This window comes from Mesocricetus auratus, unplaced genomic scaffold, assembly GCF_017639785.1.
Source record: "Mesocricetus auratus isolate SY011 unplaced genomic scaffold, BCM_Maur_2.0 Super-Scaffold_100022, whole genome shotgun sequence".
NCBI lineage: Eukaryota > Metazoa > Chordata > Mammalia > Rodentia > Cricetidae > Mesocricetus > Mesocricetus auratus.
This window is the reverse complement of record NW_024429203.1, coordinates 11,144,312-11,288,490: the sequence shown is the minus strand read 5'-3', so window position 1 is coordinate 11,288,490 and position 144,179 is coordinate 11,144,312. Positions and strand designations below refer to the sequence as shown.

General features: G+C 42.9%; 2 protein-coding genes across 10 annotated transcripts; one reads left to right on the top strand and one right to left on the bottom strand.

The window, feature by feature from the left end:
* Window positions 1-63,272: 63,272 nt before the first annotated feature.
* On the top strand, window positions 63,273-104,207 carry Tmem45b (transmembrane protein 45B). 2 transcript variants are annotated; one of them, XM_005084439.4, is made up of 6 exons: window positions 63,273-63,419; window positions 98,006-98,205; window positions 100,997-101,206; window positions 101,639-101,823; window positions 102,263-102,408; window positions 103,266-104,207. In XM_005084439.4, the coding sequence occupies exons 2-6, from the start codon at window positions 98,022-98,024 to the stop codon at window positions 103,375-103,377; spliced, it is 837 nt and encodes a 278-aa protein (XP_005084496.1). In that variant the 5' UTR covers window positions 63,273-63,419; window positions 98,006-98,021; the 3' UTR covers window positions 103,378-104,207. The 2 variants fall into 2 exon arrangements, with proteins under 2 accessions (XP_005084496.1, XP_040586048.1); XM_040730114.1 differs by lacking the exon at window positions 63,273-63,419 and adding an exon at window positions 63,508-63,618.
* A 2,834-nt stretch (window positions 104,208-107,041) lies between these two features.
* Nfrkb (nuclear factor related to kappaB binding protein) lies at window positions 107,042-142,312 on the bottom strand. 8 transcript variants are annotated; one of them, XM_005084440.4, is made up of 26 exons: window positions 142,220-142,312; window positions 139,401-139,574; window positions 136,791-136,992; window positions 134,335-134,462; window positions 132,874-133,048; window positions 132,225-132,362; window positions 131,567-131,640; window positions 130,708-130,792; window positions 129,873-130,047; window positions 129,363-129,468; window positions 128,719-128,845; window positions 128,446-128,511; window positions 124,861-124,940; window positions 124,712-124,758; window positions 123,793-123,853; window positions 123,234-123,408; window positions 120,994-121,100; window positions 119,592-119,715; window positions 119,068-119,147; window positions 118,728-118,945; window positions 118,354-118,624; window positions 117,512-117,724; window positions 113,894-114,661; window positions 109,324-109,430; window positions 108,450-108,585; window positions 107,042-108,336 (listed from the first exon to the last, which is right to left on the bottom strand). In XM_005084440.4, exons 2-26 carry the CDS (start codon window positions 139,533-139,535, stop codon window positions 108,211-108,213), a joined length of 3,924 nt encoding a protein of 1,307 aa, XP_005084497.1. In that variant the 5' UTR covers window positions 139,536-139,574; window positions 142,220-142,312; the 3' UTR covers window positions 107,042-108,210. The 8 variants fall into 8 exon arrangements, with proteins under 8 accessions (XP_005084497.1, XP_012979384.1, XP_012979383.1 ...); XM_013123930.3 differs by having other exon boundaries at window positions 123,793-123,850; XM_013123929.3 differs by having other exon boundaries at window positions 124,712-124,755.
* Between the last annotated feature and the right edge of the window lie 1,867 nt (window positions 142,313-144,179).

The following is a 144,179-nucleotide window of genomic DNA, read 5'->3' as shown; positions in this document are numbered from 1 at the left end:
ACAATTTTCAAAGACTATGAGACCATATCCCAGCCAATATGGAAAAGACAGCACCTACATCCAAGTAATAACCAGGTGCATCTCTCAACCCAGTGTGCCTGCTCTCTCTGGCTCTTATGTTCTGTACATCTCTTGATCAGAGTAAAATTTGCCTTGCCAAGACTCTTCAACTGAAGTGTTTTGGAATTTTTGTTTGTTTTTTAACCCCAAACCTATTTATTTTTAAATTTTTGTTTACATTTATAACAATCTTATTTTACATATCAATCCCAGTTCCCTCTCCCTCCCATCTTCCCATTCCCTCCACCAACTCCCATCCCACCCCCTATCCACTCCTCAGGGAGAGTGAGGCCTCCCATGGGGGATCATCAAATTCTGTGTCATATCATTTGGGACAGGGCCTAGGCCCTCCCCTGTGTATCTAGGCTGAGAAAGTATCCCTCCATAGAGAACAGGCTCCCAAAACACATTCCTGCACTAGGGATAAATACTGGTTCCATTGTCAGAGGCCCCATAGATTTTCCAAGGTCCCCAATTGACACCCATGTTCAGGGGTCTTGGTTTGGTCCTATGCTGGTTCCCCAGCTGTCAGACTGGGGTCCTTGAGCTCCCACTTGGTCAGGTCAGCTGTTGCTGTGGGTTTCTACAGCAAGGTCTTGACCCCTTTGCTCATCACTACTTCCTCTCTACAATTTGATTCCAGGAGTTCAGCTCAGTACTTAGCTGTGGGTCTCTGCTTCTGCTTCCATCAGCTACTGGATGAAGACTCTTATGATGTCATATAAAGTAGCCATCAATCTCATTATAGGGGAAAGGCATTTAAGGTAACCTCTCCACTATTGCTTAGATTCTTACTTGTCAACCCCAAGCCTATTTCTTTTTTTTTTTTTTTAAGATTTATTTATTTATTACATATACAGTGTTTTGCCTCCATTCCAGAAGAGGGCACCAGATTGAATTGTAGATGGTTGTGAGCCACCATGTGGTTGCTGGGAATTGAACTCAGGACCCCTGGAAAAGCAGTCAGTGCTCTTAACCTCTGAGCCATCTCTCCAGCCCCCAAGCCTATTTCTAATATTACAAGGAAACAAAGTTTTTCAGACACAGCAGGGTAGTTGCACATAATGAATTCACAGCAGTCATTCTGACAGCATGTACAAGACCTGTGAAAGCTCAAGTCAGACAAACTCTCCAGATGGAGAAAGATGAGCAAGAAGTCCCATCCTTAGCTAAGGAACAATTGGCAGTTGACAGCCACTATTAGAGGGAGAGTCCACCCTCTTTAAGGCTGGGTGTGATCACTGGCCAGTCAAATATGCTCCAGAGGACTGTCACACACCCAAGAGCATATGGGTAGAACAAGTTAGACTTGATGGGTTTTACAAAGAGGAAGAAGACACAAAGTTGGGTGGGTAGAGAAGCAGAGGTAGATCTCAGAAGAGGTGAATTTAGTCAAAATAGAAATTGTATGAAATTATCCAAAAATGAATAAAAATAGGGGGAAACAAACTTCTTGTCTTTGTCACTTGGCTAAGAGTGACCAGGGAATGAGAGAGCGGGATCCGAGCACTGGATCTCAGGTGTGTGGTTTCTAGGTGTGAAGAGGGGGAGAAAGAGATGGACTTTTTGTGGGCTAGATAAGCAATTGGGAAGTCTGAATTTAACACAGATTTTTTTTCTATGTAAATGGGGCCAAGTCAGGCGGCTCAGAGGAGTGGGAGGCTTTACATCCTAGTTTGACTATTGAAGTGAACAAAACGTGGATTTACATTAGCCACAAATCAGCAATGGGGTTGGGCCACTGGTGACTTGGCATTTCTGAGGGGTTGGGGATCTGTGGGTAGAGGCAGGCATGGCTGGCTACTTCCTGCAACCCTGGAGGCAGAGCAGGCAGAGCAAAGGATGAGGGAAAGGCACACTATTGGCAGAGATAACATCAGTTTTAATGGCAAGAGGGTTAGCATGGCAACTTAGAGCCATATTTGAGAAGAGAGAGATGACATTTAGGAGACTGGCTAGGAGAACTTTTGTGGAGAAGGAGACAGAGCAGGGTAGAACGAATAGGGGGGCAGGAGTGAGGCGGGAGTCAAGCTAGACAAAGGCTTGGACGTAGGGAACCTCAGCCCCTGTTCCATTGTGCTGGAGGAAATTTGAAGGAGTCTTCTATTTGTAAGGTAAACATGCAGCCCCTCCGACGGACAATGACTGATGTAGAGGCGACAATGCAGTCAGTGGCCCTGCTAGAGCAGAACACAAGATGTTTGGGTTTAATTGAACGCCCTTTGAGGAGGATGGTTGCCCCGTGGCTATTTGGTGGAGTCAGAAAGGAAATTTCCAGATTGACAGGCTCTGTTTGGTGAAGGGGTAACCCCCCTAGAGCAGCAATTTTTAACCTGTGGATCACAAACCCTGTGTGAGTAGAACGACCGTTTCACGGGGGTCATTTATCAAATATCCTGCATATCAGATATTTACATTATAATTAATAACCATAGCAAAATTACAGCTATGAAGCAGCAACAAAATAGTCACCACAGCTTGAGGAGCTGTATTACAAGGTCAAAGTATTAGGAAGGCTGAGAAGCATTTTCCTAGATAAAGAGAGGCTACACTCACAGACCCTTTGGAGGGCATCAAGAGTACACTCTGTGCCAGGGTTTCTGAGAAAGTCTGCCTTGTGGATGGTCAGAAAGAGGTTTTACTTGGAGGGGGGAGGGCTTCAAATTCAGTCAGCTGGTGGTGGTTGTAATGAGCTCAATGGAGATGGTCCCTGTAAGAGTTGCTCAAGCAGGAAGAGGTGCAATGAGTCCATGGGATCAACAGGAGGCAGCAAAGGGAAGAGGGGGCCACCAATGGAGAGAGCCCATCCGCAACTTCCAGTACAGTGTGATGTCAGTGAGTACCAAAGACAGACAAGTGAGCGACTCAAGAACATCCCAGGTTTTTTATTCAGGTGGAAAAACCCACAGAGGGTGTCTCTGAGTAAAGACCCAGAGCCTGCTATCTGCTTACAGACTGAGGTCTATACAGGACAGACAAAGATGAAGAGATTGAAAAGCTTCCTTCTATATGGCCTGCAGTTGTCCAATGCCAGGGTTAACCAGTGAGTCAGCTAAAGGCTTTATCAGATGATCTAGAAACGTCTCTCTCTGGCTGGTCGTTAGTGACAGTGGGGTGAGGAATGGGGACAACAATAGAGTGGGTGGGGCAGGAATGCAGAGAAACCGGTTACTTTAGCTCTAGGAACCAAGTCACTTCCAGATTGGGAACTGTCATTGTTCAGTTAAAATGGAGGCACTTTACAAAAAAAACCGTGGTGGTTAACATCTAGATCATCAGAGCATGAAGTCGCAAAAAACAAGCAACAGTTTTGGGGGTCATTAGAAGGAATGACAGGGCTACATTTCCAGCCTATGATCCCTGGACTCATGAATCTTGACTGTGGGAGAAATGGCATTGTGCACTGGATGCCCACTCAGAATCCTAGCAACAGTCCTTTGGAGAGCCCTGCCCCAGACCTCACAGTGAAGTTTCCACCTTAACAATACTGCCACCTAGCCGGGCGTTGGTGGCGCATGCCTTTAATCCCAGCACTCGGGAGGCAGAGACAGGCGGATCTCTGTGAGTTCGAGGCCAGACTGGTCTACAAAGTGAGTTCCAGGACAGCCTCCAAAGCCACAGAAAAACCCTGTCTCGAAAACAAAACAAAAACAAAAACAAAAAACAACAATACTACCACCTATCTGGCCACTGCACCACAGATTTACCTTCCAGATGGCTCGTCAAAGTTGTTAGGTGGGCTTCTAGATCTAAATCAACAACTTTCTAAAAGTCTCCAAAAGACCAATAAACCTTCATTAAAAGCCAAACATGATAAAACTAAGGGATGCCATGAGCCAGAATCACTGTTATTGTAGCTGGTGGCTTTTATGTGTCCCACCCATTCCTGCAGCTGCTTATAAAATAATCACTCAGAGGTTTAATATTAAATTTAATTGTTTGGCCAATGGCTCAGGCTTATTGTTATCTACCTCTCACATTTAAATTAACCCATTTCTATTAGTCCATATTTTATCATGAGGCCCATGGCTTGTTAACTCACATCTTGCTTCCCTGGTGGCTGCTGGCATCTTCTTCAACTCTGCCTTCTTTCTCCCTGAATCTCTGCTTGGATTTCCCACCCACCTATATTCTGCCCTGCCATGGGCCAAAGCAGCTTTATTCATCAGCCAATGATAGCATCACATTTGCAGATACAGAAGGACACCCCACATCATGGTATGGCTCTGTTTTATGTCAATGATAGTAACACATTTGCAGATACAGAAGGACACCCCACATCATGGTATGGCTCTGTTTTATGTCAAATGAGCTGTTTCATCAAAAACAGTGTTACGTAGAACACCATGACAATGGGTGAGCATTTTGAAGATCAGTGGATGGTAGTTTTTGCAAAAGCATCACATAAAAGAAAAATAAAACCATATTTAGAATAAAGACTAATTCTAGTAAAAGCAAATTGTTGGAAGACAGCTTCTAAGGAAACTTCAAGAATGAGATTCAAGACCACCCCACAGACAGAGTTAGCTAAGAACAAATTCAGCTACTTCTTGGTAGCTATGAGAATAAAAAACAGCTTAGTATAATTACAATTAATAGTCCTTGAGACTCCCTTATGATAGAAAGAATAGCAACAGCAGCCAGTGACTAACTGCTAATAGACAGTCAGGGTCAGCAGCCATCAAACCACAAATCAAAGATGGATGTTGGGGTGTGGTGTGGCTACAACCACTCCTAACCATCCCTAAGTGGGTAGGAAACCCACAAACAGTGGGTGATCAATGCCCTGGGTAAACCAGAGGGACAAGCATAAAAAAGATCTTCAGACCAGAGACTTCAGTGGCTTTCTATTCTCTTGCAAAACACTCCCTCTCTTGGAAGTTTGTCTCACTTTTCCTTAATCCTCAGTTTCTCACTCTTCTTTCCTTCTCCTTGATAAACTTTGCATCTGCTTAGAAAGTCCTCATCTTTAATCTTCACTGACATGAGACAACGAACTTGGAGCCACTGTCTCAGGTGGATCTTTGATGACCATGAATGTCCAGAATCCTAGGTCCTTGGGTCATGTACAACTAGACTATGACTTTCATATTCAGAACTCTGAATCAGTGTCTTCACATTGTGGAGAGCCATGTGTTAATCATATATTTATGGTCAGGTTATCTACAGAAATTCACTGATTCACTGTTCGGCATTTAGAAGTCCATGGTTTCTTGTGGGCTGTGAAGGGAATCATGTTGCGTGCCTCTCTGCTAGTTTTTGGTAGTTTGCTGGTGGGCTTTGGAAAACCTCATCAAATGGCATTCTCCCTCTTTCTTTGTCTAAGTTGCTCCTTTTGGCAGACACCAGATATACTGGATTCAGAATTCATTCTATCCACATATAGATACATAAATCATAAATTAGCTCCATGATGACCCTACTTCCAAATTATCTCACATTCTGGGGTACTGAAAGTAAGGACTTCCATGGATGAAGTGGGGGCATGGAATTCAATCTATAATATCCAATAGAAGTATCTTTCAACAATGCAGTAACTATTTTTTCAAACATGAAAATTTATTTACAGATCAGTACACACACTTACTAAAAGAAGCGTTTTAACAAGCAGAAGGAAAATGATCCTACATGAATGTTTAAATCAAAAATAAATAGAGATGACAAGAAATACTAAATGTAGAAGTAATACTTAAAGACGCTTATCTTGCCAGTCTGTTTAGGGGTGGCTGACTGAGATGGGTTACTAGGTAAAGGTGCTTGCAGCCAATCCTGACAACCTGAGTTCAAACCCTGAACCCCACAATGTGAAAATACAGAATCAACCAGCTTCTATAAGTTGTTCCCAGACCAAGACCCCCCCCCACACACACATAGGTATGCACACTCACGTATACACACATGTTTTCAATCTGTGATGTTCCCTATCCCCATCCAGCACACAGAGGGATGCAACAAGAAAATCATGAATTCAATACCAGCAAGGGCAACTTAGTGAGTTAAAAGTTAGCATGGGTGACTTAGCCAGTACGTATCTTAAAGAAGGACACTAGGGATGTAACCCAGAATACTAGCTTAAAATGTGAAAGTTCTGGGTTCAATTCCCATCACTACTCCAAGAACATTGTTTACAAGATAATTGCTTGTTCAGTGCATTAGTTACTTTTTTTTTTTTTTTTTTTGGTTTTTTGAGACAGGGTTTCTCTATGGCTTTGGAGGCTGTCCTGGAACTAGCTCTTGTAGACCAGGCTGGCCTCGAACTCACAGAGATCCGCCTGCCTCTGCCTCCCAAGTGCTGGGATTAAAGGCGTGCGCCACCAACGCCCGGGTCCATTAGTTACTTTCTTATTGCTGTGATAAAATACCATGATCAAAGTGATTTATGAAAGAGTTTATTTTGTATTAAAGTTCCAAAGAGTTCATAATTAAATGGTTTCCTTTATAAGAGCTACCGTGGTCATGGTGTCTCTTCACAGTGATAGAAACCCTAACTAAGGCACTGTCCAAGTGACATCCTTCCTTGACCCAGGCTTTACTATCGATATAAACAGTGCTACCAACTGCAGATCAAGTATTCAAATTCAAATACCTTAGCCTAACTGAAAATTCTCACTCAAACCACCACCTTCCAGTCCCTGGCTCCCATAGGCTTGCGGCCACATCATACTGCAAAAATGCCTTTCATTCAACTTAGAGAGTCCCCATAGTTTTTCATGGTCTCAACACTGTTTAAAAAGTCCAAGCTCTCTTCTAAGGCTCAAGGCAATCTCCTAATTGTAAACCCCTGTAAACATCAAAAGGCAAATTATGTATTTCCAACATACAATAGCACAGAATAGAATCCGATTCCAAAAGGGAGAACTAGAGATATAGTGAAGAAATATGGGACAAACATGAGACTAAAATTTAGCAGGGCAAACACCAAATCCTGTAGCTCCACCACTGCATGTCAAATGGCTCTGCTTCTTCAGCTATGCTGCTGCAACATCCATCTCTCCTTGGGGCTGTTTCTACTCTCTGCATGCAGCCCTCCTTGGTAGATGTCCCACATCTCCATCATCTCCACCATCTCGGGGTCACCACTGCAACCCAGGCTTCACTTTCACAGCTTCGCAAAATGATATCTTGGGGTCTTCATACAGAAACTTCCTTGCTTCATAATGCCTGACCTCAACTACTTTCTGAAACTATAGAGGAAGAATTCACAAACCCTTCACCATTGCATTCGTCATGTCTCTAAAGCCAGAATCACGGGAGACTACACTGTCAAGTTTGGCTGCCAGTTTGTGATGAAACCTGGCCTCCTTGACTCATATTAGCAGCAACTTTTATTTCCAAGAACAGAAAACTCCTTAGGCTCTTTTCCACAAATTAGAGATTTAGCTGGGTGAGGTCCTGCCTGCCATGAGGCGCCGTTCCCTTTGTTCTACTATGGAATAGGATGTGCTAATCCTAGCTCTTACAACATGACTTTTTGTTGCTGGAGTTTCTTATTCCACCCAGTCCTGCCACCGTTTAGCCCCAAATAAATGCTCAAAGGCGTCTATTAATTATAAAACTGTTGGCTGATGGCTAGGGCAACTTATTGGCTAGCTCTGTCATTATTAACCCATAACTACTAATCTATGTATTTCTACATGGCCTTATCTTACCATAGAACACCTGGTGTGTCCTATCCTCCTGGTCTCTACATGGTCTCTTGCCTCTCTCCCCAGCATTCTCCTTGTCTCCTAGCCCCACCTATTTTCCTGCCTCTATTGGCCAAACACTGTTATTCATCAACCAATAAGGGAAACATATATACAGAAGGACATCCCCTGCCAACTTTTAGTTCATGCCTTGGCTGAATATTAAACTTCCTAGTGGCTTTCTTTTATCTTCAAAGTGTACATTTTTGTTTCTTTCTGCCCCACTTCCTTTTTTTTTCATCATAGACTTGCATAAAGATTCCTAGTGTCTTAGTTGGGCTTTCTATTGCTGGGATAAACACCATGACCAAAAACAACTTGGAAAAGAAATGATTTATTTCAGCTTACAACTTCATATCATGGTACTCCTCTGTGGCATTCAAATCAGCTCCTGCCTCCAGGTTCCTGTTCTTTTCTCTTTCCTTCCCTGACTTCCCTCAGTGATGGACTGTGATGTTTGTAGTTGAGGGAAGGGGTGCATTAGCAAGCTGCAGGCATGGTGGTGAGGCCATGGAGCTGAGGAGTCACACCTTCAACTCTAAACACAAAGTATAGAGAATGAACTCTCAAAGCCCATGTCTAGTGACAGACTTCCTTCAGCAAGGCTGCAGTACCTCCCCAAACAGTGCCACACACTGAGGACCAACTGTTCAAATCCCTGAGCCTACGGGGGCATTTTTTCACCCAAATCACCCATCAGTCATGTAAGAATCTTGACTATTGCCCCTCTTCCTTAGCAGGAGCATAACCCAAGAAGCTGAAAAACAGCTCTCCTTTGCTCTGTAAAAGAAGTAAAGTCTCAGGGCAAACTGCTTCCATCTCATTTACAATTGAGATGCTAAAGGTAATCTTAACATCACAATGTTCTGGGTTCAGGTCCCAGTGCTAAGGGGAGGGGAAAAAACATGCTAAAGGTTTTCATGAATAAGTAATCAATGGCCAGGAACAATGGGTAATATAAGCAGAGAGGCAGAGAGTCCTAAGCTAGAGGACATCACACTATCCTCCACAAAACTAAGAAACAAACAGAAAACAACAGAGGAAATATCATCAAATTATCTGTGATGGCTAATCTTAATTGTCAATTTGACTACAACTGGAATTAAGTAAAGTAGCTGGGCACACAGGCAAGGGATTCCTGACTGGATTATTTGATGTGGGAAGACCTACCCTAAATCTGGATTGTTTGAAGTTTGAGAACTCACCCTAAATCTGGACTACACTTTCTGGTAACACCTCACACAGAAGGACATGCTTGCTCTTGCTCTCCTGGCAAAGTTCATCTACCTTCTTCCTGAGGCATTTCTTTCCTGGAATTAGAATCTACTTCTTCAGTACTCTAAAAGAGACTGAAGACCAGCTGAGACTGCCAGTCTCAGTGAAGTCACAACTACAGAATTCTTGGCCTTTCCATCAGAGACAGCCATTGTTGGACTAGCTGGACCACAGCCTATAAGCCACTCTATTTATTTCTTTTTAATATGGCTTCATTCTACCAGCTGTATTCCTCTAGAGGATGTTGACTAATACATTATCCAAGAGCTGTAGAACTACAGAAGGTGCAGCATTCTGGTACTGGTAATGTAACAGGGCAAAGGTTTCTCCATCTTGTCTCAGCCGAAGCATCTTTGGTTTCTAGCCCCTGCTCTGAAAAGTCCCATGGGAAAACATCCAACTCTGTTCCAGAATGCCCCAGCTAACTGCATGTTCTTGGCTCTTGTTAAACTGCTTGCTTGCTTCCCCCTGGAACTGCCAACAAAGATGTACAACAAGGATGTAGCTTTTATGTGTTCTTTGTATTTAAAAACTCCCTGTAATATGTACTCAAGGTTGATCTGTGAGAAGTGTTTCTCTCCAGGAAGTTGCTAGGTGGCTTAACACAGACTCTCAATTCCAACTTTGGTCATGGTGCGTAATCTTTGGGTCTCTACACCACAACAGTACTATCAACCAGAATGGTTGCCTAAAACAGGCAAATAATCATACCTGAGAGCTTTCCTAAAGTAATGTCATACCCAAACTTTAGCACCCATAACCTGGGAGAACACTATGCAGGATAAATATACAAAACCTGACCTGACTCCTAAGTATATCCATTTATTGTTGTTGTCACAAAAAGTCAAAGAAAACAAGTCTCAATTAAAAAAATTTGTTTTGGTCTGTCAATAACTTACAGCTGTATTTTGAACATTTTCTACCATTGTGTGGATTACCTTTTAACTGTATAGTTCATTTCCTTTGCTGTACAGAAGCTTTCTAGTTTAACACAGTCCCAGTTGTCAGTCCCAGTTGTCTGTATTTGCTTTTGTTGCTTGTGTGTTTGGTGTCAGAGCCAATAAAAATATTCCTCAGACCAATGTCAATAAGCCACTGATGCTGAGTTACATTACTGTATTTCCTTCTCAGAATTATATAGTTTAAAGTCTTGGATTTAGGTCCATAATCCTCATGAGTTCGATGTATGGTAAGATAAGAGTCCAGCTTTACTCCTCTGTTTCTGGATTTTAAATTTCTCATCACTGTTTGTAAAGGTAACTACCAGTAATTCACCAGGTAAGGGTCAAGCTCCCAATACTGAAAGAGTCAGGGCAAGCAGGCTCATAGATAAGTTTTTCTGAATATTTACCCAGGAAATTATAGTAATTTGAGAAGATAACTGCTGAGTGAATACTTCCTAACTCCTCTATGAATGTTCTAATGCCAAAATCAATGATCTTACAGTAAAACTACTTACAAATACCTCTTATGAACATAGATACAGAAATCATTTTAAAAATTAGTGAGGAACCTAGAAATAGACCCATGTGAATATAAGAAACTGATTTTTGCAAAAGAAACAAAATAAAATCAATGCAATGGAGACATGATAATTTTTTTCAACAAATGTTACTGAACAACAGGAGCTCCACACAGAAGAAAGAAAGAGGCAGGGAGGAGAGGAGGATAGAGATGGAAGTACACAAAGGACAAGCATCACAAAACTTAACTCAGAGTGGATCACAGACATAGACATAAAATTTAACTATTAAACTCCTAGAAGACAACAATGACAAAAATCTAATGACCTTGAGTTTGATAATAACTTTTTCATTGTGATACTAAAAATGTAATCCCTGGGAAGGAAACAGCACTGCTCAGCTATAGTTCACTAAAAGTAGTAGTTCTTGGTGATACATGGAAACATGTGACCCTAATCCCAGAACACTGGAAGCTGAGGTAGGAGGATTGCAATTCTGAGACCAGCCTGGGTTGCTAACCATAATATACAAAAAGTTCTTAAAAGTCAGCAACATAAAAATAAGTAACCCTTTCTCCACATCCTCTCCAGCATAAAATGTCATTGGTGTTTTTTATTCTAGCCATTCTGACAGGTGTAAGATGGTATCTCACAGTTGTTTTGGTTTGCATTTTCCTGATGACTAAGGATGTTGAGCAATTTCTTAAGTGTCTATTAGTCATTTTAGATTCTTCTATTTAGTTTTGTACCCCACTTTTTAACTGGATTATTTGGTGTTTTGGTGACTAGCTTCTTAAGTTCTTTATATATTTTGGAAATCAGCCCTCTGTCAGATGTGGGGTTGATGAAGATCGTTTTCCATACCTTAAATGACATCCTAGAACTTTCATCCAATAGCTGATGGAAGCAGAAGCTGAGATCCACAGCTTAACACTAAGCTGAACTCCTGGAATCCAGTTGTAGAGAGGGAGGATTGATGAGCAATGGGGTCAAGACCTTGCTGTGGAAACCCAAGTGGGAGCTCATGGACACCAGTCTGACAGCTAAGGGACCAGCATAGGACTGAACCAGAATCCCTGAACATGGGTGTCAGGAGGCCTGGGCAGTCTATGGGGTCTCAGGCAGGGGAACCAGTATTTATCCCTAGTGCAGGAATGTGCAGGAATGGACTTTGGGAGCCCATTCCTCATGAAGGGATACTCTCTCAGCCTAGACACATGGGGTTCTGCCCCAAATGATGTGACAGATTTTGATGATCTCCCTGGGAGACCTCACCCTCCCTGGGGAGTGGATGGGAGTGGGATGTGGGGATTGGTAGGGGACATGGGAAGATGGGAGGGAGAGGGAACTGGGACTGATATGTAAAATAAGATTGTTTCTAATTTAAATAAAAATTTATAAAATTTAAAAAATAAGCAACCCCTTTAAAAAGTGGGCCACAGATTTTAAGACACCTCAACAAAGAAATGGTAAGAGATGGAAAATATGCTACAAAGAAATGTAAACTAAAATACCAAAGAAATATAGTAACAACAATCAAAATAGCCATAATCGCCAATGTGACATCAAATGCTGACAAGGATGAGAAGTGATAAGAACTCTCATTGCTGGTGGGAATGCAAAACACTGTAGTCACTTAGAATTTCTCACAAAATTATACACACACATACTTTCAGCAACCTCAATCTGGCATGTACGCAAAGGGCTTGAAAGCTTATTTTCAAGTGAACAGTTATACTCAAGCCCATGGAGATTTTATTCCTGTCAAAAGTTGGAAGCAGTCAAAACACCCTTCAGTTGTTGAGTAGATCAAGAAATCATGTTACATCTAGACACTAGATCATTATTCATTGTTAAAAAGACACAAATTAAGAAGCCATGGAGAGACACAAAGAAAATGTATGTGTAGGTTGCTACCTATATAAAATATATACTATGATTCCAACAATTTGACATTCTGAGAAAAGCAAAAATGGAATAATGAAACCATCACTGTTTGCCCAGGACTAACTTGGAGTAGGCAGGCTTGCATTGGTGCAGCAAAGCTATTGTATATTTTACTGTAACAGTAGATATGTGCTATTATAGATTCCCCAATCTATAGAATGAATGACTCTAACAGCAAGCCCTGATATATACTGTGGAATTCTGGTGATCATGATGTATCATAGATTCATCAATTAGCTAAATGTACATGCTGGTAAAGATGTTGAGAAAGGGGGTTGTGGGAGATAGGGACTAAGGCTAAATCTCTGTAGCTTGTAGTTAATTTTGATGTTATTCAAAAGGGACTCTAAAATGAATTCTGGTATTTTAATTCAGTAAGTAAAGCAATAATAATAATAATAATAACTTTTTAATTGGAAAAATTTAGACAATGTATTTTGATGATGGTTCCCCTCCACCAACTCCTCCAGATCCTCCTTACCTCCCTACCCACCCAACACAAAAAATGAAAATCTAAACAATCACATGCCTTTAATCCCAGCACTCGGGAGGCAGAGGTAGCTGTCGATTGGATCTCTATGAGTTCGAGGCCAGCCTGGACTATACAAAGAAACCCTGTCTTAGGGAAAAAAAGAAAGAAAAAAGGAAAGAAAGGAAGGGAGGGAGGGAGCAAGAGAGGGAGGAGGGGAGAAGAAGAAGAAGAAGAAGAAGAAGAAGAAGAAGAAGAAGAAGAAGAAGAAGAAGAAGAAGAAGAAGAAGAAGAAGAAGAAGAGGAAGAAGAAGAAGAAGAAGAAGAAGAAGAGTAAGAAGAAGAAGAAGAAGAGGAGGAGGAGGAGGAGGAGGAGGAGGAGGAGGAGAAAGCCAAATCAAAGCAAAATTAAACAAAAAGTTCATAGAAATAAGTTCCTTTGGTGTTGGTCAACTATTCTTGGACATGGGACCTGCCAAGGGGTGTGATTGCTATACCCAGTCACCCAGTGAGACTCCATTGGAGAAAACAGATTTTCCCTTTGCCAGCAGGTATCAATAGTAGATAGATTCTTGCTTAGTGGTGGGATCTATGTCCGCTTTCCCCTCTCAGGGCTGAACCCGGGTCTGTCTTGAACTTCTGCAGCTCTTGTGTGTGCTGCCACACTCTCTGCGAGTTCAAATATTCTTCAGTTCTATTGTATCTGCAAGACACTAATAACAATGGCTTTGGAGTTTATAATATGTACAAAAGTAATGCTCAACAATAGCTCAAAGGTCAGGAAACGGGAAAGGAGTGCGTTAATGTGAACCTTTTGCACTGCAAATGAAGCACCAAAATAACATTTAAAGTAACACTGTGATAAATAAATTAAATATGCTTTAAAAATACAAAGAACCTGTCTCGGTTGCTGAGATAAAACACCATGACTCATAAAGCAAGTTGGGGAAGAAATGGGTTTATTTGGCTTATACTTCCACATTGCTGCTCATTATAGAAGGAAGTCAGAACAGGAACTCAAACAGGGCAGGAACCTTGAGAAAGGGGGTTGTGGGAGATAGGGACTAAGGCTAAATCTCTGTAGCTTGTAGTTAATTTTGATGTTATTCAAAAGGGACTCTAAAATGAATTCTGGTATTTTAATTCAGTAAGTAAAGCAATAATAATAATAATAATAACTTTTTAATTGGAAAAATTTCCATGCGCAGGCCGTGGAGAGGTATTGCTTGCTGGCTTATTCCCCATGGCCGTTTGCTCAACTACCAGTACAGGGATGGTTGTACCCATAATGGCCTGGGCCCTCCCCCATCAATCACTGATCAAGAAAATGCCCTGCAGCTGGATATTATGAAAGTGTTTTCTCAGCTGGGGTTCCCTTCTTTCAGGTAACTCCAGCTATGCCGAGCTGACATAAAAGCAGCCATCATAGTACCTATAATTTTTTTTCAGACAACAGGTAAGCTAGAAGCCTACAATGCTACATGTACCTGCTAACAAAATTGAAAAGAAACAAATGCATTTCACTATCACTCTGTGTTTCTGTATCACCAGAGTAGAACAGAGACCAAGCTGGTAGGTTCCACCAATAGCAAGTATCCCCAGTGTGGCCGAAGACATGAAAACATGTGGACCAGGAACCTGTAGTACAGAGACCAAGCTGGTAGGTTCCACCAAGAGCAAGTATTCCCAGTGTGGCCGAAGACATGAAAACATGTGGACCAGGAACTTGTAGTACAGAGACCAAGCTGGTAGGTTCCACCAAGAGCAAGTATTCCCAGTGTGGCCGAAGACATGAAAACATGTGGACCAGGAACCTGTAGTACAGAGACCAAGCTGGTAGGTTCCACCAAGAGCAAGTATTCCCAGTGTGGCCGAAGACATGAAAACATGTGGACCAGGAACCTGTAGTACAGAGACCAAGCTGGTAGGTTCCACCAATAGCAAGTATTCCCAGTGTGGCCGAAGACATGAAATCATGTGGACCAGGAACCTGTAGTCCTGGCTATTCTGGAGGCTAAGCCGAGAAGATTGCTTGAGCCAGGAACTCTGGGTCAGCCTGGGCAGTGTAGTAAACCCATTTCAAAATTTAAAGGGGGGAGGATGCCTCATAGTCAGAGATTTTCCTCTTAGAAACAGAGGGAAGAGACCAGGGAGAGCCAAAGAATAAGTGTGGTGGATGGGAGGAAATCAGAAGCCAACCTAGCAGATTTGAATAAACACATTGGTAATTGCAGTTTAATTATACATGTACTAATCACCTACTTAGAGGCTAACGTGCAAGAAATCATTTTTGTTTGCTCAAGCAATCTTTTCAGCCCTCTTCTGGCCTCTACCCACACATATGTGGGGCATACTCACATAGACATGCACGTAAATAAAAATGAAAAGTAAAAAAAAAATTTAAATAGTCCTGGCTTGTGAAGTTTCAGAGGGAAGCAAAGATTCTAATTGGGCCATTTGAACTAAGGATCTGTGGTTCTGGTTAGTGTGGTTCTAGTTAGCTGGGGCTGAAGAATTGACTGTGATATACAAGAGACCAGACCCAGTAAGGTGATACCTTTGTTTGATTGACACCTGATGGTTGTCAGCTGGAGCTGAAGAATCAGCTAGGATTAAGAAGAGACCAGCATCATCGAGGTGAAGTCTTCTGGTGAGTATTTCCTCAGAACCAGCATGCAGAAGCTGTCTTCCGAAAGTTGGCTAAGTTATACTTGCTATTGGCAGCCGAATCTGATAGTGTAAGAGTCATCCAGGTCCTGAAGGCATGAAGGGATCATGGAAAGCAGCTGGGGCTTGGCACTGTGTGGCAGGGCTGGAGTCCCTGAATCCAGAGCCCAGCAAAGGCTATTGGTGAAAGTGTAGCCGAGTCGCAGTAAGGGACCCCAGCATTTTGGAAATGCCAGTACCATGGGATGCCCACCGAGAACAGAAGAGGTGTGGAGAGGAGACAGCCTGAGCCCAGAAGACAAACTGTGTATGCTGTGGAGGTCAGAGCGAGAGGGGTGACCCAAGTCCTTTGGAGGAGCCCAGAAGATTATGAGTGGATGCCAGAAAATGGACACTGCATTATTTACACTGTTGGAGTTTAGTTTTGCTTTGTTCAGATTGTGACTGTGCCCTGGCTCTTCCCCCTTGAAGAAAGAACAGACTTAATTTATTTTCTACTTTATAGGAGCTTACTTTTGAGAGACTTTAAGCTTTTTGAAAAGAAGAGATTTGGTGTTTTTTTTAAAGAATTTGGAGTTTTAAAAGAGACTGAATACTTTAAAAAATTTTTTTAAATTTCATTTTACATTCCAATCACAGTTCTTCCTCCTGCCCCCCATCTCCCCCACCGCCTGTCTCACCCCATCCATTCCCCCCAAAGGGTAAGGGCTCCCATAGTTGACAAAGCCTGACCCATTAAGTTGAGGCAGGACAAAGCCCCTTCCCCCTGCATTAAGGCTGAGCATGGGCATGTCACAAAAGGGAATGGGCTCCCACAAGCTAGCCTATGCACAGGGATAGATCTTGGTCCTACTGTCAGGGACCCCTCAGATAGATCATGCTACACAACTCTCCCACATTCAGAGGGCCTAGTTTGGTTCCATGGAGGCTCAATAGTTGTTGGTCTAGAGTTCATGAGCTCCCACAAGCTTGGTTCAGCTGTCTCTGTAGAGTTCCCCTTCATGATCTTGACCTCCCTTGCTCATATATTCCCTCCTCCCTCTCTTCGACTGGATTCCCAGAGCTCGGCCTGGTGTTTGGTTGTGGATCTCTGCATCTGGTTCCATCACTTACTGGATGAAGGCTCTATGATGATAGTTGGGGTATTCACCAGTCTGATTACAGGTGAAGGCCAGTTCAGGCACCCTTTCCACTGTTGCTAGGAGCCTTAGTTGGGGTCATCCTTGTGAGAAACTTTTAAACTTTCAAAGTTTTAAAGTGTTAAATCTGTAAGGCTGTGGCACATTTAAAGCTTGAATTGTGATAGCTTTATTAATATGTAATCTTGGGGATGAACAAGAAAGGAAAGTGATGTGTTTGTGTGTCACGTAGACAAGGGGTCAGCTGTCCTGGTTAGTGTGATGCCAGCTTGATGCAAGATAGAGTCATCAGAGCCGAGGGAGAATCAGTTGAGAAAATGTCTCCATAAAATGGACTGTAGGCAAGCCTGTGGGACATTTTCTTAATTAGTGATTGATATAAACCCTAAGCTAATCAAAAAAGAATTAAGAGTCTGATTAAATAAAATCCCAATACCAGAGGTGGACTAACTTCCTATGAATTCTTGGTATGGCAGGCCCAAGAGATCCCCAAAACAATCCAACAAATGTCACTGCTGTTCGTTTCCAACCAGAACCAGATGGTAAGACCCAATTGCTGAAGACACCACATGCTCTGGTCACAAGACATAGAGAAATCTAACTGGAACTGGGCTAGAAGCTGCTCTGGAGGCTACTGCTAAAGGACTGTCCTCAATAGTCTTAATCCACTGTAACCCTGAGTGCAACAATACCAACTAGCCAAGAAGATGTGCCCACTGGAGCAATAATGGCAAGTCTGTTATGGGGATAACTAACTGCTCCCCGATTGACATGGAAATACATTCTAGGAGACAGAATTCATTCCTGGTATCATAAACCTGTTCTGAAGGCTGTGGCTGGGGAAATGACAGGTCCAAGTGAAGATGCTTCTGATACTGTTTTGCAAAGTGTACAAGCTATCCCTATCAAACTGGTTTATACCCATCAATTAACTCTGCTGTCAACTTTAGTCAGAGAAGCTTCCTTTTGCAATGATCAGTGGTAACTACAGTGATTCATAGCCAGTTAAAGTGCTGGGAATAAATGACTATTGAATATTCACCCAGAAATGGGACATAAATAGCACCCCTCCAAGGTTCAAGAAACATCAAGAGTAAGGGAAAGAAAGAATCAAAAGGTCAAAGGAAATGGACCTGTGGGAATGAGAGAGTTGTGTCTTAGTTAAGGTTTCTATTGCAGTGAAAAGACACCATGACCACAGCAGCTTTTAAAAGGAAAACATTTAATTGAGTGGGCTTGCTTACAGTATCAGAGGTTCAGTCCGTTATCGCCATGATGGGAAGCATGGTGGCAAGAAGGTAGATGTGGTACTAGAGCTGAGAGTCCTACATCATGCAGGCAACAGGAAGTTGACTGACAGTCACACTGAGGGAAACTTGAGCAAAAGAGCCCTCAAAGCCCACCCCCACAATGACACACTTCCTCCTACAAAGCCACACCTCCGACAGCGCCACCACCTTTGAGGACCATTCTTTCAAACCACCACGGGGCCCTTTACAATGACTGCGTGCCCCTGCCCCTGCAAACTGATGTCCACATTTTCTGCAATGTCGACAGTCGGATTGTTGAGAATGATCTTCATTCTTGCAGTAGATGGGGCAAAAGCATTTAACCTGCTTTTAAAAGAACAATGTAACAACCAATCTCACTTGTCTTGGATTTCCCATGTAATCAGCTTCTGCAATCTAAGCCAAAGAGTGCTCAAATCTTAAGCAATGCACTCTTCCATGCCCTGATCCAAGAGTATCACATGCGGTTTGCATGTGTGTTTGGATAATCATTTGCTGAAGAAGAAAATAAGCTGAAGGCAGTCTTATAGAACGAACACCTGCTGTAAATGCAGAAAGCAAAATTTGGGTACTCCTCGGTAGTATTTGTTAATGGGTTATTTGGGCCACCGACTTAGTCACTTATAAAACATGGTTAAAGATTTCTGTTAAGTATCCTATTCCATCCTCTGTCTAACACTTTCAGCCAGGCAGAGAGCAAAGCCCTTTGTTAGGAACAGACAAAAACAGAGGTGTATTCACAAGGCAGCGTTCAGGCAGGCACAGATTCAGGCTCATACAGCAGACAGACAGGAACCACAGAAGACAAAGGGAAGAGAAGTGAAGAATTCCAACCCTGGCTCTCTTGGCTAAATGACACAAAGGGGAAGTGCTTTTGTTACTTTTTTAATGCAATACTGATGCATTATTGGTGACTCTAGTTTCTCATTCATACATTCAAAATGACTGCATTTTAGTGCCTTATGTGAGGAATCTTTCAATGCATTTAATCTATGCAATACTGGTATGAATATAATGTTGCAGAGTATTTGTATAACTAGGCAAAGATATATTGCATTTGTTTAACTGCGACCCCCCGGGAAGGGACCCCCGACCCGCGGGGGTGAGGTGATGAGGGTCGCTACTAATTTAGTGGGCCTTCACGAGCAGATCCGATCTGGAAAGTGAACTTCAAGAGGTTAATGGAATCAGGCTCAAGACAACGTTCGCTGATCAAGAGCCTTTATTTTTGGGGCGCGCTGGAACTTATAGAGGAAGGACCTCAGGGGGTGGTACAAGCATGTCAATCAAGTCTCATTTCAAATATACACCAAATACGGTAAAAACAAAGCTGTAATTTTCCATCAGTCATTAGTTACATTCCACAAATGCTTGTCAGTGTAAGTCAGGTGCAAGAATTAGGGAAGGATAGGAAGTGTACAGCAGAACACTATAATTTTGTTAACAAAGACAATTGCTCTGTAAGGGTATTTCCCCCCTGGCTAGGCGGGTGGGCTGCCCTGTGTAAATTTAACTTTAATGGTTAGCCTTTTCCTTTGTCTCAAAGGCATGTGTGCTCGCAGTCACGTAGGCGGAAGGCCAAGAAACGGTTGACAGACTCCATTTTGTTTAAGGTTCTAGCAGTCCCCAACATCTCCCCCTTTTCTATATAGTAAAAGAAGAGAGCAATTGGGTGAAGTGCCTGGCTTAGGTTACCTGGTGGGCTTCCAGTTCTGGACATGGCGAGAGAGGATACGAATTAAGTTTTTGCCGGCAATGTTTAGAGAGCCATGTTTGCTCCCAGATTCTGGCACCAAGCTATCCCAGTCTTAAGCATCTCCACAGCCTGGAGCAGAGTGAACGCGGGCGGTTAGCCAGGTACTCAAACTCCTGAAAGCTCAAAGGCTGGAATGTAGGTTTGTCTACAGCCTCAGGTTCTTCGGGGTCTTGTTGAGAGAGCTGCTGATAGTGAACCTGAACTGAATTTTTGGTAGCCTCATCAACCTGATTTTTAACAAAACCAGTAAGGCGACGAAATGCCCAAGGGCCAAAGGAAATAAGTAACATGAAACCAATAAAAGGTCCTAACAAACTAGGCAGCAAAGTCGATAGCCAGGGGGAGGTAGAGAACCAATTTTTGTACCAAGATTCACTTTGATCCAAATTTTTTTGTTTCTTCCAGACTCTGTTCAACTCTTCTGATACTATCTCTAACTAATCCTGATTTGTCTTTGAAAAAGCAACATTCCTCTTTAAGGGCGGCACAAACTCCCCCCTCCCGCAAAAAGGAGAGGTCGAGACCACGGCGGTTTTGCTCTACTACTTCAGCTAAGGAACCAACAGTTTGTTCTAAGTAATCTAAACCTCTTTTTAGCTCATCTACGTCTCTAATAACAGTGCGGGTTAGAGCATTAACAGAGTCCTTTGTGTGGATTAGGGAGTAAATTCCTGTGCCAGCACCTGCTGCACCCAGACCAACCAATATGGCTAATGTGAGGGCGGTGACCGGCTCTCTTTTTTGGCGAGAGAGAGTTACAGTTAGATCACTTTGGGGCAATAGATCAGATTCAGGGCGAACAGTCAATTTGGGCACGAGTACAACAAGGACGCAGTAGTCCTTGTGTGCAAGAAAAACATCTACAATAATATGTGGGGATAACCCTGTGGAGCAAGCAAAAAAGGTGAGGTTGGGGGCAATAAGGAAGGAAGCATGAGTAGCAACTTGCATGGTTTGAGTACATGCTTCTAACAGCGGGGTGGGGGGAAGCATACGTGGTCCCAAAAGGCAGAGTCCAGATCCCACGACCTGTCCTACGGTCATGCTGTGTGGTTGTGGCTGCGTGCCCCAGCGAAGCAGATTGGTGTCGTTGGTGTAGATGGGTGAGCCGAAGGCTGCAATTCCTTCGTAGAATGGAGGGATGGGCGAATAGCAAATCCAGCAGCGCTCATAGGTGGTGTTGGAGAGTGCCTGGGCTGAGGCGTTGACCATCTGAAGGATGAGGTCCTCGGTGGAGACTGGACCGGCGGGCATGGTGGGTTGATAAACAGTGGTGGCGGCAGTGGGAGCTGGAGAATGGAGATTAGGAAGAGGGCGAGGGGCGGCACCCTTGGGTAGGAATGAGCCACCATGAGAGGGGTATAAAAAAGGATTGGGGCCAACAGCAATAGGGCGAAAGGAAGGGATTTCTTTCAAAAGTCTAATGGAAAAGGTGAGGCCTGGGTCCGTGCCAGAAACATATAGGCGTAGACCCCAGTAAGCGCCTCGGGAACCTTCCCAGAGGAACCTTTTTCCTGCAGCCGTAAACTGGATATGGAGGAGGTTGCACCAACTGCGTGAACAAAGGGGATTAAGTGGTGGTGGGCCAGAATTAAGCTGTCTGGCCGGGGGATGTAAGGAGGGAAACTAAAAATCAAAAGGAGAAATGGAAGAAGTAGCAGGCAATGCGGCGTCATCTTCACTGGGAGTTTTGTTATCAACAGCGTCTGAAAGAGAAAACAGGAGATTCCTCAGGGGCTCTTTCCCTGGGAGGGTTATAAAGCTTGACCAGTTTGTCTGGAAGCCGGCGCGTTTCTCCATTGCTGGTGTTATGAACGCAAGCATGTTCTTTTCCCCAGATAAGGACTGGGTGAGGACCGAGCCATTGGCTCGTGTGCACATCCTTCCAGAATACCTGTCGAAAGTTTTCATGGGTGGAAGGGTGCCAGAGCCGATCAGCGGCTGATCGGCCATTGTTGTCCAGAGAGAGAAAGTTGAGCACAAAAAGGACATGATTTAAAAGTAGGCAATGCTTGCCTTTGCGAGCGTACAGGGTTTCGCTTTCGGAAGAAATCTTAAAGAGCATATTTTTTAAGGTCTGATTAGCTCGCTCTACAACTCCCTGTCCTTGGGGGTTAAGGGGAATTCCTGTTTTGTGGATAATGCCAAATTTTTTACAAAAATCCTTAAATTTAGAACTAATGTACCCTGGGCCATTGTCAGTTTTAATGGCGATAGGGACAGGAATAATAGTAAAACAATGTAAAATGTGGGCAATAACGTCTTTGGTGGCCTCTCCTGTTTGGAGAGAGGCACAAACAAAGCCACTAAAGGTATCCACCGTAACATGAATATATTTAAGATTACCAAAGGCAGAATAATGAGTAACATCCATTTGCCAAAGCTCACCAGGCACAAGACCACGGGGGTTGACTCCTGTATGAGGCTCAGGCAAAAGGGAAAGGCAAGCTTTGTATGATTTAACTATCTCTCGAGCCTGTTCTCGAGTGATGGAATATTGTAGCCTAAGCGTTTGTGCATTAAGGTGATGTAATCTATGAGCTTGTTGTGCTAACTGTAAAGAGTTAGACTGATCAAACACAAACCAAAGAGAAGTCAGAGGTAGCTTTTATGCATCTGTCTGAAAGGTTTTTAGAAACCACCTTCTGTAGTGATTTGGCTAAGCCGATACATTCAACTTGAGAGACAATAAAATGGCAGAACAAATCCAAAGACATAAAGTGAAGGCTCTGTAATGGCACTGATCACACACACACACATACACACATACATACACACACATACAGCAGTTTGAGTGTAAAAGCTCCTTTAGTTTCAGACACTGGATACCCTGACCACAGACAGTTTGTGTGGGGCTGAATAGAGCATGGACTTAGAACCCAGCAGGGTCACAAGGCTTCAGGTGCCCCTGCCACCCATGGATGTATCATAAACGACAGTGTGACACAGCAGTGACCTCACAGCTTTAAGTTTAGGACTGGCTAAAGAAATGCAGCAATGGCCTGGTAACACTAGCTGGGCCATTTAGATGCTGTCCAACCTGACAAAGGCCACATGGAATTAGAATGGCATACTTTTGGGGGCCTGACCGATCACAAGAAAACTAAACAGACCAAAAGTGCCACAAAGACTCCTAACTAATACGTTTACATTCAAGCCTTCTCTTTAGGTCTTAAAGAGCATGCTGTTCAGAGGTGGAAAACTTTTTGTTGGAAAGCCAGAGGAGGCCATTCCACAGTGCTCGAGAGAGCAGAGTCTAGTCCGCACACTCTAGCATATAATCCTGAAATGTGTTGGGATCGTAGAAGCAAGGCAATGTCCCAGCACAAGATCAGTGCAATTTACAGGATCAACATGCCTGCCACAGGATGCCCACGACAGAGCTACACGTGTACTGTCTATGGTGAGCCAGCCAGCACAGTTACTTTGGGGAAGGGTTTAAAACATAAACAAAATGTTTGCATTTGCAAATGAGCCATATGAACACCAAGGGAGTGTAACATCTACTCAGGGCACATTTCTTTTTTTATAGGTGTGAAAAATGAGTTAGGGAGAGATCACAGAAAGGTTGCTTATGGCATGCCTGGGACTACTGGGATTGTCCACCGCCCGTGTAGCAAAATGCCCATGAAAAATCCTTGTAACAATCCAAGAGGTTAGGGCCATGCTGAGGGCACTGAAGTTTTATTCCTGTGATCAGCCAGCACTACCACCACAGGGACTACCAAGAGAGGCCACCTAGCCTCTAAGGACTAGACACTCAGGGGTCCCAGTTGTTAGCTGTGTGACTCTAGGCTGATCTACCTTTAACACATTGTATCAAATATAGAATTTGATTGAAAAACTGCTTGTAAAAATAAAATTTAAATCACCCTGTAGATCAATGCAAAAGCATACCACACCGATACATCTATAAGAAAAACAATTCATCCAGAAAAACTACATCTGTGGCTTCCAAAAATAAAGCATCCACAAACCTGATTTCTTTTTGATATCGAAAATAGGGGTATTCCAAGGAGATATGGAGAGTTCTATATGGCCAGCATTGAATTGCTCCTGCACAAGCTGCTGGGCTGCTTCTAATTTTTCTTTGACTAGAGGCTATTGCCCTACCCAGACAGGATCATCATTTATCCAGGTGATTTTATCTGCCGGGGCGGGGGTGGAGTGGGGTGGGGTACAGGGGAGGTAGTAACCACTACTGAAAATTTTGAGCAGGTGGGCTATAGCCAAGGCACGCTCTATCATCGGGATTTTGGCGAGCCGCTTCTTCTGCTCAAGCCGCCTGTCTAGTGTGTGGTTGCCCCTGTGCCGCAGGAAGAGGTCTAGCAGGGAGAGGTGGTTCAGCTCCCTCCCTTTCAGGGCCAAAAAGAGGGAACTGGAGTTTTACGTGATAGCAAGGAGAGGAGCTGTGAAAACTTGTCGCTGAGAGCTTGAACGAGAGAGGAAGCAAGAGAATCGACAGTGGAGGAGTATTTGGGAGCAAAAGGTTGAGGAAGATCAGGGAGCTAGGAAAGATCGTAGGCAGGAGGCCTCGTGGCCAGAGAGACCTCGCGCCCGAACCCGAAGGTATGCGGCAGCCTCTTCCTCTAGCTCCTGGGTGTCGCCAGGATCGAGAGGTTCCTCAGGAGGAGCAGAGGCGACAGCCCCGTAGGGAGGGGTAGATACCGGTGGCTAGAGAGCGAACTTTAGGGGCAAATGAAGTAGGTTGATCAGAAGGAGAAGGAGGAAGCTTATCAAAGTCAGAGTTAGCAGAGGAAGAGGAACAATCTTTAGAAAGATCAGCGACAGAACTTGCCCTGGAGCTGCACTAGAACACCCTCGAGAAGTGACCTCTAGATGTTGTTGGGCATCTTTAAGAATTTGTTCATTTCGGGGGCTTTCCTCCGCGTTAACAATGATACTTTTTAAGAGATCCCAATACTGCTGCATAATCTTTTTATTGCTTTCAGAGCCTTTGGTTTCGAAATAATTAGTTAATTCGGCCCCGACTTGTTCCCAAGTACTGCAAACTATTTTTGGACAGGTAATGACAAATCAGGGACAAACTTCATGTACAAAAAGCAAAAACTTAAGTAAATCTTTTTTCTTAACCTCAATGTTTCTATCTCTTAATTCTTCCTGAATTCCTTTAATAAATATGGCTTCCTTATTTTTTTTAACCTCAGTGTATCTATCTCTTAATTCTTTCTGAATTCCTTTAATAAATCTAGCTTCTGTGCTGATACTAGTCCCCATTTTCGCGGGACGGATGGGACCGCGGTGTTAACCTAGGTCATTAGACTAACCCTACTCTGCGCCACCTGGATGGGGCTTACCTGACGCCTTATGAGTGGGCTCTGGACTCGTCGCGCCTCTGCCGTCCGATCGGTGGTCTGTAACTCGTGTCCCATGTGGGCGCCAGTTGCGACCCCCCGGGAAGGGACCCCCGACCCGCGGGGGTGAGGTGATGAGGGTCGCTACTAATTTAGTGGGCCTTCACGAGCAGATCCGATCTGGAAAGTGAACTTCAAGAGGTTAATGGAATCAGGCTCAAGACAACGTTCGCTGATCAAGAGCCTTTATTTTTGGGGCGCGCTGGAACTTATAGAGGAAGGACCTCAGGGGGTGGTACAAGCATGTCAATCAAGTCTCATTTCAAATATACACCAAATACGGTAAAAACAAAGCTGTAATTTTCCATCAGTCATTAGTTACATTCCACAAATGCTTGTCAGTGTAAGTCAGGTGCAAGAATTAGGGAAGGATAGGAAGTGTACAGCAGAACACTATAATTTTGTTAACAAAGACAATTGCTCTGTAAGGGTATTTCCCCCCTGGCTAGGCGGGTGGGCTGCCCTGTGTAAATTTAACTTTAATGGTTAGCCTTTTCCTTTGTCTCAAGGGCATGTGTGCTCGCAGTCACGTAGGCGGAAGGCCAAGAAACGGTTGACAGACTCCATTTTGTTCAAGGTTCTAGCAGTCCCCAACATTTAACTATGTAAACATGAGTTGTTGTTTCACCTTGCCTGCTTAGGCACCTGATTGGTCTAATAAAAAGCTGAACAGCCAATAGTGAGGTAGGAGGTATAAGGTGGAACTTTGGGGAAGGGAAAGCAAGTGGGAGGAGGAATTTAGGCTAAGGGAAGGAAAGAAAAAAGGATGCTAGGGAGAAGCCAGGAGTCAGACAGACAGACATGGAGGAATCAGGAAAGTAAGACATACAGAATAGAAAAAGGTTTTTTAAAAAAGGCCTGAGGCAAAAACATGGATAAGTAAAAACAAGTTAGATAAAACTAGAAGAGCTAGTGGGACATAAGGTAAGGCTGACCATTCATAATTAATAATAAATCTCCATGTCTTTATTTGGGAGCTGGGTGGCAGTCAAAGAAAAATTCCAAATGCAATATGATTTCTTTTGATTTTCTGTGTTTGATACCTCTTTATGAGAAATTCAGACAGGGATGTAAACATCAAAGAGAAGGAAGAAATGAACCACTGAATGCAGGAAAGGTGATTAAGTCAGGAATGAGACAGGGCTTGGTATTTTACAGACCACGTTAATCAGAGGAGGGACGGTTAGCATAGCCTTCTTCTTCTTTTTCTTTCTTTCCTCTTAAAAACCTTTTGGTTATTAGCACAAGGCATGCAGAAAGGAAGTCAGCCATTTCTATAATTTTCGACTCAACATCTGCTTCTAAAAGCCGCAGTGGAAGGAGAGTATGAAGCCTCAGCCGAGACTGATCTGGAATGAAGAGTGGTGGTTGGGGTGGGGGCTGGGCTGGGAACGTGCATTCTGACACACAGCAGGCTTAAAGCACATCTCATCACCAAGCTTGCTGAACCTCTAAATCAACTCCCCAAAGTCTTTTTTATCTTCTTCACACATATTGAAAATATTCAGCAAGTAATTAAGACCATTCAAGTGGAAGTGGCCTCAAAAGGAAAGGCGGGGGAGAGTTCCAACTCCAACTGTAATCACAGCAAATTACTCAGGAAGCTATTAAACTATATTATGAGGAATAAAGCAAGAAAATGGGATAAGATAAATGATTCAATGAACATGTCCTAGGCAATAAGTGAGAAACCACCATTTCACTATTTTTTTCTCTGTATATTTTAGCTAGGGCAATCTGAAGTGCCAGTGTTGGGTATGGCAAGTTAGCTCAGTGATTAAAGATGCTTGCTGCCAAGCCTGATGACCAAGCCTGAAGCGCGCGCACACACACACACACACACACACACACACACACACACACACACACACTTGCACACGTACCATCGCTTTCCATGTATGTGTGGAAATCAGAGGACACTTGGGAATCGGTTCTCCCCTTTCATCATGAGTTCTGGGCATTAAGCTCAGGTTGTCAGACTTACATGGTAAATGCTTTTACCCAATGAGTTTCATTAAGATTGCATACTTGGGAATGGGTGAGGGTTTGTTTAAAGGACTATAGGCACCTGTTAATGGTTATGTCTCTTTAATGGAGAACATTCCACATATGTTTTCTATGTGCCAAGCACAGTAAGTGCCATGTAAATATGTACCTGCTCTCATATAAATATGTATGCTTGAAATATCACACCAATCCTACATGGTAGATAATTCTGCTTCCATTTTATAACAGAGAATTGAAGCATATGAAGCATACAGAAGCTATGTATGCTATGTATGTCTAAGAAAGATGGCAGGTAACACCCCAACAGTCTTCTGGAATAAACTTGGGCAAGTGGAATAATGGCTACCAGAGACGTGGTGATGACTGTATGTCTGTAGCTTTAACAGCATCATAATGAAGGAAACTTACTAAGCTGGATAGGCAGCCTGGCATCTGTCCTGGAGAGTGCCCAGTCTGGGAGTGCTCCCTGTTCCCAGTGAGGAAAAAGATGGCAGGAATCACAGCTTAGAACAGAGGCTCTGGAAATCTAAACTGTATTTCAGTAATAGACATATCAAAGAGCACAGTGCGGGCTCAGGGCAGACAAAGCATGCAGCTGCAGAACTGGCAAGAAGGGACACTGGAAGCAAAGACTCTCTTCTTAGCACTCAGCCCTTGGCCAGAACAGCCACAATATACCATCTTTAAAGCAAACAAACCCTGAAGAGTCAGCAATTTGGTAACACCAGAATCTTTGTAAACCAAATGTCATGGGACTAAAATCTGAAACCTGACCTACAGAACACTTTTAGGTCATCGGGAAGAAATTTTGACTCAGAAGTACACAAGATTCAGTGAGGTCAAAACCAGGTCAGAGCCAGGATGTACAGGACAAAACAGACATAGGCTCCAGGCATCAGGCCAGATATCAGGAAGAATCACACATGGGTGGAACTGGCCTTCACAACTGGACTGCTGAAGGACACCCAAGAGTGTGAGCAGCATCTGTAACTGGATCTTCCAAAAGAAGACTTAAAGGTAGGAGCAGCCTTTGAACATGACCAATAAAGGTCCACTGTAGTTGGATTTTTCTTTGGACCACCAGCTCACAAATAACAACATGGAGACTTATTAATCATAAAAGATCAGCCTTAGCTTAGGCTTGTCCCACTAGCTCTTATAACTTAAATTAACCTGCTTTTATTAATCTACATTTTGCCGTGTGGCTTATTACCTTTCGTTCATTCTGTATGTCTGACTCCCCCATGTCTCATTGGTATCTCCTCTATCTTACAATATCTCCTCCTACTTCCTCTCTCTGCCTGGGTGTCCCGCTTACACCTCCTGCCTAGCTACTGGCCATGTAGCTCTTTGTCAAACCAGTCACAGCAAAATATCTTCACACAGTGTACAAATATCCCACAATAGTCCACCCAGGGGTGTGACCAGCAGCTGTGACCTGACTCACAAAAGAATGTCCAGGGAATGAAAATTTCAATAAATGAAATAAAAAGTCCAGCAGAAAGCCTCATAGATACCAGGCAGTGGTAGCACACACCACTAATCCCAGTACTCAGGAAGTAGAGGCAGGCAGATCTCTGTGAGCTCAACACCAGCCTGGACTAGAGAGTGAGTCACAAGACAACCAAGACTACACAGAGAAACCTTGTCTCCGGGGGAAAAAAAGCCTCAGTCATAGAATCAGGCATGGAGAGGACATAACATGAGGTCTTTAGGAGAAGATATAAGGTCTTCAAGACAAGGGAAAGGAACTAGAAGAGTCAAACGACAATCAATGACAAAGATTAATTAGAAGGTACAAATATATCAATTGGGGACTGAAGAAATGGCTTAACAGATGACAGTACATATTGTTCCTGAGGACCTAAGTTTAGTTTCCACTAGCCATACTGGTTGGCTCACAGCCATCTCTAACTCCAGTTCTAGGCACTCTGGTGCCCTCTTCTGGTCTCTATCTGTACCCACACTCATGTGCACATACTCCCACATAGACACACAAGCAAACACATAATTAAAAAACCAAAAATAAATCTTTTAAAAACATATACCATTTGAAATCAATGAAAAGACTTAATATATGAAGCATGGACATAAAAGGGAGAAGGGGGCTTCGAGAGACCACTCAGCAGTTAAGAGCATACATTGTTCTTGCAGAAGATCTCAGTTCAGCTCCCAGGACCCATGTCAGAGCAACTCACAGCTGCTGGTAACTGTATCTCCAGAGTGGCAAACACTCACACAAACAGAAATACACATTAGTTTAAATGTTTTAAGCCTCTTAAAAAAGAAATTTCACGCTAAAAACAGAGAAAACATTTCAATAAAAATCATAGCCTATATTCCCACTGAATCTACAGGTTGCTTTTAATAAAACAGCTGTTTTCACACTATTAATTTTTCCAATCCATCAGTATGAGGGGTCTCACCAAATTCCACTGTCTTCCTCTATTTCTTCCTTTGGTCTTTTCATTGCAAATGTCTTTCACTTCTGGTATTTCACTTTCTTGGTTAGGTTTATTCCAGGGCATTTGTTCAAACTCACATTTTCTGTCTCCCTCTTCCTCTCTCTCCCTCTCCCTCTCCCTTTCCCTCACCCCACCCTCATACTGTGAATGAGACTGATTTCTTGATGCTTTTTTGTCATTTGTATATTGGAAGGCTACTAATTTTCACATGGCAGTTCTGCATTCTGCTATTTTGCTGAAGCTATTCGTATAGTCCTTAGGATCACTTTTTAGAGATGGGGGGCAGGGTTTCGACAGGGTTTCTTTGTGTAGCCTTGGCTATCCTGAGTTAGCTGTGTATACCAGGCTATGGGATCTCTTATGTATAAAATCACACCATCTGTGAGTAGGGATACTTTAACTTTTTTTTTAACTTTTCAAATTTCATGAATTTTATCTTTTTTGTATTTTCTTTTTTACTTTAAATTAGAGACAGGGTGGCTTCGCATTCAATCCTAGCTCCCTCTCCCACATCCCTGCACCAACCCTACCAGCTCCCCACCCAATCCCCACTCTGTTCCCCGGAGAGGGTAATGCCCTCCATGGGGGATATCCAGAGTCTGTCATTTCATTCAAGGCAGGTCCTAGGCCCTCCCCCAAGAGTCCAGACAGAGAGCATCCCTCATTGTGGGATGGGCACACAAAGTCAATTTGTATGCCAGGGATAAATACTACCCAAGAACCCATAGATTGCTTAGGCCTCCTCACTGACACACACATTCAGGGGGTCTGGATCAGTCCCATGCTGGCCTCCCAACCATTAGTATGAGGTCTAAGAGCTCCCCCTTGTTCAGATCATCTGTTTCTGTGGGTTAAATAAGCCCAGTCTTGACCCCTTTGCTCATCAGTCCTCCCTCTCTGTCACTGGATTCCAGGGGTTCAGTTGAGTATTTAGCTGTGGGTGTCTGCCTCTGCTTCAATCAGTCATTGATTGAAGGTTCTATGATGGCATACAATGAAGTAGTAGAACTCATTATCAGGGAGGGGCATTAAGGTAGTCTCTCCACTATTGCTTCATTTGCCAGCTGGTGTCATCCTTGTAGATCTCTGGAAACCTCACTAGTGCCAGATCTCTCCCCCTATTATGGTATCTCTCACCCTGCTCTCCTCTATTCTTCCTCCAACTCAACCTTCCTGCTCCCCCATGTCCTCCTCTCCCTCCTCTTCTCCTCTCTCTTTTTCCTGGCTCCCTCTCCCTTCCCCCCATGCTCCCAATCTGCTCAGGGGATCTTGCTTCATTCCCCTTCTCTGGGGTATCATACACATCTCTCCTAGGGTCTTACCTGTTTCCCAGACTCACTGGCAGTGGAATTGTAGGCTGCTACTCCCCAGATCCATGTCTAAAATCCATATATGAGTGAGTACATACCATGTTTATCTTTTTGTGACTGGGTTACCTCACTCAGGATGGTTTCTTCTAGTGCTGTTCATTTGCCTGCAATAATCAAGATTCCAGTGTTTTTTCTTGCTGAATAGTATTCCATTATGTAAATGTAACACATTTTCTCTATCCACTCTCCAGTTGAGGGACATCCAGGTTGCTTTCAGGTTCTGTCTATTACAAATAATACTTCTATGAATACAATGGAGCAGACTTCCTTGTTGTATGAATGTACATTTTTTGGGTATATACCTAAGAGTGGAATTGCTGGGTCTTGTGGTAGACTGATTCCCGTTTTCCTGAGGAATCTCCATATTGATTTCCAAAATGGCTGTACGAGTCAGCACTCCCACCAGTAGTGAAGGAGTGTTCCCCTTTCTCCACATCCTCTCCAATATAAACTGTCATTGGAGTTTTTGATTTTTTTTATTTTAGCCATTCTGACAGGATAAGATGGTATCTCAGAGTTGTTTTGATTTGCATTTCCTGGATGGATAGGGATGTTGAGCACTTTCTCAAGTGTCTCTCAGCCATTTTAGACTCCTTTATTGAGAATTCTCTAATTAGTTCTGTACCCCACATTTTGATTGGATCCTTTGGTGTTTTAGAGACTTGCTTCTTGAGGTCTTGGTAAATTTTGGAGATCAGCCCTCTGTCAGATGTAGGGTTAGTGAATATCTTTTCCCATTCTGTGGGCTGCCTTTTTGTCTTGCTGACTGTGTCCTTTGCCTTACAGAAGCTTCTCAGTTTCAGGAGGTCCCATGTATTAATTGTCAACCTCAGTGTCGGTGCTACTGGAGTTATGTTCAGGAAGCAGTCTCCTGTACCAGTTCTTTCAAGGGTGCCTCCCACTTTCTCTTCTAAGAGGTTCAGTGTGGCTGGATTTATGTTGAGGTCTTTGATCCATCTGGACTTAAGTTTTGTGCGTGGCTATAGACATGGATCTATCTTCAGTCTTCTACATGTCAAAATCCAGTTATGTCAGCACCATTTGTTGAAGATGCTTTCTTTTTTCCAATGTATAATTTTAGCTTCTTTGTCAATATCAGGTGTTCATACGTGTATGGGTTAATATTGGGGTGTTCAATTCAATTCCATTGGTTTACCTGTTAATTTTTGTGTCAATACCAACCTGTTCTCAGGACTACAGCTCTATAATAGAGCTTGAAGTAAAGGATGGTGATGCCTCCAGACGTTGCTTTGTTGACCAGGGTTGTCTTGGCTATCCTGGGTTTTTTGTTTTTCCATATAAAGTTGATAATTGGTCTTTCAAGATCTGTGAAGAATTGTGCTGGGATTTTGATAGGGATTGCATTGAGTCTGTAGATTGCTTTTGGTGCTTTTGGCAGGATTGCCATTTTTACTACATTGGTCCTACCTATCCAAGAGCATGGGAGATCTTTCCATTTTCTGGTGTCTTCTCTAATTTCTTTCTTTAAAGACTCAAAGTTCTTGCAATACAGGTCTTTCAGTTGTTTGGTTAGCATTACCCCAAGGTATTTTATGATGTTTGTGGCAATTGTAAAGGGTGATGTTTCTCTTTCTTTCTCAGCCATTTTATCATCTGTATATAGTAGGGCTACTGATTTTCTTGAGTTTATCTTGTATCTTGCCACTTTGCTGAAGGTATTTATCAGCTGTAGGAGTTCTCTGATAGAGTTTTTTGGATCACTTATGTAAACTATCATATCATCTGCAAATAGTGAAAGTTTGACCTCTTCCTTTCCAATTTGTGTCCCCTTGATCTCCTTTTGTTGTCTTATTACTCTAGCTAGAACTTCAAGTACAATATTGAAGAGTTATGGAGAGAGTGAACCGCCTTGTCTTGTTCCTGATTTTAGAGCAATTGCATTGAGTTTCTCTCCAGTTAGTTTGATGTTGACTGTTGGTTTTCTGTATATAGCTTTTATTATGCTTAGTATGTTCCTGTTATCCCAGATCTCTCCAAGACCTTTATCACGAAGGGATGTTGGATTTTGTCAAAGGCTTTTTTAGCATCTAGTGAGATGATCATGTGCTTTTTGTTTCTCGGCTTGTTTATATGGTGGATTACATTGATGGATTTTTGTAAGTTGAACCATACCTGCATCCCTGGGATGAAATCTACTTGATCATGGTGGATGATTGTTTTGATGTGTTCTTGGATCCAGTTTGCCAGTATTTTATTGAGTATTTTTCTATCAATGTTCATGCGGGATATTGGTCTGAAATTCTCTTTCTTAGTTGTGTCTTTGTGTGGCTTGGGTGTCAAGGTTATTGAAGCCTCATAAAAAGAGTTTGGCAAAGACCTTTCTGCTTCTATTGCTTGGAATACTTTGAGAAGAATTGGTATAAGTTGTTCTTTGAATTTCTGGTAGAACTCTGCACTGAGGCCATATGGACCTGGGCTCTTTTTGGTTGGGGAGACTTTTAATGACTCCTTTTATTTCCTTAGGGGTTATATGTTTATTTAAATTGCTTATCTGTTCTTGATTTAATTTTGCAAGTGATATCTATCCAGAAAATTGTCCATTTCCTTTAAATTTTTGAATTTTGTAGAGTACAAGTTTCCAAAGTATGACCTGTTGATTCTCTGGATTTCCTCAGTGTCTGTTGTTATATCCCCTTTTTCATTTCTGATTTTGTTAATTTGCATGTTCACACTCTGACATTTCATAAGTTTGGATAAATATTTGTCTATCTTGTTGATTTTCTCAAAGAACCAACTCTTTTTTACATTGATTCTTTGTATTGTTTTCCTAGTTTCTACTTTATTGATTTCAATCCTCAGTTTGATTATTTCCTGGCTATCCCTTCGGGGCAAGTTTGCTTCTTTGTGTTCTAGAGCTTTCAGTTGTGCTGTTAATTCTCTAGTGTGACTATTCTCCAGTTTCTTCATGTGGGCACTTATTGCTATTAACTTTCCTCTTAGCACTGCTTTCAAAGTGTTCCATAAGTTTGGGTATGTTATGTCTTCATTCTCATTGAATTCTAGGAAGTCTTTAATTTCTTTTTTATTTCTTCTTTGACCCAGGAATGGTGCACTTGCCCATTATTCAATTCCCATGAGTTTGTAGGGTTTCTGCAATTTGTATTGTTGTTGAATTCTAATTTTAACACGTGGCGGTCTGATAAGATACATGGATTTATTCCAATTTTTTTGTACCTGTTGATGCTTGGTATGTTGCCAAGTATGTGGTGCTGGAAAGAAGGTATATTCTTTTGTATTTGGATGAAATGTTCTATAGACGTCTGTTAAACCCAATTGGGTCATAACTTCTATTAGTTCCTTTGCTTCTTTTTTAAGTTTCTGTCTGGTAGTCTGTCTAGTAGTAAAAGTGGGGTGTTGAAGTCTCCCACTATAAGTATGTGAGGCTTTATATGTGATTTGAGTTTTAGTAATGTTTCTTTTACTAACATGGATGCCTTTGTTTTGGGGGCATAGATGTTTAGAATTGAGACTTCATCTTGGTAGAATTCTCCTGTGATGAGTATGAAATGACCTCCTTCATCTCTTTTGATTGATTTTATTTTAAAGTCTAATTTGTTAGATATTAGGATTGCTACCCCCACTGGTTTGTTGGGTCCATTTGATTGGAAAATCTTTTCCCAACCCTTAACTCTGAGGTAATGTCTGTCTTTGAGGCTGAGATGTGTTTCTTGAATGCAGCAGAAGGATGGATTCTGTCTGTGAATTCATTCTGTTAGCCTATGCCTTTTTATAGGCAAGTTAAGACCATTAATAATGAGGGATATTAATGACCATTGACTGCTCATTCTTGTTTTGCAATGGTTGTTGTTGTTGGAATTATATGTGGATTTCCACCCCTTTTTTCTTTTTGCTGTTGGTAAAATGGGATTATCTATTGCCTATGTTTTCCTGGTTGTAGTTAACTTCCTTGGGTTTGAGTTTTCCTTCCAGAACTTTCTGTAGGTCTGGGTTAGTGGATATGTATTGTTTAAATCTGGTTTTGTCATGGAATATCTTGTTTTCTCCATCTATAGTGATTGAAAGCTTTGCTGGGTATAGTAGTCTGGGCTGGCATTCATGGTCTCTTTTTTTTTTTTTTTTTTTTTGGTTTTTCGAGACAGGGTTTCTCTGTGGCTTTGGAGGCTGTCCTGAAACTAACTCTTGTAGACCAGGCTGGCCTCGAACCCACAGAGATCGGCCTGCGTCTGCCTCCCAAGTGCTGGGATTAAAGGCATGCGCCACCAACGCCCGGCATCCATGGTCTCTTAGTGTTGGTAGAATATCTACCCAGGACCTTTTGGCTTTCAGAGTTTCCATGGAGAAGTCAGGTATTATTCTGATAGGTTTGTCTTTATATATTACTTGACCTTTTTCCTTAGCTGCTCTTAATATTCTTTCTTTATTCTGTATATTTGGGATCTTGATTATTATGTGGTGAGGGGATTTTTTTTTCCTGTGGTCCACTCTGTTTGGTGTTCTGTAAGCTTCTTGTACCTTCATTGACATGTTTTTCTTTAGGTTGGGAAAGTTTTCTTCTATGATTTTGTTGAATATGTTTTCTTCCCCTTTGAGGTGATTTTCTTCACCTTCTTCTATACCTATTGTTCTTAGGTTTGGTCTTTTCACAGTGTCCCATATTTCATGGATATTTTGTGTTAGGAATATGTTGGACTTAAGATTTTCTTTGGTCGCCGGGTGGTGGTGGTGCACACCTTTAATCCCAGCACACAGGAGGCAGAGGCAGGTGGATCTCTGTGAGTTTGAGAACAGTCTGGTCTACAAGAGCTAGTTCCAGGACAGCCTCCAAAGCCATAGAAAAACCCTGTCTTAAAAAAAAAAAGACAAAAAAGATTTTCTTTTGTTGATGAATCTGTTTCTCCTAGTGTATCTTCAACACCTGTGTTTCTCTCTTCCATCTCTTGTATTCTGTTGGTTATGCTTGCATCTGTAGTACCTGACCATTTGCCCAGCTTTTCTATTTCCAGCATTCCTTCAAACTGTGGGGTTTTTTTATTGTCTCTGTTTCAGCTTTCAAACCTTGCACTGTTTGAATTGTTTCTTGCAATTTTTGCTTTGTCTTTTCCTCCATTTCTTGCATTTGTTGGATTTTTTGTTAGTTTTTTCTTTCATTTCTTGCAATTTTTTTTGGTTTTTTGAGACAGGGTTTCTCTGTGGCTTTGGAGGCTGTCCTGGAACTCGCTTGGTAGTCCAGGCTGGTCTCAAACTCACAGAGATCCACCTGCCTCTGCCTCCCGAGTGCTGGGATTAAAGGCATGTGCCACCAATGCCCGGCCCCATTTCTTGCATTTTTTGTTTTGTTTTTTCTTCTAACTTTTTAAGGGATTTTCCCATATCCTCTTTAAGGGCCTCTATCTCCAAGAAAAAAAACTTCTTTTTCACCAGGCCTCATGACATAACCCTTGGATCCCAGCTACTTTGAAGTCTAATATGTGGGGGGGGGGGATTTCAGAGTCTTTGTGTTCTAAAGAGTGAGTACAAGGCCAATGCAAACTCATCAAGCCCTTGCCTCAAATTTAAAAATATGTTTTTTCAAAAACTAAGATATAGTTTTATAGAGGAGTGCTTACCTAGCATGTATAAGCCCCTGGGTTCAGTACATAGTGCCATAGTAAATAAAAGGTTTTGCAAAAGACTAAGTGAAAAGAATGACAAAAGAAAATGTAGATTTGAAAAAATTATTTACAAAATAATCTGAACTTATTTGTGTAATTTCAGCACTCTGAGGCTGAGTGTGCAGGAGGATGGTGAAGTTGAGTCCTGTCTGGACTCCAGAGTGAAACCCTGTCTTCAAGAAGAACTGCCGTGCCTGCTGTGCAGCCTGTATCTGAGAATGTGGCGAGGGTATAGGGAATTGATGACACAGAGACCAGAAGGCTCCTCAAGAAGGCTTTCCTTTATTCCTACTCTGGCTGGTTATTATATACTCTGACACCAGAGGAGGCAGTGGGTGGCTAGAAAGAGGCGGTTAGTCATTGGGAAAGGTCGAGGTCAGGGTGTTCCTGTGGGCAAGCCCTTTTCAGGAACTTATTGGCCCGGGCATTGTATTGTTTTTAGTAAACATTGTCTTACAGCTGCCTGGTCCCAGGCTGATGGGGAAGTGGGTCTCTGGCCAAGGTCTGTTGTCCCCACAAAGAACAACAAAATGGCGTACCTAGTAAAGGACTTCTATAAACACACAAACAGAATTTTTAGAATTGAAAAAATAGTTTTGATAGACTTAATTTTTAATTCGTATGTGTTCCTGTCTGTCTGTGGCCATGTGGCCTGTGAAAGCTGTTGTTCACAGAGGCACTGGATCACCTAAAACTGGGGTTACAGATGGTCGGTGGGGTACCCAGTGTGGATCCTGAGAACCATACTCAGTCCTCTGCAAGAGCAGCAAGCGTTCTTAACTGCTGAGCCATCTCTGTAGCCCTTCAAAGATTATTTTAGAAGTCCAGTCTTTTACATGTAGCCAAAAGCCTTGATAAAAATCTTACCAAGCCGGATGTTGGTGGCCCACAACTTTAATCCCAGCACTCGGGAGGCAGAGGCAGGCAGATCTCTGTGAGTTCGAGGCCAGCCTGGTCTACAGAGTGAGTTCCAGGACAGACTCCAACACAATACAGAGAAACCCTGTCTCAAAAAACAAAAAGCAAAGCAAAACAAAACAAACAAAAACCTTACCAAAGACAGTGGCTAGACAGGGAATAAGCATGCAAAAATATCCTTGTGTTGTATGGCTTCAAGAAAATACAAATCAGTAATGAGCTATCATTAAACACTTACTAGAAGGCTAAATTCTAGAACACTGACTGACAAGTGTGATTGAGGATGTATAGCAGGTCCAGTGCAATGGCTGAGTAAAAGCCCATGTCCTGAGTTCAATCCCCCAAGAGAAGGTGGAAGAAGGGAAGCGCCTCCCAACATGTTATGTTCCCTAACCATATATCAATATATGTACCATTGCATATGTGTTCCAGCATACACACACACACACCACCACCACACAACCACCACCACCACCACCAAAATAATAATATAATTTTTTAAAGATGCAGTCTTTTGTCCTTAGGGCTAGAACCAGCCCAGAAGCTCAGCCTGCAGAGCAGCTCATCTCTGCAGCCTCATGGATAGGTCTGGTGGAAGGGTAGAGACGGCTACCCAGACTACTAGACCAGCAAAGCAAATTGCTCCTCTGGCTAGGGGGTGTGGAATGCCCCAATGTGTTGGTGCCTGGAAGTTGCCAAGAGGCCCAAGACCATGAGGATCCACAGTAAAGGGCATTTTGCAGGTGGATTCCAAGACAAAATTGAAAAGAAATTATCTTTGGAACCTCTGAAAATAGATAACAGACCAGAAAAAAAAATCCAAACGAAAGCTACTTTGGGGAATGATAAGTTTATCTTGACTTGCTTCTATCACGATATCTAAAAACTACAGACATAAAGAATCTTGAAGGGGGAGTTGAAGAATTCCCCAGGGAAGAGATCAGACATCTTTTTTCCAATGTAAGGGAAACATAGTGTGCACTAACATTGGGTGGGATTTCTCCATGTACAGAATCTGCATTTACTGCACAGACCACTGCGCCTCAACCCAGCTACCATGGAAGCTCCTTTCAGTCTCCAGACATAGTATTTGAACCAAGGAGGACTGGCTGAAAGAGCTCTTGAGGACTCTCGCTTGAGTTCTGTTAACAGTGTATAATCAAATGCTCTATCGTGACGAGGAAAGAGTTTTCATATTGAGGACATTAGAAAGGTGTACGTACCCAGGAAGTCATGTAAGATAAGTGAGGGAAAGCTGGTGCTGGAATGTGAAAAAGATTTACACTTTTTTTCAAGGTTGAAGAGGTTAGCCAGCCTTGACAGGCAGTTTTCCCTTCAGCTGCCAGTATGCCTTTCATAAACCACTCTACTCAGAAGCCGTTGAGCCCATTCGATTAGAGAAGACATCCAGCAGCCAGTGCACACTGAGGCTAAATTCAGAATTCATATGGATGGCGATAAATATGGCGGGACCTCAGCTCAACACCAGCTGAAGGAAAGGAGGGGGGGAAAAGTACATGGTGTGTGTTGCTTACAGAACTAAAAAGTTTTCGAACCTATCAGTGTGATTTTTCCCTTGGGAGACTGATGTTTCTTTAAGTTCAAATAATACTCTGTTTACATCTTATCTGACTATTCTGATTATAGCTTGAATGATGCAAACTATAAATACTGTGCATTTCTCTCTGATAGAAACATAGCTTTGTTTATTTTGTGTTGGGGTTAGAACCCAGAGCTTGGCAAAAATTTAACCAAGTGCATTAACATTGATTGACATAATCAACTTGAAACACTCAAAAAATTATGGGCCCAAAGAAGGGAAACCAATACTGAGAATATTTATTCAACAGACATTTATTGACATTTACTTACAATAAAGATGAGAATGAGAGGATTGATAGGGTGTTGGGGTGAAGGGTGATACACAGTCCCATGTCACAATATTTTGGGTCTGTGTAACTGCAAAGGTTGTTCATTATTTACTAACAGGAAGTGGAAATTGAAGGAAGTAGGCAGGAGTGTGAGGCAGCAAATCGCATGAACATGTGAGGTGACCACAGTTTTTAGAGATGGGAACTGCCAGAGCTTGGAGGCTGGTGTAAAGAGCAATGCTTTGGCTCCATTGGCTGTCTTCGCACACATCCTTAGGCAGAAATGTATACAGCAGGTGCTTATTCATCTTAGTAGTTAGGGGAATTCCTAACTTTTAAAACGGTTGCAAACAGACAGGTGTGACGGACAGCTAACATATCTGTACACATCTGTGGTCCCAAATCGTCAGGTAGCTGAGGTAGGAGGAGCATTTGAGTGCATAACTCAAGATCAACATAAGCAACATAACAAGAGTCCCACTCAATAATAATAATAACAGTTGCCATGATGTTTTGTTTGGCCTTAGAAGGGTGCAGCAGGAAACTTAAAGAGAAAGAATAAAATCTGAAAATGCTGATCCATAAAGCACCTCTGTCTTCATGTTTCTAAGTCAGAGTTTGATCGTGTTATAGCCCTTAATGTATCAATACTTATCAAGACATTTAGATTTATTTTACTTATATAACAAGGGAGAAAGCAAAGGTTAAGTAATAAAGGTTTAGAACAGAAGGATGCAGAGCAGCTGCAACGCTATTCATTGCCACCATGAAGGAAAAGCCATGCAGCCTCTCTGGGAGGTTGTTTTGAGGTTTCTTGCAAATCTAATCTATTGTGTATGTGTGTTTTACAAGACAGGGTTTCTCTGTGTATCCTTAGCTGTCCTGGAACTTGCTCTGTAGACCAAGTTGGCCTCAAACTCAGAGATCAGCCCACCTCTGCCTTCTGAGTGCTGGGTCTAAAGGTGTGTGCCAACACACCAGGCCAACATACTCTTTTCAAGATTCTATCAAATCACTGACTAGTACTTACCCAAATCAATTTAAAACACATATACATAACAACTTATACATGGATATTTATGTTACTTTTATTCAAAACTGAAAAATGGGGAAGCCATCAAGATGTCCTTTAGTAAGTGGATGGATAAATAAACAGATACATTCAGAAAATAAAATATCGGGTGCTTAAAACGAGCAAGACATGATAGAAATATTATTTGTGTTATTAAGTGAAAGGAACCAATAAGAAAAGGGCACATACTATAATTCCAATTATATCATAGTCAAGAAAAAGCAGAACTATGAAGACAACATCATTGGTGGGGCTAGAGAGATGGCTCAGAAGTTAAGAGCAGAGGACCCAGGTTCAATTCCCAGCACCCACATTGTAGCTCACAACTGTCTGTAACTTCAGGGCCAGAGACAATCTGACATCCCTTTCTGGCTTCTACAGGCACCGGTCACACATGTAGGCCACAGACATATATGAAAACTAAATATCCATACACATAAAAATTGTAAGAAAATCAATGGTTGCTAGAAGTTATCAACAGTCAGAGCACAGAGGATTTTTATGGCAGTGAAATTATACATCACACTATGATAATGGTATTTGACATTTAAGTGATAGTTAATCTTTGTGGTCAACTTGACTGGACTTAAACAGAATTACGTAAGAAACTCAGGAACAGTTCTGAGTATGTCGGTGAGAGCATTTCCAAAGATGACATGTTCAATATAGATGGCATCATGGCATGGGCTGAAACCTGGGACAGAACAAAAGAGGAAGGGAGAGCATCTGTCTTTCCCTTTCTCCACTTGCTGGACCACTACACTATAAGAACTTCGCTGATGTACCATGATGGGGGGCGGGGAGCAGCTGAAGAGATCCTCAATGGTTGAGAGCGCTAGCTGCTCTTCCAGAGGACCTGAGTTTGGTCCCCAGGCCCTAAATGGGCAGCTCACGACCACATTTAACTCCACCTCCAAGGATTCTGTTGCCCTCTGATGGCTACCAAGGGCACCTGTATACACACATGCATATACCCACACATAGACACAACATATATACATAATTTTAAAAGTAAATTTTTAAAAATAAGAAAAAATCACCTTAATCTAAAATCTTTTTTCCTTTTCTAGTCAACACTTCTCAGAATAACCATGATTGCTAATACTATATATCAATTTTGCCTAATTTTGAAATGTATATATGTAGGCTCACATGACGTCTCATATATTTTTTCTGCTTTTAACCTAGTCTTGTTCCTTTGTAAGATTCCTGTATGTTAGTGCATGTAGAAATACTCAGCCCATTCTTACTGCTGCCCAGTGTTCAACTGTATCAACTCATAGCGATCTACCCAATCCGTCTACTGACAATGGCCTTTTCACTTTGGACTTCAGTAAATGATGTTGATTTGAATATTCTTGTGCCAGTCTTTGGAGAATCAATTGAGTTCATCTTGGGGAGTACATTTTTAGAAGTTGGAGTTGCTGGATCATAGATAGGTGGGTCTATTCAAGGTCAGTATATATGGCAAAGAGGTTTTCAGAAGAGACCTTAGCCAGCCTACACTTCCAGTAATAGCAGATGAGGATTGTAATTGCTCTTCACCCTCGCCAACACTTGATGATGCCAATCATTCATTTTTGTTGTTATACGTACATTCAGATCTTGGTGTTTGTGCTGGCTAGTGTCAACTTGCCTCACTTGAGAAAAGGCATCCATACTATTGGGCTATAGGAAAACCTGTAGGGCATTTTCTTAATTATTGATTGATAAATGAGGCTCTAGCCCATTGTGGGTGGGGTCATCCCTGGGCTGGTGGCCCTTGGTTCTATAAGAAGGTAGACTAAGCAAGCCGTGGGAAGTAAATGAGTAAGCAGCATCCCTCCATAGCCTTGGCATCAGCTCCTGCCTCCAGGTTCCTGCCCTGTTTGAGTTCCTGTCCTGAATTCCTTTGAGATACAGAAACTTAAGCAAATAAACCCTTTCCTCCCAGAGTTAATTTGGCCATGGTATTTTCAACAAAGCAACAGTAATACAAAGAAAGAAACTGATACCAGTATAGCGGTTTTTTCTGTGACAGACCTGACCATGTTTGAGGGAAGATTGTGGAAGAACTTTGGAACTTGAGCTAGAGTGTTCAAAGCATTGGGTGTTCAAAGATTGGTGAACTGTTCCATGGAAACTTGGAAGATAAGTGTTGAGAGAAATGAAGACAATGGAGGCCTGGCTTGTGAAGTTCCAGAGAGAGGTTTGAGAGTCACTTAAAGATTCTATCACTGCTGTTTGCTATTTTGACTTGAGAGTCTACGGTTCCGGTTAGCTGGGGCAGAAAAATCAGCTGTAATTAACAGGAAACCAGAAACACTGGAGTAAAACCTTTGCTTTGGTGGGACAATGCATGCTGGTCATGTGGAGCTGAGACATTAGCGGTGACTGAAACCAGCATCAGTGAAGTGAAATCTTCTGGGAAGTGTTTCCTCAGAGTCAGCACACAGAAGCTGTGTTCCAGAGGCAGCCAAAGCTGTACCTCACACTGATAGACAAACTTGGTAGTGTAAGAGTCACCCAGATGGTACTGGTTTTGAAGGCACGAAGGAATCATGAAAATCAACTGAGGCTTGACCCTAGGAGAGGCCACTGGAGAAGGTGCAGCCTCAGTAGCAGTGAGAGCCCAGGACTAAAGGGGTTGTGGAGACAAGTTGAGGCTTTGCACTATGAAAGAGCCCAGGAGAGGCTATTAGTGAAAGTGCAGACCAGTTGCAGCAGGAGACCCTGGCAATTTGGAGATGTTACTACCATGGGATGACCCCCAAAGACAACAGCAGCTGTGGAGTGAGGCCACCTGGAGTCTAGAAGACAAACTGTGTGTGCTGCAGAAGACAGTCAGAGAAGTGACCCAAGCCCTTTGGCTCTCCTATCTGGAAAAAAGTGTTTGACCTAATTTGGGGTTTTACAGGAGTCTACAATTGAGAGAATTTGAACTTTTGAAAGATATTTTGAATTTTTAAAGATACTGAACTTCTAATGTGTTTGAATTTGTAGAGACTGTGATGCTAGTTTTCAAACCTGGGACGAAAGATTGAGATGCCTGTTTAACAAATTAGAGTGGATCCGGCTGCCTGGTCCTCCCTCCATGCCTCAGTCCCTGTCTGTTAGAGGGTCCTCCTGGCTGGCACGCCCCACACCCTACCCTAAACTTCTCTAGCGCAGGGGCTGGGCAGCCCTTCCCCCAGCTGCTCTCCCCCATATAATCCAGTCATTTAGGTTACCTGACCTTTTTGTCTACTCTGTTGGGTGTCCTGGCTGCTGCACCTGGTTCCCCTCTCTCCTATGCCCCTCTCCCTTCCTCTCCCTCTTTACGTGGCTCAGGGTCATGTCTCTCCCAGACGTCCCTGCCTCTGGCTATGCTCTCACACGTATCTATAGCAATCTTTCTCCTCCGCCACACCTACCAGCAGTCACATCCTTTCCTTTCCCTTTTTTTTTAATTCATGTGGGACTTTTAAAGTTAGGCTTTATATTGTGATATTAATATTTATATCCCATCTTGTGGATAAATGAGAAAGGAGTCTAAGAAATGTGTTTGTATGTCAAGTTGACAAGGAGTCAGTTGTCAACCCTAATCCTGACATCGTTCCTAAATTTGCATTGTTGTAATGAATAAAAAGAGAGAATGGTTACATACTTTACTGGCTGTTAAATATATTAAGTGGCCATTCACCATCTTCGCTTATTTTTTCTTTCGAGGGAGTTGTTACCTGCCTATTGCTAATTTGAGATGTCATGTAGATGTGACAAAAACTTCCTTTAGTGTGTTTCTTACCTTTTCATTGTGCGTATATGTATATGGTTTTTCTGAAGGATTGTTTGCTTGTGTTAGTTGTTAATTGTTCTATTCTTGTGACCATTTTCTTAATTACTTGAACACAATTTATGCCAGAAAAGTCAATGCAAATGTTTAATTCTTCTCTTGTGTTTGCATGCTTGTGAAGGCCAGAGGCCAACCTCAGTTATTTCTCCTCAGGGTGGCCATTCATCTTTCTTTGTAGGCAAGGTCTCTTAGTGGAACATGGGGCTTGCTGGTTATGCTAGACTGGCTGTCCAACAAGTTCCAAATATTCTCCTATCTCTATCTCTGCAGGGCTGGGGTTACAAATACATGCCACCATACTACCTCTTACTGCGGGCTCTGGGGATTGAACTTGGTTCTTCATGCTTGCATGGCAGGCACTTGACAGCCCAAGCCATTCCCTAGACCCTCCCTTTTCTCTTCCTTAACTTTGTTTTTTAATGAACAAAAGGTCTTAATTTTGATGACATTTTATCTATACTTTTTTATGTTTGTTGCCGTGTGTGTGTGTGTGTGTGTGTGTGTGTGTGTGTGTGTGTGTGTGTGTGTGTGTGGCACTCAGGTCATCAGGCTTGTGTAGCAAGCACCTTTACCCACTGAACCATCTTGTTAGCCTGAGTTTTTCCCTTTTCTACCCATTGTAGTCAATATTTTCTTGTCCTCACATAATGCATTTTTCTTATTGTCTTTGAAATCTTTGTGTTTTCTCTGTGATCATATCTATAATCTTTTATACCTGTGTGTCTCAGTGTGGTAATAGTGATTGAGAGTTTAAGCTACAAGGATTCCACATGAACATGAAAGTGACCTGGATTTCTTGTTTAAAACTGTCTTTTCCCTAGAGCCTCAAACTACAAATGTCAAAAACCAAGGGACTGTGCATGTGTGGGTCACCTTCTGAACTGATTTTATCGGTTGGTTGTTTGTTGGGTTGGTTGCTAATTGTTCTATTCTTGTGCCAGTCTCCTTGGCTCCTTGATATACAATTTGTGTCAGAAAAGTCAAGACAGATGTTTCTTTTCTTTTGATTACTAATTTTTAAGATAATTACTTGGCACCACAGCAACTTTCTAAGATATCTAATGAGTTTTGTTTTGCACATCTTTCCTCCTGAGTATTGTTATGTGATGGTTTTTATGTGTCCAATATACTTTTATAAAGTTTGGGCAGTTTGTTGCATTTTAAATTGTCTCATTTTTAGACAGAATGTCTATTCATGGAAGCTCCTGTGTGTGTGTGTGTGTGTGTGTGTGTGTGTGTGTGTGTGTGTGTGTATTTAACAATTCCTGACTTGAACTAGGTTTTTCCAAGTCAGACATTGGAAAAGAGGCTTAGATGTAGGTATGTAGGTGACTTACCTGGGAAAGTATTCTAGTAAAGAGAGTATAACAATAAAAATGAGTTGACCATGGGGCTGGAGAGATGGCTCAGTGGTTAAGAGCACTGGCTGCTCTTGCAGAGGACCCAGATTCAATTCCCTGCACCCACCTGGCAACTCACAACCTTCTGTAATTACAATTCCAGGGGATTTGATGCCTTCCTCTGGCCTCTTTGGGCACCAGGCACGCACATGGTGCACGCGCGTGCGTGCGCGCGGGCACACACACACACACACACACACACACACACACACGCATGCATTAACAAAGGCTAGAAATAAATATTTCTAAAGTTGACCACAGTAGTATTTTTTCAGATTGACACATTTAAAGGAGTTATTTGTTTACTTATTCATTTATTTCATTTATTTAGCTATTTATTGATTTTTCTTTTTTCTTTTCTTTTTTTTTTTTTTTTTTTTTTTTTTGCTAGTATCTCTCTGGGTAGCTCAGGCCTGCCTTGGATTTGCTATGTAAATCCAGCTGGCATTGAACTTAAAGCAATCTTCTTGCTTCATCCTCCTAAAGTGTGGGGATTGCAAATGTGTCACCACACCCGAATAAAAGAAAATATCATAAATGAATCTAAGCATTTAAATGTGTCAGTGCAAAGGGAACAAAAGGTTGAAACCTTTATGATTCGAAGCGGCTGCCATTCTTCACTGATGAAGACTTGGGAGAACGATTTCTTCAAAATTCCCTCTGTACTGGCGTGATCACTGAGTGGACTAGGAAACCTCACAGAAGTCAGAGGGCAGGAAGCAAGAGACCTGCCGTGTAAGTGGACAGGAAGTCATCTCTGCGACTGCACGTGGCCGACGGAGGTTGTGTGAACGATTTACCACAGCCGTGGTGGGAAGAATTGGAGTTACTGTGGTGTTTGTTGTCCTGGAGGTGCTGAGCACCGCCCATCTTGAGCTGTGGACACACCCCTTAGCTCAGAGCATCCAAGGGCCCTTCTTCAGTGAGCAGGCTGGTAGCTTCGGAAAGGACACCACTGAGAGACGAAATTGAACAGGCTCCAGGCTCCACAACTCAACTGGCCTTAGGTTATGACTGAGATAGTCATACTGTATCCTAGCCTCCCTCAGCCTCACTTTGGAAGCAATGGGTTTCTGTGAAAGGGTTAATCCCAACCCTGTCTCCCTCATGTCTTATGTTATGCCCACAGAGTACCCTGAGTGGCTTTCTAGAACCTCTTTGTGTGCTCAAACACATAACCCATGTAAGAAATGTATGTTGTACAATATCATTATTGTGAAATAGACTAACGGTAATACAAAATGCCTGGCCTGACTAGTGTGCAGAGTATTGTACTCGTAAACAAAAGATTATGGTAGACCGTATGCTAGGCCACAAATCCAACCTCTACAGATTTTAAAAGATAGATATCACACAAGGTACTGGCAACTGTCCACGGTGAGGTGAGGCTGAAAGCCTGTAACAGAAGGAAAACCAGAAATCACAAATGCTTTTAAAGTGTGAAAACACTCTTACACAGCTAGTGGTTTGCCTTAGCACAAGGCAGCTCCTGACCTGGAATTATTTCTGGTCCCTCCCTCCCTCCAGACTCTCTTGGCCCCCAGGGAAAGGAGCAGACGATGAGACGAGCAAAGCTGAAGTCACTCAACCTAATGACAATATTTCCAGGACAATCAACTCCAAGGTGATCACAGCCACACTCTTCGTTTGGGTGTCTTGCCTTCCACAGTATTTCATCTCTAGGGCCAGTACACATGGCGATGCCTGAGAACCATGACCTAGATTTCTGTTGAAGAAGATACTGGAAGCACTATTGGATATGGCTGTTAGCAGGAAGTATACAGCTGGTCTGAGCATGGAGAAGAGTTACTGAACAGAAGTGAATGAAAGTTCAGATGAGGATCATCATCTGGTATATTCCTCTTCATATTGTGCAGATTAGAAGATGAACTGGCCCCTGGATGAGTATATTTTAGGGATAATTTTCCTTCCTCTAGGCAATAACCACATTTGTAGATAATAATATAGTCAGCAACACAATTGTTGTACCTATTTTTGGAAAGATTGACAAAATATTTAAACCTGTACATAATTTTAAGAACATACTTTTAAAAAAATGAAAACAAAAAATGAGGCTAGAGAGATGGCTGGATAATTAAGAATGCTTGCTATGAAAGCTTGATGACTGGAGTTTGAGTACCTGGTGAGGCCACACACACACACACACACACACCCGTCACTCCAGCACTAAGAGGAACAGATACAGGAGAACTTCTGGGGCTTCCAGCTCCCAGACTAGGCAAAAAAAAAAAAAAAAAAACCAGGATACTAGGAATCAGCAAAACAACCTGCCTCACAGGATAGTGCCCTCCTCTGACCTCCTCATGTGCACACAGACAACACACACATACAGATACACATGTACACACACCAGAAACCATGGTGAGGCTAGGAGATGCTTAGATTAGATGTGATGAAAACGAGAACACAATATTCTCACTCCCTCAACCATGTGTGTGTCTGTGTGTGTGTGTGTGTGTGTGTGTGTGTGTGTGTGTGTGTGTGTGTGTGTTGCTAAAGACCAAACCTAGGGCCTCCCTCAGACATGCTAGGTAAATGTTCTACCTCTGAGCTATACTCCGGCATGGGAATACAACCTACCAAAACATATGCAGTACAGCAAAAGCGGCACTAGGGAGGAGAGTTACAGCTGAGAACACTTGCCTGGGGAGGTCTCAAATCAGCAACCTAACAAGGAATTAGGGGAAAAAAAAGAAAGAAAGAAAAAAGAAAAAAACTAAGCTCACATTTGCAAAAGTAAGAAAATAAACATTAAGCAGATATAATCAAATAAAGAGGAGGAAAATATGGAGGAAGTACACAAATCTAAAAGTTGACTCTTTGAGAAGATTAATACAATTGACAATGCTTGGATTGATTAAGAAATAAAGGAAAATCCTGAAGTCATAAATAAAAGGAGAACTATTACTGTAGATTTTACATAAATAAAGAGGGTTGTAAGGTGTATATACATATTGGAGAAAAGATATCTTCAACAAATTGGACAAGGAAAACTGGATGTCCACATGCAGAAGAACAAAATTAGACCCATACCCATCATCCTGCACAAAAATTAGCTCCAGGCGGTCCAAAGTCCTCAATTTGAAACCTGGACTGTTAAAACTTCTGGAAGAAAACACAGACATTACCGGACAAGATTTAGGTGCAGGAAACGACTTTCTGAATGGAACTCCATTTGCCCAGGAACTGACCGACAACAGTGGGACCTCATTAAACTAAAAAGCTTTAAGTAGCCCTATGGAAACGGTTGTGAAGAGGAAGCCCACAGAATGCAAGAGGAACTTTGCAGGATACATCTGGCAGAGGATTAACATGCAGACTACACAAAGAACTCAGAAACACAGAGTTAAGGAAACATATGATCCAATTAAAAATGGTCTGGGAAGTTGGCCAACACAAATCAGATGCCATGGTTTTTTGTGTCGTTTGGGTATTTTTGTCTTATTGATTTTCTTTTCTTTTTCTTTTTTTCTTTTTCCCCCTTTCCTTTTTTGTTTGTTTGTTTGGGTTTTGCTTATGTTTTGTTTTGTTTTGTTTTTTTAATACAGGGTTTCTCTTTGGAACCTGTCCTGAAACTCACTCTGTAGACCAGGCTGACCTTGAACTCACAGAGATCCATCTGCTTCTGCCTCCCAAGTGCTGGGATTAAAGGCATGTGCCATCACCACCCCGCTTGGTCTGTTTTAATTTTTGTTGTTTTTCCTGATTTGGGGGGAGTGTTTTGTTTTGTTTGTTTAGAGAGAAAGAGAAATAATATAAATTGGGTATGTAGGAAGGTCAGAAGGGCCTGAAAGAGTTGGGGAGGGGAAAATATGATCAAAATATATTGGCTGGAAAAAAATTAAATAGGTTAGGGATCTAAACAGTTTTTTAAATCTTTTGTTTTTTATTATTTTGAGATTATAATATTTTTATATTGTTTCCTCCTTCTCTTGACCTCTCTCCAAAACCTCCCATGTATCCCTCCTTGCTCTCTTTCCAATTTATGGCCTCTTCTTTCATTAAAATATACACACAATGTGTGTGTGTGTGTTCCTAAAGACAAACTGCTCAGTCCAGATAACGTTACTTGTATTTGTGTTCTCAGAGATGACCATTTGATACTGGATAAGCAATTGGTATGTTCTTCCCTGGGGAAGACTATTCCTTCCCCTGTCAGCATTCCTTAATTGCCTGTAGCTTTCATGTAGGGTTAAGGCTTGTGAGCTTTCTCGCATCCGTGTTAGCATGTCTGTTGGTGTCATCCTGTTCATCTCATGTTTAGGCAATAATATTGGTGAAACTATGAGTGTAGCTTCTGACACTACTAGCAGACAAGACTCTCATGACCAGTGTTCCTCCGGCTCTTACAATCTTTTGACCCTCTCTTCCTCACAATGATTCCCCACTGTGTTGTAGATATATTAGTAGGGACTGGACTCCAAACTCTGCATTTTTTGATTGGTTGTGGATTTCTGTAATGGTTTCCATCAGACAGAGAGTTCTTAACAAAAGAAACAAAAATGGCTAAGAAATACCCCCAAAAAGTATTTATGAAAGCCAGGCAGTGGTGGCACCTGCCTTTAATCCCAGCACTCGGGAGGCAGAGGCAGGAGGATCTCTGCAAGTTTGTGGACAGCTTGGGTTACACAGAGAAACCCTGTCTCAAAAAAAAAAACCAAACAAACAAACAAAAAAGTGTTAAACATGTTTATCAATTAGAGAAATGCAATGAAAACATCTTTGAGCTTTCATCATACACCAGACTAACTAAAACTGACAGCAAATGTTGGCACGGTTGTGGGGAAAGGGAACCCTCATTCACTAATGGTAGGAATGCAAATTGGTGTGGCCACTCTGGAAGTCAATATGAAGAATACTCAAAACACTAAAACTAAATCTACCATGGCCCACCTGTACCACCCTTTGGCATACGCCCAAAGAACTTAAGAACCTACTTCATAGATACTTGGTCAGCCATGTTCATTGTCACCCTTTTCACAACAGTCAGGAAATGGAAACAGCGTAGACGTCCCTCCACTGGTGAATGCACAATTAAAACATGGTACATGAACATAATGGAACACTATTAAGCTGTAAAGAAAAATAAAACCATTCCCTTTTCCGGAAAATAAATGGACCTAGAAAAGATTCTACAGAGCGAGTTCCAGGACAGGCTCCAAAACAATACAGAGAAACCCTGTCTCAAAAAAAAAAAAAAAAAAGATTATATTGGATGAGGTACTCCAGACCCAGAAAGGCAAACACTGCATGTTCTCTCTCATCTGTGATTTCCAGCTCCAAAATATTCAGAAGTTTGTACAAACATGGAGTAATATGGAGTAACCACAGAAACCAGGAACATATAAAGGTTCAAGGGAGTTGGGGAGGGTGGCTTAAGAGAGGAATAGCAGAATATAGGCGATATGAACTAGGAAACAGAAAAGCTGGGCAGGGGACTCCAACTGGGGAGGAGAGAAGGAGCGTGAGACAGAAAGAGGAGGAGGAAGGGAAAAACGCATAACACCAAGGTTGTTTGAAGGAGCCTCAAAGAACCTTATTATTTTATTTCCTAAAAAAATCAAACTTATACATAAAGGTGTGTGTGTGTGTGTGTGTGTGTGTGTGTGTGTGTGTGTGTGTGTGTAAAGACATGCCATTCAGGCTGGCAAAGCTCCCCACAAGAATCACAGACTAATGAAAATCCCAGTACCTGGCATGTGAACTCTCCTTGGGAATGGTTGGTCAGGGTACTCCAAGTGACTCTCAAAACAACATAGACCAAGGATGTTACCCTCAGTTGCCTCTCAGAGGGTAAAGGTAAGCCCCTATTGCTGAAGACACTGCATACTTAGGACATGTGGCTCTGGTTATTCCAGATGGAGCTAACCTGAAGAACTTCCAGGAGTCTGGCTTCCATGGTACCAGAACATACCCTTCAAGAAGCAATTAAGAATCCTACCCAGCTTCAACACCTTTGGACCTGCTTTAGTCACTGTTCTGTTGCTGTGAAGAGACACCATGACCAAGGCAACTTGTAGAAAAGAAAGCAGTTAAAAGGGGCTTGCCTACAGTTTCAGAGGCTTAGTCCACGTCATCATGGTAGGGGACATGGCAGCATGCGTGGTGCTGAAGCAGAAGCTGAGAGCAATATCATGATCTGTAGGTGGAGAAAGAGAAAGCCTAGGTCTACCTATTCCTAAACCTAGGGCTTTTAAAACCTCAAAGTTCACCCCTAGTGACACATTTTCTTCAATAAGGCCACACCTCCTAATCCTGCTAATACCTTCACTCCCTGGGATCTAAGCGTTCAAATATAAGAGCTTATAGGGCCATTCTTATTCATACCACCACAGAGCCACAATGACTATTGTGGCAAGATATCCATAAAGGTATAATAAGTGACACTCATATGTAATAATCAACTACTATCTAATTAGACTTAAGGTCCACTCAATAGGAGGAAAATCATACCTGGTATTAGAAACCTAGCTAACCTCCTAGGGCTGGTGAGGTCATGGGTATTAGAAGAGAATCTATTGATGCTACTATGCTAGGCCAACAATATTCTAAACCTTATCCTTAGACCCACAGGTAAATGTAGCTATCACCCCTCATCCAGAAGCTTCTCTTGCAGAGCAATGGTGGTACATGCCTTTATTCCCAGCACTTGGGAAGCAGAGATGAGCATATATTTATGATTTCAAGGCCAACCCTATCCACAAAGTTTAAGACTCTAAAATACTGAAGAAAGAAGCCTGACCTGATCTTTAATCCCAGCACTCAGGAGGCAGAGGCAGGAGGATCTCTGTGAGTTCAAGACCAGCCTGGTCTACAAAACAAGTTTCAGGACTGTTACACAAAGAAACTCCATCTTGAAAAAAACAAAAACAAAAACAAAAGAGACAGAGAACATTGAAGAGAGAAATTGAGGAAGACACTAATATTGGAAGGATCAATATTGTGAAAATAGCTATTTTACCAAAATCAGATTATAGATTCATTGCAATCCCAAACAAAATCTCTGTGACCTTATTTAACAGAAAAAATTGAAACTCTTATAATTCATGTTGAAGTACAAGAGACCATGGATAGCCAAAGCAATGTTAAACATAAAGAAAATTGCTAGAAGAATCACTATACCTGATTTCAAGTTATACTACAGAACCATAGTAATAAAAACAAAATAATATTGATATAAAAACAGCCACATGGACTTGAGAACCCAACTACAAGGCCATGTAACTACAGCTATCTATTATTAAACAAATATTCCAAAAATACACACTGGAGAATAGACAGTATCCTTAACAAATGGTGATGAGGAAACACAGGGCCATCTGAGTGTAAAAGGATGAAAGTTGATCTTTATCTTTATCTTGAACAAAACTCGACTCCAGTTGGATCACAGACCGCAATGAAAGACCTGAAATTCTAAAACTGTTAGAAGAGAAAGTAGGGAGTAAAATTAAAGATATAGGAATAGGTTAGGACTTTCTGAACAGGACTCAAATCACTTAGAAATTAAGATCAAATGAATCTGGCTCAAACATTTTTCAAAGTGTTCAAAAATTATTAACCTTTGAGGAATTAAATGTAAATTAAACTACTTTAAGATTCTGTCTCACACTAGTCAGAATGATTATCATCAAGAAAATAAGTGATGATAAATACTATTGTTGGGCCCAAATTCTGAACCCCAAAATCAGAAAGAGACCCATTCTGATGCAAAAGCAAAGAGTCATTCACTGTTTAACAAGCTGACCCCATTAACTCAGGCCCTTCATCTGTCCAACACAGCGAATGGTGTGAGAAAGGCCCAGAGAAACCACGAGGCGGGGAACTTATTGGGCAGCATAAAAGGAGTGTATAGGGGTTCGCAACAGTCTCAGAATTGGTGCACTTCTGGGCTTGGGCGGCCTGTCCTGTGTTGATTGATCAACTGGTTGCTGTGGCCCTCCCAGGGTGGTCGCTATGTTCTGCATGGCACTGTTATGCCACTTTTACCGTAAAGCAATGTAAAGCATGTCAGCAACTTCTGATTGGTTCCTTGTCATGTGGATCTCTTGCAAGGTCAGAAGGCCAGAAACTAAGTGCATGTGCCGAGTCAGGGACCTTTGTCTTTCTAGGTCTTTTCTGCAGTCTGTTATGGCTGCTAAAGAAGGGGGCTGGTGAGGGTCTGTTCCCTTCACTATCAAAGCTGTAGGGAATTATTGTCCACTGTTGGGAGTGTAAATTGGCGCATCTGCTAGGAAGCCACCATGGAAGATTCTCAAAAAGCTAAAAATAGAGGTTGGAGAGAATACCCAGTGGTTGATAGCTTATATTGCTCTTTCAGAGGACCTGAGTTCAACTCCAAGCACCCACATCAGACAGTTCACAACCACTCATAACTCCAACTCCAAGGGACTAACCTCTGCCTCTGGCTTCCATGGGCATACACTCATACATGTATACATGTAAACACACACATACACACTCACACACATATACTTGATTTTTAAAAATCTTTTAAAATTTCTAATTAAAATATAATTACATCATTTCCCCCCATCCTTTCCCTTTCTTCAACCTCTCCAGTGTCCTCTTCCTCCAATCTTTCCCATACCTTCTCTTATTCCCTCTCAAATTCGTGGCCTCTTATTCTTTGGTTATTGTAGTTACACACACATGAATATCATAAATATGTAAATACAGCCTGCTGAGTCCATTCAGTGTTACTTCTGTGTAAGGAATTTCAGGACTGACCACTTGGTGTTGAATAACAAATTAGGGTGCTCATCTCCAATTCTCCACCTCTCAGAAATCATTAGTTGCCTGTATCTTTTGTCTTGGAATGGAATCCATTGAGATTTCTCCCCTTCCATGTTAGCATGTCTATTGTTCAAGTCTTGTTCAGGAAACCATTTTGTGTGGTATCATGGATTTAGCTTCCTTGTTGTCTTAGGGTTTCTGTTGCTGTAAAGAGACACCATGACCACAGAAACTCTTATAAAGGAAAACATTTCATTGGGGCTGGCTTACAGTTTCAGAGGTTTAGTCCATTATCATCATATGGGAACCATGATGGTATACAGGCAGATGTGGCACTGAACAAGGAACTGAGAGTTCTACATCTTGATCCAAAGGTAGCTCAGAAGGAGACTGAGTGCCACACTGGACATAGCTTGAGCATATAAAACCTCAAAGCCCACACCCCAAAGAGACATTCTTTCCCCAACAAGGCCATACCTTCTCCAAGACCATACTTCCTAGTAGTGCCACTACATATGACCAAGCATTTAAATACATGGGTCTATGGGGGTCATACCAATTCAAACCACACTTGCCATTTCTAGGATATGCAATCTAACAGTAGATTTCCTGGTTCCCTGGCTCTTACAAACCTTCTGTCCCCTCTTTCATAATCTTCTGAGCATTAAGTACAGGAGTTGTGCTGCAAAACGCATCCACTGGGACATGGTACCCCCACCATCAGTTTTTTCTCCATATTTTGAGAGTTGTGCTTTTCTGGGATAATCTGTCTGCTATAAAGAAAGGGTTTTTTTCCTTTTTTGATGAGGAGTGAAAGATGCACTTATCTGTGTATATAAAAGTATTTATAATATAGTTAGGAATCATACTGGTCTAGTAAAGTGATGGTAGTAGGTTCTTCTCTATAATCCATGACTTCACTATCCCTGGATAGTTGGCTAGGTTTCTAGTACCAAGAATGAGTTCCATCCTATTGACCAAGCCTTAAGTCCAACAATACAGTTATTAGTTACTGCCTCTATTGCACCTTTAGAAATATTTGCAGGGCTGATCATTATTGGAGTTTGTAGGCATCAAATCTGGGTAGGACTGTTGACTCCTTCCCCCTGTGGCAGCTTGCATAGCCCCTTCTGTTACTGCAAAAACTAGTACTCAGGGAGGAGGCTTTTATGTCATATCCAGCATCCTGTGTCCTAAAGTACATCATCTTCAGCCATAGGTAATTACCTCGATATCTGGGAGGCAACCAAGGATAGCAATAACAGCCTGTATTGTTTTGGGAGCCTCTTGGACTCTGACCAACAACTAGAATAGAGGTTTCTAATGCATGATGCTTGAGTTTTTCTTAGTCTGTGACTCTTGTGGGAAGCACTGTCAGTCCAACTAGCAAAAGTTCATTAAATCTGTGTGAGGAGGGGGGGGGTGTTTGTGTGTGTGTGTTTGTACGTAGGCCAATAAATATTATTTGTAATCTTAGATAAATGTGTCCTTAAGGGTTTTCCAAACAAAATCTTTTTTTACATTAAAAAAATAGAACTACCAGCTGGTCAGTTGGTGGCACACATCTTTAATCCCAGCATTCAGGAGGCAGAGACAGGCAGATCTCTGTGAGTTCAAGGCCAGCCTGGTCTACAAAGCTACACACAGAAACCCTGTATTGAAAAATCAAAAACAAAGTAGAACTACCATATTACCCAGATATATTGCTCCTGGGAGTAAACCCAAAGCACTCTATAGCCTCCTACAAAAATGCTTGCTCATCTACGGTTATTGCTATTCTCTTCATAATAGCTAGGAAATGGAATCAAGTTAGATGACTGTCACCTGATGAATAGAAAACAAAAATGTCATACACATTGACAATGGAACTTTAGTTCACTAAAAAGGAAAAGCTATGAAATTTGCATAAAAATTGATAGAATTGCAAAGTATTAAACTAAGTGAGGTAAGCCGGGTCCAGATGGACAACCACCACTCGCTCTCTCTCAGATGGTGATCCTTGCTTTGACTTTCTAGATTTGTGTGTTTAGTTTGGAGCGCCTGCAGAGGTCAGCAAGTTAGAAAGGGCCCATGAAAGGGAGAGGGGCCCCTAAGAGGTGAGGGGATAGCAGAACACATGTGACGAGAAAGCAGAGTAGAATACTGGGGCGGTTAATGAGAACGGAGGCAGCACAGAGAGAGAAAGGGCTAGAAGTGACTTAACTAGAGCTAAGAGGGCATGAGAAACCCACTCATTTGTGAGCTAATGTTTTAAAAATAAGAAATAAATAAAGTATAAAAATATAAAAGGACACAGGTACCCTTCATGGGTAGTCAGTGTTTCCCTAGAATACATTAAATAAAAATCTCAGTGCCAGCTGCAGCATTCTTCCCTGAGCCCTATCCCCTGCCCTACAATAAAAACACAAGCTATTGCTACCATTCTTTGTTGCCCACTCTAAGTAAATGGTAGGCCTTTCTGCTGAAGACACAGTAATTTGGTTGCAGGACATAGAGAAACATAGACCTGAAAACTGCCTCCCTGTTGGCTCTTTCACAGTACTGGAAGGTATTATATGCATGCTGCTGGGGAGACAAATTATCAGTGGTATTATTCATATGTGAACGTTAAATGCTAGGCAAGTTGTTCCCATGAGTGCAATAATGACATGAAGGTTATAGGGTTAGTCCATGGCTTTCTGTTTGTTTGTTTGTTTTTTTGTTTTTCGAGACAGGGTTTCTCTGTGGCTTTGGAGGCTGTCCTGGAACTCACTTTGTAGACCAGGCTGGCCTCGAACTCACAGAGATCCGCCTGCCTCTGCCTCCCGAGTGCTGGGAGTAAAGGCGTGCACCACCAACGCCCGGCTAGTCCATGGCTTTCTGATTGAATTGGGGTCCTGTGCGTGATCAAAATGGTGTGGGCGATCATAGACCCTAGGGGGAACCTACTACCATTGTTTTGCTAGACAGACATATTGTCAGACTGCCTTGTACATATTTATATTTATACCTATATATTAGTGCTGCTGCCAATCTTGGCTAGAGAAGCTACTTTTGTGGTGGGCGGCAACTAATGTAAAGACTCATAACTAGTCAAAGTGATGTAAATAAGAGACTTTTGAGCGCTCATCCCTAAATACAACAACCATATCAATGTCCCTAGATGCAGGGAACATTGGACTTGAGGGGACAGGAGCAATGGGAGGGCCAGAGGATAGGGAGGGATGGTCTGTATGTATCACACTCATGAACTCACAGCCCCTATGGCTACCGACACAAGGCCTGCAGACGATCAAGCTAACAAATCAGCCAATATGTCAGCAGACAATACTAGCTGGACTCAGTGACTTACCAAAGAGATGGGTAAGGGGTGGGGGAGGGGGGACACAAGAAGGTGAGAGAGGACTATCAGAGTAGGGAGAGGGAGGGGTGTCCAGGAGAGGGGAATGAGAGGAAGGATTTAGGGGTGGATGAGATCAAAGTACATTTTATACGTGTATGAAATTGCTGAAGAATAAATAAAAGGATTTTTATTTAAAAACTCTAGCAATGAACGATGTAAGGAAAAGATATTGTCCTAGTTACCTTCCTGCTGTCATGACAAAGGAAACTTATAAAATCAGGGTTTCGTGACCCTAATGACAGGGCGCATGGTGGCAGCAGGCAGGTAGGCGGGCGGGCGGGGTGCTGAAGCAGTAACTGTGAGAGCTTACACCATTATTTGAAAGTAGGAGGCAGAAAGAAGGATGACTGGGAATGGCAGGACTTTGGAAACCCTCAGACCCCACCCCTCCAAGGCTATACCTCCTAAATGGTCCCAAACAGCTCCACCAACTGAGACCAAGCATTCAAAAATAGGAGCTTATCTGGGCTGTGCCCATTCAAACTACCATAGATAAGATCTGGCAAGAATTTACAACTGATCACATTAAGAAAAGAAAGGTAAACAGACTAGAAGGAGGAATCTATCATGAGTCTAAGATTTTAGGCTGTTGAAAGAGAGCTGGAGGTTGGTGAATGAGGAATCCAAAGATTGGCCTGGTAAAATAGGGTTTGATTTGAGGACTTAGAGACAGCCAGTAGAGAATAAAGATCAGTGCTAAAGCCTGAAAGGAAAGAAATGCAAATGTATGTGCTGGGGTTTGTGAGCAGGTGCTTAAAGGAGCCCTGCCTGAGGAAGAAGTGCCTTGCTAGAGGAATACACTTAATGAGCTGGTCTATAATCTCAGTTGGGGACTATACCTCTTTAGGTTTGTTTTTGTTTTTTTTTTTTGTTTGTTTTGTTTTTTTTTTGGTTTTATGAGACAGGGTTTCTCTGTTTTGGAGGCTGTCGGTCCAGCCTGGCCTCGAACTCACAGAGATCCGCCTGCCTCTGCCTCCCGAGTGCTGGGATTAAAGGTGTGCGTCACCAATGCCCGGCACCTCTTTAGTTTTATGATGCCTCTTTGCTTATTTCTTTATGGTCTCTCCATTTTCGATGATGTAAGAATTGCTTGGTAATGTGGAAACCATCTCTGAATAAACTATTTTTTACAGCCTTTAATGTTGTGCTAGTGTAAGGCAAGAAGAACTGGTTTTGTTTGTTGTGTTGTTTTTTGTGTGGGTTCAAGACAGGTTTTCTCTGTGTAACAGTCCTGGCTGTCCTGGAACTCACTCTGTAGACCAGGCTGACCTCGAACTCAGAGATCCACCTGCCTCTGACTCCCAAGTGCTGGGATTAAAGGTGTGGGCCACTACCACCTGGATTGAAAGAAGCTTTTAAAGTTTCACTTACAATAGCATCCTGAGGAATATTTAGAAATAAATTTGTGATCTTGGAGCGTAGGTCAGTGGGGGGGGGGGGGGGGAGTAGGTGTCGCACCTGCCTGCGCAGCCTGCATCCGAGAATGTAGCGAGGTGGTCGGGATAGATGACACAGAGACCGGTCGGTTGCTTTAAGAAAACTTTTTGCTCCACAAGTCGGCTTAGGAGAGGTCCCCAAGAAAAAAAACGCTTCCCTTTTTTAAAGACTTCTGCCATCCATCTACATACAATTCTCCAACACACCTCTCATAGCTCTCCCAGACTTCTCACCCTCTTGGCTGGTGGTTTAATCTCCAGCCCCAGAATCAGGGAGAAACAACAGGGGGAACAGAAAGAAGCATCTAGCCGTAGGGGGGGATCAAAGTCATGGTGTTTCAGTGAGTGAGCCCTTATCTGAGCCCTATCAAGAGCTTTATAGCACTGAATTGTTTTCAGTAAACATTATCTCGCTGCCTGCTCCCAGGCCGAAGGGGAAGGGAGAGAGAGGAAAACAGTTGTGATAGGGAAGTAGCTCTGGAGGTAGATTTCTCACCTAGCATGAAGCCCTGGGTTCAATCTCCAGCACTTCGTAAACCAGACATGCTAGAACACATCTGTAAAACTAGCACTCCGGGCTGTAGAGGCAGGAGGATCTCCATCTGCTCACCATGTATGTGCAGATGCCTATATAGGCCAAAAGAAAGAAAAATGTCATCAGTTCCACTGGAGCTGTGGTTCCAGGCAGTTGTGAGTGACGCAATATGGACACTGGAAAGCAAACTTCGGTCTTGTGGGAGAGCCGCAAGCACTGTAACTGCTGACCCACGTCTCCAGCTCCCGGAATAAAAGCTTTTTAAAGAACAGCTACAAAATCACCCACAAAATCAACCATTTTCCATGCCACTCTTTTATTAGATTCTAGTTGGAACACTAAATTATGGGTTTCATATGGCATTGTCATACACAGGTGTCACTAGAACTTGTTCCTGTTTGCCCAGTCCTCTCTCTCCCCTTCCCGCAGTTCTCTCCTATAATCCTGCCTGGAAGTAGGCAATACTTTGTCTTTCTCCCCCCTCCTATCTTCTTGCATTTCCCCTTCTCCTTTCTTTAGATCCCGGCCCCTATCCTCCACATTGTCTCCCTTTGACTTCTGTGCTTACTTATTTAAATCCTACATATGGGAAAACACATGCAACGTTTGTCCTTCTGAGACTGAAAATACCATCTTTCTCTCGTTAAGGTCCTAATAAGGACATTCCAGGTACTAGTCTGTTATATTTCTTTGTGTTGTCTTTTTAATTATTACTTATTTTCATTTTACGTGCGTGGGTGTTTTGCCTTCGAGTATGTCCACCTACCACATGTGTGCAGTGTTTGCAGAAGACAGAGTAGGGAGGCATCAGATCCCCTGAGACTGGAGCTACAAGCAGTTGTGAGCTGCCATGTGGGTGCTGGGAACCGAACCCGGGTCCTATGGAAGAGCAACCAGAGCTTTTAACTGCTGTGCCATCTCTTCAGCCCGGCTTTTGTCTTTTGAGAGTCTACAAAGTCTGGTTGCCCTTGAACTTGGAATCCTTTCGCCTCTTATTTTAAAAATACTTTATTATTTGTATGTGCATTGGCGTTTTGCCTGCATGTATGTCTGTGTAGGCATGTCAGATCTTGGCATTATAGACATGTGTGAGCTGCCACGTGGGTGCTGGGAATTGAACCCAGGTCCTCTGGAAGAGCAGTCAGTGCTCTTAACTGTTGAGCAATCTCTCCAGTCCTCCTTTTAGCCTCTTGTTCCTGAATGGTGTGATTATACCACCTTGGGGTTCCTTCTTTTTCAAAAAAAAATTGATAATAATTTATATTATTGTATTATTTTTAAGTTGATTTCTTGATACTTTGTTGTTAACTACTTGACTGAAATTGGTCTCAATGAAGTTGAGGGCAATCAAAGTTATATTTAAAAACTGGCTTGTCTTAATATCTGGATGCTAATTTTGAGGTAGAGATCTTCTTGCAAGTTCTGGGTTTTCAATGTTAAGAAGTATCTTGGGGCTGGGGTGGAGGCTCCGTCAGTAAAGTGCTTGCAGTGCAAGAAGGAGGACCTGAGTTCAGATCCCCAGAACTCATATAAAATGAGCACCACACATCCCTGTTATCTCGCTGCAGAGAGGGAGGGTCCCTAGGGCTTGCTGGTCCATAGTCTAACTGAATAGACAAACAGGTTTGGTGAGTGACCTTGTCTCAAGAAATTAGGTGGACCTATATTAAGGGAGTCTAGTTCAGTCTTATGCAGGTTCCCCATTTGTCAGACCTGAGTCAGTGATCTCTCACTAGCTCAGGTCAGCTGATTCTGTGGATTTCCCCATCATGGTCTTGACTCCTTTGTTCTTATTATCACTCCTCCCTCACTTCCATTGTACTTCAGGAGCTTGGCCCAATGGTTAGTTGTGGATTTCTGCATCTGCTTCCATCTGTTTCTGCAAGAGAGTTCTAGCTTCTCTGGGCTTGTGGATTGATAATGGTACCACTGGGACAATATGAGGCCACTGCAGCGAGTCCAAGACCTAACTCTAATGCACAAACTGACTTAGTGGAACCCATTCTATATGGAGAGATACATTGCTCAGCCTAGGCACAGGGGTGTGGGGGGTGGAGGGATGCCTTGGTCCTGCCTCAATGAGATGATGGGACAGGCTTAGTAGACTTCCTAGGGGAAGCCTTACTCTCTCCAAGGAGCTGATGGGAGGTGGGAGGGGAGTCGGAGAGCGGGAGGAGAGAGGGAACTGGGATTGGAATATAAAAAATAAATTAATTTTTTAAAAATTTTTAAAAAGAAATTATGTGGGAAGTGACAGAAGACATCCACCATGGACCACTACCTCCACGCGTGCATGTACACACACACACACACACACACACACACACACACACACACACACACACACACCTATTTCTGTACTGTGGTTGCAGTTCAACTGGTAGAGTATTTTCCAAGCTTGAACAAAATCCTGTGTTTGACCCCCTGAACTACATGAACCAGACACAAAGGATAACCTGTAATCCCTGTGCCTTCAAGGTAGAAGCAGGAGGACCAGAAGTCCAAGGTCGTCTTTGGCTACACAGCAAGGTTGAGGCCAGCCTGGACTACATAAGATCCTTCCCTTAAAATGTGAAATTTTAAAAGCATCTTTGCTAATCAGAGGCTATAAAATTAAAACTACATACATCTGTCTCATGACCTTTGCCTACAAGGAAAAATAAGGGTCTGGTGACTGAGAGCAGCCTCTCCCAGAATGATGACTGTGTAGGGTTCCTCCCTTTCCTCTATTTCAAAATCTGCAGGTGTGACAAACTCCAGGATGAAGCCTGACGCTTCCCTGCATGTACTAGTCCCCAAGCTGACAACCTCAGTGTTTATTATAATACCTTTTTAAAAAGATACAGCAGTTTTTCATAGGTTCCTCTGCTAGTACCCCTCCCTGGTGCTAGCCTTCCCCTCGTGTCTTTAGGGAATAAGGGGCAGCACCAAGAGTGCCGAATAAGGACAGTCTCTTAGCAACAAGTACTACAGACAGCTGCAAAGGTCATAGCATTTCAAGGGAGAAAGGGAACTCTTCTCAGACTTCACCCTGGAACTATGCCTGCCTGGCAGATTTTTGTCTGATGTGTACAGAGCAGATGGATGGAGGATGGATGGATGGATGGATGGATGGATGGAAGGAAGGAAGGAAGGATGGATGGATGGATGGATGGATGGATGGATGGATGGATGAATGAAAAGAAAAGAAAAAGCACCCACTCATGTAGGTACCACCCACCACAGCCTTTCTTGGCAGGTGAGTAGTCCCTAGCCACTTGTCCCGTGTGAGCTGGCTGTGGGTCCCTGACTGGGGAAGTTCACCTCCCATGCTAGGAATTGCTTTGCATAGTAGGAAGTCTCCCTAAGTAACCCACCTGGATGTGCCAGGACCCTGGGCTTCAGGAACACACTCTTTAGGGAGTGCCGATGGGCCAAGTAGGGACTGTCTCTGAAGCAAGGTCAAGGGGCATGAAGGCAGGTGAGTGCAGTGTTTAGCTACCTGCGTGCTCAGGCTAGCAGGGTAGGGCCGCCAGTGGTTGCCAGAGCTTGCAGCGGGCGGGGCCAGACGGGGCGGGGTGCGGACTCCTACACCTCCTGGGCACCCGCGGCCACATTCGTGACCGAAGCTGACAAGTGGACACCTCTGAGGCTCGGAAAAGGTCAGAAGTCACGCTGGGGCAGGGTCTCCGGGGTTGGGAGAAAGAGAGGCACTGCCTAAGGGAGCTCCACCTAGGAAGGGAGGCGTGGATCCGGAGGGGAGACGCCAGGAAGGGGACTGAGACTGATAAGGGGCACCGGGGTTTGGAGGCCAATCGGATGGAGGAACGGTACTGGAGTGAAGAGGATACCTAATACCTCGTAAGCCGTTGGTCGCCCCTTGGGGCTGGGAGCAGTCCTGCTCACGAGTCCCCGCGGAAGTTGCTCCTCTGCACTGTGTCCCCAGGTCCTGGGTCCACAGCTTTACCGGTGACGCGAAGGTGCGAAGTCCGGCATCCATTCCTCCTGGGTGGAACAGGGGACTTAACTTAAGTGGCGCGCCTACTGTGGAGACCCGGGGTTGTTTTTAGGCTGCCAGCTTGGCTTGGGTTCACTTGAAGCCCATTTGTCGCTCCCTGTTAGCTAGGGCTCCACAAATCCAGGAACGAGATACGTTCCTTAGGCCAGGAAGTCTGGTAACGAGAGACGGTTGATACAGCCCCTCCAGCCATCATTTGGCCTCTGTCTCTAAAAACAAGGAGCAAAGCAGAAGATTGGCCCTAGAAAGGAGAACCCGAAAGGGGGGAACCTGTCTGAATCCAGAGGGACTGGCCTTGGAAACAAGCCCCGCCCTAAATGAAAAATAAAAATAAATGAAGCTTTGCACTTCAGTCAGGGAAAGGTGGGCTTCATAAAATGAAGTTTAAAAGGTTAAGAGCGACTGCCTCTCCTAAAGTCTCAGCAGCAGCGACGGTTGCTTCCGTTCCTTCCGTTCTCTTTCCCCTTCTCCCCACACTGCTTCCCATGCCGCCCCACCCTGGGTTCCATTTGACTTCAGGATTAGTATAGTCATCAAAGCTGCAAGGCAGATGCGTTTATCTAACTACACACCCATCTAAATAGCTACTATGGTTCATTGTCCACTAGCAACCTGCGCTGTCGTTTCTGTCAATATGTGCTTTCTACTCAGTAGAGTCTGAATTTTGAACCCCAAGAAGCAGCTCTTTCATGACAGTTTGTTGGCTTAATGATACTGTGATCACCTGCTGTTCTGTAGTTTCCGGAAAAGATGTGGGAAAGATAGTGAGGTTCCTTTGGTTTTACAAAGTAGAGATCCTGTGATGATAAGCAAGGCATTGTCTGGTTGCACAGCATCTGTAATAGTATTATAAAGACCCAGAATTCTTCCTTCTCTCCAAAGGCTTTGATTTGCTCTCGCTGAGGAAGGTGCAAACGGTACCAGGGCAACACTTTATCCCTTGTATTCTATGGCTCTTCCCCTACCTACCTTTCTGGTGGATACTGCCTGTGTGAAGGTCAAGATGAAACCGTTGAGCCTCGTTTTATCTGAGAGCTCCCCTGTAATGCTCTTGGTTATAGCTATGACTTAATCTTGGACCTTAAAAAGCTATGACGTAAAAACAGCACTTTGACACAAGGCAAGCATGGCCAGCATGGTGTTGCCCTCCCAAGAGTTTGGTTTTCATAAAGCATCATCAATGTCTTGTGGGTAGGACAGCAGAAAGGGCATTTGTGGAGCACAGAATGATTTATGTACTAGAAAATAAGAGTAGGGTCTCAACTCCATATGAAAAACTGAAACCAACCATTCTGTACCTGGCCAGGGCTGCACATTTACAAAATAGTAGAGCTGGGACTCCAACCTGAATGCTTTCCAGAATACTACAGTTCATACTAGACAATTTTGCAGTATTATTTTTTAAGCTTTGTGATAGAAGACTGTAATTTGTTTCCAACCTGAATGTTTTCCAGAATACTACAGTTCATACTAGACAAATTTGCAGTATTATTTTTTAAGCTTTGTGATAGAAGACTGTAATTTGTTTTCTGTTAAATAGTCACACATTTGTTTTTATACATTATTTATTCTTCTTAGATTTATACGATGTATTTTGGTCGTATCCATCCCACACTTTCCCCCCTCCAACTCATTCTGAACCCCAACACACACACACACACACACACACACACACACACACACACACACACACACTTCCCTCCCAACCTCCTTTCTTTTTAAACTCATTAAATCAAACCAACACTCAAACTATTACTCCCGTGGGTGTGAAGCCACCCAGAGTATGAGCAACCTTCCTCAACAAAGGAGGGTGCCTTACATGTCTCTCTGCTATCCATTCTGGAGCGTTGATTGTCTTGATCTTGTACAGGTCTTCAGGTCCTATGCAGCTAACCATATGAGTTTGTGAGTAGTGTCCATTAAAAAAAATTCTTAGCAATTATCCCTGACCTTGGACTTTGAGCTCTTACAAACTTTCCGCCATTTCTTCTGCAATATACCCTGTAACTTGGGTGGGGAGAGAGGTGTTATATACATGTTACAAGTCTTTTTCTGTCCCACCAGTCAGCTCCCAAATAATGACATGGAGACTTCTTATTAATTATGAAAGCTTGGCCTGTATCTTAGGTTTGTTCCTAACTAGCTCTTGTAACTTAAATTAGCCCATTTATACTAATCTGTTTTCTATCACATGGTGGTACCTCTCTTCCATCTTGCATCTCCCGTTTCCTCTCCTCTTCTTCTTTTCTCTCCCTGGAAATTTTGCCTATACCTGCTCCTGTCTAGCTATTGGCCATTTAGCTTTTTATTACACCAATCACAGAAATACGCCTTCACACAGTGTACAAATATCTCACAACATAAACACCCGTTTACTGCTGAGCACTCCATGGCCATGTATTCTTTGCATTGCCCACTGGCAGAAAAAGCTTCTCAGATCAGGACTGAAAGCTGCATTGATTTATGGGTATGAACAAAAGTATTTCGAATGCAGTTTGATACTATATTTAGCACACTGATAGTAGTAGGCTCCTTCCTAGAGTTTACGGCCTCTCCAGTCACAGGTTCCTGGAGAGGTTTATGACACCAGGCGTGAACTCCCTCTTGTGGAATGTGGGCCTTATAGTCAATAAAAAGTAGCCAGTAACCCCCATAACATTCATGCCACTGATGCAACATTGGCAGTATCCTTCCAGGCCAGTCGTTACTGTAGCTCTCACGAATTCACAGCTGGGTAAAACTATTGATGACTCTCCTTCCCTAGTAGCATACAAAGACTTTTTCAGCACTGTGAAAGTGAGCCAGCAGGGAGGAAACGTCCGGTTCAGTACTTGCTTGAATATCCTATGACCAAAGTGTGTAATATCTTCAGCAATCGTCTTGCTATCTTGTTCTGATGGATAATCAAGAGCAATGACAAGAGCCTGTATTGTTTTAGGGATTGCTGGGACGCCTCTGACCAACAACACAGAGAGAAGTACCCCATGTCAGGCATCGGGATTTTTGTTTAATAACTATGGCTTCTAGAAAGGAGAATAATTCCTCTATCTAGGGTACTTCTATTCAAACTTTTTTTTTTCCTGATTTTTTGAAATAGGGTTTCTCTCTGTAGCTTTGTAGACCAGGCTAGCCTCAAACTCACAGAGACCCACCTGCCTCTGCCTCCTGAGTGCTGGGAATAAAGGCATGGGCTACCACTGCCTGTGTATTCAAACTTTTTAAATTCTATTTTTCAGTGAGCTTATAAAATAGATTTCCAAATGGCGTTTTCAAATCTCCTCAGTGTTAAGTTATCCCTCTCACACTGCTTTCCTGAGCAATCCCACTCGTCTCCTTACTTAACACCTCCCATTATTCCCTCTTCTCTTCATATCACCTGTGTTCTACTGAAGGACGGACATTAGAATTCACCAGACCAGTACAACTGAAGTGGAGTTTATTAGTAAATAACTTACACAGAAAACAATAAGTAACTATGGTGGCGTTCCTGCTCTAAGGAGACAGACCCTGCTCCCCGATGCTCTCTGCGACCAGAAGGGGCTTTCTGACCCCTATCCTTTTCCTTTTAACTGGTCTCGTCCATACCTGTGACCACACCCAAAAGGCGTGGTCAGTGCTACTGGTGTGGACGAATATATTACTACAATTCTCTTTTAGTCTAAAGAAGAAGGTTTAGGCTTGATACTAAACTATATACAATGATAGCAAATATCAAGTATGCTCTAGGAAAAGGAAAGGTACACAATTTAAGACCTTCTGCCAGTGAAGTGCTATTTGTAAGCACTATGTGTCCAGTCACAGGGTAAATGTATAACAGAGATTACTATGAAGTTGTCCTAAACTGGAAAGTTTAAGTCTTGTACCTAATATTTTTATCTAAGAAGAGAAGACAGTAACTGTGACAGTCTAATCTTTAACTTCATCAAAGACCTGAGAAGGAGGATAACAATACTAGGGTAGGCAGGAAGTGCAGGTGAGAGAGAGACTTCCAACAGGTGCCAGCAGAGACAGAAACAGCAGACCACCTGGACAGTCACGCAAAGCCCCCCAGCAGCATAGGGCGACCAGCTTTGGCTAAGGCCTAGAGTATCAGACTGACCAACACAGAAGCAGGGAAGTTGAAAGACTGTCTTACCCTGAATTGGCAGGGTTCAGCGGTCTTCTAAATTTATCCCCTGCAAGCACAGTAGGACAGCATGTCCAAAGTCAGCATTCGAGATGGGGGCAGTTTTCTGCCCAAGAGGCCAGTAGCCGAGGAGAAAATGAACTCCAGAAGGAGTGTCATTGGTGCACAACATACTCTCAGGAATAGCTTGGTGCTGTCAGGAGCAATTGTGTCTCATGTCAACTAAAACATTTAAATGCCATATTCTGCAGGTCTTTGAAGTGTTCTCCTCATAGGTATAATAAATATGGGTAACTATAATCTGTAACTCTCAGAAACATATTTGCTCATTGGCTGAAGCTTCCCAAAATAATTTAGCAAGGACAATGGCTTCAAAAAAATGTAACTATACACACACACACACACACACACACACACATAGAGAGAGAGAGAAATTTCAATAACTACTGAAATGTCTTGACTAGAGGTAGAACTGTAAAGTGCAATATAAAATATCCTAAGTTATACCAATATATAATATATATAAAGATAGTTTTATATTTGTGTACAAAACATTGTAAACAGAAAGAAGATCCTACTAAGTCAACATACAGGAATCTAACAATTTAAGTTATCTATAGCTAATGGTTGCAAAGATTAGTTCACAAGAAGATACGCTCATCTACCTATATCCCCTCCTAACTATACCCTTCCCTAAAAGAGATACCCGAGTCTGGGCATCCCCTTCCATACCCAACTCTATAGCTTAAAACCAACCCTAACCAGGTGATAATTATCCCTTAGTTAGTGACAAGAGAAAAGAAAGAAAAGACAAAATACACTTAATGCCAGCTGTAGGGAAAGGGCACATTGTTTTCCTAGGATTACTTCCTGCTGAAATGGGATGAAGGTGACTCTATGGGATCCTGTAGGAAAAAAGAATAAAGCAACAGAAAGTACTAGCTGTAACATGTGTAGCTAGTCTCTAAGTGGCAAGAGATGCTTGACTGAAGTTCGTATTTGAAGCTCTGGCCAGGGTATGTATAAGGAGAAGATTCACCGTTTCAGCTAGCTAGTCTGGAATTGTCTAGAGTAGTATAGTCCCAAACTGGTCTTAGGGGTGGTGTTTACTAGTTTAAAGACATCAAGTGGAATCTTCCTACCCCACTGCAATTGCCCATTTTTAGTACCCTGGCTTTTACTCGTACCCCAAGTTATGCACACAAATCTAAGTCCAAGCTGGATCTACCTATGAAACAGAGCATGTGGCATTTGTCCTTCTGGGCCTGGATTACCTTACTTAACTGAATATTTTCCAGTCTTAATACAATGCTTAGATATTTCATACTTTCATTTTTCTTTGCAGATGGATAAAATACCATTGTATTGATTCCATTTCCTAGCCATTGTGATTAGAACGACAATGAGCACGAATAAGCAAGAAACCCTTCAATGGTTTAGAGAATCCTTGGAGTGCTATGGCTGTATCATATGACACATCTCTCTCTAGCTTTTTGAGAAGTCTGAACACTGACTTCCAAGGGGGCTGAACCTATTTATACTCCACCAGCAGTGGATAAGCATTCCCTTCCTCCACATCCTTGCTGGCATTTGTTGGCTTTGGTTTCCTTGATCTTAGCCATTGTGAATGGGGTAAGATGAAATCTCAGTATAGTTTTGTTTTTCCTTTCTCTGATTGCTGGGGATGATGAGCATTTTTAAAAATGTTTATTATTAGTCATTTGTATTTTTTCTTTTGAGAACTCTGTTCAGTTCCAGAGTCTGCTTTTTAATTGGATTGTTTGCTTTCTTTGTGTTTAGTTATTTTTACATTCTACATACTAATCCTCTTTTATATGTATAGCTGTCAAAAAAAAAACAGACACAATTTTTTTAAATTCTGTAGGCTACCTCTTTAGTTGATTAACAGTTGACTCCATAGTGCAGCAACCAGGTCCTAGCAGGTGGGGGAGGGAGTGGGAGGAGAGGAGGGAGTGGGAGGGAGTGGGAGGGAGTGGGAGGGAGTGGGAGGAGAGGAGGGAGGGGGAACTGGGAGTGGAATGTAAAAAATAAATTAATAAAAAAAAAGGTCCTATTCAGAAAGGCCTTTTCTGATCCTATAACCTGAAGTGAACTCACTTCTTCTAGAAGTTTCAGAGTTTTGGGTCTAGTATTCAAGTCTTTGGTACATTTGGAATTCATTTTTGTACATGGTGAGAAATAATCAACTTTCAGGGCTGGAGAGATAGCTCAGCCGGTAAGTGCACTTGCTCTTGTAGAGGACTCAAGTTTGGTTCCCAGCACTCACAGTGTAGCTCACAAACATTCATAATTTCAGCTCCAGGGGATCCAACGCCCTCTTCTGGCCTCTGCAGGCAATTCATAGATGTGACACGCAGGCATATATTCAGGCAAAACACTAATATGTGTAAAGTACTCCTTTACCAAAAACAATCAACTTTCATTCTTCTACGGGAGGATACCCAGTTTTCATTCTTTTGTAGGTAGATATTTAGTTTTCCCAGAACCATTTTTTGGGTTTTTTTTTTTTCCGAGACAGGGTTTCTCTATGTAGCTTTGTAGGCCAGGCTGGCCTCTAACTCACAGAAATCCACCTGCCTCTGCCTCCCAAGTGCTGAGAATAAAGGTGTGCACCACTCAGCCTCAGCACCATATTTTGAAGATGCTGCCTTTTCTTCAATATGTATTTTTGCTATCTTTGTCAAAAATTAGGTGGATAAATGTATTGAGTCTAATATCTGAGTCTTTAGTCTGTTCCTTTGACCAGTGTGACTATTTTGAGGCAGTGTCATGCTGTTTCTATCTCTGTAGTAGAATTTGTAATCAGGAGTAGTGATACCTCCAGCAGTACTTATTGCTTTGGATCATTTTGAGTATCTGGCATCTTTTCTGCTCCATTATAAATTTTAAGATTGTATTTACTGTGAAAAAATGAATTGGAATTCTGATGCGAATGACTTTGAATATTGAATTGATTTTGGTACAATAACCATTTTCACAATATTAATCCCACCAATCCATAATAGGTCATCTTTCCATCTTCTGACTTCTTCAGTTTCTTTAATGTTTTAAATTTCCCATTTATAAGCTGGACGGTGATGGCACACACCTTTAATACCAGCACTTGGTAGGCAGAAGCAGGCAGATCTGAGTTTGAGGCCAGTCTGGTCTACAAAGTGAGTTCCAAGACAGCCAGGACTGTTAGAGAAACCCTGTCTTGAACCCCTCCCCCTATCCCATTTTTGTTTTTCTATTTATCAGTAATTCACTTCCTTGGTTAGGTTTGTTCCAAGGAATTTTTTTAGGCTATTGTGAATGGGGTTGTTTCTTTGATTCCGCACCCCTCACCCTTCACCCCCCCACACACACACCGAGTACTTGTCATTGGTATGTGAGAAGGCCACAGATGTGGTTATGTTAATTGTGCAACTTAGCACTTTGCTGAAACCGTTCCTCAGCTCCAGGAATTTTCTGTTGGAGTTTTAAGGATCATTGTGTGTAGAATCGTATCATCAGTCGATAGGGATTCATTGACCTCTTCCTGTGTGTAACCCTTTTGTTTGCTTCTCTGATCTCACTACTCTAGCTAAGATTTCACGCACTGTATTGAACAGAAATGGCAAGCATGAACACCCTTGTCCTGTTCCCGATCTCACTGGGAATACTCTTCAGTTTTCCTCTAGTTAACATGATGGTGGCTATATGTACGTTTGTTGTATGTGACCTTTATTATGTTGAAGTATGTGCCCTCAACCACTAGTCTTTCAAGGGTTTTTCTCCCAAGGTTATGTTGAGTTTTGTCAAAGATCTTTTCTAAATATATTGAGATGATCATGTGATTTCTGCTTTTAGTTCACTTATGGGATGGATAACATTCATTAATAAGTTAAATTTACTGATTCCTGAACCCCTAGAATAAAGGCAACTTGATCATGGGAACGACCTTTCAAAGGTATTCTTGAATTCAGTTTGCAAGTGTTTTATGGAGAATTTTTGTCTCTATGTTAATCAAGGGAGTTGGCCAGTAATTTTTTGGTATCAGGGCAATAGTGGTTATTTTAAAGGAAGTGTTTCAACAGCAGGTGAAAGTACTAGTTTCATTGGCCCAGAAGGTATTACTTGATAAGCAGTAGCTATGGGGGAGCTAGAGCTGAATGGAGATATAAGATAATGAAGCTCTGCCTGCCTGGGTGTTATTTTTCAGTCTTTCTGCTCTGGGATAAACTGGATTTTAACTAGTTCTGTCTCTCCCGGATTCTCAGGTCCTCTGCTGTAGTTTTCTGTGAGTTGGCACCAGCCAAGGCACTGTTTACTCAGGTGTGGTTGCTACAATCGCACCCTGCTGGCATGGGCAGCAGCTAATGGAGGCACTGTTTAGAGGCTTTCTGTACTTCCCACAGTTTCATGGTCCCCCATGGGGGTGCTCATGGTGGTCCCAATGGCAGCTTTAGTGGATTTTCTAACAGAATCCCAGTAGCCTGGTTTGCAGCCAACTTGAAAGTCTTCCTATTCTTCAGATGCAGTGGCCGCTGAGTTGGTTGCTGTCCCAGCAAGTCCATCAATGGTAGCAATGTGGATCTTAGTGACTGAGCAGCAGCTGATGGAATTCTAAAATATTCCTGGTCCCTGGTTTCCCCAAGTATAATCAGCCATTCCTTTCAACCTGTTTAAAATCTTCCGTCTTATCCAGAAGTCTGTTTTTTTTTAAAGATTTATGTATTTATTATGAATACAACATCTTGCCTCCATGTATGTCTGCAGGCCAGAAGAGGGCACCAGATCTCATTACAGATGGTTGTGAGCCACCATGTGGTTGCTGGGAATTGAACTCAGGACCTCTGGAAGAGAAATCAGTGTTCTTAACCTCTGAGCCATCTCTCCAGCCCCTTGTTTGTGTTTTTTGTTTTGGTTTTTTTGTTTTGTTTTTTTTCGGTTTGGGCTTTGTTGTTGTTGTTGGTTGGTTGGTTGGCTTAGTTTGGTTTGGTTTGATTTTTTTGAGACAGGTTTCTGTATAGTCCTGGCTGTCCTGGAACTCACTTTGTAGACCAGGCTGGTCTCAAACTCAGAGATCCACCTGCCTCTGCCTCCCAAGTGCTGGGAATAAATGTGTTTGAAGACAGGGTCTTACTATAGAGCCTAGGCTAAAGCATTTCAATCCTCCTGCCTCAGCCTTTCAACTGGGATAAATTAATCATTTTGAAATTCTTAATGAAATTAACTAATACAAAAATATAAAAATATTCAATGTATCATAAAATCAGATGTTCCAAGTAATGTTGGTATGAACTGTTCAATGGACACTGAGCAATTATTCTTGATTCTTAGAACTCTTAGAAGCTAATTTAGAGCTATTTTATTTAGGCCGTTTATTCCCAGCTTTGTTTAGTGTCCTAGGAAGATTGGTTTAGAGCTGCATAAAGATTATCAAATCCAATCTTCTCATTTTTCAAAGACAAAAACTAGGTTCATGGAAAATTAAGCAAATACCTCATATTGCTTCCTCAAATCTACTTCATTAAAGAATAGCAACTGAGAGGGAGTCCTCCTGATGTTCACACCATTACTCCTCTTGGCTTGTGATCTCTGGATAATTTCCTAAATACATAAATCACATGATTTCCACTGATTTATTGTATTGGTCTGAGGTCTGCACTATCAAGTCTTATCTTCCCTGAATTCTGAACTAAAATATAGATGTTCCTTGACTTATGATTTGGTTATATGTCATGATAAACACATTGTAAATGGAAAATGCCATAGTTCAAGAATACATTTATTGCACTGCCCCCTGAACATCCGCCTTAGCAACACAAAATGCTGTGGAGTGTAGGTTATTTGCTCTTGTGATGACATGGCTGCTGTCCAGCATTGCAAGAGAAAATTATATTCTATACATGTGGCTAGCTCAGAAGATCAAAAGTCAGACACTAGAATTTAATATCAACTGAACACTTATAACTTTCACATTATCATGGAGTCAAAGATGCTAAGTCTAGAGTGAGACTTCTGTTGAAAAACCAAACCAAAAAAAGAGAAAGAAAGAAAGAAACAACCCAACCCTATGCCAAACTTAGCATCTTGGCCAGGTCCTGTCTCCCTAATTGGGTGTAAGTTGTGTATAGAAGTGCTGGCAGACCAGAGCTCTTCATTGCTTAAGACCTATGGGCTAGAGTGGTGACCAAGAGACTTACAGTTCCAAACCCTGAGGGCTAGGCACACATTGCTCTGGGCCTTTGAAGGCAGAGATTTACGCTCTAGGCACTCAGTTGGAATCTTTAATGATCAGTGGCCTCAGCCCTTGACAGACACTGTCCTCTGTTTTCAATGGTGGTGGCCCAGCAGCAGCAGGCAGTAACTTCTACTATTACAGCTCTGACACAGGCTGTGAGTGCCGGGACCCTCAGCTCTACAGTGACACATTGCAGCTTTCAGGCTGATGTCAGGATCCCCAACCTTTGACAACTGCTAGTGTTATAGCTCTTGACCCAGATGTCTAAGACCCCTGTCCCTGGGGGTTAGCAGTCCTCTGAAATGTTTGCCATGACCGAGGCTCACCATTTCCCTCCTTTGGTTCATCACCTCAATTCTCATCATTTTGCTCCATCCACTGTTTGGAACTCTCCAGTGGCTCTCCTGTCACTGCTATTGGGGTGACTGCTTCTGCAGCCTCCAACATTGCTACCTCTCAACTACCTCTGCTCAGCCTGTGTTTTTGGTTCTTCCTTGGTGCCACCAGCACAGGCTGCTCTATTGATAAAAATCAACTGTGATCTAGGAAAGGCCACAAGAAAGAAGTCTCTTATTGCACACGATGTCACAATATCTCAAGTAGCATGTGTGTGCCAATATGGTCAGGCGACAGAGGGGACCACTGAGGGCCTCCACAAAAGCACCCCTACTCACTGAGTCACCTCGTTGGTTCAGGGTTCATTTTCAAAGGACATTTTCTCTCACTTTGGGTTTTGCTATTCATAATGGAAGCTTTGTTGAAACGACCTTGGTAAAGATGGCATGTTACCACACACAGTGTTACACACCTGTAATCCTAAAACTCAGGAGGCTGAGGCAAGAGGGTCATGAGTTTGAAGCCAGCCTAGACTACATAGTAAGTTTAACAACAGCGTGAAAAGAGAGGCAAAAGAGAGAAGAAGGGAAAGAGAAGATGGGGAAGAAAAGAAAAAGGCAAGCGTTTTGGGTTTGTGAACTCAGCTTGTACAGTGTTGGGCTTCTTTGTGTGGTAATTAATTAGACAGAGAATGTTTTTGTTGATTTATCATTAAATGTATGATTAGTTTCTCAGAAATAGCTCTACTCTAGAAGTTTATTCCTTTTCAAATATATTTTACACGTGTGTGTGTGTGTGTGTGTGTATGTGTGTGTGTGTGTGTATGTCCATGTCCGTCCACTTGTGAGTGCATGCACATAGAAGTCAGAGGACAACTTGCAGGCATCAGTTATCTCCTTTTATCATGTGATTCCAGGTGTACTGGGTGGTTTTGTGTGTCAACTTGACACAAGCTGGAGTCATCAGAGGAAGGAGCCTCAGCTGAGGAAAGGCCTCCTTGAGATCCAGCTGTAAGGCATTTTCTCATTTAGTGATCAATGGGGGAGGGCCCAACCCAAGGTGGGTGGTGCCATCCCTGGGCTGCTGGTCCTGGGTTCTATAAGAAGAAGGGCTGAGAAAGCCATGGGAAGCAAGCTGGTAAGAGGCACTCATCCATGGCCTCTGCATCAGCTCCTGTCTCCAGGTTCCTGATGTGTTTGAGTTCCTGTCCTGACTTCCTTCTGTGATGAACACCAATGCTGAAGTGCAAGCCAAATGAACCCTTTCCTCCTCAACTTGCCTTGTGACCATGGTGTTTCAGCACAGCAACAGAAACCCTAACTAAGACACCAGGTATTGAACTCATCAGGCTTCAGAGCAAGTGCCTTAATCCACTGAGCCATCTTGCAGTTTATTCTTGTTCAAGAAGAGGCCATTTAGATTATTAGCAGGATATGATGGCTCATGGCTGTACTCTCAGCTACTTGGGAGGCTAAGACAAGAGGTTTTGCAAGCTCAAAGTCAGCCTTGGAAGCTTAGCAAGGTCCTGTCTCAAACTTTTAAAAGGGTATAGGGAAATAGCTCAGTGGTAGAGCCCTTTCCTCTCATTCCCGGTTCAATGCTCAGTGCCTCTAGTAATACTCAGTAGGGTTTTTTAAAACTATATAGTTCTGTCAGCAGTAGAGGTGGGACATTATCACTGTGTCAAATCCTGAGATAATCCACCTATAAAGAAGTTTCTTTTGGCCAAAACCACTGAGGTCCATGATTGGATGTCGTGTGGCTTTAGACCTGTGCTGGCTCACCATGAACAGGTATGACAGAAAACTTCTGAATTCGTGCTGGGATAGGACAGAAAAGAATAAGGTGCCACCATGCCTGTCTCCATGGAGAGCACATCCCAAATGACCTCCCAGTACTACACTGTGAACCCAGCCTTTAACACATGGACCTCTGGAAACACTGTGAGTTCTAATGGTAGCAGATCCAGGTGTGGGCACACAGCTGTCCAGCATGTAAATGCTCTTGACTCTCTTCCTACTTTAAAGTTGTTGATACACTTCTGTGTGTCTTCTTTCCTATCGAAAACTATGAAACCGTTAAAAACAGGATTTCAGAGCAGTGAAACCTCTTTAAACACACAAGACAGCAATTCCTTTAGGATAAACACTTGTAAACCCTGAATAGACTCAGCAGGTTGTTATTTATAGATTATTTTGTTTATATATATATGTAACATTAATAATTAAAGAGAAAGAGGCCATGAATTTCAGAGGGAGCAGAGGTGATATGAGAGGAGTTGGAGGGAGGAAAGTGATGTAAGTCTAGTACACATGTGTTAAAAAATGAATAAAGTATTTTTACCCACATATAACAAGCTAAGTATTAATAATTAATGGGAAATAAGTATTAATTCTGAATAAACTAGGACCACTGAAGATATTGCACATCATGTCAGAGGAAGATAATTTAATTGGAAAGACATAGTTAGAAGTAGGGCATGTGGCCAACCCTGGAAGCTTCTAGAAGACTTCCTAGCAGAGACAAGGGCTAAGTCTTAAAAACTGAGTTCCTATGAGGCAGGTGGAAAGAAACAGAAAGAGCATATACAGTGACAATACAAGGTGCTAGGACTAACGGAAGCAAAGGCCAGTGAGCGGAAAGGAACTACATCCTGCATGCATGCAGTATAAATTGGTGTGGACCACCTCACATGAGAGATCGTTCGTGAAGTGCTCTACACTTGATGGTGGTATAGTCAGTTTTATGATATCTGATGACTGCACAGAAGGAAGTTTCATGGGAAGCAGGACTTGAGGCATTATAAGTAGTCAGGACACGAAAAATAAAACTGAGGAATGAAACGAGGTTATTGCTGCCAAAATAGAAAGGAAAGAGAATGCTAAAATATTTGGGGAAAGAAAATAGGCAGCATTTTGAGTGTAGGGAAATGAGTCGATAGGGAATCATAAGATAAGATGATGAGCCCAGGAGTACTCCCAGGATCCTGGCTTTAAGAGTCCTCAAGTTTGGAATATGAGAAGGGAAGCCAACTTGGTGGCAGGAAAGACAGTGAGTTTGGTTTGGGACATACTGACTTTGAAGGGGTTAAGAAACATCTATGTGCTTCTATGTATCTGCCACGTTAGCAGAGTGTCAGGCTGGAAGCAAAGTTATAGGACTCATCATCATGGAAGTGATACTTAATCAATAGCCATGTACTCTTACAAGGGGAATAGGTAATGGAAGTAGGGTTACCCATAATAAATGACCATTGAGAAAAAAGAAAAAAAACTAGCAGAGCAACCTGCAGAATGTGAGAAAAACTTTTCCAGCTATTCATCTGACAAGGGGTTAATATACAGAATCAAACAAAGAACTCAAAAAAGTCTACACCAAAAGAAGTAATGTGCAGGAAAAGGAGCACGGAATGAGTCCAAAGCCACTTAGGTGAGTTCGAGACCTGGTGGATTACATAATAATACCCTGTCTCAAAACAGACAAACACTATAAAGCCCATAAGTGATCAAATGAACTGGACAGTTTAGGGCCTCGGAGAGATGTATATTCACAGCCTGGGAATTTGACTTGATGACTTTACAGAGATCTTTTAATTATCACTGCGCTTTGTAAATTCAATGTAATATTTTCTTTAGCTGAGGGGGGCGGGGACCAAGATCAAACTATCAAACTAGGCAGGAACTGAGCCTTCATGGTAGTTTTGCTCCAAATGATAAACAAGTTCAGTCTTACTCCTTCCAAATGTGTTGTTCTTGAAAGGTGGTAGTAGCTGCCAAGTTTTAGAGGACTGATCTCTAGACCTACTTCAATGGTCACACTGCTGAGAGCAGGGATAGACCTTAGTCGACTTTACAACCATGGCCATATAGGAAAATTATGCAGTGAGCAAGAGATTATCCTCACCACACCTACACTCTGTTACTAAGAAGTTTCCAGATGAGTGCAAGACAACAAACCCCAAGACTGAGTTATTCCAGATAGAACTTGAACAGAAAATATTGAGTTCCTGTCAAATGTATATGTATTCTGGGGCTGAAAAGATAGCTCAGTGGTTAGGAGTGCTTGATGCTCTTAAAGATCCTGGTTCAGTTCCCAGTCTCCATACAGGGTGGTTCACAACCCCCTGTATTTACAACTCCAAGGGGTATGACACAATCTCCTGGTTTCCTCAGGCCACACACTCACACAGACACTTATGCATTCACATAAATAAAAATAAATCTAGAAATACATGTTCTGAAGCAACATAGCATACTATGGCCACTTCACCAAACAGACCAAATGTATACTACATGCCCATTACAAAAATATTCTCAGCCTCCACCCTCTTGGCATTTGAAAGTTTCTGTCCCACCTGGTCCTGCAGCCATTAGCCCCAAATAAACACAGGGACACTATACTAATTATTAAACTGTTTGATCAAAGGCTTCTTATCAGCTAATTCTCTCTTAATTATTAACCCATTTCTATTCATCTATGTTTTGCCATGAGGCTATGGTTTACCCATAATCCTTCAGCAGTTACATTGCGTCTCCCTGGCAGCTTCTCTCTGCCTTCCTCTCCCCAGCATTCTCCTAATCTTGTAGCCCCACCTATACTTCCTGCCTTGCTACTGTACAGTGTTTTATTCATCAACCAATAAGAGAAACACATATACAGAAGGACACTCCCTCCCCCATCATTTGATGATATGAAACAGTATTTGTTCCCCTTGTGGGGTCATCTACTGGAAAGCAATACACAGCAGTTTTAGTTCAGCAAGTATATTGCTCTGAGGATAGAAATCTAGGTTTCTCCCCGTTGGTACTGGGACCAGGTGTAAAAATCACCAGACTGAAGAGAAAATGCCCATCTATAAAGCACTTACTTTAGTTAGTTCTTACTTATTTTTACCTAATTCTCACAAGGTTCCCCCAAAGATGGAGGTGTGATGGCTACTCTTCATTGATAAGTAGATCCAATTTAGAATCGCTGAGGCACTCAAGGTACAACTCAATGGGTGGCATTTCACCAGGCTAACTGACATGAAAGAGTCATACTGAATGTGCATGGCACCATCCCATGGGCCAGAGCGCCGGTAAAATGAAAGGGTAAAGGATGCCAGGAGAGAGCAGGCGTTCTTTTTCTCTGCGGCCCAGCACACCGTATCTGAACTTCTCAGCTCTGCCACACCCTGCCTGCCAGGATGGACGAGGCATTTGAATCACAAAGCAAGCCCCCCTCCCCTTCACTGTCTATGACAGACACTCTGAGCAAAGAGAAAACAAATACAGAGTGAGTCCCTGTTTTACAAATGCTGAGATACACAAATCTAGGAAACTTGACCAAAGAGTTTTACAGCAAAAGTGGCAAAAACCAAAACTAAGTATACGTCTGACACTCTATATTCCATGCTTTATGATTGTATTACCCTCAAAGGAAACTCCAGGAACCCAGGTGCCTTCTGGAGATAAGATGCACATATTCTGATTTGATACTTCACTTGAACGTCTTCTCTCTCAGGCCCCGTGTGAGTTGGTGTAGATACTTTTCCACAGACTCTTAGGCATTTATGACTACCCTGTCTGTTTGATTTGACCTTTCAGTATACTTTTATCAAGTCCCAAATTTCAAAGTTTAATAACTGGTGGGCCCGTGAGAGAGCAAGGATTGATGCAAGTAGGTAATATTATATCTGCACTGATTTGCGGTATCAATCATCAGCTGCTAATATCTGATGAGCTTTGCAAGTGGCATGGGCCCTTCCCACATAAACTGATTAATGCTTGCTTGTTTTTCCAGGAAGCTTTTGAGACATTTCCTGGCTATTGTCTTTGTGTCATTCCCCCTGAGTGACAGGAATCCTCCCTTTATTTTCACTCTCTCTGGACTCTAGAAGAAGTTTTATTATGTGTGTCATGCTGGCTTAACTAATGATATATCACAGCTTGAACAGGTTAAAAGCAAGGCCTGCCCCTCAGAGTCACAAAATCCACTCTCAAGAATAGAAGCTAGAGAAATAGCTCACTGTTTAACCCGCAAGCCTGAGGACCTGAGTTCAGATCTCTAAAACACACAGACTTCAGACATGATTGAGACATAGGAAGTAAAGATGGAAACTACAGGGTCAGGTAGCCTGGTATGCAGAGAACATGACAAGAAACCTTATCTCAAACAAGGCTAAAGGAGAAACTGAAACACAAGGTTGTCCTCTATCTTACACATAAACACAAACACACACACACACACACACACAGAGAGAGAGAGAGAGAGAGAGAGAGAGAGAGAGAGAGAGAGAGAGAGAGAGAGAGAGAGAGACAGTAGACGATTAAACAAGGTACCAAGACATTGAGGGAAAGAATCATCTTTTCAACAGTTGGCTGGGACCCTTGACATTTTCATGAAAGAAGGGGACTGGAACCTCAGTTTGCAACACATCCAAAAGTCAATTCAATTCAAAATGAATAAGCCACATGATATAGGTGCTAAAAATATAAAACTTAGAAGAAAGGATAGGAGTGATCTTTTCCATGACCTTTGGTTAAATGTTGTTCTTTGGATCTGACATCAAAGGCAAAAAATAAACAAATAAATAAGCAAAGATTGTAGGCAGACTTTTCTGTCCCAACAGTCAGTCCCCAAATAACCACACTGAGACTTTTTATTTATTATAAATACTCGGTTACTAGCTCAGTTAGTAGCTAGCTGTTACATTTTATTTATGTGTTTGTTTGTTTGTTTATCTATTTATTTATTTATTTTTGGTTTTTCAAGACAGGGCTTCTCTGTGTAGCCTTGGAGCCTATCCTGGCACTCACTCTGTAGACCAGACTGGCCTCGAACTCACAGAGATCCACCTGCCTCTGCCTCCCGAGTGCTGGGAGTGCACCACTAACACCTGGCTGCTAACCGTCACATTTTAAATTAACCACATCTCTTATCCACACTCTGCCATGTGGCTTGGTACCTTTTCTCAGTACAGCAAATCCATCTTCTGAGTCTCCTTAAGATTCTAAGATTCCTTCTTTGTTCTCTTTCACGCACTCTTTTTGTCTGCAAATCCTGCCTAACCTCAACCTGTTCAGTTATTGGCCAGTCAGCTTCCTTATTAAAACAATCACAGTGACACATATTCATACAGCGTAAAGGAATCGTTGTAATTTAGGAAAGCAGCATGTGAGAGAGAGACCCACGCGACAAGGTTCAAGCAGAGGGGTGCTTTATTAGGGAAAGGGATCACATAAAGGGAGAGGGAGGGGGGGAGACCAACCTCAGGGGATAGGAGCAACAGAAGGGAAAGAGGGGGAGGGAGGGGAGAAAGAGAGAGACAGAGAGACAAAGAGAGAGAGAGAGAGAGAACAAGAAGGGAGGGAGGGAGGGAAACAGTCAGAGGCAGAGAGAGAAAGATGGGATGTGGGCAGGGCCCTTTAATATGGTGAATATGTACAGGTGGTTAGTGGCTGCAGCTGAGGGCATATCCTGTTAGAACCCCAAGAACAGGCCAGTACAGATGCCTGAATACTAACATCCCCTCCCTTTTTATTTATTATAAAAAGGCAAGGAGTTAGAAAGGGGCAGCAGGTAGGGCAGGGATGAGGACGCTGTGTTCTCAAGACTACTTCCTGCTGACCTGGGGGGCAGGTCGTTCATCTTTGGGGGGGCACCTGGGAAAGCTGGGGTGCTGGAGCAGCTGACTGTTTCACTTCACTGTCCAGGCTCTGTGGGACTGTCAGGTGGCACCTGGACATGGCAAAATGCTGTTCTTGGTGGATCCAAGTTGACTCCCCAGGGCTTAAAGCACTGGATCCTTTCCCATCACCACAACATCACCCGGACATGTTTGGTAGCCTTGCGCCTCCAGCTCTCTGGCCAGCAGCTGGTGGTCCTGCAACAGTAGCTGATTAGGAGTGGTCAGTGGGTCTCCAAGAAACATCCCAGTGGGAGCAAGGAAGTATAGATGCTGACACAGCTCCCATGAGTGAGGCAGAGAAGTCAGATCCAAAGCTCTGCAATTCCTAGCATCCCAGGGTGGATTTTGAGACAGTCACAGGCCACCCAGTGAGTCGACATGCAAAGGGCAGAGGTCAAGAGCTCTGAGACTGAGTGAGACACCGTCACCTGGTACCAGGACTTCGAGAAAAGCTAGGTGAGAAAAGGGCTGTACTCAATTTGAAAGGAAGCCTCACCGCCAGGGGAATGGTCAGAAGTGAAGAGCCCCACCAGAGACCCAGGCCAGTACAGACGCCTGAATACTAGCAGGAATATTTCACAAAAGGTAAATTTGAACATAGGAAATAAAACAAAAAAACAGAAAACACTGCCATATGTGGCAGCTCAAACCTTTAATCCCAGCACTCAGGAGGCAAAGGCCAGCATATCTCTGTGAGCTCAAGGCCAGCCTGGTTTATATAGTGAGTTCCAGGTCAGCTGAGGCTATACAGTGAGACTGTGTTTCAAAAAATAAATAAATAAAAATTTCCATATATGAAGAATACCATTAAGAAATTGGAAATATAACCTACATAAGTAAAGAAAATATTTGGCAAGTCATTTCTCTGACAAAATATATTAAAATTCAGCAATAAAATAACTACTCAATTATAAATGGACAATATAACTGAAAGAGTTCTCTCCAAAGAAGACATGCGCACATACGTACATACATACGTACACGTACATAGGTACATCAAAAACACACAGATTCTAAATAGCAGCCATTTGGGAAACAAAGCAAAAGTGAGACACAACTTCATGCCCTTCTAGGATGGAAAAGAATTTAAAACACAAATTTAAGCACTGTGAAGGCTGTGGAGACACACTGGAGACCTCCGACATCACTGGTGGAATTGTAAAACGGGGAGGCCACGTGCGAAATCCTGACAGTTCCCCAAAGGCTAAGGTAGGACTGAAGGCACAGTTGAGTGATGACATGATTACCCAGCATCTCATATTCTTTCCTCTCCCCCAACTCCTCCCAGATCCTCCCCTACCCCCCTACCCACCCTACTTCACGTTGTAAAGATGGTTTTTATTAGGGTTGTCATTGTTTTCTTTAAAGTTAGCTCCACATTATTGATATAGTAGCTTTAGAATTCATGTCAGAACAATTAATTGGCAGGGATTGGCAGGCCAGTTCTTTCCCTACAGGTGACAGCCTCTTCCATTTCATACTAAATCTCTGTGTTCAACGTGAATGGGACACACTTTTAGGTACTGCCTCAACTCTCCTTTGCTTGTTTGTTTTTGTCAGAGGACTAGAACTACTGGTCTTGTGCACTTCCTTGTTAGTAGGTGTCGATCAGAGTCTACTTTGACTTCATGTCAGTTGTATGCAGCCCCAGCCTTGAGTGGGCCACACAGACTGCAAAGGCAGACAGAATTTTAAAAGAGAAGCACATTGGCTGGTTAGGTCCTCTAAGTGTTGGGTTCTTTGAATAATTATAACATGGGAGGGAATAAAAATGGCAAAGGAAGATTTTTTTATGACATTCACGATGTCTAAATGCAGAGGTGAACCCTGGCATACAAAAAACAAAACAAAGCAAACGATTCCACCCTGAGAAGTAAGCAAACTCTAACGAATAGCTATAGTTTAAGAAGGAGTCTGCCACAAAGACTATATAGAACAGGGCATCTCAGAGCATCCTAATCAATCATCATTTATCTGTTTGGTTGGGGTATCCTCTGAAAAGGAATTTCTTATCTTTTTGCTGGTTTACAGGAGTGCACTGTTTGTTAGAGGCAAGCTGCCTAACCCTTCCATCACAAGAGTTGCTGTCACAGGAAAGTTAGTCACACATGGAGAGAGAGATAAATTGGCTCTATTGAAAAGACTCATGTATGGCGGCACAAGTCTTTAATCTAGCATTTTGAGGGCAGAGGCAGGTAGATTTCTATGAGTTCCAGGCCAGCCTGGTATACAGAGTGAGTTCCAGGCCAGCCAATGTTCCACAGTGAGACCCTATCTCAAAAATAGATAGATAGATAGATAGATAGATAGATAGATAGATAGATAGATAGATAGATAAAACTACCAAGAGGCTAAGAAAGTCCAAGATACTTTGGTCTGCAATGCTCTGGCCCTCCACAACCACTGAGGTTCTAGTCCCATCACTGAATGTGTAGCACTGACTGACACAACATTTTTCTGAGAACTTTAGTTTATAGCTCCCATTAGCCAAATGTCACATTTTATGCGTGCAGAGGCCAAATGTTATTCCATGCCCTCCAGTGTGAGCAAGGCTTATTCCTTAGATTTGATTTAGACAAAACCGAGGAGGCAAGACAGCAGTTGCAGAAAGTAAAAGCAGTTGGCAAAGCAATTAAGGGAAAAATTCATATCTTTGACTTTAGATCTCTTTTTTTATATGATGGTTTCTTTCTCTTTTTTATATTTTTCTTATCCTGAGAATATATTTTTCTCAATAAAATAATTGTATTTTAAGTTATAATTCAGAAAATTGTACTTGAACCAAAGAAAGTAACTTGTGTGGGCAGGAGTAATGAAGTCCACTAAAGCCCAAATAAAAGGATAGCAAATATTTATTTGGGGAACACTCACAATTAATTGTATAGCACTACCGAGGTCTTCTGCCCCGAGGCACTGGAGGCTGTGATCTGATCCGAGACCACCACCCAAGAGAGAGAGAACATGTTTCTGCCCCCCATCCATTCACACCTTAATGGGCCGGTACCCCAAAGGCTACTGGCTGAATGAGTTCCTATAACAAATATGCACATGTTTTCCCAATGCTTAGCAGTCATAAACACAGGCAGAATATTAAAGTAGAAGGCATAAAGGTATTTGTCCATAAAAGAAAAATTATATAATGAAACACATTAAGATTATAAATCTCAAGATGTTTTTATTTTTTCCAAATAATATTATCCTTGAGAACTTCATACAATATGTTTGACCATATCTATGCTCTCTATCCTACCCTCCCAACTCTTCCCATATCCCCAGCACTTTGATCAAGTCCAGTTTGGGTGGCCCAACTATTCCTGAAATAGTAAGGTCTGCCCTGGAGTGTGGGCAACCGATATCACTAAGGAAAACTAACTTTCCCTGTCCCAGCAAATAACAAATGCCAATAGCTACTCAACCAGTAGTGGGATTCTGTTTGCCCATGTTACCTTCTCTGTGCTGGGATTTTGTCTGGCTTGAGCCTGAGCAGGTCATGTACACATTATCATAATTGCTGTGAGTTAATATGCACAACTGTACTGCTGTGCCTGGAAAGGCTTTCCTTGATGTTATCCAGCACCTCTGTCTCTTACAACCTTTCCACCCACTCTTTTGGGATCCCTTGGGCCTTGGGTAAAGGGGTGTGATATGTGTTAGCATTCAGGCATCTGTACTGTACTGTCCTTGAGGTTCTGACAGGATACACCCTCAACTGCAACCATTAGAGCAACACCTGTGTGTATTTACTATGTTCCCTTTTAAAGGGGCCCTGTCCACCTCCCACCCTTCTCTTTCCTCTCCCTCTTCCCCTTTCTCTCTCTCCCTTCCCCCTCCCTCCTCTGTCCCCCTCTTTCTTCTCTCTCCTGCTGCTCCTGTCTCTGGAGACTGGTCTCCCCCCCCCTTTCCTTTTTTTTTTTTTTTTTTTTTTTTTTTTTTTTTGGTTTTTACGAGACAGGGTTTCTCTGTATTGTTTTGGAGGCCGTCGGTCCAGCCCGGCCTCAAACTCACAGAGATCCGCCTGCCTCTGCCTCCCGAGTGCTGGGATTAAAGGCGTGCACCACCACTGCCTGGCTCCTTTCCCCTTTTTATGATCCCTTCCCCTAATTTAAAAAAAAACAAAACCCTTCTGCTTGAACCATGTCACATAGCGTCTTTCTCTCTCTTGCTGCCTTCCTTAAATTACATCCCATCTAGGGCTGAGAACACCACATGATCTCTTCATTAATTGCCATCTACCACAAGTAGAATGTCTCTGATAAGGGTCGAGATGCATTGACTTGTAGGTATAGTGATAAGTCATTACAAGTTATCATAATACTATAGCCATTTTATAATAGTATTAGTTTCTCCCTTAGAGCCTATGACTTAACTAGCCACAGGTTTTTGGCCCTGTTAACCCTGTCAGACATTGATTCCATCTCATGGAGCAGGCCTTAGAGTCTATCAGGAAGTGGTTATTAGTTGCTCCTATAACATGCATAGCCTATTTTATCAGTGGGCCTATCTTGTCTGGTCAGTCACTGATGCAGCTTAAAGGTTCACAGCTGGGTGAGTGATGGGGAATGTTCTCTTGTGTATATGTTTCTCCTATTGGCTGATGAATAAAACACTGTTTGGCCAATAGAGGCAGGAAGATAAGTGGGGATAGGAGATGAGGAGAATTCTGGGAAAGGAAGGCAGAGAGGTGCAGAAAGGAGGCGCCATGTAGCCGCCAAAGGAGTGACAGATCTGGGCATTCTCCAGTAAGTCATGACCACGTGGAAATACATAGATTAATAGAAATGGGTTAATAATTAAGACAGAGCTAGCCAATAAGAAGCCCTCACCATTGGCCAAAAAAGAAACTCTAGCAACAGATGAGACTGGTGATTGTTTTGGTCTCCAGTAGTACACATAGCACTTTCCAGCACTATGAAGACTAGCAAGTAGGGATAAAACTTCCAAATGAGTACTAGCTTTATATCTTCATGTTCTGTGACTCAAGTACCTAGTGTCCTCTAGGGTATAACATCAATTTCTAAAGGGCAGCCTAGACTATAGCCAAGGTCTATAATGCTTGGAGGTTTTATGAACCCTCTTAAGATGTCTTTATACATCTTTAACACATTTAAGAAACTTTTGTAAGGGTTTGGAGAGATGTCTCAGCAGTTAAGAGCACTGACTGCTCTTCCAGAGGGCCTAGGTTCAATTCAAGCAGGTCTAGAAATAGGTCTGTGGCTTCAGGTTCCCTTTTGGAAATGAGGTCCAAGTCACAGAGGAGACCAAAGCTGAATTCTTAGCAGCTCAGTACATCAACAGGTCTTAGCAAAGATCAAGAGAACCTTTGAGCCAGCAGGACTAATGGTTTTTGGTTTATGGTCGGTTTTGGATTATTGCCCAAGGTCCTTAGGGGAGACCTGGAGAAACTCACCACCCAAAGGCAGAGGCCAGGGAAGGGCAAGAAGCACAGATGGGGAACAGGTAAAGACGGAGATGGGCAGGAGCCCTGATGGGGAGCAGGTAAAGACAGAGATGGGCAGGAGCCCTGATGGGGAAAAGTAAAAAGCTTTGGCTGAAAGGGCAAGAAGCCCATGTAAGGGAAAGAGGAGCACACAGCAGTGAGGGTAGGGAAGCCCCCTGCCCAGGAAGACCCACTGAGGTTTACCTCTCAAGCTCTTAGCCGAACAAAAGGCCTGAAGATGGACGTAGGGAACACAGCAAGGGCAAGCCTCCCACAGGGTGATCTGTCTGTCTGTCTTAGTTTGGGGAAGGGAGAGGAGAAACGGAGACTCAAGAGTCACATTGTTCAGCCAAGATATTTACTAACACTGCAGCTATCATGGTGGGGGTCCAAGGCAAGAAGCTTCAGTTCTGCCAGAAAAATCAAGGTGTCTGCTTGTTGTAGTTAGGGTTTCTGTTGTTGCAGCAAAACACCGTGACCAAAAAGTGAGGCAGAAGCTGATGCGGGGGCGGGGGCACTGCTGCTTGCTTTCCGTGGTGTGCTCAGCCTGCTTTCTTATAGAACCCAGGACCAGCAGCCCAGAGAAGGCACTGCCCATTGTGGGCAGGTCCTCCTCCAGTGATCCCAAATTGAGAAAAAGCCCTACAGCTGGATCTCATGGAGGCATTTCCTCAACTGAGACTCCTTCCTCTCTAATGGCTCTGGCTTGTATCAAGTTGACATAAAACCAGCCAGTTCACTACTCCTAAACATCGGGAAGGAGTGGGAAGTCCTGCACTTCGAGGAATCAGCCTTGGTTAATGTGAGATCTGTGCTATGGGACATGCATGCCTTTGGCTACATGACACAGACCAGACAGACACTAGATAGGGGAGTGAGGATGGCTAATGTAGTTAGGCTGCTTTAGACCCTGTCTGCCAGGGGCTTAGTTTTGTTTTTCTGCCCTAGTCACAGCCTTCTTTGCTGAAGGCCTAGAAGCTACCTGGACATTCTGGGTTTTCTAACTGGCAAAGCTACTTCTAACATTTTAGAAGATGAGGCCATACTAGTTTCAGAAGGCTAGGATCCCTCAGCTAGTGACCAAACGACAGAGCCACTGTCATCATCAAGCCAAAAAGTACCCTCAAGCCTTAAAATCTAAGGGCGTTTGCCCTGCTGGTTTTCAGACTTACTGGAGACCGACATCTCTCTTCTCTAAGGCCCTTCCTGTTGTGATGGTAATGTCCATTCCATGCCTAGTTAGGAAGCAGATGACTTCTAGCTTTACAGCATCACAGGTGGAGCAGAGTTCTGTCTTACCCAGGACCAACTGAGGTGATTAGCTGGGGTTTGGGACTTGAGACTTGTTTTAGTCTATTGTGGTGAAGAGACATCATGACCAAGGCAACTCTTCTGAAAGAAAGTATTTAATTGGGGCTGGCTTATAGTTTCAGAGGTTAGGTCCATTGTCATCATGGTGACACACAGGCAGACATGTGCTGGGGCAGGAGCTGAGGGTTTTACATCAAGATCTGCAAACAGACAGAAGAGAGGCACTCTGGGCATGGAATGGGCTATTCAAAACCTCAAAGCCCATCCTAGTAACACACTTTCTCCAACATGGCCACACCTCCTAATCCTTTCAAATAGTGCCTCTCCATCATGGCCAAGTGCTCACATCTATGGGCCTATGGGGCTATTCTCATTCAAACCACCACAATGCCAGAATGAGCTAAGATTTCAATACTCTTGGGACAAGGTGAACACACTTTGCATGTGAGAAGGCATGAATTTGAAGGGAGAATTAGGATGTAATGAGATAAATCACATCCTTCAAATTCCTGTGTTGAAGTCCTGATTCCTAGTACCTTAGAAAGTGATGTTTGGCAATAGGGCCTTTAAAAAGCAGTTGTGTTACATATGAGGTCATTGAGTGAGCTCTCATCTAATACAACTTGGGTTCTTGTAGCAGGAATGTTTGAACCCAAGCACACACTGAAGGAAGACTATGCGATAAAGACATGCTAAGGAAAGAGGTCCCAGGCAAAAATCACAACTTTTATTTTGGGTTTGAATCTTCAGAAACTGAAAGAAAACAAATTTCTTTTGTTCAACACCCCGTCCCCACTTTAGTACATTGTTTACAACCAGTTTAGTTTCACATAGTGAACAATTCAACAATAAAAAGGAACTATTAGGATTGGGGATGTAGCTCTGTGGAGTGCTTGCCTATCATGTACAAGGCCTTGAATTCTGACCCTAGCCCAGGGTGGTTAGTGGTGATAAAATTATCGATAAGTGTATCACTTACTTTTCTATTGCAGTGATAAAATGCCATGACCAGAAGCAATTTATAAGACAAGAGTTTACTTGGTTGTATGGCCAGAGGGTTAGTTCATAATGGTGGGAGAGATAAGAGAGCAAGCAGTCAAAGCAGGGGGCTGAGAGATCAGAACTTCAGCCACAAACACGAGGCAGAAAGCAAACTAGAGGAAAGTGGGTGATGCTATAAACTCTCAAAGCCTGCCTCCAGTGACATATTTCCTATAGCAAGGGTACACCTCCTAAACCTCCCCCAAGCAGCACTACCAACCAGGGACAACAAGGGACCTAGTGCCCAAATATCAGAGTTTATGGAGGGCATTGCTCATTCAAACCTCCACATTCCACTCCCTGACCCTGGTGGTCTTATGGCCATATCATAATGCAGAATGCATTTAGCTTAACTTCAAAAGCCCCCAGTCTTTCACAGTCTCAACCTTGTCTAAAAGTCCAAAGTCTCTTCTGAAGAGACTTCAGGGCAATTTCTTAACTGTGATTCCATGTAAAATCCAATAGGAAATTACATACAATGACACATAATATACATTACCATTCCAAAACGGGGGATCTGGGGCACAGTGAGGAAATACTGGACCAACACAAAGCCAAAACCCAAGAGAAAATCCTTTTTCTCTCTCATCTTGTACCTTTTCATCCATGGAGTTCAGGATTACAAATTGGGGAAAAGAGTGAAAAGGAGTACAGGAAAATCAGGCCAAACCCACCACTCCAGCTGTGATGTACTCCCTAGCTAATGAAACAGAAAGAAACCACTGCCTAAACCATTGGGCAAGTTCTCAATGCTGCCACCCTTGAAAATATGCATCCCTTCCTGATCCTGCCACATAGCACATGACTATAAAAGGCTAGTGCATGTATTGAAATAAGAAAGCTAGGGATGTCCCTCTGTGAAAGCATCTTCTTGTGTTTGTTTCCCTGTTGGTGGATCTTTTATTCTATTGGAAGTGTTCTGTTGTGCATCAGCCCCTCTTCCTGTGTATATCATCAAGCACATCACTTAAGTACTTGCTTTTTATTTGGTACTTACTTGAAATACATAGTGCACATATGATACTGAGAAGAAAGCAAAATTTACTAAGCGAAGGAGTCATTTTGTTTAATGAAGCAGCCATTTCCCCTTATTTTAGAGGGTAACAGGATATTAGAAGGATACCTCAGTTAGAGAGAAGACCACTCGGACCTTAACCTCTTCAGTTATTCAAATTATTAGAAATCTCTTCTTTCTAGTTAGGTTAGTCGCTGCCTGGTTTCTTCTTTACTAAAATCGACTCACTCTATAAACTCTCCCATTTGTAGCTCACCTAGCAAAGTGATCTATTAACCTGTGAATGGAAGAAGTCTTCCCCCCTCCATCTCTACCCACAATCAGTTCAGGGTGCTCAGCCTCCCATGCAGGCCTGCCTTGCACCAGTGTGAACTTTAGACCAATTAAAAGGTAAGGGCAGTGCTTGGCAAACTGGTACCAAGTACACAGATGCAGATAAGGACTCAGAGTTTACATAATCTATTCAGGGAAAAATGAGGAAGGTCAGGGAGAAGGAGAAGCTTGCCATGCATTCCCACAGCTGGTTTTTCTGCACCTTTAAAGCCAATAAAAATGGAGTATCACAGGCTTGATCTTAACAAGAATCTGAGTTAACCATTAAGCAAAAGAATGAAAGGAGGCTTTGCAGATGTATCAGATCGAAGATATGCAAAACAGAGGGGAGGAAGATAATGTGTAAAACTAGACAAATCTGTAAAAACCAACCACTTCATAGAATCAGAAACTAACCAATTACAAGCAACAAATTGAGAATTTACTCTTCAAAAGTGTCTATGCTCATGTAAGAATATTTATGCCCATAGACGCTTATCACTTGCTCAGTCAATAACTTTTAAGTAAGATCATCTTGACCATGAAAATGCTGGCACACAAAGACTAAATTCCAAGTGATGGTTGAGGAGCTGAAAAATTCTTGGCTTTATTGAGCATGAGAAATGAACATATAATGAATACTCAAGAATGAGAAAAAAAAACCCAGCTTTGCTAGCCCGTCGTTGCAGTCCCACTCATGGTGAGCACCAGGCTAACAAGGAATTTAGCAAGGAGAGTTTTGCAATAAAGTTACATAGAAGGATTGAGACAATCTCTCTACACATCCTCTATGCTGAGGACACTTGGGAAATTCCAGCAACAAGTGAAGGTCTAGGAAGACAAGAAAGCTGACTTTCTCCAACCCATATACAGATGAGTTGACACAGACAGGATGCTGTGCAGAATTAAGATACTGAAGCAAACCTCTACCAAATAATTGGCTGACTGCTCCAAACAACTTGTTATGACAATAAAAATGAGCGGGGCATTGGTGGCCCATGCCTTTATCCCAGTACTTGGGAGGCAGAAGCAGGTGAATGTTTTGAGTTCAAGGCCAGCTAGTTTATAGGAAGTATTCCAGGATGGCCAGGACTTCACAGAGAAACCACATCTCAAAAGAAAGCAAATGAACAAAAAAAGATTCAAAAACCCTCATTATGGAGCTGAAGAGATGGCTCAGCGATTAAGAGCCCTGGCTGCTCTTCCAGAGGTCCTAAGTTCAATTCCCAGCAACCCCATGGTGACTCACAACCATCTCTAATGAGATCTGGTGCCCTCTTCTGCTGGTGCTCCCTTCTGCCATGCAGGCATACATGCAAACACTCGTATACATAAAGCACATGAATAAATAAATCTTTTTTAGAAAAATAAAGGTGTAACCTTTATGAAATGAAAGAATAAGAATTATAGGTAAGCATTAAGATGGAATCTATACATCATGCAGGAGACAGATTCCATAATTTAGGCAAATCACTAGAGTTACAGTTGAGAGTTGCTACAATTAAAATGGACATAGAAACAGTAAACTATGAACTACTCCAAAAATCAAAGACAAAGGAAGTTGGAACAAATTCTAAAGGGCTTGAATGCTGTGTTTAGTAGATAAAGACTTCAATGCTGCTATTTTAAATACATTCAGAGAACTGAAACTGTTTAAAGGATTAAAAGAAAATATAATGAAAATGACTCAATAAATAGGACACCTAAATAGAGAAATGCAAACTATAATTGCCAAAGTTAAGAACTCATTAGAGCAGGGCATTATGGTAATGCACAACTGTGGTCCTAGAAATTTGGAAGCTGAGGCAGGAGGATGATAAGTTAAAAACAAGCTTGGGCTATAAAGTGAGACCTGTCTCAAAGGTGGGGGGAAATAGAAAAAGAGATGGAGGAGAGAGAAAGAGGAGGGAAAGGGGAAAATGGGGTAGACTGGAAAGAAGGGAACAAAGAAACAAGTAACTGGAAAAATTAATAAAAGCAATCTAACTTGAGGATGGGGTTAAAAAGAATGAAAACAAATAACAGCCAGCAACTCATCAGAAAAATATTAAATTTCCCCACATATATATAACCTGAGTCCAAAAGTAGAAAGAGGGGAGAACGAAGAAATACTAAATGAAATACCTTCCAAACTTTATGAACAACTTTACATTATAGACCCAAGAAGCTCAACCAACATCAACTCTTAAAGGGAGAAACACCAAAGAACCAGGCATAGTGATGAGCATCTGTGGTGACACCAGCATCAGAGAACAGATGTTAAGTTCGAGACCAGGTTGTCCTACACAAGACCCCACTTCAAAACAAACACAAAGCATACAGAGATCTTTTCACACAAATATATTATCAGTGGCATGGCTGAAAACTACTGTCAACAAGGAAATTTTGAGAAGCAGCAGGACTCATTTAGAGGAATTATAATGATTGGTTTTTGTTTTTTTTTTGGTTTTTCGAGACAGGGTTTCTCTGTGGCTTTGGAGGTTGTCCTGGAACTCGCTTGGTAGTCCAGGCTGGTCTCGAACTTACAGAGATCCGCCTGCCTCTGCCTCCCGAGTGCTGGGATTAAAGGCGTGCGCCACCAACGCCTGGCATAATGATTGATTTTTTTAATCAGAAAGTAACTTAGTAACATCAAAAGTGCCATGACCTTGCACAGCCTTAGAGCCTGATCTAACTGGGGTGATGGGAAATGAAGAAATGACACCCATACAGAAAAGCTTGGACCTCGTGGGCCATGTGCTCTGATGGAATTGTACCAAGAGTAGCCAGAAAACTCAGCTCATTTATTTTACACATCTGAACGGAGGAGGGGTAGGGTTATTGTACACAGCTGAACAAGGAAGTGGGTTTAACTAGATCTCTGTGGGGGAACAATCTAAGGTTGTAAATGCCTGGGAGGAGGAAGCTGTGAACCGTACTTTCTGTAGTCAGCATCCACACACAGAGCAGGGGAAAGCCATTCCCATGCATCCAAGGCACTGGGGTCCTTGAAAAGGCCTTGCTCATGTAAACAATATGCATTCACTCAGGACTTACCCCATTTCCCACAAAAGACAATAGAATAATTTTTTTAAAGGGGGAAGGTGTTGGAGATTTAGTTCAGTGGTAGAGCACTTGGGAGAGGCAGGAGTTGTGGGAAGCAGAGGGGTTGAGAACACTGGGAAAGCATGGCCTGTGAAATCAACTGCAGGGCTTATAGGTACTCACAGAGACAGAAGCGGCGATCTTGGAGCCTGCCTGGGTCTATGATAGGTTCTCTGCATATATCTTATGGTTGTTGACTTGGTGTTTTTGTGGTACTACTAGCAGCGGGAGTGGGGGTGTTTCTGACTCTTTTGCATACTCTCGGGACCCCTCTCTTCCTACTGGGTTCCCTTGCTCAGCCTTGATGTGAGGGTTTGTGCTTGGTCTTATTGTATATTGTGCTGTTTGGTTGACGTCCTTGGGAGGCCTGCTCTTTTTTGGGAGGAGATGGGGTGGTAGATCTGGGGGGGGGACCGGGAGGAGGGTAGGGAAACTGTGGATTGGGATATTTTGTATGAGAGAAAAAATTTTAAATCTTCATGTTTTAAGTGATTTTAAAGTTTTTGTTGGGCTTAGGCATAGGTTCAGAATCACTCTACAAACATCAGCACGTCAGGGAACTAAGGAGAACAAACAGGGAAACCCTAGTGCTTTGCCTGGCTTTGCAGGGTAGAAAGCAGTCATACAGGAGCTACGGATATGACTCAGTTGTTCAGGTTTTTGTGCTGCAGACGTGAGCACCTAGGTGTGAACCACAGCAACCACATACAAGCCAGCATGGGACATTGTCTGCAACCCCAACACCGGAGACTGAAACAGGTGGATCCTGGGTGCTTGCTGGCCAACCAGACTAGCTAAAACTGTGAACTCCAGGTTTGAAGACAGACTGTGTCTCAAAAAAAACCCAGAAAGGGCTATCTTAAACTTATGAGTATAGACAATACCTGGTGGAGTGATGCATGAGACTTGAGTCCTCACTGCTAACGTGAGATGAATTTTTGAGTTGGTAAAGGTTCCCCCTAAGATGATCTGCCTATTTTTGCAAGATTCCCCAGCCTTATTGAGAGAGAGGAGAGAAAAGAGAGAGGAGAAAGAGAGAAAAGAAAGGAGGAAATGAGGGGGAGAGGAGGAGAGAGGAAGCAGGAGCAAACCAACATTGACCTCTGGCCTTTGTACACCCATGTAAATACATCATGCACAGAAAAGGAGGGGGAAAATAGAGAGGGAGATATGGGAGAGAGAATGTGAATGAATGAATGAATGAATGAATGAATGAATGAATATGAGGAGCTAGACTGCCTGGGGAAGGCATTCATTTCCCAAAGACAGTCAATGAAGCCAATGGGTGACTGATTCTTCAAATGTAGGAAAGCAAGAGAAAACTTAGCATGACAAAGAAACATAGCAGCACCACACAAAAGCCATTCCAAAGAAATGGAGCATTATCAATTACCAGAACACAATTCCAAATAACTGCTTTTAGGACGCATGGTAAGCTACAGTAGAACAGACTGATAAAGAAATCAGAAAATCAATTTAAGAACAAACCAAGAAGTCCAACAACAAGAAACCAGATGGAAAGAGGCCCCCTGCTGAGTCAACAGTCCCACCCCACCACTCCAGTCACCATGCCTGGCAGTACAGTACAGGGCATGAGTCAGGTGTGTGTCACAGCTCCAATCACACCCTGACCCATCAGACAGGGGACCTCTGTGTAGCCCTGGCTGTCCTAGAACTCACTCTGTAGACCAGGCTGGCCTTGAACTCAGAGATCCGTCTGCCTCTGCCTCCCAAGTGCAGGGACTAAAGAGTGTTCTGCCACCGCCACCCAGCAGCCCCCATCTTAAGAATAAAATGACAGTGACAGCAATGGCTAAACAATCTACTTCATTAAAGGAAGCAAAGACATTCAAGAAGGGTCTGTATGAGACACGGAGAAATTTCCTTTGTCCTGGTTAAAAGACCAGGTAGGGGGATGCCCTGTCAACCCCTGACAGTCACAGAGAAAGTGGTAATATGGAGAGGGAGGATTAGAGCAGGAATTTACCAAAATGTTGAGCTTCACTGCTGGTTCTGAGGAATTTAAACCGTCAAGAATTGTTTGTTCATTATGCATCGTAAACATGAACAGTGAGCCTGCGTGCCTGTGTCAAGATTCTTTCTCCCATCCTTCATGTTCCTAGGGAAAAAATAACACTTTCTTCAGGATAAATCTTAGCTAGCACTCATCGTTTGATAAGTGGGATAAAAACACATCATGTCTGAGTTTTAATAACACACCTTCCCAGTTGTGCAGACACGGCATTTTGCCTGCACTTACACAATCCCTGGATCAACCATCAGCTTGTTTTTGTTGTAAATTGTGTCTCTTGTTGGTTGTCCTTAATAATTTGTAAAGGGGCTGGAGAAATGGCTCAACGATTAAGAGTACTGATTGCTCTTCCAGCGATCTGGGTTTGATTTCCAGCACCCACATGGCAGCTCACAACTGTCTGTTGACTCCAGTTCCAGAGAATCAGATTTTCTTTTAGACACGCATGCAGTCAAAACACGCATACACACACAAAATAAATTTCCTTGAACTTGAAAAAATGTGTAAGGGCTTTATAATGTAACTGACTTCCATTGTATAGATGCCAGTTTCCTGATTTGTTACCATTCCAGCTCTTACATTTTTTAAATTACACTCATGTTTTCCATGGATATGTGCTATGGTGTGCATTTGGAGGAGACAACTTGTGGGAGTGGTTTTCTTCCAGCAGGATTGGACGCAGGTCATGGGCTCGGTACAAATACCCTAACTTGCTGAGCCCTCTCACCTGCTCCCTTTTCACCTTTTTGACATAAAAAAATGCTTACAGAGTAAACTTCCTCTTCACATCTATGCCTATAAAGGTATTTTTCCACTAAACTCAATACTTACCGGTCTTCCATTTCTCCCACACCATTTTTTTTAACACAGCCCCAGGGCCAGTCAGTGGTTTTCTCTCTATCCCCAAGTTATGCTGATTTAAAGGCTTTTCACATAAAGAGTTGATCCTTGTTGGTGTGGCTCATAATTTGAAATCTAGTTTGTTTCTTGCCAAAATATGAAGGGGATTTTTTTTTTGAGGCAGGATCTCATGTACCAAGGCTGGCCTTTAATTTACTAGGAAGGTGAGGATAATCTTGAACTCCTAATCCTCTGGCTTCTACCTCCCAAGTACTAGGATTATAGACATGCAATGTACTACCATGACGGGTTCAAACTACATATGGAGTAGAAAGACTTTTCATTCCTGTAAAGCAGCTGAGCATGTTGGTATATCCCCGTGATCAGAGTGCTAGGGAGACAGGCAGATCTGCAGAGCTCACTGGCTGGCCTGGCTAGCATAGTGGGTTCCAGGCCAATGACACCCTGTCATAGAATGAGGTGGTTGGTACTCCTGAGAAGCAATACCTGAGGTTGCTCTCTGACCTCTACACACACACACACACACACACACACACACACACACACACACACACACACACACACACACCTCCCCCCTACCCCACCCCTGTCTCTCTCACACACAGGGATATGTGTGTGTATGTATTTATATATATGTATGTATTTATATATGTGTGTATTTATATATGTGTGTGTATTTATTTATATATATGTGTGTATTTATATGTGTGTGTGTTTGTGTGTGTGTGTGTATTTATATCTTCATCACTCAGTTACCTAATTGTCTCCATCTTTTAGGTGTCCTAAAACACTCATGGCAAACTTCAAGGGCCACGCTCTCCCAGGGAGTTTCTTTCTGATATTTGGGCTATGGTGGTCAGTGAAGTACCCACTGAAGTACTTTCATCAAAAGGGCTTGAAGAAGAACAGACTGAGCCAGCAGCAGCAGCGTATCGAGATGATTGAAGGTGCAATCAAAACTTTGTTTGCAGTCATTGGTAAGAACAGAATTTTGTCTACCATGTCTCCTCTCACACCCAGAGCCTTCAACCTATCTCCTGAATCCTGTGAAATAGATGTCTTCTAGCATGGATAACAGGTTAAGATCTTACATGACTGCTAGTCTGTTTAATTTACTACCATTGTGTAAAAAGCTTTATGTCAATAGCCAATAGGCCCTTACATTATATACACTATGAAAAACTACCAAATAAACCATAGTTTTTGCCCTACAGAAGTTGCAGGGACAGAACAAATACTATGTGAAAATAAGAAAATACAAATAAAAATGGAGGGGTGGTAACTTTTTAAAGCAATGGAAAGCACTAAATAGGATTTAGTTTAAAATAAATAATCTTTCCCCAAACAGTCTCTTTCTAGATCTCAGAGTGGTTAACAACCACCTCACTGGCATGTTTTCCATCCACAAGTAGCAAGCATTTGCCAAGAGGGGTACCCACAAGGAGGCAGGCAACAGGAAGGTTGAAGGAGATCTTTTTTTTTTTTGCCTTTTTATGTATTTATTTTTATTTAAATTAGAAACAGGCTTGCTTCACATGTCAATCCCAGCTCCCTTTCTCACCCCTACCCTCCACCAGCCCCCCCAAACCCCCACTCAATCCCCACTCCACTCTCCAGGGAGGGTGAGGCCCTTCATGGGGAATCTCCAAAGTCTGTCATATCATCCAGGGCAGGACCTAGGCCCTCCCGCCATGTGTCCAGGTTGAGAGAGCATCCCTCCATGTGGAATGGGCTCCCAAAGTCCATTTGGATGCCAGGGATAAATACTGATCTAGTACTGGAGGCCCCAAAGAATGCTAAGGCCTCCTCACTGACACCCACATTCAAGGGGTCTGGATCATCAGTCTGGGGTCCATGAGCTACCCCTTGTTCAGGTCAGCTGTGGTTGAAGGGTATTTTAACCCTGCCTCTTTCTCATCAAATCTCCCACTGCAGCAGCTCTTCGGGGATGGGCGGTGACAACAGTAACAAGGGATCCTTCTGGAGCCACACCTCCTAAGGCTACTGAGGGAGCTTATTCTCAGGTTGCATCTGCCACTTGTCCTTGACCTACCATCATCTGGGCATGAAACCATGACACTAACTCCCTCCTGCAAAAGAAACTTACAAACACCAGCCAGGTCTAGCCAAGACTTCTTTCAGGCATCAACAGCTCTTTGTGGAGCTGACAAGTAAGAAGACCACTCATATCTTAATAAAGGAAGCATCAAAGCTGCCTTTTCATAAAAAAGATTTTAAACCGTCTCTGAGCATTCAGGAGGCAGAGGCAGTTGGATCTCTGTGAGTTTAAGGTCAGCCTAGTCTGCAGAGTGAGTTCCAGGACAGCCAATACTGCCTTGAAAAACCAAAAGAAAAAAAACAGCTAAATTTTACTTGCCATTCTCGTTGGCAAGTGACACTGATTCAGTGCTCCTTCCAGATACTAGCAACTCAGTATTCTGAGAACTGGGAAACAGGAGGAATCACACATAGTCTCCCACTTCACAGGGTTTCACAAACTTCCTGACCCCTTAGAGGTGAATACAAATCTGAACGACTTCCAGGGTTCCCCCAAATATTTTAGATACAAAGAATAAAGGCGAATCTGCCTTTTAAAGGTGATAAAAAGTAGAATGGACTAAAACCATGAGTGGTACAGGCTGTGATCCCTGCACTTGAAAGTCAACAAGATGGCAAACTTAGGGCCAGCCCACAGTGAGATTCTAAAAAAGCAAAAACTAAATAAAGCAGAGAGAGAGTGACAAGAACCATGAGCTGCCCCAAAAGCAGGTTCATCAACCTGGCCTCACTTTTGTCTCTCTTTAAGTACCATGGCTGGAAACTGTGAGGCCTCACATTGCTCCATGTTTTAAACACAGGGCTATGCTAAGGAAGGGCACCCACTCTATGGCAGCCCCAACACAGAGCCCGGAGCTGCTTCCCTCTTTCAGGTCTGCACATCAGTCCTCAGTATCCGTAAGCCTCATTCTCTTGGATCTCTGCCCTGCTCACTGATACATAGTCCTATGATTGTAGCAGGCTTTCTTTTGCGTCACCAACCAGCTCCCCAATCATGACATGGAGACATTATTAATTATGAATGCTAAGTCATATCTTATGCTTGTCCCCACCAGCTCATATTATTTAACTTAAACTGTTTCTCTTCGTCTACATTTTGCCTTGGGGCTCTTTACCTTTCTTTCATTCTGTATGTGCTACTCCATGTCTGCTGGCTGGAGACCTCTCTTTTTCCTTCATTCTCATCTCCCTTCTCAAGCCTAGGTTTCTCCTTCTACTTATTCTCTGCCTGCCAGCCCCATCTATCCCTCTCCTACCCAGCTATTGGCTGTTCAGCTTTTTATTAGACCAATCAGGTGCCCTAGGCAGGTAAGGTAAAAAGCAACACATCTTCACATAGTGAAGCCAACACAGCCTAAACAAATATAATGCATCTTTGCCTAGTTCAAGTAATATTCCACAACAAAGGATCAGTGTCTCGGTCACACTGTCAACTAAGGGGAAATGCTCTGTTCTCTCTCTGCTGGGGATCAGAGTCCCCAGAGGTCAGTGTGTTCTATTCCTATCATTGCATCCTCAGACCCTGAAGGAGCATAAGGTGTTTTCATAGGCTTCTCAGAAACTTTTATATGTAGTTTTGCAGTCTGCTGACCTGTGGGCCACTGTCACCCATATCTGGACCTGGCTCACATCTTCAGGCAATCTTTGCTCTCTGATGTTTGTCTTGTTGACACCTTTCTCACTTCAGTTTTCACTTTTACTTTCTGGCAGGGATCCTGGCAGAGCAGTTTGTTCCAGATGGCCCTCACCTCCACCTCTACCATGAAAATCAATGGACGAAGCTAATGAATTGGCAGCACAGCACCATGTACCTGTTCTTTGGCATCTCAGGAATCATCGACATGCTCACCTACCTTTACTTCAACATTGTGCCCCTGGGGGTAGACAGACTAGTTTTGGCTATGGCAGTATTCAATGAAGGTAACTTGGATGGAGAAAGGGAAAGAAAAATGGACAAGTTGAATTTATGAGATCAAAACTTGAAAGATGAGAAATATTAACATATATCCCCTTCCTCAGGAAATCAATTCTCAAGACATTACATGTACATGTTTGTTCACTCATTCATCCAACTTCTTACAAATCAGCACCATAGCTGACCTATGACACCCACTCTGTACCGCTTTAGATGGACTCTACAGACACATTCTTTGATATTCTCCACGGGCCCACAAAATGAACAGTCTGCATGTGCTTGCTGCCAGTGATGTCATGTAAACTGGCTTCCCGAATGCTGAGGAATCTTGATTTGACACAAGTATAGGGGGGAAAACCCCAGTAACTGGGAAAGGCCAGAATGGATCTTAAGTAGAAAGCAGCAAGTTTCTGATGGCTATCGTTGGTTTGCAACAGGTTTTCTCTTCTACTTCCACGTTCACAACCGACCTCCACTGGACCAGCACATCCACTCACTTCTTCTGTTCGGTTTGTTTGGAGCCAGTGTCAGTATCTTCCTGGAGGTGTTCTTTCGGGATAACATTGTGCTGGAGCTTTTCCGAACCAGTCTCCTTATTTTCCAGGGGACCTGGTTCTGGCAGGTGATCATCCACACTCAAGCTCCTCATATGGTCTGGGTTGAGAAGCCCCCTTGGAAATGCCATCCCCAAATGACGTATTGCCTGAAAATACAGCAGATGTCGTAGGGGTATGGGAATGAGTATGGTAGCTAGTCGAGATGACGTTTTCATCCCCACACCACACTTTGACCTATGCAGTTTATCTCCACTAATAGCTTGCTGGTACACTGGCTGGTACTCTGTATTTACTAAAGTACTCACATAAAATGCAAATCCTAAAGTTTAGCTATTTCTGAATTATCCTATACAATGACCAAACTTAACTTTGCTGTGTGAATAGAGCTTCTGGTGTAACTCATGCAGGAGCTGTGAGATAGTGTAGAACATGTCACTGGGCAGGCCATGGAGATGACCAGGCTGCTGCTCAACCAACCAGAAACTTTCTCCTCTGCTCCTCCAGATCGGATTTGTCCTGTTCCCCCCATTTGGAACTCCAGAATGGGACCAGAAAGACATGGACAACGTCATGTTCATCACCATGTGCTTCTGCTGGCACTATCTGGTTGCCCTTTTCATCACAGCCACCAATTACACTCTCGTTTACTGGTATGTACGTTTACTGCCAACTTCACGCTAACTCTGCACAAGGCATTCTTCATCTGTAGGTGCAGTTACCACCCTGCTACATTAAAACTGCCGGGCTGGGTCACGCTAAACCTAGGTTCCCAGTACAGTTTGAACAGACTGTAAGCTGGTGCATAATAGGGAAACCCTCAAGCCAGAAATCTGTCTGGACTGAAGTCCCTACTGTCACTGGTTTGGTTGGACCCATCACCTACTTTCAGACTTGTTTTGCTTTACTTCCTAAATATATAGACATCAAAATATATCTGAGAGCAGAAGGTGCTTTCTAATTACCTTTTAATATAAACTATAAGAACTATTGACTCCCTGCACTTACTGTCCCAGGCACACGTTGATGCCTTTAACTCTCATTACTATGTATTGTTTTGTTTTTAACAAACGGAGTAAAAGGGCTTCAAAAGGCTGAGTAATTTGACCAACTGCTAAATGGAAAATAAAACTGAGTATGTGTTATTATGGAGGCCTATTGCTGTGGAAACTGCCCCTGCCTCCTCCCCCCCACTCTGCCCCTCCACCCCCGTCTTATTTCCCTAGACTCAAAGGAGATATACTTCATCCCAGAGGATACCCCCCCCCCCAAAAGGAGTTTGTTCCAGCTCTACTTTCTGGTCAGTAAAATAGCTAGATGGCAAGAGGCCTAAGTCTAGTTACCACTGATTCTATTTGTCTACTATGAATAGAATCCTGAGAAGTCAGGTGTGTAGACATGCTCTCACCACATTTAACAGACACTCAAGGCCCTGCTATTGTTTTGTATCACAGAGTTAGTGAGCGGAAGACTTTAGTGGCTAATTTAATGGTTCTTATGTCTGCTACAGCTTCCTGACTCGGGTGAAGAGGCATGCAGAAGGAGAAATCATTGGGATCCAGAAGCTGAAGTCTGATCACACTTACCAGTCAGCCCTTCTGAGTGGCTCCGATGAGGAGTGACACCAGGCTTTGGGGAAGGAAGTTCAGACCTCACATGCTTTGTGAACAATAGCTGGAATGAAGCTTGTCCCCTCTATTTTTAGGCTTGCGTTAGTGTGCTCTAAGGGCTCCATATTTGCATTCCTCACCAAATACAAAGCTAGAGGCTCAAATACAGGAAATTAGAGCTCAGGTGTTTTTATGTACCATGCTATTTGGATATTCAAGCATAACAACTTGTAAAGTCTGTAGTAGAGTAATACCATTCATACAGAAAAATGAACACCTTTTAGTAGCAAGCCTATTCTTGTAGAGAACTTTCTGTAGGATTGGAACGCCCACAACAGAAGTGACATGTGGATGAAGTAAACTGTGAGAGGACTTCACACGCGCTACTTCTGATAACTTGCCCCCCCCTCAATCTCACGGGTACTTTCTTCTCAGAAATGTATCGGGACTTCGTAGATGACAGTGCAGTGCCTTCAATTCAGAGCCCAAATCCTAATGTGTCTTTTAAATAACAAAACTCACAAGCTTTGGTATTTTAAGTGCTAACTTTTTAAAACATTCTCCAGTAAGTCATACCAGAGCACTGCATTTGAGCCTTGATTAGAGATAAAATTAGGTGAAAGATAGTTTTCTTAAATTGAGTAGCTAGTTCATAGCGCAGCTGAGAGTTGAAACTCCAGTCTGATTCCTGAACATTATCCCATTGAGGAACATTATATAGCAAGTCTGTACCTCCTAGATACAGAAGAAAAAAATCAGGTTAGGAAAGGCGTCCAATTTTAAACCAGCTAAAACCAAAGGGTAAGGATTTTGAATTCTTAATATATAGACTTGATACTGTACTATTGATTCTGGACATGTTTTATTTTGTGGGGTTTATTTTTTTTATAATAGTCAATAAGTATTTACTAAACATTCACTTTGCTCTAGCACTGAAATGTTTGCAAGGATTAATGAGATGTCCGTCAAGGAATTGACAGTATAATATAAGAGAGAACTCCTGAGACCATTAATAGGCAGTGTGATGGGCACTGTTACATACAGAGGCAGTCTGGGTTGTGGTGGCGCACGTCTTTAATCCCAACAGCTGGGAAGCAGAGACAAGAAGTTAAAGACAGCTTGATCTACAAATTGAGTACTAGGACAGCCAGAGACTACATTGAGAAACCCTGTCTCAAACAAACAAACAAACAAACAAACAAACAAACAAACAAACAAAAACAGAAGTGCAGGGGCTGGAGTGATGACTCAGCAGATAAGAACACTTACTGCTTTTCCAGAGGACCCAAGATTGATTCCAAACACCCACATGGCAGCTCACTACTGTCTAGAACTCCAGTTCTAAGGGATCTGCTATTTTTTTCTGACCTCCAGGGCATTAGGCACACAAACATACATTGAGGGTAAAACACCTACAGGCTTAAAATTAAAGTAAATCAAAAAAAAAAAAAAAAGAGAGAAAGAACTATATACAAACAACAGAGTAAGGCACAGAGGAGAAACTAGGAGTTGGCCCTTTAAAAAGATACACCAGGCATACATAGAAGGTAATATATACAAAGTCATAATAAAGCATGGAGAACTATCATACACATTACTTCCTGTATATAAAGGGCTTCTGTGCTGACTGAAGTTGAAAGGTCTTCAAGACTGAATAACACTTTCCATGTACAGTATTCTGTGATGCTGGGATGTGCTCCATTCCAGTGGATCCTCACAACCCTTGGTAATTTAAGCACGTGACAGCCTCACAAGGTTGGTCAGCGTAAGGTCAAATAGCTACAAACTGGCAAAACCCATCAACACTGTGACTTGAAAGCCTTGTAGATTTTTTACTTTCCAGTTCCTTCACAAATAACCAACAGAAATACTTTATGAAGTTCTTCAGGTTAGCTAGCTAGCTGGTCTTGCACAAAGTCACATGTAGGGACTAAGAATAATGTGAAAACAGTAAGTATTAGAAAATTTTTGGGCTCCCTTTCCAAGGGTGCCCTTGGTTTGTCAGCCGAGCAGTAACCCAACCCATTCAGCAAATATTTAAGACCCATTTATCAGCAACAAGACAAAATTTGTTCTTTCCTCAGGTCCAGGTCGGAAAAGGAACTTATTTCGTATTTTATTATCATAGAAAATGATGCACTTGAGACTTTTTATATTGGCAGAACAAAGAAACAGTATTCTTGAGGGAACTGACATACATCTCTTAAATATAAAATATTAAAATGTACTTTTGTATCTCTAACCAGTACTTTGGGATACCTTCATTGAAAGACAAGCCCTGGCAAAGCATTCTCAACACTGTTAAAGTACAAGTCATGGGGCTGGAGATCATCTCCTGCTCTTCTGGACGACCAGAGTTCAGTTCCCAGCACCCACATCTGGATGACTTCTGACTTCCACCAGTCCCCACACATACATGACATATATTCATACAAACACACAGATACATATGGATAAAAATAAGTCTTAAGTCCTTTCACTAAATCCTGTCTTGGATACATGATCTGAATAATTTTTACCAATCTGTCCACCAGAAGTTCGTAGGATCAATGATACCACTGTATTGCAAGAACTGTTCCCAGCAAAACATCCACCACAGCTGCCCCATTGCATGCCTGGAACCTCTTGAGGCCTACATATGAAGAAGCACATGTTAAAATACTTTTGCTGTTGCTGTAGGCAACTCCAGTAGGAAGTATCTAACCTGTATTATTCCAACAATAAAATAGGAAGTACCAAAACTAGACCTCCTGGGGAGTCAACCCCACAAACTGGCATCATGAGATAAGCCTGTATTTTAAATCTGTGCTCTCTAGGATACAACATATCCAATGTATCTGCATGTACAAAGTTTGAAATAGCTCTGAAGCCATGCAAAAGATACTTTTATGAGATTTGCTAAGTAAAATCAGAAGAGGTTTTAGCCAACAGTCAATATCTGAGAGAGTATCTCCCACCTCCTCTTACTGCTGTCTAGAAACTATCATATCGCTTTCTGTGTGAAATATAAGCCCCTCACTATAGCCCTCCCACTTTTCATCATCTGTCAATTCCCATGCCAGTCCACTAGGCACCCATCAAGAGTACGATTTCTCCTCATCCTGTCACCTGTGGTTTGAGAGCCAGGCATACCACCCAACTCAAATTATCCTCCAGTTTCACCAGGACACCTCCTGGTGAGTCTTCCTTAAGAACACAGCACACAGGGGACCTAACTTGGGACAACCTAACTTTTCTTATGTAGCATCAAGGGACCTCTAGCCAGCTGAAGTGAGTCAAGCATGAATATGAAGTTCTAATCCTCCAGCTTCAGGCTCTAGAGATTACATTACAGGCCCATGTGACTCTACCACCCACGTTAGGAGTACTGGGATTCCAACTCGGGCCTCTAGTATGCTAGCTGGTGCTCTCTCCCCACTAAGAGGCCCCAGGTGCTCCTCTTAGTTTTCTCCAATTTCCATTCAGATTTTATCTTCTCACTATTAAAGAGGGATGACAATTCCAATTGACAAAATTGCTGTAAGAAGCAAATGTAACTGTAAAGTCACTCTGTAGCCAAAACTACTCTTTTCTGTTTCTCAGCAACTTGCTAAATAATCCAGTTTCAGGCTGTTTCCACTCAATGTGGCCCCTACCTCTACTTCCCCATAAAAGAAAACAATTAAAGGCCCAGAGATTAAAGACACATTTTTAATAATTTGGACACTTTCACAAAGAGACAGGGAAGCCCTATCCCTACAGAAAGGCTTTCCCACCCACCCCTGCCTGCACAGGCAGCAGGACATGTAAGGTGTGACCAGTGCATTAAGGACGTAGGACTTTAAAGAGCATCCTTCTGAGCTGGCTGTGGCTGGTGGCGACTGACAAGTGTGAAATGGCCAGGAATAAAATCTGCGAACTCAAGACTTCCTTCTCCTGAAGCTGGCATTGCCAAGTAGAGCCTAATGCTGTCCCCACCTCCACCATTTCTTCGATGTTACAATCAGGTGGTCAGCTTCAAGGGTCTGGTTTGCAACTGCTGTTCTACAGCAAACAGAATGTGCAGTCTCTGGGCTGTAAGCAAGTGCACTGTGAGAGCAGCACCTTGGCTGGCATCCCCTACTCTCTTGTTCAACAGCTCTGAACTTCCACGTGAACAGGCTTGCCGAGGACAATGCCCACAAGTGAAGATACAGGGACAACCAAGACCCCAACACCCATCTCTAGTAAGTGGTACCAAACTAGTCTCACTTGAGGGGATCCAGGCTAACTAATGGCCTACATTTCCCTACTATGCAACCTCTCATTACCAAGTAAGCCACCAACCTGTTAAGAGTCTTGTTAGGTTCTCATTCTGGCCAAAGGAGTAAGAGATCAGTTTAGGGGCACTAAAGCCCGATTTCTATTTGATAAAAGATGCACAGTAAGTTCTTTAAAAAAATAAGTTACACAAAATTTTCTGGACACAAAACTCATCTGGACAAATCACCAAGAGGATCAAAAACTAAAAAGTAAAATCCTCACACAGAATGAGGGTTATTCACTGCTGGCCTGCTCACCAGCTGACAGGCCTGCTCCCTGGGCATCCAACACTCAGGAGGTAACTGTGGCTTGTGTGACTGTGACCTCCCATGATTCTGATGTTCTCTTCTCTTGAGCTAGACAGAGCAGCCCTGGAACCCTAAAATGGAACCTTGTCAGGGCTTCATTCTGGAGTGTGGCTGCAGAATCTAGGCCACAGTTGCCAACACCCTCCACCACCCTGCCTCAAGCAGGAGAGCTCAGAGAAACGAAGCAGCATCCCTGCTCCCTTTCTATCAGCCGAGATGCACGAGGCCTGGTCTCTTAAAGCTGCCTCTTTTTCAGTCACTGTTGTTCAGGTGCTTCTTTAGGAGATGGGGCGGTGGTCACAACAACAGTGGAGACTGCTTTGGAGGAGCCAGAAGCTGTGCCCTGTTGGAGATGGGATGCAGGAACAGTCTGGATGCGCACCTGCTTACAAAGAGAGGAGGTCTGATCAGTGAACTGCAAGTAGGCACATCAGTTAAGTAAAGCAAAGAAAACAGACAAGCCTGAGATGGTCAACCGTCTGCATTAGGCCTTACCTGTGTAGCCTGACCTTGCTGCTGAAGCTGCTGCAGCTGTTGGGCAGTAAGGAAACTCACTGGCTTATTGCCAGCAATGAGCTTAGTACCTGCTGGCATGGTTGTGAGGATGATGTTGCGACCCAGCCCACTGATACTGTGGAAGGGAACAGAAGGAAAGGATGACCACATCGTTCTGGCTCAGACTGAAGCTACACACTGAATGAAGACAGTAAGTAGACCTGATGCCCAGTAAAAACCTCATCACTCTGGATTCAAATGGAATCTCATACTAGGGCTACCTTTCTTCTAAATGTCTATACTTTCCATGGCAGAGAGCCTCCAGAGTAGTGGATTAAAAAAAATGGTCTAAACTCTATACTCTGGCAGGTAGGAAAGAAACAGGCAATACCGGGAAACATGAGTCCCTGGCAAGAAACTCTCCCAGTTGGACACATGGAAACAACAACTGAGAACTACAGGGAGTACAGGTGTGAGCCAGTCTCAGAACCCAGTCAGCTCCCTGTCTCTTAGGAAAAGCAAAGGCCACAGCCCCAAAGAGCTTCATCAGGATAAAGAATGCCAGACTGACTGCACTGGTCTTTTATCCCTGTTTAAGTGAGGAAACCAACGTTCACCAAACTGTCCTCCAACATCCTCCAAGCATCACACCCCAACACCCTGTTCCCTCCTTACTGCTTTATCACTCCTGTTGTATTCCCCGCCCTACTCTACAATGGGAGCCAGGCCCAGAAGGGCTCTCTTATGTCGTCATCACTGCATCCAAAAACAGTACTGGAGATTCACTGCATATCACTGATGAAAATGTCAGGCACTAACCACCTTCACACTCTGCAACAACAACCACATGTGCTCTTCCACGAACAGCACTCACTTGGCTCCAAGGTTGCCCTTGATAATGGGAGCTGTGACAACGCTCTTGCCCTTCATTGGTTGGCTAATCACAGAGAGAGGAACTGTGATCCTTGTAGGCAGCTTCCCCTACAAAAAAAAAAAAAAAAAAAAAAAAAAAATCAGCATTGTGGGCTAGGTAATACAGCAAAGCAGCTAGTGCCTACAGCGCTATAGACACCTCCAATCCTCACTCCTCTCAGGGTTCCAATATTCCTTCAGGCAGAACCCAAGTAACTCCAATGAACTTGCTTATACATAAAGTTACATGCCACTTGTTCTACTCCCTAAAGAGCAGCAACTGCCCGTTTGTCACAAGGGGCTCAAGCTCCGAGTTTGCCTTAGTCTCAAAGACTTTGGACTTGGGAGTCAGGGGAGTGGGACTTGAGACTAGGTCTCTATATATAGCCCAGGCTGTCTCTCAATTCAGTCTTCCTGCCTCAGCTTCTCTAGTGCTAGGATTACAGGAATGCACCACACACTCGGCTAACAGAGAGAGACTTTTGAGCAATGCTGGAAACTGTATTTTGTGTTGTGTGTAACTAGGAGCCTTTGGGGACACGCAGTAAGTACAATGTTATACTTTATATATGAAGTGTCCCCCACAGGCTCATATACTGACTGAGTTAGAAGACTGTAGAGACTTTCAAGAGATGAGCCTAGCTGGAGGAAGTAACCAGGAGTATGCTTTTGAGGATGCCTGATTCCTCCCTCCCGTGTCACTGATACTCCCCTCTTGGGAGTATCCTCTGAGACATGCTCCCACCAAAATCATTTTCTGCCTTACCATTGGCCCAGAATCAACAGAGCTACAGACTGGGGCAGAAACCTCTGTAATCGTGACCCTAAATTAATCTTTCCCTAGTTTATGACAGTATTTTGTCATAGCAATATAAAATCTAACTAATAAGAGCATAATTCTCTAAAAATTTGTTTTAATTTATGTATGTCTTACCTACATGTATGCATGTGCATTAAATGTGTGCCTAATACTAGTGGAAGTCAGAAGAGGACACTGAACCCCTGGAATTTGAGTTATGGATGGTTAACATATGGATGCTAGGTCCTCTGCAAAAACAAATGCTCTTAACGCAGAGTCATCTCTCTAGCTCCTGGGTATAACTCTTTATATACTGCTAGATTTGCATAAACTTTTCTATCTAGATTCATGAAAGAAATTGGTCCACAGCTTTGCTTTATTGCAATGTCTACACTGGTTCCGGTGTAAGGATGACACAGACCTCACAGATGTATTAAATGACTCCACTGCTTCTACTTTTAGAAGAAAATTTAGACTACATTGTTTCTTTCATTAACATGTGATAGAAGCACCAGTAAAGAAACACTTTAACTAGTTATATTTCCTTTAGAAAGTATTAGCTCAGCCAGGCAGTGGAGATGCAGGCCATTAACCCCAGCACTCAGGAGGCAGAAGCAGAAGGCTATCGGACACAGAAACCCTCAAAACCTTTAGTCTTGGAAAAAAAAATTATTAACTTATTTTATGAGAAATAAGTCAACTGAAATTGCCCACTTCTTCCTTATGTAACCTTTCATAATTTACATCTACCATGGAAACAAACACCCCCTTACCTAAACCACAAAGTGTGTGTTCACTTGGTAGTCCTAGATCCTAAGCCTCTTGGATCGATGAATCCTATTTGATTGGGTATCCATATCACATGCTATAGTGCTGGACACTCAGCAACTATATAGTAAGGAAGGATAGAGAACTTCTAGAGATAAAGAAAAGACAGACAGCACCCCAATGGGATGCAGGCTCACAGGGGTGAGCAGCAGGACAATCAGATAAGAACAAGTCATGCTTCTCTGGAGGTAAAAGAGGTTAGTCAGGGAACACTAATAATAAAGTTAGTCAAGTGAAAAAAGAAAAATCTAACTCCAAAGTTAGTAAGGCCCAAGAGAAAGAACGGAGGAAAGAGAGAATGTGTACACATGGGAATAGAGAGATCAAACATCCCACCGCACTGGAGGAAAGAAACAGTCACTACAGCACCTACTCTTAGGCTGCCTAGTTTCTGATGCTTGGTTAGTAATAAAATTACCCGCCCCACCCAGTACTGAGGATAAAACCTAAAGCTTCCCACATGCTAAGCAGGTACTCTACCACTGAGCCACACCTACTGGATAATTTCTAACCATATGGAAATCTTACTTGCTTTTGAAATATACAAGATAAATGGCTGACTAAACTTTTAAAAAAGGGAAGATGGGGCAACAATGGACATTTCCTATGAGCAGGAAGTAGGGATTCTGATACAAAGTAGCAGGTCCCATACTGACTCAATACAGTTTAGTAACTATTTATAGCCCATTAAAGAGCACTACAAGATGAGCAGGATAGCTGGAGATAGTGCCTTCTGCACATGGATGTTTTCTGAAAAATGCAAAAAGATCTCAGGTTTCTACACTCTGAGCTTTTATATCATGCCCTGCAAAACTATTCCAAATGATTAACAAGCTATATTTTTCTCTTACACTTACAATGATGTCAAAATAAAGGTTAATATATATATTTTTTTAAAACTCTAGAATAAAGAAGGCACAGGTACAAAAATCTTGAAACCATTAAAGAAAACACTGGTAGAAGTAATCAGAGAAAATCAAATACTCACTTAAGAGGATAGACTGACCAGGCAGTGGTGGCTCACACAGTTACTCCTAGCACTTGGGAGGCAGAGACAGGCAGATCTTTGTGAGTTCAAAGCCAGCCTGATCTACAGAGTGAGTTCTAGGACAGCCAGGGCTACACAGTGAAACCAAGTCTTGAAAAACAAACAAAAAAAGATGACAGACCAAACCAGGCTTGGTGACAATCCTAGCACCCCAAAAGCTCAGTTGGTCTTGTCTACATAGAAAGCTCCATGCCATCCAGGGACAGAGCAAAAATAACCAAGAAAGAAAGAAATGAACAAAAACAACTTAAAATAGGATCGAAGGAAAAGGTGCTGGAGAGATGGCTCAGTAGTTAAGAGCACTGGTTGCTCTTCCAAAGGACTCAGGTTCACTTCCCAGCACCACATGGCAGCTCACATCTGTCTATAGCTCCAGTTCCAGGGCTCTGATACCTCACACAGGCAAAACACCAATGAACATAAAATAAAAAATAATAAAATAAATACATCTTTAAAAAAAGGAAAGAAGGGAAAGTATTTTCTCCTGCAGTACTGAGGCTAACAGACAGAGCCTTGAGCCTGCTAGGCAATGACTATCCATGACCTACATTGCTACATTGCCAGTTCCAAACTGAAGAAAATATTTTCTAGGCACATATCACTATGTAGTTGATAGTCTTTTCAGTAGCACAATGCATGTCAAAACTTTCAGTATGTGTATCTTCGAGACTCAGTTACCTACACTTCAGAAATATTTAAAGAAAGCTTGTACTAGAGCAATACTGTGGCACCGAATAGAAGCTCTCTTATGTATTACATCACTAAAAAGGGTGTGATCGATATCTGATCATGGCCTGCAATGATCCCCTTTTGTTGGTTTCTCAAGACAGCCTTTCTCTGTATTGCTTTGGAGCCTGTCCTAGAACTCGCTCTGTAGACCAGGCTGGCTTCGAACTCACAAAGATCTGCCTGTCTCTGCCTCCCGAGTGCTGGGATTAAAGGCATGCGCCACCACCTGGCTCCCCAAGACATTCCTAACTAGGTGTATATACATGGAAGGCTCAGGAAAAGGGCTGGAAGGACAAATACATTATTCATTAGCCCTTGTAAGGAAAGGACAGGAGAAGGTAAGGAAACTTTTGCATTTTACCCTGCACCACTAATATTATTCTTTAAATTTAAGTATATATGTATGTGTATATACACTACATTTTTCTAACTTGCATTCCAATAGCAAACCACCCAAATCTATGTCAAGTGGAGTGATATTGACAGACAAGTTTCCTAGTTCTCATCTCCTAAGGGACAAAGGCTGAACCTGAAGAACTTCCCTAGGCTGGCCTTGGCAGTACACACCTGCAATCCCAACACTTGATGGACTGAGAGAGGTACATCAATGAATGATGATGAGAGTCAAGACCAGCATAGGCGCCTAACAAATTCCAAGCCAATTTGAGATATGTAGCAAAATCCTATGACTGGCTAGTTTTATGACAACTTGATACAAGCTAGGGTCATCGGAAAGGGGGAACCTCAATTGAGAAAAATGCCTCCAAAGATCCAGGTGTAGGATATTATTGATGGAGGAAGCCCCAACCCATTTTGGGCAATGCCATCCCAGGCTACTGGTCCTAGGTTCTATAAGAAAGCAGTGAGCAAGTCAGTAAGCAGCTCCCCTGTATGGCCTCTGCCTCCGCTCCTGCCTCGCGTTCCTGACCTGTTTTGAGTCCCTGCCCTGGCTTCCTTCAGTGATGAACGGCGATGTGGAAGTGCAAGCCTTTTGAATAAAGCCTTTCTTCCCCACCTGCGTCTGGTCATGGTGCTTCATCGAAGCGACAGAAACCCCACCACACCCATGTCCTTCCAGAAAATGGTTTCCTGAGCAGAGGGTTAGTCTTTACCATCACCATTACTCACAGACTGGGATGTAGACACAACTGTAGTGTTAACAGGGACCTGTCTCACAGTGGGGGCTCCAGTCCCGATGCTGATGGGGGTGCTTGTTGCCCCAGAGGCCACAGCCACAGTCTTAGACACAGTGGCATTTATACTGGGCAAGGAAACCGTTGAAGAATGGACAGTTCCAGACCCACCAGCAACAGAGGCTCCTTGCTTTGCATGTGCTGCAACAGTAATGGTCTGGCCTGCTTTAGGAGGCATCACTCCCAGACCCTGCACGATGCGGATTGTGGCAGCGGGTTTTGCTTCTGAAGAGGCCACTGTGTTCTTTCCCTTCTGATCTGCCACACTCACACCAAGAGCTGGCATCAAGCGAAAAGCTGAATTGGAGGTTTCTGTTGGCTTCAGATCAGGAGTTACTTTGACCACGGTAGTGCCTGCTGGAGCGGATGAAGGAACACTGGCTGAAGGGGCCTTGGCAGGGCTGTCAGCTGCGTGGACTGGGTTGGAGGTGACATGTAAGGTAGCAGAGATGCCTTTGCCTGCAGTGCCACTTCCTGTTCCAAATAGGTCCTGAGTCAATTTGACGGTGGTAACCTGAGACTTGGCCAATGTGGCCATCATGTCCGGAGTGATTCTCAAAACCGTCTGGCCCTTGGCATCTGTGGTGATGGAAGAGGGTGGCAGGCGCAGTACATCCTTACCCTGGATGCGGAAGTTAGTGGCTGTGAGTGGAATGCTGTTGCCTGTCTGCGGCTTCACACCAAGCTGCCCAGTGATTGACACCTGGATGGGGAAATACAGTGCCAATGAAACAAGTCACAGTGCTAAGCTGGTGTCATGGATTAGGTAAACCTCTTCTCATAGGCATAGACTTCACGTATCTAACTTTTTATTCTGAAAATGGTAAACACAAGCAAAAGTAAAGAAGACTGTAACAAGCCATATACCCTTTACCCTGCTTCAAACGTATCTATTCTTTCCTGGTTTTAGGAAGGAATGAGAGAGACTGAGCTGGAGTTCTGGGAGACTTACCAACAGTAAGGAGAAGCTGGGTGTGAGACACGCTAGAAAGGAAATCCAAGGCCTCACCACTGAGCTACACCTACCAGTCCTATCCCAAAAGAACCGGAATATTTTAAAGTAAACCAAGATATATTATTTTATTGAACACACATGCACACACGCACGCACATACATGTTTGTGTGTATAACTTACTTAGCAAAGGCTTTTGGGGGTTGTGTTTTTCATTTTTTGTTTTTTGAGACAGGATTTCTCTGTGTATCCCCAACTGTCCTGGAATTCACTTTGTAGACCAGGCTGGCCTTGAACTCAGAGAGATCTACCTGCCTCTCCCTTCTGAATGCTAGAATTAAAGGTGTGACACACCACCACCACTCGGTGCAAAAAATTTTCTATTTTAACCTAAAAACATTATTTACAATGCCATCCTACACATCAGTACACACCCGATCATCTCCATGCCCACGCCACCCTCCAGTATCTCAAATCCATCTATTTACAGTTAGCCCACCTATTTTGAGCAACAGTGTGGTGCACTAGCTCCAAAAGGGGCTCTGGAGTCAGACCCCTGCATTCATCACTACCACCTTCCCAGTACCTAACAAGTAATCTGGTCTACTCAACGCCTTCCTCTTGGTGGCTCTTATACTCTTATACTGGATCACTACCATAGAAAGAAAGAAAGGAAGAAAGAAAGGAAGGAAGGAAGGAAGGAAGGAAGGAAGGAAGGAAGGAAGGAAGGAAGGAAGGAAAGAAAAAGACACTGGCCATCGAAAAGAACAAAAACAAAACATCCAATCTGACTGCTTCATCTGCACACAACACTCAAGTCCAAATTCTATAATGTTTTCAGAAGCAAAATTTCTTCTTGTTAAATTACTTGTATTTACTTATTCCTGCTTCCTCACCTGACATTCTCTTTAACAACACACATCCTGGTCCCAGTCACATCTGTTCAATAGCTACACACTGTGAGTGAGTCTCATCCATACTTTTTACCATACCTCACACAGGTTGCTGTCCAATCTTCTGGGATACACTAACTCTGTGTCCTACATTCTCCACGCTCCAACTGTATTCCCTTTTAGGAAATCCTACCACTATACCTAACCATTCTATCCAGAGCCCACAGGAACACTTCTTTTAGACTCACATTCAAGCTCCCAGCAAGCCGCACAAGCTACATTCCCTTCTTACCATACGGCTAACGGGTGCTCTCCGTCCCTCACCTCAGCTGCCACTGCTGCTCTACCGTCTCCCTGCTTTCATTCTCATCCCAAGTGCATTGTATCGAATAGCTAGGGATTAACTGTGGTTCACCATCACATTTAAGTCAGAATCAAAGCACAACAAATGCACTGTCAACCTCTCCAAATGCACTGCTTGTGCACTGAGCTACAGACACAATGGTTTACCTGTCACTCCTCAAAAGTATTCCCGGTCTAAGTTTCTCAATTTACAGGTCTACACATACAATACTTTATCTCCAGGTCACTACTACATGGCACAGCAACTTCATTAATCTCCTTCAAATGTCATTTCTTCAGAAAAGCCACTCCCCATTATCATGATATTCCTTCTTCCACCTTTACTCAAATCACCAGTGTTTCTTTTTTTTTTTATTTTAACTTTAAATAGCTTGTTTTACATGTCAATCCCAGTTCCCTTTCCCTTCCCTCCTCCCGCACCCCCCCACCATCCTACCCTATCACTACTTCCTTCCACATAGGGGATTCCAGAGTCTGTCATTTCACTCAGGGCAGGGTCCAGGCACTTCGCTAAGAGTCCAGGCAGAGAGAGCATCCCTCTTTGTGTTATGGACACATGATGTCTGTTTGTATGCCAGGGATAAACACTGATCCACTGCCCAGGGCCCCATAGGTAGCCCAGGCCTCCTCACTGACTCTCACATTCAGGAGGTCTGGATCAGTCCCATGCTGGCCTCCCAGCTGTCGGTCTGGGGTCCAAGAGCTCCCCCCACCACAGTGTTTCTTACTATCTGACACTGACCGAGTTATTTGTTTGCCACTCCGATGACATATGAGCTCCACAAAGGGGGTTAGTCTGTTTAATACTTACCTAAATCCCCCAAACACAATACATAAATACTGAATAAAAATGTTACTTTGTCATTGTGTGCTCTATTTTTTCATCTACAAAACTGTGTAACAATACACCTAAGTGCCCCGACAGACTGGCTCATGTCTATAAACCACACAGTGGGATGAAACAGACAGAGGGCATTGCTCTAATACCAGGCATCAATTGGCTTCACGACTTTTAAAATGCAAAGATCACACCTGTGTATTCATGGCCAAGAAAAAACATATGTATATTCCACCTTTACATGTGACAAAGTAAAATCTTGTAAATATGCCATGGGAACTAACTGCATAAACCCAGGGAAACTGCAACATAAATCCAAACCCTAGCTACAAAACATTGAAACACACACAAAGAGATCAGGATAAAAGTTGCCTTTGTGTGGGGGGCACTCACCTGACGACAAAGCCTTCTTCACAGGCACCAGGCTGTTCAGAGTCAGCCCACAGCATCAGCCCACAGCATCAGCCCACAGCTTTAGCTCCAGGGTACCACTCAGGTTCACATACCTGCTTGATGATGTTCTGTCCTGTGACATTCTGGATGACGGCTGTCGTGGAGGCACTTGGAGCAGAGTTCCCAGGGGAACTCATGGCTGGCTTGCTCACTGGGCTGACTGCAGCAGGGAGATTTGTCACTGTAAGCCCTGTCTGTCCAGGTCCAGGCCGCTGCACAGAGGCCGCTGCAGTTTGCCCCTTGACTGGAACAGTTGCCACAACTGCCTGGTTCAAGAATGTGAAGTCAAGAGATGAAATGAGACACCAAAATGGGACCAGCCAGGCGAGCAAGGACCCTCCACAACTCCCCTCAGAAAGCACTCTGAAAGAAGCCTTGCTATCAGTCTGAGGCTTACCATGCCCTGGAATATACACTGCATTTCCTATATTTGTATAATGTTTACAACGCTTTACATTTAACATCTTACTTCACTTCTATATACTGAAGACAACTGTGATTCTTCCATTTTACATATAGGAAAGAAAATGAGACAAAAAATGTGAATCTTTCTAGGGTCAAACAAGTGATTAGTGGCATGGCTAAGACACAATGGAAATTCAGAAGCACAAGCTTTGACATTTCATTCCACACATTCCCTTTCTACAGGGCCTTGATATGAGAATGAAGATCGTGTTTACGACATGCAAAACAGACTACCTAAAAGTACTTTTCCAGCTCTGAACACTTCTCTTGAAGCTTTGAGCATGAAAGGAGTTGTTTCAATGAGTTTCATCATCAGTACCAACAGCATATGACTTCCAGGTCTTCCTCAAGCTCTACTTGCTTGAGTCACTAACTCTCCCACTTCTGGGTCTACATAGTCCCTGTATCCTGACATGCAGCATCCGCTTACCTGGGGTACTACTTTGGTTTGTGTAGCAGTGACTGGTACACGGATCTGTGGTCCTGCTGGCATCTGTGGTAATGTTTGTGTTGGCCCTACTGACTGCTGGGAAACAGCAGGAAGACTGGGCTGGGTTACCACCCGAACCTGGGGCAGTCCGGCTGAGCTGGAGTGGCTCACAACCCGAGCAGTGGCCTGAGAACTGGGTGGAGTCTGGATGGAAGCTGGGGAAAGCATCGTCCCCAGCTGCGGCATTGTTGGTGAGGACACCAGAAGAACACTATGTGAAAAATCAAGGGGAAAGATAAAAACCCACAAAAACTCAGGACGTGAATACAAAGACTCTGCAGGGAAAGACCAACAGAAGAAACACAGGCGCTTACCCTGAACTTGACTTAGCTGGCTCAGAGACAGTGGTAGAGCCACTTTTGTTCACTGCTGACACAGGTGGAGGAGAGATGGGGGTGGTGGGCAATGCTGGTGTGGTGGGGGTTACAGGCGTAACTGGGGTAGGTGGCATGCTGGAGTCACTGAGACTCATCTGGCTTTGCTCAGAAGGACCACTAAGGCCCTTCATGGAGCTCTCCTTATTACTGGACTTCTAGAAAAGAAAAAGGGATCTACCTCAGGCATCCATTCACTGGGTCAGGTGAAAGCTGAATGTCTATGCTGGTCTGCCCCATTTGAGAAGCTCTGAGGTAAACGCCCCATGGGGTGACTTACCACCTTGGGCGGCGGCTTGGGTTTCTGCTGAAGAGCTTTTCTGGCTTTAGCGGCTGCTGCTTGAGCTTGGTGAATCCGCTCTATAAACAAGATGTCATTCATACAGTTTAGGAAATGTGACCTTAGCCTGCTAAATGAGAAGGTCTTTCTTTAAAAAAACAAGGAGTCTCCAAGCAAAAATTGTAATCCCATTTCTCAGGAGCCTAAGGCAGGAAAACAATTAAGTTCCTGTTACATAGGCTAGACTCTGTCTGAAAGCAAACCAAACAAAACAAAAAGCTGGACTCAACTATGCACAACTATGAGCCCAGAATTGGGGAGACAAAGGCAGAATCTTTTCAAATTCAAAGACAGCTTCCCCAAGTAGCAAGTTCCCTGTCAACCTGGCTACAAAACGAGATCCTGTCTCAAAAACAAAGTAAGACAACCCAAGACCTTGTTGGTGGACTGGATTGTGCCTTTGTAACTGAATGCTAACAGAGTAATAAATCTGGGACAGTCAGCACACTGAAGGCCTCACATACCAAATTCTTCCTCACTGCGGTCTCGATGCAGGTAGATCCACAGCTTTCGTCCAATGTCATATTTTACACAAGGGTCTTTTTCATAATGCAGTCGATCGAGTGCTCCACTCACTACAGTGTTCACCTAAGAACAGAGCAAAAGGACAAGTCCAACCAAGACAGCACAGGTTATTTGGGCTCCCAGGAAAAACCAGTAGACGTAAAGTCACAGAGAATAACAGACTGGATCCCAGCCTAGCTTTGTCCTTCCGCTTTGATGAGTGATGTACAGCCAAGACACTAACCCATCTTCACTGTACGCATAGTGTGAATGTGAACTAACTGGAGAAACCTTTCCTTTATGTTGGAGGGCTGGAGAGATGGCTTAACAGTTAAGAGCACTGTTCATAGCACCCCTATTAGGTGACTCAACCAGTGTTAAATCTAGCTCCAAGAGTCCAATGCCTCTTAAATAAGTAAAAACACACAAATAAAAACTTTTAAAAAATCAAAAAAAAAAAAAAAAAGACAGAAAGACAGCCATAAATTATCATGTGGACATCAGGAATCAATCCTGCGTCTTCTGGATGAACGTTCTTAACCACCAGGCCATTTCTCTACTCGTGGGGTCATAGTGTTTTAAGGGTTTATTTTACTGTTCTTATGTGTACAGTGTGAGGACAGCCATACATGCATGGTCCATGTGTAGAGGTCAGAAGACAACTTTCAGGGCTGCCTGTTGAGGAGGCTCTCTTGAAGTTTCTGCCACTCTGTGTATTCTAGGCTGGCTAGTCAAGATTGGAGGTGACTCCCTCTTGCCTGCCTCCATTCCTACTTTAGCAGTGCTGGGATTACAGATTTGTCACCTCATCCAGAGTCATTATGTAGACTCCAGGTATGGAACTTAGATCATCTCTGTACACGCTGAACTATCTCACTGGCCCATAGTTGTAATTTTGAGGCAGGAGTCTTAGTATGTTGTCCAGTCTTCAAATTTGAAATCATCCTACTTCAGCCTCCAAAGGTAGCTGGTATTATGGGTATGTGAATCATGCCTAGCTAGTTCTTATTCATTTGATTTGGTTTTGTTGTTGTTGTTGTTTTATGTTTTTGTTTGTTGGGACAAAGCTTCTCTCTGTAACTCTGGCTGCATACCAGGCTGGCCTCAAACTCAGATATCCACCTACCTCTGCCTCCCAGGTGCTGGGATTAGACCTACAACAACACACCTGATTTATCCGTTTATTTTTTTAAAAAGATTTTATGTTAGGGGATGCATATATACTTCAAGTGGTAAAATATGCTCCTGATGTATGTGAGACCCTCAGTAGCACAATAAAAAAAAGTGTAACTTCCATTTCCTAATAGCTTTTCTCAAACACATTCGGAAATGAAGCCAAAACAGGCTATTTCTCTAACTCACCTGAGTGCCGGTGACATCTGGAGCAAGAAACTGAGAGTCCTTGAGCAGTTCACAGATCTCTGCTCGAGTGCCTTCCCCATTAGGCAGCCGAGCTGCAGCATCCCGAACTGACATCAGAAAATGCAAAATCCAGGAGTCAAGCAAAGCTTCCAATGAGCACAACATTTCCTGACCTGTTCTGGTGGTGGTTGAGCTCCCTAGAATCATGGTTAGGAGCCTCATCGGACTGGCCAGGGCACACTGCCCTCTAGTGGCTATAAATGCTATACTGAACTTCCTACACTTTCAACACACCTACAAGCAAAAATAGGTCCACGGATACATCCCCAATAGGACATCTATGTCACACTCCCTCCCCACAGACTCAGGGAATCTCATGCTCATGGACGAGCAGGTAGAAAGACTTTAAGAGACAGAGATTACAGCAGGTTTCTAGGAAACAGCACCTTCTGGACATGAGAGGGAGTTGTGCTCATGAACTCTCAAAAACTATGGTCACTACACAAGACCTGCCTAAGATCTACCTAGTCACTATTCCAGCATAATGGATGGGAGGGGTTTACAAGGGCACTTCCAGTTACAAAGCTACAGGCAGTCAGTGGAGATAGTTTTCTTTGGGGGAGGGGTAGGTAACCCAGATACAGTACAGTCAGTCCTACACCCACACCACACATTCATGCATGCAGAAGACATTAACTGAACTCAGCCAGATACAAGCACACACACATAGTATACATTTTTAGTGAAAACAAAGTTGGGAGGGCATCTGAGGTAAGGGATCAGGGAGGTGTTGAAGAGAGAGTAAGGGGTGCGTTAGGCCAAAATAAAATGAATTAAGAGTCAGTGGTTCTATAAACTTAGTTTAAAAAAAAAAGTAATTTGGCACTTCTTCAATTATCAATGAACATTATAAATCACACACTGATATTACTGTGCTGTTACAATAAAAATCAAATAATTTTATATGTTACAGGTGTTGAAGGCAACAATTCAAATCACCAAATCACTTACACTCACTCCCATTGGAAGTTAAAAATTTGAAATACCTGCTACTGGGTCCTACCATTCAATATCATTAAAAAACATAGTTTTGCATTTAAATTTGTTTTAACAGCTTAACAATTACTGAAACATAATTGGCTTCTTCAGTAACTCCAAGTAATTTAAGAATTTAAATGCAGCTGGGCTGTGGTAGCACACGCCTTTAATCCCAGCAGAGGCAGAGAGATATCTGAGTTTGAGGTCAGCCTCATCTACAAAGCAAGTTCTAGGGCAGCCAAGAAAACATAGAGAAACCTGTCTTAAAAAAACAAACAAAACAAAAAACCCACAACCCCAAAAGGAATTTATGCCTAATTCTAATTCTGGGAAGGAGTCCATGCGTCTCAGTAGACTACCAAAGGGACTCATAACACAAAGAATTCTTTGTTCTCTTATTTTTTTAAAAGATTTATTCTTAGCCGGGCGGTGGTGGCGCACGCCTTTAATCCCAGTACTCGGGAGGCAGAGGCAGGCGGATCTCTGTGAGTTCGAGGCCAGGCTGCACCGACAGCCTCCAAAACAATACAGAGAAACCCTGTCTCATAAAACCAAAAAAAAAAAAAAAAAAAAAAAAAAAAAGATTTATTCTTATATGCCTTGGTGTTTTGCCTGCATGTATATCTGTATGAGGATGTCAGATCCTCTAGAACTGGAATTACAGACAGTTGTGAGCTAAACCTGGGTCCTCTGGAAGAGCAGTCAGTGCTCTTAATGGCTGAACCATCTCTCCAGACCCTCTTCTCTTATTTTTTGAGACAATAAGACTATGTGACTTCAACTCACTAAGTAGCCTAGGCAGCCTTCAAATTCACAATAGTCTTCTAGCCTTAGCATCCTAAGTACTGGCTGGGGTTACAGGCATGCCTCACCTCTCTCATGGGAAAAACAAAAAACAAAAAACAAAACACCCACCTTTTTAAGGAAGCAAAGTCCTATACTTGATATAACTACTAGTTTGTGAACAGTTCATCAAGATGAACATGACTTCAGAAAGAGGCACTAATGCCGGGCATCGACCTACCAGGGCAGAATCTATCCAGTTATCTCTTAGATTTGAAGACTTAATGAGACTGGTCCTCAGTCCTATCAATGAATGGAGTGTGGAAGGGTTAGGTTTAGTACAGGAAATACGGATTTAACTTGAGGAAAGCTTTGGAGTACAAATAAGAAATCCCTAGTAATAAATGCATACCACATACCAAGAGACAGAATGGTGACATAGGCAGGCCGGTCAGAGCGCAGCAGCGAATGCTCACGAGCCTTGTTGAGGGAGGTCTCCTTGTCAAACACGCCCTTCACTGGCCCCACCACAGACTCAAAGCCATGCATGCGAAAGGTGAATGCCTTATGGGGTTGGCTATACCTGTAGCGCTCCTACCAAGAGAAAAAGGCGAAAATTGCCACGTCAGAATTGGTGGGGTTGTTTCTAATACTCCCCTGAAACAGAGGAATCAAAAGAGATGTTTAAATGAGGAAACAAGCAATCCCACAAAGAACTATGACCCAACCACAGTGGAGAAAAGACAATCCTCATAGCTGATCACTCAGGAAATGGCAAGGAGGTAAAACACATTTTGCTATCTGGAAGAAAAGAAGGTCAAAAAATATTTCTTTCCCTTTTTACCAAATCAGTTCTACTCCAAAAAACAGCCTCAACCAATGGACTATCAGAGCTGAAGGACATGAACACCAAGGAGCTTCGATCAAGGAAAGTCAGGCGCAGTGCTTCTGTCTATAAAGCTTCTAAAGAGAGCTTACCTGCTCTTGAAAAACCCGTTTCTCCTCTCCTGTGCTAGGCCGCACCACATAGTCAGTTCTTCTGGAACATAAAGAATTCCACATCATCTCTGATAGCAAGGAAGGTCACTGACCTCTCGCCCTTTCTCAATACCTAGAACTATTCCCTTGGCTACATGGGAAAATGTACTCAACTCGTGCTCAGTCTACCCTCCATATAAGTCCTGCTGACATTTCCCACATTACCCCATTCTTAGGAACCTTAAGTGTTTGGAATAAACAGAAGAAAGAGGATGGCACCTTTACCTACTGTTTTCAGTACTGCTGAAAAGGCAGCTGAATTTAATAACAAAAATGTTATTCTTGGAGGAACAAAGCACTTAAGTACGTTTGATGACAAGAGTGGTATTTCAGCCTTTCAAAGAACCTAGAACTTGAATTCTAAACGCCCATTATGTGAATGCATGCATGTGTGTACCTGTCTGTATGTATGTATACAACATGTATGGCTACAGTAAGGCTGGGTCTCTGAACTACAGTCTGAACAGGCAGGAATCAGGAACATGAGATAACTTAGCATGAAGAGCACAGAACTACAAGTCAAAGGATCTGAACTCTAGTCAGGGTCCTGACACCATCTTTAGCAAGTCACTGAACTTCATGGATTTTTTACAAGGAAAATGAGGAGCTTGAATTAGTGGAAACCAGGAAATCCCACCTACAAGGCAGATCGTCTGCCTTTAGACTACTGCAGTAGAAGCCATTCTTACTGAGAAGCCTATGTGCCCTCCTCAAGCATATTGAGGCATGTGAGTCTGTGAACTTCTAGGGTCCCTGAGGTCCACTACAGCTCAAACACACGAAAAAAGCCAGCAGATCCATAGCAGTAATGTTATGTCATGGCTCCATGGGAACTACGCACCCACAAGAATATACTCACACTCGAGGGACAGGTGTCATGGCATCTGAGCTGTCTTCATTTTCCTGCTGAAGAAAAGGAAAGCATTACCAGGTAAATGGGCTAGACAATTTTTGCTAACCTAGGGGCTCTGAAAACCCAAGTAATAAAAAAGTAAGAGACAGACATACCTTACAGAAAGTCTGGTCTTTGGTTTCTAACCACAGGTGGAAGAGAGCAGCTAATTCCTTTTCATTATCTTGATACTGACCTGTGGGGGTGGGGATTTACACAAAAGTAAGAAATTTAAAGTATTATTCAGCCTCCTGCCTTGTCTTCACCAGCTCTATCTTTGGCAGAAAGAGAACATGTCAAACCTGCCACTGGTCCTTACCACATGCTCATGCTACTACCCTCACTGCCTGAATCATTACTCCGGGATGCCACTTTTTCAGATCTTTCACTCAAAAGTATTTACTGTGCACCAGGCACTAGGATGAAGCTGAGACCATGGAATGAATTTACTTTCTGCCCTTCAGAGAGGTCACTTAAAAGTGAGTAATGTGGGGATATTTGTACACTATGTGGGGATATTTGTACACTATGTGATGGTATATTGCTGTGATTAGTGTAATAAAAACCTGAATGGCCAATAGCAAAGCAGGAGGTATGGGTGGGAAGAAGGGAAAAAAAGACGCCAGGAGATGCAGACCACGCAGGATATGCAGGAGGAAAGATAAAGTCACGAGTCACATGGCAGAACGTAGATTAATATAAATAGGCTAATTTAAGTTAAAAGAGGTAGTTAGAAACAAGCCTAATAATAACTTTCATAATTAAGAAGTCTCCGTGTCATTATTTGGGTGCTGGCAGGTGGGACAGAAAAATGAATTACAGAGTAATGAGTTCATATAAACAAAATCAATTCTACGAGAGGTAAATGTCATAATGGATGCTACAAAAGTTTACATGAGGGAAGGAACCTATTCTTGTAGGTGAGAAAATGCACTCCTTACACTGGCACAGCAGTAAGAAGGCCTGAGGCAAGAAGCTTAACTCTGTAACTGACTAGAAAGACTAAACTACTTTCTCTGTGACATCTTGTGTCACTTTATTTGGACTCCTGGGGCATCTGCCTCAGGATGGTATCTAGATTTCACTCAGGTGGAGCCACCAAGGGATGAGTGCCACACAAGTGGACTGCATCCGAATGCAGCTCCGCTCCCCAAACTGGAAAAGCATGTTCCAGGATGCTCCCCTTTCTTCTCACTAGTCTCTAATACCACCACACCCAGAGATCTCTGTACTCTCTCCCGCCAGCTCCCTTCCTTGCCTCTCGCTGGGTCTTCTCCAAAGGCTATTCACAATCAGTCAACCAATCAATAATGTAATCTTCCTTCCCTGCACCCCAAGCTTTGTTTGCTATCAACTGACTTCTAGGTTCTGAGACTTGGAGATGTTGTCTACTAATCCTCTTGTAGCTGTACCCTAGGGTTAGAAGTTAAAGGTTAGTTCTTCCTCCACCCCACAGGTGGTTTTAGATATTTGTTCCCAGTTCTGCTTTAAAAAAAAAGCAAATAAAAACAAAACAAAAGCCTGTTCCGAAATAAAGAGTGCCTAGAAATAAACACATACATATATAGTGAGTGAAATTATTTTTGGCAACACTGTGAAATAAGGCAGGGACAGTATCTGAAAACAAAATGATGCTGGGAAGCTGGATACCCACATCTACAAGAATGCAATTACATTCTTAAGTCACAGCATATACAAAACCCAAAATGGAGTCGGAATTTGACTGCAAGGCATCAGCTGTAAGAAAATATTTGGAATGGCCCCACAGTCTTGATCTTATGAGATTCTTTATATGATATCAAAAGCAAAGGCACCAATGATGAAAACAAGTGGACTGCATTAACTCTAAAACTACACACAGTAGAAAAAAACACCAGAAGGAAAAAAGCAACCTACAGAATGAGAGACAATATTTACATGCTACCTATGAGCTAAGAAGTTAACTAAGCTTGGCATGATGGTGCATACCTTAATCCTAGCACCTGGGAGGCACAGGCACACAGATCTTTGAGTTTGAGGCCAGCCTGGTATACAGAGTCAGTTCAAGGACAGTAAGGGATAGAGAGACACCTGTCTCAAAAAAAAAAAAAAACAAAAAAAACAAAAAAAAAACCGTGCTGGAGATGGCTTAGCAGTCAAAAGCACTTGCTGCTCTCCCAGAGGGCATGAGGCTCCAGCTTCCACACCTCCACAGCAGCTCACAACTGTGCGTAGCTCCAGTTCCAAGAGATTCCAATGCCTATTCTAGCATTCTTGGGCTCCAGGCACACTTACAGTGAATAGACACACATGCAGGCAAAACACCTTTATGTAAAATGATAAAAATAATTTGTCAAGCAATGGTATAACATGTCTTTAATCCCAGTAGTACTTGGGAGGCAGAGACAAAGGCAGGCAAATCTACAAGTTCGAGGACAGCCTGGCCTACCAAGCTAGTTCCAGGACAGCCAGGACTATACAGAGAAACCCTGTCTCAAAAACCAAACCAAAACAAAATAAAATGTTAATAATCAAAATTTATAAGGAACATCTACAAATTGATCACATAATATAATAACCTTACTTACAAAAATAGATAAAAGATCTGAATAAACATCTTGCAAAAAACAGCTCACAATAGCCTGCAGCTATAGCAAAGAAACTCAGTATCATTAACCACTGAGAAAAATCAAAACCACTCACAGTGGTTATTCTTTAAAGAGTCAAAAGACCAAAAAAATATTAGTAAGACCAACATGGTGGCAAACCTAACTCCAAGTGTTCAGGAGGGAGATGCAGGAGGCAGATCTCTGTGAGTTTAAAGCAGACCTGGTCTACATGGGGAGTTCCAAGGCTAGTTAAGGCCACAAAGAAAGGTCCTGTTTCCAAAAAAAAGTGCTATCAGAGATGTGAAGAGAAGCCTTAGACACACTTTGTACACAGCTAGTGGGAGTGTAAACGGATATAGCCATCATGCAACAGAATGAAGGTTCCTAACAAAAAAGTTCAGAAAATTGCCCTACGGTCCAGCAATCTCACTTCTTAGCAAAAGAAAACTGAAATTAGATCTCACAAAATTGAGTCATCCCTGCAATTCTAGTACTTGGGAGGTGGAGCGCAGAAGGATCAAGTTCAAGGCCATCCTAGCTACATAGTAAGTTAAAGGCCAGCCTGGGCTATACAAGGTCATGCCCTCAAGACAAAAACAAAAAGATCTCAATAATCTGCACTCTGAGCTTTGTATCATGCCCGATTCCCATAATCAATCCTGAACTATCCAATCCCCATTCTTCTGATGACTGCCAACAAACAAGTGAAGGACAGCAGAGGCCATCAGAGCTCTCACTGGTCAATTTCACACACTCCCGTCTCCAAACTCTCCTTCCTTCTCACAACAGACACGAGCCCCCCATTGTGGAGCCATCTTTCCTTCCTTTCACCATTGTAAGAAATACGGCTTCTCCTCAGAATGTTGTGACACATTTTCCCTTCTCACCTGGGTTTCCAAAACCCTCCTCTCTGATATTCTTCCCATCACTGCTTTCTCTCATTTAAAAAAAAAAAAGGAAAGGAAAGGAAAGGAAAGGAAAGGAAAGGAAGGGAGGAAGGAAGGGGCAGAGAGAGAAAGAAAGAAAAGGGGAGAGGGAGGGAAGGATGAAAGAAAGAAAGAAAAAAGAAAGGAAGGCAGGCAAGCAGGCCTCTTGGGGATTTATAAAACTTACCAAGCAATTTCCACTGCTGAGTTTTCTCTTTGAATTCAACAAATGGAGAGAAACTAGAAGGAACAGCTGCAAGAGATGGATCACATGAATAAGACATATACCAAGACACACATGTAGACAGTGTTAGCCTCAGAGTAGCCTTCACCCTGAGAGAGCTTTTTTTGGTGTATCAAGAAAGGATGGATCTGATGCAAATGAGCAGCTACAGTTTACTGCAAGAATTTTTTATATAAAAAAGGAAAACATGATGAAACCTCACAGAAAAGACCTCACCTCGGCTTTCTCCAGCAAGATACTGCAGAGCAGGCAACACCAACTCAGCCCAGTTGGGGGCAGCAGAGAACCAGCTGTTGAGAGAGCTAGCTGGAGAAGATTGCCAGTCCAAAACCCGATCCTCCAGCTGAGGGAGAGGAAAAGATGGAACCCAGTCAGGTTTCTCTTTACACCAATGATTCCGGGATGTGTGAGAGCAGGAGAGCATGTACATCACTTGCCAAATTTCCAATGTAAGGCAACTGCAGTGCTGTAGGAGGAATTCACCTGAGCCCTACTTCCCACCAAGGTGACATAGTTATCTGGGAATATCTGCCTTCCTTGAATGACAGGCCCCATCTGATTTCAGTGGGCAAGTCTGTGAGGCATTCTCTTGACAGCACCACACCTGGGCAGGTAGTCCTGGGCGGTACAGAGAGCAGGCTGAGGAAGCCATGGGAAGCAAGCCAGTAAAAGCAGCACTCCTCCTTGTAGCTAACCATACCTTGACTTCTCTTACTGATGTAAGGTGAAATAAACCCTTTCCTCCCCAGATTTCTTTGTCCGTGATTTTTATCACAGTAACAGAAGAAACCATAACCAGAAGCTAGGGACCACTCAAGAGTACAGCAATTGCAAAACTTTAACATCTGCATAACTCTTACCGTAGGAAGGCTAGCCTGACTCTCCAGCAAGATCTCTAACAGGAGAGAGAAGAAACTGGGAAATAGTTCATTGATTCCGAGGCAAGGCTTGATGTCTTCCAGGGGCCTAACAAGGAGGGAAGAAAACGTAAGTGGAAAACCTAAGTGTTTTCTATCTGGGCCCCACACAGTAGAAAGGGACTGCCAACTCCTCCAAGCTGTCCTGACTTCCACACACACAACACACACATGCACCTGCACACACACATGAATGTTACAAATGGTTTTTTCTTCAATGAAGGAAAAAGTAAAAAAAAAAACCAACAACATACACCAGATTGGTTCAGGTCCCCTGGGCCTCCTTATAATAATCACAAGAACTCAAGAGCTTTAGAAAAGAGAACACGGTACATTTTCCCAGCAGATCCCAGGGCTCAGAACACAGTTAGCTCACCCAAGGCCCAAAACAGGACTCAGCCTGTACTTAACTCCTCCCTCCCAGTGCAGCCAGTATCTCCGCGCCCCACTCACTCTTCCTTGATAGACGATATTGCCAGCGGAGAGGGGGCCTGGGAGAGAGTTGGGACTCCTTCAGTATTGCTTAGAGGCTCAGCCAGATCCTCTGCCTCTGATTTAATCAACTTTATTTTCTTCTTCTTCTCTTTTTCCTTCACCTTTTTTTTAAGAACAGCCAAATCATATAAGGCTAGGAAGGTGGGGAAAAAAAAAACACAACTCACAAAAATGCATTATGAAGTGAGAAGTCTTACCTACATTTGCTTCCCAAGCCTGTCCAAAACTCCAGCAATAAGACACTAAAGATTCTTTTTTGAAAAATCAAACTCAGTACATGACTTATTTAATTTTAACATCTAATGATATGCTGTGCTGATGTGATTTCATTTTACTCAAGTATCCAGGTGTATGGTGCAGGTATAAGCATGTACATGTGTAGGGATGTATGTACGTGCACATGGAGGCCAAAAGTTGACATGGAACATCTTCCTCAACCACTCTCCACTTTGTTTCCTGAAGCAGGGCCTCTCTAGTCTAAGGAGGGGCTCTAGCTAGTCAACTTGCCCAGGAGATGCTCTCTCAGCCTCCTGAGTACTGGTGATACAGCAGGTGTGACACTTACCCAGCTCTTACATGGGTGCTGGGGGATACAAACTCAGGTCCTCACACTCGCACAAGTACAGTATCCACTGAGCCCTCTCCCCACACCCTGCTGTGCTGTATTAAATTCAGAGGACAATTACAAAACAAAGGTGGTCGGCATAAAAGAAGCTATGGTCACATACAAAGTGTCCTATAATAACATCGTAAGTTGGGTGAAGGTATCTGAGAGCAACCCACAGTCTTTTACCTGCTAGAGAGCCCTTCCTGCCGGCATTTACTCGAGTCATGATGTCACTGAGGGTCAGGTCCCCTGTCAAAAGGTCTGGGTGGTCCTAGATATGACATCAGAGATCTGGTTATAGAGGACCAAAAACGAACCCCAAATTGATGGTGACTGTGCCAATTTACCTAACAGTACTTCAGGGACACCTGAGGGAATCATGTTGAACGAAAATATATAGAAATATCAACTACTGCTCTTCACAGTGGTGCATAGAAAAACCTGCCCCCCCTTTCTGCTGTAAGGCAGCTGCAGTTCATAAAGACCCTTATTTTACACATTCATAAACTAGTCTTATACTGTTACAGTTTACAAGTCTGGAATAAAGATCCTGGGGACTCGAGAGGTCTGCTTGGTGAAGACAGAAAGAGCAATTCTCCCTCCCTTATCCCCCCACCTCACCCCTGTCTCAGATGGCTGTCCTGTCCACTGCCATTTTTCCACTTTGGTGTGCCTTCATAGTGAAATGATAATGGAAGCAACACAAAATGGGAAGAGCAACACAAAGTTTGACTCTTGGCTCTGCCACTTACTGGCCGCAGGACCAAGGATAAACTCAGCTTCTGGGAATGGGAGAGCTCATGATTCATTCACACACCAGTGAGACCACAGGATTGAATGAAGCTCACATTGTCAACCATGCCTTGTAAAGCCAAAGTACTCGACTCTCACACCTCTGATGCTAAGTAGCCTCTCTTGCTGCTCCTGTCTCTGACAGTGCTAACAAAAAGCACAATGCAGGTAGTGACTACCACTACCTCAGGACAGTCAGACCAGATGCACCCAGGCTGAAAATGATGAATGGCCACTCCCACCACAATCTTACTGGTTGATGTTTCCGCTTCTCATGGTGCTTCTTTAACATAATCTTCAGGTCACTGTCCCCCAGCTCTATTTTATCTGAAAGTAAATGAACCAAACCACATGGACCCGATCATTCACTACAATGGTGCTGTAACTTAAATCTACCTAGTCACTGAGACATTCAAAAGCAAGCTGCTTCTGATTCTGTGTACTATAAGCAGAAAAGTCTTCCCACAGTTCCAGGATCAGTATTCCATCATTTCTCTATACATTGCCCAGTAAGTAACTTCAATTATGTAGGAGACCCATAAGCACACTCAAGAGGCTTGGCATTCTCCCGTTTCCTATTCCAAATTCAAGTTCTTCTTTGTCGTTACAGTCTAGGGAGTCTATGGGTCTATGGGTCTGGTCGTACATTCTATTGCTAGTTCACACAAGATTATGCCTTTTAGCCCAAAATACCAACTGATCAGATCCTTAAGACAATTTCAAAATAAAGGAAAGTAGGGAAGCCTACCTCTAAATGGCAATAGTACTGCATGATATCACATGTCTCCAAATCTCCCTCTTCTAAGCAGTATTGCTGTTAGGTAAGATTCTAGTCCCCACCTCCTTAAGGGGTTCTCACTTTTCTGCACCACGATGTCTTGAAACTGCAGTAGCATCAGCTCAGTTCTCACCTGTGGTTTTCATATCCGTAGTGGAAAGCGTGGGCACCACCCTCAGGGGCACCGCGGGACTAGGAGAACGTGCTGGAGAACTTGGAAGCCATGAGCTGAGATCTTCAAAAGAAAATTTTTCTTGTAAATCCAACGTGGCTGTGGACTCCAATAGGGGAGATTGGGTAAGTGGCCATTTGGGTTCAACAGGGCTAAGCCAACAACATGGAGGCCAGGGTTCCACATTCCTTTCTGACCCTTTCCCCAGATGAGCTGGAGCACACTTAGGTCATTTAAACGGCTCTTCCAGGAGAGAGACTTCAACAGAGTGATGGGGTCGCATTGCAGCAGGCCAACAGTCACTACTACTCTCCTGTAAGGGGAAAAGCAGTTCTCTCAAGTGGCACAATGGGAGCAGAGGAAAGACCCTGTCCTGCAGGGATCTGTCCAAGATGTTCTCATCTAACCTAAGTGCCACATTAGCACAAGAGTAAAGAGGGCATGTAGTCACTCTTAACACAACGCCTCAGCAACTCAACCACCAAGAGCTAGTGAGTCCCACTCTCCACCCCCTCAAACAAGACAACTCAGAGGGCTCCTTTATTGGGAAACACATGGCTACCACTGGCTCCAGTACCCTAGATTCCCAGAAGTACCCAAAGACACTCACCCTCTTCATCAGAGGACAGGGCCGTGTCACCACACTCCTCCTTTACTTCACGCAAGACCTTCAAATAACGTTGCTGGGTCCGCCACTCCCGCTCCTCGGGGCTTCGGGATGGTGAATGGCGCTTGTGGCGAAAGGGAAGAGCCGGGCCACTCCTACGAGCCATCTCTAGCAGATCCTACCATGAGGTGGAAGAGAAGCCAGGTCATCATCAAATCTTGCTCTTCAGACAGTCTGTACTAAAAAATACCCAATTCTCACCCCTCCAAATAATGATGAAACATACTACATAAGAGTATGTATAAGTAAAAAGTACCTACATTACTTAGTTTTATCATTCATGATATAAAAAATACCAAAATCTAAAATTTCATGAGTACCAATACATCACAGGTGAAAATAGCTGCACTGCATCTTGTGTCACAGACTGAAGCCCAAGAACAAGAAATACATTGAAAATACTTTATATAAAATCACCTTCAGCCTACATATATGAGCTTCATAGGTAAACCTAATTTTATTTACAACGTGTCTTATCCCCAAAAAATACATACAAGTATTCCAGAACTCTGAAAAAAATCTGAAATTCAAAACACTTCTGGTTGTAAACATTTTAAGAAACACTTGTCAGGAGCAAGTGCAGGCAGATCTCTATAAATTCAAGACCCTGATCATCTACAGAACTAATTCCAGACCAGCCAGGGCTACACAAAAAAAAAAACTCTGCCTCCTCCCCCGCTACCCCCTGCAAACAAACAAACAAAAACCAAATAAAAAAAGGGGGGGAAAAGAAACAAACAACCTGAATTACATGGTAAAAAATACCTAATTTTAGTGTTGACCTGCTTCACCCAGAATTAATACTTATACTAAACATCCAGATATTTCTATACTAAATCTCAAAGAACTTAAAAGAAGTTGTAACAGGGCCATTGAGATGGCTCAGAAGGTAAAGACACTTGCCACCAAGCCTGACAAGTTTGATCACTGGGACCTAGCCACAGGACAGAGAGAACACACACCAGTAAGTGGCCCTCTGAGCGCCATACATGCTCTGTGGCACATGCGCACCCATACATAAGCACACACTTGCACACAAAGTAAGTATAAATGTGATAAAGTTAGGCACTCCTAGTAACTGCCTCAGAGAATTACCAACTGGAAGGGATCAGAAGACGGTATATACTTGCACATCAGTTCCAAAAGTACCATAGATACCCTCAAAAAACCATGATGAGTCTCCCCCAAAAGCATCCTAGATATCCTTAATAACCCAGGATAAGTCTGAATAGCTTTGCTTTTCTTTGTAAATACTGATTCTAAACAACGGCTCATAAGAAGTTAGAAGAAAGCCCAACTTTTGTTAGTGGTTCTCTTGGTTTTTGCATCAGAATCACTACTTGATGTCATGGTGCTTGCCAGGTTATTATCCATGTTGCATACCTAGTTCTAAGCATTACTTACACTTCTGGAAGCAAGAATCTGTTTTAGCAGCCGATGGAAATACTGCTGTTGGGAGTTGAGATACCGCTTGTACTGTGACTTGAAGCAGAGCTGACGATACTTGACCACCTCAGGGTTAAAGTGTCCATCTTAAAAACACAGGTACAACTGTATATGCATCATTCCACATATATGTAATGAATATACAAAAGATGTGATTGTAGCAAAGAAAGAAAAAAAAAAAACGACTAGGAGTATCAAGAGAGAGACCCAAAAGTAAATAGTAAAAAACAGTGATAACTCAATTAAGGCTAGAAACCATAGTAACCACAGTAACACCATTATCTTCAGCAAAACTGGAACTGAAATACAGCACCAGTCAGAGAAATACACAGAAACCCATCTTCACCTCCATAACTTGTCTGCATACGATACCACCATCACGCTGTGGAGGATGCACAGCAGCACTGCCCCTTTCACAGGGCCCTTCTATAACCTCTAAATCCTTCAAGGGAAGACAGCGTCCTCCCTCCAGAGACTTGAGCCAAAGTGAGACAGAATGCTACTGACCAAAGGAGAATTTGTCTTTATACTAATAACCCATCAAAGAAGAAAAGCAGTTGTGTATAGTGGTGTGCCTATCACCCCAGCTACTTGGAAGGCCAGGTAAGAGGACTATAAACCCAGGTTAAGATCCTCAGTAAAACAAGGGATTTGAAGCAATAGACTTGTTCTCTCTAGTCTTTAGCCAAAATCAAGTATTCCTTTTAACATGACTCAAGGAAATAACACTGCACATTTAGGCCAGTTTGCCAAAACAAAGTCACCTGAGAAAAAGGAAGAGGTTTCTGCTCTTCTCCATAGGTCAGAAAGAAAACTGTCATCTAAGAGTGACCTCCAGTGGTCTTGTAATACTTGAAGCAATGGCTGATTCAAGCAAAGATCACCAGTGGAGGGGAAAAAAAAATACTAGTTAAAATGAGGGCTTCTGAGAAATAAAACTTGATCCCAAAGTACCGCCTACCAGATGTCTTAACTAAAAAATAAATAAAAAGATGCCCTTAAAATCAAGAAGTGTAGCAAGGCTATATGATACACACCCTTATTCTCAGTTCTCAGAAGACAGAGGCAGGTGGATCACTGTGACGTTGAGGCAAGCATGATCTCCACAGAGAGTTCCTGGCCACCCAGGACTGCATAGTAAGAGAGACCTGGCCTCAAAAATAAAATTAAATTAAATTAAAAAAAATTAAAGTAAAAGGCTTAGCTAACACCTAACCAAACAACTACAGGTGGCATTACCAATGATGGAAAACTGAAATGGTATGATGGAAAAGACGGAAAGTTACCACATAACATTCTTGCCGAAAGCATGTGACACAAGCATATATGAAGCAACAAGAAAAATTCAGAGAGTAGGACAGTATACAACAAAAATGTACTGGGCTCTTAAAAAATGCCAGTGTCCAGAAAGCAAAAAGAATCCTCCGTACACAGAACTAAATAACACAAAATTAAAACATACCACATGCTCCCTAAGTACTGTACAAATCTAAAGAGCAACTTATAAAGACATTTCAAGAGTGCTTAAAAAAACAAAAATGAGCTAGGCGGTGGTGGTGCACACCTTTAATCCTAGCACTCAGGAAGCAGAGGGAGTGGAATCTCTGGTAGTTCAAGGCCAGCATGGTCTACAGAGTGAGTTCCAGGACAGCAAGGGCTGCTACACAGAGAAACAGATAGATGGATGGAAGGAAGGAAGGAAGGAAGGAAGGAGGGAGGGAGGGAGGGCGGGCGGGCGGGCAGGCAGGCAGGCAGGCAAGCACACAAATCTTTAATCCCAGCACTTGGGAGAGCAGGCAGACTCTGCGAGTTTGAGGCCAGCCTGGTCTACAAAGCAAGTCCCAAGACAGCAAGAACTACACAGAGAAACATTGTCTCAAAAAACCCAAAAGAAAACAAAAGCAAGGAATATTCTATATTATTCAGTGTAAATTTTCTTACAGTCAGCTAACAGGACTGTGATTATGTGGGTGTATGTCCTCTGTGAAAAGATACACTTGCTAAAACAGGAGTGGTGGCTGTGTGTGAAATCCCAGGTAGGCTATAAAGCAAAAAGACTGTCCTAAACTCAAAGCAAGCTCAGGCTACACAGTGAGACGATATCTTTAAAAGAGAAAGGTGTACATGGTGGTGAGATTTTATGTTTTTCTGCAGTTTAAAAATTAGTCATAAACATCTTTGGGATGCTGACAATGTTTTATTTATGATGGTTACATAGCTAAGTTCTATTATGTATTTTCTATCATAAATCAATACAATCTTACTTTTTAAAAACAGCACAGGCAGCAAATACACAAAACCACTCTGCTCAGAGGTCACATCAATACATGAAAATGAAGAAGAAAATGAAAGGCACATGTGTCTAAGTGAGTATGTACTCAACCCTATCAAAAATAAAACACTGAGCTACAGACCTCGGAAGAGCTTCTGGGCAATGTGCAGAGGGTTTCCAAAGCGGAAGTTCTCCCCACTGAACAGGGCAAGGATGAGTTCATTCTGCTGCTCCACATTGTCTGTAGGAAACTGAGGCAGAAACTGCTGGAGATGTTCACGCTGAGAGTCACTTAGTACTTCCTGCCATGTGGAGAGGCTGACGACGTCAAAGAATATCTCAGGCTGGGAGAAAAGTAAGCAACTGATAAATATGCATTTAATATTTTGTGTCTGTGCAGCCAAATTCACAGACCACAAAATTTACCATTTGATCACTATTAGGTATACAGTTCAGGAGTTTTAAGTATATTCACATTTCTGATGTAGCTCATTATGATCCTTAAGTGTTTTTAAACAGAATAAAATTCTAACGATCTTGTCTCAATTCTAAAAATGAGAGATTAACTGGCTATAACTACCTGTAATCCCAGCACTTGGGAGGCAAAAACAGGAGGATTATGAGTTCAAATCCAGTCTGGGCTGCATGGCAAGACCCTATCTCAAAACAAAATAAGAGTTTATTAAAGACAGCACACAAACCACAATATAGCAGTATATAACCCAGAGGAAAATTACTCAGAGAGAAGCCCATTCGGAGGTTCTCTCTGCCAACAAGGGTATGATAGCAACCATGTGAATTCAACTTAAACTAAGCAGCAAGACAAAATTAATGGAGGGGGGGATGTAAGGAGAGGTGATTAAAAAGACTAAAAGAAGAAAGGAAGCAGGATGGGCTTCAATCTTTTAAGTTAATATATATTTTATTTTACTTTGCCATATGTGGCCTTGGCCTCCTGGAACTTGCTATGCAGTAGACCAAACTGGCTTTGAACTCACAGAGATCCACCCGATTCTGCCTCCCAAGTGTTGGAATTAAAGGTATACACCAAGTCCAACATGGGCTTCCTTTTTAATTCACTCTAAATACTGGATGCATATGTACCAAATACTAAGCTTAACACAGTTACAAAGTAGTTTATGAACTGTTAAAGTGTACAGAAAAACACAGCTCAAGAAAGTCTACCCTAGATAATGTTAAGACAGTCAAAGGGATCAGAAAGGGGAAAATATGCTGGAAAGAGTTTGAATAATGCCCCAAAAGTAGAAGAATTAACAGCAAAAAGGAATACTGTCAACTGGAGGAATGAAGACAGAGAAAAATACATATGGTCTTAGATGGCATTAATTCTGTACTACTCTGGGGGGGTAGCTACATAGTTTGAGAGGAGATAGGATCTGTTGTTTTATGGTGGTTTCATTTTAAGATGGTTTTGAACTAGTGAGCCCAAGAGATTTCTCTGCCTCGGCCCCTAAGTAGGTAAAAATAGTGGCAAATGCCACTCACACCTACAGACATGCATGTTTTGTTATTGTTTAAATATATGTGTGTGTGTATATGTGTGTGTGTATATATATATTATATATATATGTGCCTATATACAGTTATTTGTTTATATATTCTTATCTGTAATTTTTTATTTTTTAATTAACAGCTTCAGACAATGTTTGGCTGGACCAAGGAGAGGAAAGGTGTGACGGGAGACAGGACATGTAAACCTGTTAGGTTAATTGTGACTTAACCCCAACAATAAAACAGAGCCATGGAAATTTAAGCATGACAATTCAACCAACAAACACCCTTTCATGAATATATCCCAATCACCTCAGATTTAGTATCTAGTACCTTCCCCTCAAAACTTATTTTTACATTCAGTTTTAGTTTTAGCATCTAATCATGTCTAGCATGAACTAGGTATGTAATAAAATAAGCATCTGATGATAGAATGGATGTCATAAAAGAGATGTCCTTGAAAGAGTACACAAAGAAAATACAAATAATGGCTGGAGATGAAGCTCAGTTGGTAGAACGTTTGTTTCTAGGCTGGGGATGTAGCTTAGTTGGCAGAATGTTTGTCTGCTATGCACAAAGTCAAGGGTTCTATTCCCAGGTACACCAAGCATGGTGGTATACATCTATAATCCCAGAGCTTGGAAAACAGAAGAAAGATCCCAAGTTCAAGGCCATCATCAGCTGCACGTTAAAGTCAAAGCTAACCTGGCCTATGAAACCCTATGAGGGGGAGGGAGAGAGAGAGAGACAGCAGGCTAAGGCAAACATTCTCTTGATAGTTAGTAGCCTCCTTACCAATGATGACTGTACATGTGACCTGGGAAAGTAGTCAAGGGCACACTGATGTCCCATCCCAAGCCACATATTAGTCCTGTCCAGAAGGTTACCTTATGCACATACACAGGTCTGGATTTGTTTAATGATTCCCAACAGAGAAACCATGTTAAGGGAAACATAATTCTGCTCTTAAAATATTCAACTTCTTTTTCTAATTGTGAAAATTATGTTATAACAAGGTTTATTTATATCATGCTACTATTATTCTGACTTGTTGATCAAACATGTAGACTACAGTCTACACTGTCTTCCTTAGTCAGAATACTAACTACACCAAGCTTTATAAAGTAGTAAGGGAACACCTGCTGAATGAGGAAAACAGAAGGGAGCTGGAAAGGCAGGATGCACAGAAAAGGTTTCAGAAGAAAAGGAGGGAAATGACTGCAACCATGTTGTCACTCACATCTTCCAGAAGGTCTTCAGGCAGACTAACCCTGGTACCACCCAGAAGGCAGTCTTCCATGATCCTTGTACCATGACCATCTCCACAGGGACCCAGTTCTAGGGGATCTGTCAGCATGTGATCCAAAGAATCCATGGTTTCTTCTCCACAGGTATTCTACATGAGACTATACACCTTGAGACAGAAAAAGCAGAGGTCTGGTTGATGCTAATATTCAATCTCAAATCTCTTGTTGTTTAAGGCAGGGGTAGGGTTTCATTTTGTATCCAAAAGTGACCTGGAATTCACTACGTAGTCCAGGTTGGCCTCAAACATACAACAATCCTCCAGCCTCAGCATCCAAACAGTAGGATTATACAGTGAGTAATCAGGCCTGGCTTCAACCTCTTATTACATCTCATCCTTTTCTCTAACCATACTGTTATCCTCCCTCCCTTCCAATACCCCATCTCCATCAAAGATCCAAGTCTTACAACTCCTAAATTCTTTTTTTGTTTGTTTATTTTTGGGTTTTCAAGACAGGGTTTCTCTATGGCTTTGGAGGCTATCCTGGAACTAGCTCTCGAAGACCAAGCTGGTCTCGAACTCACAGAGATCCGCCTGCCTCTGCCTCCATTGCCCGGCCAACTCCTAAATTCTTAAGTTCTTACACTTTCATTTTATAGAATAAAACTCAGGAATTGATAAACTAGACATGGTGAATCAAATACATAATCCCAGCACTTGGGAGGCTGAGGCCTGGGGTTTGACACTGAGGTCATATTAAAAAACAATAAATAAGTTGGGTAGTGGTGGCACACACCTTTAATCTTAGCCAACACTCAGGGAGGCAGAGGCAGGCTGATCAAGGACAACCTGATCTACAAAGCAAGTTCCAGGACAGGCTCCAAAGCTATACAGAGAAACCCTGTCTCAAAAAACAAAACAAACAAAAAACAACAAATAAGTGACGGATCATGGTCCATATCTACAAGTTGCATTAGAACATGACTTCTTTAGTAACTGTTGAACTGTCAGAAAGTTCATTAGAAATCCATGTGCAAATCTGGCAAGATACCTCAGTGGCTAAAAGTGCCTGCCACACAAACCTGATGACCTGAGTTTTATCCCTAGGTCCCACCACAGGAGATAACAAACTACTGAAAGTTGTCCTCCGATCTTCACAGAAATGCTGTGACATATCTTCACAGCCCCCCTACACGCACATAGCCTGACAGTATTTCAATGTAAGTTTATTTTTAAGAAGCCATAAATTCCACAAACATTGATAAAGCTCAGATACTAACATATAAGCTATTTCTCATGGACTAGGTGCCAGGCCTCACATAATTCTTACAATTGTGCTTACTATACCTATCCTACAAATACTAATATTGAGGATTAAAGTATGGAAACAACTTGCCAAACTCCAGGTGGACCTGCCTGCAGATGTTAACATCATACACAATACCTCTTGCACATACTCAATTAAATTATTTAAAACTTCCTAATATTATTTCATTAGTCCACATAAATTCCTGAGGCTCCAATCGCTGGACAGTTACAACTAGTTGTCAAAGGCCAATCTGATCTTTTCAGATCCATGTAAATTAATGCAATTTTCCTCTTTCCTGTAATAACTTCACAAGCTGATCATCCTTTTTAGAAACAATACAATAGCATGTTTAGAGAGCATCTCTCAGTGCCAACCCACAATGAACTCACCCTACATGTGCTGGATCCATTCTCTTACCGCCTATTACCAACAAATAGACCAAAAAGCCCACAAAAATGGAAAGATGAACTGGACTTAATCAAAACACCAGATTTCTACCCTTGGGCTGTCACTAATCTGTGACATCTTACCTCACCAGGTGTCAGGCTCATTATCTCTAAGTAGGAGGGGTTCAACAGGGCCTCCCTACCATTATTTTCCACTCTTGGGATCTTACAATGAAGAATCTGCAGCTCATGAGTTTACATAACTTTGAAGATCCTTCCCACTTCCCAAGTTCTCAAACGATACAGAGCAGGCCTGTGACATATCTAGAATGAAGCACTTTTCTGCGGAACGATTTGAAATTCTGACAATATTTCAGATCTAGGAAAGATACAGTGTTCCACGGAGGCAACTGTGTGGTCCCAACATCTTCAGCACACTACGAAAAGAGATCACTCTGAACGAATGCGGAAGGCGAGAAAGAAAAGAATACTTGCACTTAACAAAACTTCCTAACAAGAAAAAGTAGAAGCAACCTGATGCCTAAACAAAACCCTCTTAACCTAAGTGGTGTAGAACAGCCTGCAAAAGTTAGTACCTCATCTGACAGGTGCACAGTTTACACAACTCACTCACACGCTTCTTCCAATGCCGACGGTTGGCTAAGCTAAATGTAGTATTATCTAGTGACAGCCTCTGCCTTGCCACTTATTCCGCCCAAGAACTCAAAACACGAAACACACACGGCTACCAGGGAGCTGGAACCCCGGAAGCCGTGGATTTCTACGTCTTGGGGTGTCCCGGACTTCCTCGCTGATCAGGAAGGCCTCTCCTCTGTACCTGGGCTAGCCTACCCTCCAGACCCTCGCGAGGCACCGGCAAGCAAGGCTCTCGGGCGGTACTCCCCGGTCGCCAGCCCCACCTGCGCGCAGCGCGCCGCGGCCCCGCCCCTCCCCTCCCCCACCGTAACCCTCGCCCACCCGGCAGCCGCAGGCCCACGCGTGGGGGCCTGCCACGTGCCCACGGCGACCGAGATCTCGGAGGCCCACTTCTTCCCTTCGCCCGGCTTCTTCCTTTCACCCGGCACCCTCCAACCCCCGGCGCCCGGGCCCGCCCTCACCTCAGCCGCGTCCGCGGGTCTCACCCGCTGGCTCGGCCGGCCGCGGGTTCCGGGACGCGCTCGCTCCTGTAAGGCGTCCGGGCGCGCGCACGCTCCGGGCTCCGGCAGCGGAAGGGGCGGGACCTGTGAGGCGTAACCCAAACGGCGGGGCGGGGCGGGGTGTAGTGGGCAGGGCCGGCCGGGGTGGAGCCTGAGGCAGCACCTGAACAGCTCCGGACCTATCCGGTCCGTGGCTCCCACCGCTTTCATGCTTTCCACCCTTCATCCGCTGCTAAACAAGAGCACAGCATGACCAGGCGCCGTGCTATCCACTTGTTATGTGACAGATTTTTTCCTAGGAGACGCAACACACGTCTGCTCATCATAGGGATCCCATGCCACCAAAGCCCATCCAACTTGACGAGCCAATCAATCAATGAGTGTTATTGGGATTACTTGCAGGAGTGAGGGGGTCACTTACAGGAGCAGAAACGACTCAAAGACAGCTGCATCATCAAGGCCCACCCCAGCAAGCGTGACAGCTCACAAAAGCTGGGAACCTGGAACACACTGCACAGCCTACAGGCAGCTCAACAGATTGGAGTGTCTTTTCGAGGTCCCTCAGTTGGCATCTCAGAGTCTTTGCAGTCTGTTTGTTTTCCTCTCAGTCCTCTTTGCAGCTCACCTTCCTTCCTTCTAAGGGGGACTGTCATCAGCTTTATTCTTTACTCTGGTAGAGACGCCCAAGGGATAGTCAGTTTCGGAGACTTCCTGAAGCTTTTTTGAGTTGTTTACTATTCCTGCTTAAAGAAGTACCCTGCAGGAGAAGAAAACTCTTAGGACACTACTCTATCCAGAAGGTTTTTATTTGCTGAGGCCACCAGACAGTGCAGGAACTCTTGGCAGCCTTGAAGGTTGGCCAAGGAGAACACCCACTCTAGCTAGAGAAGTGCGGACTTGGAAATTTCACTCTTCTTATTCCTTATCATGTTCCCTTTTCTCTAAGAGTCCTACTCAGAAATGTCATCTTCTCAAGCACCCCAGTTTTGCCCGCTAACCCTGTGTAGACTTTCAGAGGAGTGGGACATGTCAATGTCCTTTCCCTCGATGGAAAACAAGACCTCACAAATAGAGCTAAATCTTTGTGTCCCTACGGTCTCCACAGACGTTCTTAGATCCTGTCAGAGTTACAAACCAAGTGTGAATTGATGAAATATGAAATGTATGTATGAATGAAATGAACAATGTGAAAACCAAGTATGAAGCATCATTCTGCAAGACCAGACAGGACAGCATCAATACATTACCACTTTCGGTTGACCTTGTCTTTAGAGCAGTTTTAGGATCACTGCAAAATTTAACAAAGCATAGGTTTGTCACAAATTCCCACCCTACACACACATAATCTTCACCTCACACAACTAGGATACTTTTTTTAATTGATGATCTATGCTGGTAAATCTGTGTGATAATGGTTCACTGCCCACTCCCAAAATTAATCTATGCCCCACCTACTCATTCTTACTTCCCCCCTTCTGGCAACTACTGATCTTTTAACTGTCTCCATCATTATGCCTTCAACCTTGCCATCCTCCTGCCTAACACTTCCAAGTACTGGCATTACCATCTTGTGCCACCACACTTGACAGAGACTGAGTATGGTTTTGGAGGTGGGGACCAAATATGGGCACTCTGCCTCTGAACCACGCCCCAAAGCCTTACATTGTTTTAGTATTAATTCTAAGTTCCCTGGTGATAACATGGAACATATTTTCATATGTTCTTTGTTATTTGTATATTCTTTGCTAAGATGTCTGTGTGCCATTTTTCACTAGGGTTGTTTGTTTTTCTCTCTCTCTTTTATTATTTATTATTTATTTTTGGTTTCTTGAGACAGGGTTTCTCTGTGTAGCTTTGGAGCCTGTCCTGGCACTCGCTCTATAGACCAGACTAGCCTCAAACTCACCGAGATCCCAAGTGC

Excerpts from the sequence above, each read along its gene's own strand:
- Nfrkb (XM_005084440.4), bottom strand. The coding sequence starts at position 139,535 with ATGGATTCTTTGGATCACATGCTGACAGATCCCCTAGAACTGGGTCCC. Across the intron at positions 123,409-123,792 it reads AACGGGTTTTTCAAGAGCAG|GAGCGCTACAGGTATAGCCA; the intron begins GTAAGCTCTCTT and ends TTCTCTTGGTAG. Across the intron at positions 118,946-119,067 it reads CCAAGCCGCCGCCCAAGGTG|AAGTCCAGTAATAAGGAGAG; the intron begins GTAAGTCACCCC and ends TTTCTTTTCTAG.
- Tmem45b (XM_005084439.4), top strand. The coding sequence starts at position 98,022 with ATGGCAAACTTCAAGGGCCACGCTCTCCCAGGGAGTTTCTTTCTGATA. Across the intron at positions 101,824-102,262 it reads AGGGGACCTGGTTCTGGCAG|ATCGGATTTGTCCTGTTCCC; the intron begins GTGATCATCCAC and ends CTGCTCCTCCAG. Across the intron at positions 102,409-103,265 it reads AATTACACTCTCGTTTACTG|CTTCCTGACTCGGGTGAAGA; the intron begins GTATGTACGTTT and ends TGTCTGCTACAG.